Genomic DNA, 144,179 nt, shown 5'->3' with positions numbered 1-144,179 from the left:
GAAGACTTCATTGACTGGTGTACAAGAACACCCAGATCTCTTTGTACTGCCCCTTTACCTAACTTGACTCTATTTACGTAGTACTCTTCCTTCCTGTTCTTGCCACCAAAGTGGATAACAATACCTTTATCCAAACATTTAGCAATTAGAGAGGCGACTTAGAAGGCGGAGATGAAGATAGACTGAAATGAAGAGAATAGTGAGGATGAGCAACCCGATGGTAGCCAAAGACCCGATGTGGATCTGTTTCAATACACCCAGGCATTGCCGACATTTGATGAGAAGGATGTAGATGCCTTTTTAATTTTATTTCAGAAAGTGGACAAACTAATGCAGTGTCCAGTGACTATGTGGATTTAGTTGATCCAAGCATAGCTAATAGGTAGCAGGGGTGAGGTATTTGCATCCATTTCAGAGAAGGTATCTTGGGGATGGCGGAGGGTTATGAGAAGGTGAAGAAAGCCATCTGAAGTGGATAAGAGCTTGTGTCAGAAGCCTACAGACAGCGTTTCAAGAACCTAAAAAAAGGCTCCCTGTTTCAACGTACATTGAGGTTGAAAAAGTCAAAGTAATTTCGAAAGGTAGATAAGAGCAGTAAACGCAGAGCAAACCTATGACACTCTTAGAGAGATTCTTACTTGGGAGTAGTTCAAATATTCACTTTCTGAGTCGTGCGAGCTCATTTGGAAGAGAAGAGAGTTACAATGGCAAGACTAGAAGCTGCAATGACTGATGATAACAAGTTGGTAGATAAAACAAAGATTGGCTTGTCTGAAGGATTGAGAAGGATGTACGAGAACCTCTTAAAACATATACCTGTGAGCGTAAGGTTTACTGGCGTAGGCCAGGAGTAACAGGTAAAGAGGTTACAGCATTAACAGATGCAGAAGCATACGCTGAGACCGAAGGAGATATGTCATTTCGAAGGACTAAGAGAGAGATGAGAAGTGCTCCATTATGTAACGTGTGGTTGGAGTGTCCGGGGAAACCATCAACAAAAATATTGCACAATTGGAAAGGTGGCCTTGAGCTTGTTGTTGTCGTTGCAACATTTCAGCATTTACATTGCCAATACCACGCCTGAGCAAAATCTATATATTGATCATAATGTCTATTACTTTTCAGACAAATTTAGGGAGAATACTTCCAGTCTGTTCAGATAGAGGTTACTATTGTTGCCATTCAATTTGGAAGTTATGCAGGTGACAGGACAAGAAACTGTACTTGCTGCCAAGGTAACAAGACTTGGATGAAGAAAGACAGAGGTATTTTGTGGTCGGAGTAAACTGACTGAAATAGAATGGGGTTGTGAATATTTGCGTGCTTAGTGTCAATGTCATACAAATGTATTGTAGTCTACTAATAGAGTAAGAATAAGGGGCTTAAAATGAAGCTGCAGTTGTATACTGATGGTTCATTTTTTTCAAAGGGGGAGGTTTGACGATACTGTCACTTTAAAAAGGTTTTATCTTGGTCGTTTTTGAAGACAGGTCTTAAAGGCAGTGATGCCGAACTGCCGCCTGAAAACGACTGAAGTAAATAACTGAGGAGGCCTTTAGGTTTTATTAAAACGATGGGAACAATGAAAGGACAGGGGCCAGCTCTCCCAGACCAGGTCTACTCGTTTTGTGTTTAGCTGCAGCATTCAGCGGCTGTTTGGGGTCACAGAAGGGTTGCAAGTTTCAATGCATGATCCCCAGCTGCTCTTCTCTCTGAGATCTCTTCAAATGTACTTTCTTTCTGGATTGGAAAACTCCACGTAATAATCTGTATTTCGTTCTTCCTTTGTGCCAAGCGGTGTGTACCAAGAAGGTATTGTTTGGGTATGTGTTCCAATATATAAACTAACACAATTATTATTTTCTTTGATTGAATTTTAACTAAAGCGTTTGAATAGATTGTATTTTGCTTCACACTGCATATCTACGGTTAAAATAAGGAAATGTTTGGGCTGGAACAACCTGCTTAAAATACTTTATGGGGGTCTCGTCTGATCCTTAACTCTCGTAGCTCAAGGACTTCTGACTGACTCCTATTATTGGAAAGTTAGTGGAGGGGTTGGGGATGGTTTGCTGGAGGGTGTGCTATGAGCTGCCTCACACATTCAGGGAGATCTGATAATTTGCTGACCCAAATCTGGATGGAGCCTTGGGACTGTAGTTACAGCATCTGGGTCTGTAACATGAACAACAGATGGAACAGAGGCTGCAGAGAGGGGAAGCTCTGAAACCACGGACTGAGTGTGTTTGAGGAAAGGGATCTGCTGTATCCACTCCGGGTTTTCCAGGACCAGCTTCCCAAGCTCCACTTAACCCAGGAGCAGAGTGTGAGGGGGCCCTGACTGAACAAGGAGCTGGTCACAGAGCGGTGTCACCTCCTTCAACACAACCTGCAGCTTCACACCAGGGGTATAAAGGTGCTGTTAATGGCTGTTAGGGTCACAGTTTTATTCAGCTTCTATGATCCGGAAATTTCCAGACAGGACTGGGTGACATATCCATCATCTCCCAGTACGTCGACATCACTGGTGACGTCCTGTCAAACTGATTTAGACTGATTCTTCCAGAGTGCCTGCTTCCTGTTTGATAACCAGTCCTCTCCCATTCCTTGTAGCACATTCGAAGGGCTAAATAAGAACAAGGAACATCAGTCAGTAATTCAGCCCGCTCCAGTCTGCTCCACTACTGAGTACAATCATGGCTGATATCATCTTGGCCTCAGTTCCACTTTCCTTACATCTCCAATCTTCTGGTCTCTTGTTGTAGATTGCGGCACATGAAAAAATATCCACTCCACATCTACACTTTCAATTACTTTTAGCATCTTACAGACCTCAATGTTATCTCCTTTCATGATTATAAACTTGAGAGTATGCGCCTGAACTGCTCAATCTCTCTTCATCCCTCATTTCTGGAATCAATCTAATGAACCTCTTCTGAATTACCTCCAATGCAAATGCATCCTTCCTCACCCAAATAGTACTCCAGTTGCAGCTTCACTAATGTCTTGCATAGCTACAGCAACACTCCCTACATTTCTACTTATTCCTTTTACGAATAAAAACTGAACCTACACTTGCCTTTCCCATTACTTGCTCTATCAGCATGCAGGTTTTCTGTGAAATGCACGTGAATACAGAGACCCCTCCACACCTGAGCACTTTAAAGTTTCTCTCCATTTAGATAATAATTTGTCTTTCTATTTCGCTGGCCAGATTGAATAATTTCAGTTATCCACTTTAACTTTCATTGCCAAATGTTTGCCTATTTAACCGCCTATCCATGTTCATTTTTAAACCTCTTCCATCCTTATTTCGAAGTAATTTTCTACCGACGTTCGTGTGATCGGAAAAATTGGTTATAGTATTTTCTATCCTGTCAACCGTGTAATAATATTGATGACAAATAGTTAAGGCATGAGTACTGAAATCTGTGGCACCCCACAAGGTACATTTGTTAAAAGAAAAAGACATCTGACTGCATTTTGTTGGTTCACCAATCCTCTACCCAAGCTAATAAATTACTCCTAAACCCATGTTTTCTGGTTTTACTGCTTACTCTTTGGACAAGCGATATATCCAATCCCTTCTAGAAGACCAGATAAAGTCCATCTCCAGAATTCCCACTATCCACCTTGTTTGTGACAGCTTTAAATAACTCAAGCAAACAATTCAACATGATTTAGCCTTCGTAAAACCATGTTGACTTTGACGGAGTGTGGTGTAACTTTGCAAATGTTCTGAACAATGGATTCTAACAATTTGCCTTAAATTGTTATAGTTTATCGTTAAACTTTACTCTCTAATGTATACCATTATTATACGTTCTTCCCTTTCAAAAACCTTTACGTATTCTTGGAATTCCTGTTTAATGGCCACAAGGCTTTAAGAGATCTGCTCCAATTACTGAGTAAGAGCCATGTGTGATTAGATTACTTACAGTGTGGAAACAGGCCTTTTGACCCAACAAGTCCACACCGCCCCGCCGAAGCGCACGCCCCACCCATACATGTACCCCTCACCTAACACTACTGGCAATTTAGCATGGCCAATTCACCTAATCTGCACATCTTTGGACTGTGGGAGGAAACGGGAGCACCCGGAGGAAACCCACGCAGACACGGGGACAATGTGCAAACTCCACACAGTCAGTCACCCGAGGCGGGAATTGAACCCGAGTCTCTGGTGCTGTGAGGCAGCAGTGCTAACCACTGTGCCACCGTGCCGCCCACCGTGTGGCTGAATGGACTCATCATCCTGCTGGTGTACAAACTCGATGGGCTAAACTCTTTCTGGTATTCTCATGTTGTCGGCTCCAAGGCCAGAATGACCTCCTCCTGTTGATGTGTTAGAAGGGTGGGGGATATTGGGTCTTCTCATATTCCTCCGTAACAGGCTGGAGAAACTGAATGGTCTCCTCACACATCCCTGACATGGGACCGAGGTCTTCTATGATTGGTCTTATCCTGCTCCCTTACAACAGATACGTGTCTGAATTACCTCCACCTTTCTCTTAAGAGAACTCTCAGATAGATTGTATCCTTATCCAATTCACTTGCAACAGGCTCAGTGGGGCTGAATGGCCTCCTGATATCCCAGCATAACAAATTCCAGTCACTGTGTGGCCTCTTCCATTTCCTGTATAACAGACTTGACGGGGCTGAATGGACTGATCCAGTTGCTGTGTAATAGGATACTGGTCCGTATGGTCTACTCTGGGTCCAGTGTTACACGCTCGAGGGGCTGATTGGCCTGTTTCTGTAACTGCATATCAGGCCCCAAGGGCTGATCAGCCTCTTCGTGTTCTGGTGTGACTGTGTTGAAGGCTTGAATATTCTTGTATTGTTACTGTGTAACAGGCTGGAGAATGGCATGGATTTTTAATTATGTGTGTAATTGGCTTTGGTTACTCACACCACTGGTCATCTGTGAAAAAATAAGATTATCTTTCATTCGTGTAAAGTCCAATGTTTATTGGATCAACCATACCATCCTTTCCTTATAAACTAACAGCTTCATTACACTAATCAGTTGAGGGAACAATCGCAGAACTGCTTCCAATGTACCAATATCTTTTCCTCAGTGAGGAGATTAAATCTGTACATACTACTCCAGATGTGATCTCACTAAGAACCTGTACAGTAGCAGCGACACTTTACCAGCCTGCTGTAAGTTTTCCACCCAGGTTAGAGCAGTCTCAGCTGCCGTGGGAAATACACAGCATTGTTGAAAAATCGTTTTCCTTCCCTACTTCACCAGGAGATCTGGAGAAAATCTCAGAATAAAGCTTGAGAAGATCATAAACGATGTGGTAAGATGATTTCTACCATTAGTCTCCCCAGAACCAACTTCACTGAGATTTCACTGAATCCTGAAAGGTGGAGCTCAGAAACAGCAATGAGAAGCAAACATTGATGAGAGTTATAAATTAAAGTGAAATCTGAAATACAAATATTGGGCGTGTTATAAAGTAGGAAATAGGATATACACGTTTGTGGTGACTGCAGTAATAATGTACTGTTTAAATTATATCTAAGCTGTGTTAACCCAACTGAATGCTAATGCTGTGAAAAAAGAATTTCATGATCACGCATGAGATGGCTTGCATTAACACTATTTCGAGCACCGAAGTCGAAATCCGGTTGTTTAGGAATTGGTGTTGAATGAACAGAAGAGGTAATTAAAAACTTTGCTGTAAACGACCTTTTTCCGAAAAGTGACCGCAACTTTTTATTTGAGATTAGGTTCCCTAAGTATGGAAAAAGGCCCTTCGGGCCAAAAAGTCCACATCAACCCTCCAAAGAGTAACACACCCAAAAAAGTTTCCCTCTGATTAATGCACCTACCGCTATTGGCAGTTTAATATGGCCAATTAATTTGACCTGCACATCTTTGGACTGTGGGAGGGAACCGGAGTACCCGAGTACCCACCCGGAAACGGGGAGAATCTGCAAACACCACACAGACAATCACCTGAGACTGGAATCAAATAGGGGTCCCTGTTGTTTTTCGGCAGCAGTGCTCGACAATGAAGAACGGTGCTGTCTATACTGGTTTTATGATGTTTGTGTACACAACAGTTTTTGTTTTATTTGAAGTAACCATTATGAATCTAAGTCATGCAAGCCATGAAGGTGTGAGGAGAAACTGGGGACTGCAGATGTTGAAGGTCAGAGTCGAAGAATGTGCTGCTGGAAAATCACAGTTGGTCAGGCAGCATATTAATGGCATGAGAATCGACGTTCCAGACATTAGCTCTTCATCAAGAAAGGGGCTTGAGAACCAAGGGGGTGGGATAAGAGATAAATGGGAGGGGTATGTGGCAGGGGGAGGAAGCCTGGAAAGTAAGAGGTAGATGAAGGAGGAGTTGAAATTGAAAGGTGATTAAGGGAGACAGAACGCCTCATCTACTGCATCCATTCAACACTATGTGGTCTTCTCTACATTGGGGCCACAGGATCATTTCAGAGACCACGTCTGGCACAGCCACACTGGCCAACCTCACCACCTTGTGGCTAAACACTTTAACTCCCCCTCCCGCTCCACCAAGGACATGCAGGTCCTGGGCCTCCTCCATCACCAAACCCTAAGCACCTGAGTAATGGAGGAAGAAAGCGTCATCGTCCCCCGTGGGTCCCTTCAACCACAAGTGATCAATGTCGATTTCACCAGTTTCCCCATTTCCGCAAATCCCATCTTATCCCAGTCCAACCTTCCAACTCGGCACCACCATCTAGAATGTTCGTATGTGTCATTCTTCTTTCCCACCTGTCCACTCCACCCTCCTCTCTGAGCTATCACATTCACATCGCCCCATCCACCTATTAGATCAAAGGAAGCAGTTTAGAAAAAATGCTGAGTGTTGCAGTAAGCCAGTGGATTCAGAGAAATGTAGGACCCAGCAAAGGACAAAGAAACTGAGGGGAAAAAAATCAAAACGCGAAGAAGCATGCAAACAAAGAAACAACATAAAAACTGTTATAAAAGCTTCTAACAATGTATGAAACAACACTAAAAACAAGATCAAACGTGGAACAGTGAGTGTGCGGACAGGGTAATCTATTGTAAAGAACAGAGACATTACAGGGAAAAGAATCAGATTCTTTGTGTCTGTCTTCATGGAAAAATATCCAGAAAGTCTCCCAGAAATACCAAGTGACAACGGGACTTGTATAAATAAAGTCTAAGATCATTCATATCAGTGATGAGGTAGCATTTGAAAGGACAGCAGGATTGACTGTTGATAAATCTGACAGACCAGATTTGCTTCATACAAAGATTTCAGTGGAAGCAGCAATAGTCATATTGGTTGCATTACACATTTTCATGTTATTTCCCAAGACATTCCCGAAAGGCAGGTAGCCAATCGGGATAAGGGATCGTTACAAATATTATCCACCAGTTTAAGAACGGATGAAGATGGAGAGTGGTGAACTACAGACCAGGTAACTTGTCATCTGCAGTCGGGTATCTGTTGGACTCAATTACAAAGAACATGCTACTAGATATATAGAAGGTAATGGGAAAACTGAGGAGTATGATAATGCATCGATGAAAGGAAAACCATAAGTGGCAAACTATCTTTTGTAATAGTTTTAAGATAATTCTTGTAGTCTTCATCCATGAGGAATCAATGAATAACGTACAGTTCGATATTCAGCAGCATTTTTTAAAAGAACTCACATACTAATATCATCAGAAAAGTTAAAGCGGAAGGTATTGGGCAGAACATATGCAAATGGGAAAGTAACAATTATGTTTACAGTCATGTGATTGTTCCTGGAATATAGAAGATGCCGTGCACCCGTTGCATACCGTGTTGCTGAGACAATAATGAGAGTATTGTGTACTGCTGTGGAGTCCCCATCTAAAAACGAATATACTCAGTACAGAGGAACTGCAAAAGGCATTCTCCAGATTAATCCCTAAGATGGCAAGATTGTTTGATTGGGACACTCAGCCTGTGATCTCGAATTTCAAATAATGATAGGTGATTGTAGTAAATCTAAGAAACATAGAGGGGACTGAATAACAGAGGACATGGAGAAATGCCAGCAGGTGCAGTTAGGGAGAATCCCATGATATTCTACACGGACAACACATAGAACAGAATAATCAGTGAACAGTTAGTGTCCATCAGAAATCAAGGGGACAATCTGTTTTTGAAGCTGGAGAACAGTGATTGGTTGTGACATGAGATCTTCACATGTGTTTTACTTGGGAGAAGGAGGAGGCAGCTACAGAATTCGAGTTCTTTGAGGACGTGACGAGAAAAGTTGTTGAGGGTCGAGCTGTGGATGTGGTGCATATGGATTTCAGCAAGGTATTTGATAAGGTTCCCCATGGCAGGCTCATTGTGAAGGTCAGGAGGAATGGGATACAGGGGAACTTAGCTGTTTGGATACAGAATTGGCTGGCCAACAGATGCCAGCAAGTGGTAGTAGAAAGAAAATATTCTGCCTGGACGTCAGTGGTGAGTGGTGTTCCACAGGGCTCTGTCCTCGTGCCTCCACTGTTTGTAATTTTTATTAATGACTTGGATGAGGTGATTGAAGGATGGGTCAGCAAGTTTGCAGACGACACAAAGATTGGAGGTGTCTTTGACAGTATAGAGGGCTGTTGTAGGCTGCAGCGGGACATTGACAGGATGCAGAGATGGCCTGAGAGGTGGCAGATGGAGTTAAACCTGGACAAATGCAAGGTGATGTATTTTGGAAGGTCGAATTTGAAAGCTGCGTACAGGATTAAGGATAGGATTCTTGGCAGTGTGGAGGAACAGAGAGATCTTGGTGTGCAGGTATATAGATCCCTTAAAATGGCCACCCAAGTGGACAGGGTTGATAAGAAAGCATATGGTGTTTTGGTTTTCATTAACAGGGGATTGAGTTTAAGAGTCGTGAGATCTTGTTGCAACTCTATAAAACTTTGGTTAGACCGCACTTTGAAAACTGCGTCCAGTTCTGGTTGCCCTATTAGAGAAAAGATGTGGATCCTTTGGAGAGGGGTCAGAGGAGGTTTACCAAGATGCTGCTTGGACTGGAGGACTGATCTTATGAAGAGAGGTCAACTGAGCTTGGACTTTTTTTCATTGGAGAAAAGGAGGAGGAGAGGGGACCTAATTGAGGTATACAGATGAAGGGCTTTTGCCCGAAACGTCGAATTCGAAGCTACTTGGATGCTGCCTAAACTGCTGTGCTCTTTCAGCACCACTAATCCAGAATGTGGTTTCCAGCATCTGCAGTCATTGCTTTTACCTCGTATACAAGATAATGACAGGCATAGGTATAGTCGAAAGCCAGAGAATATTTCCCAGGGCATAAATGGCTAACACGAGGGGTCATAGTTTTAAGCTGGTTGGAGGAATGTATAGAGGGGATGTCAGAAGTGGGTTCTTTACGCAGAGAGTTTTGAGAGCATGGAATGCGTTGCCAGCAACAGTTGTGGAAGCAAAGACATTGGGGACTTTTAAGAGACTGCTGGAAATGCATATGGTAACAGAAATTTGAGGGTGCAAACATGAGGATGAATGGTCGGCACAATATCGTGGGCTGAAGGGCCTGTTCTGTGCTGGACTGTTCTATGTTCTATGTTTTAAGATGGATGGGGCAGCTCTTGAACAAATTGATGTAAATTGTGAGCAGGAATTTGAGGCTTTGGCTGATAGAAAATTGGACTGGTTGCCAGGCCTGAACGAGTTGTATCGCAGGTTGCTGTTGGAGTCAAGGGAGGAAAGAATCTGAATGAAAAAAATGGATTTGAATCTGACCATCGGGGTGGTACCAGAGGACTGGAGAACATTTAATGCCATTCCAATTTACAGTAAAGATGGTAGAGATAGACCAGGGAGCTATAGACAAGCAAGTATTAGATCACTGTTAGGGAAACTACTGGAGAAAATAGAGAAGGAGAAAATTGAACTCCAATCAGAATGGCAAGGCTTGGTCATGGATACAGAGGGAAGTCAATCTAATGAAATTGAATTAGTTTGAGGAGGTCTATTAAATAGTTTTGAGGCAAGGACATTGACAAAGCTCCACATGGGAAAGTGGAGAATAAAGTAAAATTCAAAGTTTGGGAGAAGATTTGTAGCTCGGGTGCTCTTTGTTGTGGTTCTGTTCGCCGAGCTGGGAATTTGTGTTGCAGACGTTTCATCCCCTGTCTAGGTGACATCCTCAGTGCTTGGAAACCTCCTGTGCTTGGGAGCCTACATCACAGAAGCGCTTCACAGGAGGCTCCAAAGCACCGAGGATGTCACCTAGATAGGGGACGAAATGTCTGCAACACAAATTCCCAGCTCAGCGAACAGAACGACAACAATAAAGTAAAACGTCATGGAATCAAGGATAGCTTGAAAATTTTCAACGAAAATTGTCTTAATGGCAAGAGACGGGGGTGGTGGAGAAGGCTGTTTGTGTGACTGGAGTTCGGTGTCCCCTGGTGTACCACAGGGATCAGTGCTGCGTCCCTGTTATTTGTGGTATTCAAAAATGGCGCAGATGTAAATGGGGGGGGGGGGGGGGGAGTGGGGGGTTGTTGGGTGGATGTGGTGGAGGTTGTGCGAAGTAAGTTTGTGTTTACCCAGTTGGTTGGCAGTGAGGAAGAAGGTGTTATGTTATAGAAAGATACAGATGGATTGGATCAATGGCAGATGGAATATAAACCTGATAAATATGAGGCGATGCAGTTTGGAAGTAGGAACCAGACAGGGAGGACTCAATGAATGGCAGCACACTAGGAAGCTCAGAGGGTGCTTCTCCACAAATCCCTGAAAAAAACTGGACAGGGTAATAGGTTAGTTAAGAAGTGGACCTTGGGTGTAGCATTTATTAATTGGGGCGTACATTATAAGTGTTATACAGGTCTTCGGGCAGGCCAAGATGGAATACTGTGTGTAGTTCTGGGAACCACATTACAGCAAGGACGTGATTGTGCTGGATGTTGTGCAGAGGAGATTCACCAGGAGGTTCCCTGGGATGGAGCATATCAGCTGTGGAGAGAGGATGGATAAGCTCTGGTTGTTTAATTTGGAGCAAAGAAGACTGAGGGGGATGTGATTGACAAGGATAAGATTATGAGGGGCATGGACAGGGTGGATAGACAGCAGCTGTTCCTTTTAGTCAGAGGATCAAGAACAAGGGAGCACACTTTTAAAGTGAAGGGGATGAAGGTTAGGGAGAATTTAAAGATTTTTATTTTTCACCCAGAGGATGTTGGGGTCAGGAATTTACTTCTTGAAAGGAGAGTTATCACGGGTATCCTCACAACCATTAAAAAGTGCTTGATCGAGCACTTGGAAGTGTCATATCATTCCCGGCTATCGCCCTGGTGTAGGAAAGTGGTACGACTGTATTTCTGACAGCGGTATTTCTGACAGTACAGAATATATACTCCTGTGTGTGTGTGTGGCTATACAAGGTCAATCATTGAGCAGCCATGGTAGGAATTGATGTGTTTCTGAAGAGTATATTCATAAGCGTTATAAGACTGAATTGTAATAGCTTGTCAAATAATGTCAATGTGAGAAATAACAGAAAACAAGTGCAGCTTCCTTACAATCTGAAACCAGAGAATGGAGAATGGGGAACAGGGAAATGGCAGAACTATGAAACAGCTACTTCAGTTCAGTCTTCGCAGAACTTTCTAACAATACCAGGAAAATCAAGTCTGTTATGGAAAACGATATGATCCATGGAACATAAAGCGTAGTAAGTAAATGGTTTAGGAGAAATTATTAGGGCTGAAGTAATAATCATAGAAAACACGAACATAGATTTATGAAATGAGAATTATTTTTCAGAAACAGACTTGGAGACAAATGAAATAGAAGCAATGGGTGTAAAACATTTGGATTTTCAGAAATTTGTTTGCTAGAGCTCCAAACCCAGTTTGCAAAATCAAATCTCAGTGAATTGGGGCGAAAATATGGCCATGTTTCTAGAATGGGACAGCTGGCAGGAAACAGTGAATAGAAATAAACAGACTCGTCAAGCAAAAGCATGACATTGTCTGTAAGGTATGATTCTGTGAGCATGACTATGTTCAAGACTCCCCATCACCTTCCCCAGCTATCTCCTGTCTCACCAGCAGGACGGACACAGCAGATGAGGTGGCACAGTGGGATACAGTTGGAAGGGAATTGCTCTCGTAGTCCTCAACAGTGATTCTGTATGCCAAGAAGTCTCATGGTGTTAGTTTATACATGATAAAGGAAACCTCCTGCTGATTACCATGTACCAACCTCTCTCAACTGATGAGTCAGTACTCCTCCATGCTTACCAATACTTGGAGGAAGCACTGAGGGTGAAAAGGGCGCAAAATGTACTCTGGGTGGGGATTTCAATGTCCACAAAGAGTGACTCAACAGCAGCATTACTAATCGAGCTGTTCGGGTCCTAAAGGATATAACTGCATGACTGGGTCTGTGGCAGCTGTTGAAGGAACTAACAAGAGGAAAGTACATACTTGACCACATCCTTACTAATCTGCCAGTTGCGGAAGAATCTATCCATGATAGTATCGGTAAGAGTGACCACCGGAGAGTGATTGTATAGACAAAGCCACGCCTTCAATTGAGAATAACCTCCATAATGTTGAGTGGCACTATCACCGTGCAAAATAAGACAGACTTAAACAGACCTAGCAGATAAAGTCTGGGTTTCCATAGGTGCTATGGATCAGCAATATCAGCAGAATTGTACTCCCCCACAACGTCATGGCCTAGCATACCCCCTCACAACAATTAACATCAAGCCAGAGAAATGACCTTGGATCAATAGAGAGTGCTGGATGGCAGGAGCAGCACCAGACATACCTGAAAAAGAGGTGTCAACAAGAAGCCACCAACCAGGACTACTCTCGTCATAAGCAGGAAGTGATAGACAGAGTTACGTGATCCCACAAGCAACCGTTCAGATCTAAGCTCTGCAGCCCTTCCACTTCTAGTTGAGAATAGTTATGGACAATTAAACGAGTCATTGAAGGATGAGATTCTACAAGTATCCCCATCCTTAATGGTGGAAGAGCCCAGCACTTCAGTGCAAAAGATAAAGTTAATGCATTCCCAACAGTCCATCTCGGCCTACTTCAGTGGTCCTCAGCAATTCAGTTGACAGTCATCAGCCAATTTGGTTCACTCCACACGATATCCAGAAACGGTTGGAGAGACTGGATACCCCAAAGTGGACACATGCTGACAACATTCTGGCATGAATAGTCCTGAAATCTTGTGCTGTAGAACTTGTCTCTGCCCTAGCTAAGCTGTTCCAATATCATTTCAACAATGAACATTTCCCCAATTAAGTGGAAAATTACCCAAGTATCCCCTATACAGAAAAAGCAAAACAAATCCAATCCGGCTAATTACCACCCCATCAGTTTACTCTCGATCCTCAGTAAGGTGATGGAAGGTGTCAATGCTTTCAAGCAAAACGTGCTCAGCAAGAACCTGGACAATGACACCCAGTTTGGGCTCCACCAGTGTCCTCGTTACCTTGGTTCAAATATGGAAAAAAAAGCTGAATTCTAGAGGTGGAATGAGAGTGACAGCCCTTTTAAGCAAAGCGGCCTTCGACCAAATGTGGCATCAAGGTATGTTAGCAAAACTGGAATCAATTGGCACTAGGGAAAAACTCGCCGCTGGTGACAATCATACCTGACACGTAGGAAGATGGTTATGGTTGATAGAGGTCAGTGAACTCAGCTCCAGGACAAGTCTGTCGGAGTCCTTCGGGCAGTAGCCTAGGTCCAAACATCTTCAGGGCTGCTTCATCAATGGCCTTCCCTCTACTAAAAGGTCAGAAGTGGGGATGTTTGCCAATGATTGCACCATGGTCAGCAACATTTGTGGCTCCTCAGATACTGAATCAGCTCATGTCCAAATGTGACAAGATCTGGACAGTATCCAGGGTGACAAGTGGCAAGTAATCTTCAGGCCACACAAATGCCAGACCGTGAACATCACCACTAATATACAATCTAACCACTGCCCCTTGCCATTCAATGGTGCTACTATCACTGAATCCACAGTGGTCTGCAAAGGTTCAATAAGGCAGCTCACCACCACTTTCTTAAGAGCCACCAGGGACAGGCAATAAATGCTGGCCCAGCCAGTCACACCCAGATTCACGAAATAAATAAATTGAAAAACAACATTTTTTAACAGAGGAAGGTTGCTGAGGTATCACAGGGATCAGTGCTCGGGTCCCAACTGTTCAAAATACCCATTAAACATTTGGTTGTGGGAATCAAATACAATACCTGCTGACAGCACTAAAATATGTTGTATTGTGAGTGGGTGAGGAGGTTGCACAAAAGCTTTTCGCTGACTAAGACAAGGGGAATGAATGGGCAGATACATGGCAGATGGAGAGCAAGGTGGGTAGAGGTGACGGTGTGCCCTTTGGCGGGAACAATAGACTGGAAGCCTATCGTTTAAAAAGGGATTGTTTGAAACATGTTGATCTACAAAGGGATGTATGCTCCTTTTTGTTGTTTCCTTCTGTGCAGCCCTCCGAGGTCCCTGCAGCGCAGTGAGGTCTGAACCCAGAAGTAAATACTGGGAATGGCATTGACACGCTGACCAGTGTATATAGACCCACCAAGTGAGAAGCTGCAACATTGCAAAAGATCTGGAAATCCATGTAGACCAGTCACTGAAAGCAATATTGCAGGAACAGAAAAGCAATTAGGAAGGTAAATGGTGTGCTGACTTTCATTTCAGGGTGATTTTAATCCAGCAGTAAGGGTGTCTTACCGCAGCTCTACAGGGTTTTGGTGAGAACCCATCTCAAACATTGTGCAGTATTGAGTGCAGTTTTGATCTCCGCACCTCATAAAGGGCAAACCTGACTTTGAAGGAGAGCCATGAAGGATGACCAGACAGATCTTTGGGATTAACTATTCCAGATGCTGGAATCTGTAACCAGAAAAGAGAAAATGCTGAAAAATCTCAGCAAGTCTGACAGCATCTGTAAGGAGAGAAAAGAACTGACGTTTTGAGTCTAACTGACCCTTTATCAAAGGCTCAGTAAGACTCGAAATGTCAGCTCTTTTCTCTCCTTACAGATGCTGCCAGACTTGCTGAGATTTTCAAGCATTTTATCTTTTTTGATCTCTGGGATTACAGGCTGATTGTGGGAGCAGTGTTTGGGGCGACTGGGACTGTATTTCATGGAGTTTAGGAAAATGAGTGGAGATCTCAGTGAGATATAGAAAACTCTGATCGGGTGTGACAGATTGGAAGCAGGGATAATAATTCCCCAGGCTGTGGTGTCTAAAGCAAGGGGCCACAGTATTTGGTCCAGATAGGCCATTCTGCATAAGATGAGAATAAATGTCTGCACTCAGCGACTGGTGAACCTGGGGAATGCGCCTGAATCTGGAAGTCAAGACACTGAATATAAATAAGGATTTAGAGACATTGAAGGGATGAGGGGAGAGCAGGAGTACGGTGTGGAAATAAAGGCCCTCCATCATTATATTGAATTGTGTAGCAAACTCGACAGACCAAAGGGACGACTGCACTTCCTATTTTATAGCTTCCCAAGGTTAATCACATTAACGGATGTATTCATTGTGTGGGATAAGTGCATTGTGGAGATGTTTGAACATGAACGACAGTGAGGAAGGGTCAATGTGTTGAATGGCTTACTCCTTTCCCGATGTTTCTGTGCAGTCGGTGGTAAATCTCTGTAAATGTTGCCACAAGCTCTCAGATGTTAGGAAGGAGGTCTCTGCAGGGTCAACAGACCTGTGTTGCCTGTTCCCTTTTCCGATACCGGCTGGGGCTGGGAATTCTGTCCAAAGTTATCCTTTAAGAACTCAAAGCAGTTTGAGACAATAGAGTGACTTGATTGGCCGATTCAGAGACCATTGAACAGTTTTTCACATGTCTGTGTGTCTGGAGTCACGTTTAGGCCAAATCGGGAAAGCACGGGAGACTCACTTCCTAAAAGCACATTGGGGAAGGAAATTAGTGTTTACATTCGACGTTGGCTTCAAGGTCACTGTTACTGATGCCAGATTTTGCATCTTAATATTTTTTACAATTTATTTTTTATTTCCACCAGCTGGCAGAATATTATCCTGATCTGAATTAGTAATCCAGTGACATTTCCACAACAGTACCATCTCCACATGGGGACCTATCGGAAACCACACTGAGCAGGTTATTTCTGTGCTGGTTGCCAGCTCTGTCAAAAAGAACTCCCACCAATGTGACTATCGTGATTGGACTGAGGGAGTGGTAATTGGTCAGATTGTAATTATACTCCTCTTATGGGACCGGACATAGCTGCATAAAATTTCCAGATTGCCAGGTAGGTGTCAGAGTTGGAGCTGGAATGAAACAGAATCCCCAGGGTCACGGCTTGCTGTCCAGCACAAGTCTTCAGTCCTATTGCAGGAATGGTGTCAGGGCCCATTGCCTTTGTTGTATCCAATGTGTACTTCATGTCACGTGCAGTGAATCGAATTGGTTGAAGACTGGCATCTCTGATTCTGTGGGCATCATGACGAGAGTGAGGTGGATCATCCACTCAGCACTTCTGGCTGAGAATGGTGCAGATACAACATCCTTGTGTTTTACACTGGTGTACAGGACAGTTCTGTTATGCAGTATGGGGACACTTATGGAATCCTCTCCTCCAGTCATTTGTTTAATCTTCCATCACCATTTATGACTGAATGTGGCAGGACTGCAGAGCTTCGATCAGATCTGTTGGTCAAGTGTTGTAGCTTTAATGTGTTAGCATCAGGTTTAGGTTCACATGGTTCTCACCCTCACAAGTTCACCCACAATCATTACTATAACATATGTCGTGCTGATGGTAATGACAGACTAAGGAGATTTTCCCTGGGCAAAAATGTTACAGGTTGTGGTTGAATGCTGTTCTGCTTCTCCTGCGGCTGTGGTCTACAGCACTACATCAATACGCAGTTTTTAGCTGCAATATTTGCAATGCAATTCTGCTGTCTGTTCCCCAATTCTCACTGAGACGCATTCACCCATCAGCCCTGTACCCAGTGACCTAACCTTGTTTCTGATGTGGAATTACTTCCATTTTCATACTCTCATTCTGCTGAGAGTCTCTCCCCGGGTCATGCTTCCAATCTGACACATTCTGCAAAAACATTTAACTGCTTTTACTGCAATTACTTAATTCATCTGCAGTTTTCCTTCAGTAATGTCATCTTCTGTGTTTGAAGTGAATGTGTTTCCCTCTGTTTCTCTCCCTGACCATGATTCAGAGCTCTGTAGTGTCAGTGATGCCAGCCTTATATAGTTTCAGAGCCAATGAATTCTCTGGATTCTCAATCAACTTCATCTTTTTGTATGTTTCCTCTTTTGGTTTGATGCCTTATCACTCATGGCTGCCTTGGCCTCCCATGAGTATGATTCATCTCCTTTGGGATGAATTTCTGATATCCTCCGAATTATCCCCAGAAACTCCTGCCATTGCTGCTCCATGGTCTTTCCTGCTCGGCTCCCCTTCCAATTTACTCTGGCCAGCTCCTCCCACATGTCATTGTAGTTACATTGTTCAATTATAATCACATTACATCAAAAGGAGAACAATAGATATAAACCAAAAGTAGGAGTTTTGAGAGAAGGGATGTGAAGAATAATTGGTAAATTTCTTAACTAGATACAAAGAGAGAACGAGAGAGAGGATATAGACGAGGAAATGTGAAAAATGAGAAAACTTTATTATTGAAAGTTTTAGATGTATATTCCTCAATGTTTTGGCAATGCCTATGTGCTGTGGTCCTTTGTAAAGTGCATGTACAACAGAGCAATGTGTTCAAATTCTGGATCTGATGGCAGATTTTTTATCTCCAATGATATGACGGACACTAACTTTGGAAAGAACCCAGCAGGCCAATATATTGAATTCCCGGTATAAAGGGGATAAACTGAAATAAGTCGGGATACCAGAAGCAAGAATTTATGACACACATCCTGATAAGAATGAGAGATTAGAGTCGAGAATTCCAGAAAAGAAGGGAACATTGAGTGGAGGGGAACATATCACTTTAGATGAACATCAAATAATGTTTTATAAATTTTATACATCATGTGCTGGCATGTGCATCATTTTTCGCTAACTGTGTCTCCGTTGTTCATTGAGACTGTTGTGCACAGATGAAAAATGTTTCTTATCTTCACATACACATTGATTAAACAGTGTGTATAACATTATTTTTCCGCCATTGAAGTGGTCCTGTTGTCGTGCTAACAGGATACATGAACACCGACTGGCCACCAAAAGACACGACATTGGCACTATGTTCCATACATACAGACAAAGAAAGGCACCACTTTGATTGGGACAGCACACACACATAATAAGACACGCATACTAAGAGGAATGGCATTCTAACCAGAAGTCCATCAAAAAACACGTAAATTTAGATCCTATCTACCTTCACTTGTAAAACAGAAGAACTGGAAATGACATCACCCACCTTAAAAACCAAGACCTATAAATAGAGAGGTGGGAAATACCACCAGTGCTTCAGCGGAGACACTCACTGATGATGTTACCTAGTCATGGTGTTGAAACATCTGAAAACAAACCTTCAAGCACAACAAGCTAACGTGTATACATATGAACTGTTATTTTGCTTTTATTAGTGGAATGTTGGAGTTCTCATGTTCTAACAGATAACGATGTGAGGTGATCTTTTCTGGGTGTGTGGTTTTAATCAACAGAGGGGTTCGACATTGATGTCATAACAGTTTGGGGCCTTGCCGTATGGGATTTGGACAGATTTGAACAGATTTGGGGTACAAAATGTCCCAGCAGATTCCAACACGTGGCAATTAGTGACCTAGATCTTCAAATAAAACAGGTGAGAAAATTCATTTTATTTTATAAACTTGTGGTTAGTTAAATTAAAAGTGTGAGAAATGGCATTTAACATTACTAAAGCGGTTCCCAAATTTGCCAAGGAAGTTTACAAAGACAGAAGAAGGAATATTTTTAGAATTAGCAAATAGGTTGGAATTGGGTTTAACCAGGGACAAAAAGAAAGCTGAAATTGTAATGGAGTTGGTCAAGCAGTTTGGTGTGTCAGAGAAACAGACAAGTCCAGTAGAGTTAGAAAAAAACTTAAATTGCAAATATGGCAACTGAAGCTAGAAAATAAAGAAAGAGATGGAAACAGAGTGAGAGAAACAGAGAAAAAGAGGATAAAGAAAGAGAGAGCGAATTTGAAATTCAGAAGTTGGGAATTAGACAAGAAAGTTAAATTAACAGGATGGAGATGAAAGAAGAACGTAGGGATGTACACAACTATGTTAATACCTTGTCATATCTCAGTAAAAAATATGAAATCCTTTTATTTTGTTTGAAAAAATGGCTCAGTAGATGGCATGTCCAGTGAACTTGTGGGTAATGCTAGTTCAGACTAAGATGTTGGGCACAGTTAGTGAGGTATGTGCAGTGCTGTCAGATGACGGCTCAATAGATTATGCAGATGTAAATCTAACTATTTTGAGTGGTTATGCATTGATACTAGAAGAATATAGACAGAGGTTCAGAAAAATAGAGAGAGAATCAGGTCAGACTTATGTTGAGTTTGAAAGAATTAAACACAGTCATTTTGATATATGGGTGCGGGCCATAAAAATGGATAAGACCTGTGAGGTTCCAAGGGAAATTATTCTGCTGAAGAAGTTTAAAGACTCACTTCCAGAAATGGTAAGAATTCATGTGAATTAACAGAAAGTTCAAGAAGTGAGAAGCGCGGTAGAAATGGCAGGTAAATATGTATTGGTGCATGAGATGAAATTTAGCTTCTGGGAGGATTTTCATCCTGTGAGGGATAGAAATTGGAAGAAGGGGAGATCCTACACTGCAAAACATAGAGTAAAGCACATTGGCAATAGTTTACCACAGGGGAAAAATAAGCTCAAGGGTTTGAAAGGTGGTGAAAGGCCTCGGGTGTTCTCATTATAACAGAGTGGAACACATAGAATTACAGTGCCGATGGTTTAAGAGGGGCACTTCGAATAGGTGTTTTCACTGCAGTAAGCTGGGACACACAGTGGTGGGCGTTGAACGAAGACACTTTGGGAAAAGGTGCGGGAAAAGAGGTTAAGCCAGTGGCATTAGAGTACCTGGTAAAGAAGACCCCAAGTCTCCAAGGAGCTACAGGAGAGTGCACAGCCTAGTTATAGGGTCAGTGTCTGGTCTCTATAAAGAATTCGCCTCTGTGGATGAAGGTTACTCAGAAGGTGTTGGTGGAGGGGGGGGGGGGGAGGAGGGAGGACAAAAGAACAATAAATAATAATTTTGTGAGATACGGGATCTGCTCAGTCTCTAATAGTTGAGAAGTGAGGTGCCAGAAACGCACAATAGATCAGGCAGCATACTAAGAGCAGGACAGTCGAAATATCAGGTATAAACCACTCATCAGGATTATGGCGGGGGTGGGGGAGAAGGGGGCTGAAAGATAACTAGGAGGGTTGGAGCTGGGATGGTGGGAGGGTCAATGGGAGGGCGATAGGAAGATGTAGGTGGGAGTGATAGTGATATGTCGGAGGGAGGGTGGAGTCGATAGGTGGGAAGGAAGATGGACAATTAGAACAGGTCAAGAAGGCAGTGCTAATTTGAATGGTTGGATCTGTGATGAGGTTGGGGAAGGGAGATTTGGAAATTGGTAAAGTTGATGTTGATGCTGTATAGTTTGAAGTTTCCAACTGTCCTACCACCTTTCCACTTCACCCTCCTCTCCAACGTATCACCATCACACCCCACTTGCATCTACGTATCGCCTTCCAAGCTCCCGTCCATCCAGCTCAAGCCCCACCCTCCTATTTATTTCTCAGCCCTCTTGCTCCTCCCTTATCGCACACTTTCCTGATGAAGGATTTATGCCTGAAACGTCAACTCTCCTAGCTCTCGGATGCTGCCTGACCTGATGTGTTTTTCCAGCCCCACACTTTTCAACTCTGATCTCCAGCGTCTGCAGTCCTCACTTTCTCTCGGCCTCTTATAGTAAGAGATGGAAGTATTTTCACTCTTTCTGACATATTATTCAAGAGCGTGATAATTTGTGGAATGGGGACAGAAATTAAGCATGCCCTTGTGGAACATCAGGTTGGAGTGCCAAATTAAGATTGGGGAAGAAACAGTGACAGTTAGCGACAGTGTCAGTTCCAGGAATACAGTTTGTTCTCGGAGTTGGTATCCAAGACGGGAGAGGCACCCCTTGTGGTGGAGAAGGCAAAGGAAGACGAAGGAGCTGGGGAGTTAAAAGAATAAATAACCAGGAATTTTACCAGACAGTGTAGTAACAAGATCCCACTGTCATAATTTACAGCAGGAAGGAAAAATGAAAGAAAGAAACAAAGGAGTTGATGTTCAGTTACCTGACACCCTGTTTGGTGTAGGATAAACCTGAACAGGCAGAGAGTCAGGCAGAAGTGTTTAATCCCTAAAGTCTAATGGACATACAACATATACACAGAGAGAGAGAGAGAGAGAGAGAGAGAGAAGGAATCAGAATGTATTGTCGAACATTATTAACTTCAAGATATAATCCTAAAATTAAAACAGAGACCACGATAGGTCAATGCAGAAGGGAAATGGACTGAAGTGCACCAGATTGTGTTACCGGTAGCATACATCATTATGGTTAGCACAAGAACTAACTGCAGATGGTCAATTGGTGTACAGAAGACTCGGTGTACAGAAGCATTTCTCGTGGCGCGGAATGCACAAGGACGTGGTTAATTTTTGTTGTACATCATTCATACCAAATCGTAGGTAAGTCACAGGCATTATTAAAGCCAGCACCTTTGTTGCCAATTCTTGCATTTGAATAACCTTTCACGTGGGTTATGATTAATTTATAGCTGCCCTTTCTAAAATAAAAGTGGAAACGGATATTTGCTGACAATAATGGATGTGTCCACCAGATTGCCAGAGGCAATTCCATTATTGGAGTGTAAAGGCAGACAGGGAGGTGGAGGAGTTGGCAGCTTTCTTTACTCGCTGTGGGCTACCCAGAGAGATTCAGTCAGACTAAGGGTCTCATTTTACCCCTCAACTGTTTAAGAAAGTCATGGATTGCTTAGGCATACAGCCCTTCAAATCAAGGGCGTCCCATCCTGAATCCCAGGGAGCCTTGGAAAGTTAGCATCAGACACTGAAGACCATGTTAACAACGTACTGTCAAGATTGCCTGAATGATTGGTATAAAGGTGTCCAATTAACTTGCTTGCCTTCGGAAATGCCCCAACTAAATCTACTCAGTTTACTTCCTTTGAATTAATATTCCTACATAAAGTGAGAGGTCCTTTGAAAATAATCAAATATAAATTGACAGGACCAAAGCCGGATATCTCACACTTGGATTATGTATATGAGTTATGGGAGAGATTAGATGGAGTTGGTGATTTAGCTAAACAGCACCTGAAGAGGACACAGTATAGAGTGAAGCAGAAGGCAGATAAAAAACTCTGAAACTTTGACGATTTCCCGTGGGGATGAGGTATTAGTATTTCCACCAATATTAGGAAATCCCTTTAAAGCCCGGTTTAGTGGCCCCTTTCAAATAAAAAGAATGTTGAGTCAGTTAAACTATCTGGTAAAGATATCGGATATGACAAAAACTTTATCGAGTATGTCATGTGAATGAATAATGCTCCAGCCACATTTAAGACTCAGGTATAGAGTTGTGGCCAGATGAACAAATTGTGCAGCTTATCTGAATGATGTAGTGATCTTTAGCAAGTGATTGAAAGCTCACATGTTACAGTTGGCAGAGCATGTTGAACGACTACAAGAAGCAAACTTGGTAATAAACTTCAAGAAAACAGAATTCACGAAGGCAGGGGGGACGTTCTCAGGACATTACATTGGACATGGAAGATTGATCCCATAAACACAAAGGCAAAGCGCTTTGAGGAATTTCTACGACCATCCTCGAAGAAAGAGATGCATGATTTTTGGAACTGAGTGGTTTCTATCGGAAGCTTGTTCCAAACTTCAGCAGCGTATTGGCACCACTGATGGATTTATTAAAGAAGAACACAGAATTGTGTTGGAAAGAACAATGGCAGGAAGCATTTGAGAATTTTAAAGCACGATTAATCACTGCACCAGTTTTAGCAGCACCAAATATTTTGCAACCCTTTGATAATTGTGTTTGATGCTCGGGATATAGTGGTTGGAAATGTATTGATACAGAAAGATGACCATGGAATTGAATGGCTAATTGGCTACTTGTTGAAAAAACTCAATATCCATCAGAAATAAAAAAACAAAATCTCCATTATTGAAAAAGAATGATTAAGCTTTGCACTGGAGTGACAATATTTTAGTGTTTATATGAGAAAGGAATTGTCGGAGATGGTTGTGGACAACGACAAAACTCTCGCATTTTTTGGAATATTTAAGGACCAGAATACAAGACTATTTCATTGGAGTCTTATCTTACCGACTTTAAACTTACAAAACGTTGGTCCTAAAATGTGATAGCAGATGCGTTATCGCGGATTAAAGGAAAAAGTTGAGATAAGATTTACTTATTGCAGTGTTATATATGTATGCAGAATTAATATGCATGGTATAGCTGAGATGAATACTTTTGTATTTCATAACAACGGGATTAAGAATTAGAGGAAATGAAATGAAGCCGCCTTTTCTTTTGCTGCTTCATGTTTCTTTTCCTGAAGTGGGGAGGTGTTATGAAGCCAAAAGCATTTCCAGTCATTTTAAGACAGAATGGGTTTTGCTGAATAGAAATGTACAGCCACAGATGCCAGCTAAAGGTCAGACTTTTCCAATTGTAACAAATAGGTGGGAAATTAATAACTGAATTTTGGTTGCTGTTTTGACAACAATTCAAATACAACCAAAGAGTTTACCTTACGCTCAGAATGCCAGAAAGAATGTGAATGTTATTGTTTAGACACCTGGAAAGCAACCAAATTATGTGAATTATTATATCATGGGGATTATATAAACACAGCATTTTGAACACTAGAGGGAGAGCCACTGGTATCCAACAACAGAGTAAGTGCTGTAGAGCAGGAGTGCTAACTGGCCATCTCAAACATTCTCTATCAAAGATACCTGGTCATGTCGAACCTACTTGCATTAAAAAAAAATGACCCAGGGAGATCAGCAGCTGGAAGAGTGAGCACAGCGGGGAAGATAGAGACTGTGTGATCTTGAGATTATAAAGTTTAATATGTGGGTTGTTAGAACAGCATATTTTTACAGAGTCAGAGTCAGATAGTAAGTAGCTAAGACAATAGTTGTGAATAGTTGTTGTTTAGTGGTCACTATTAAAGTTAAGAAAATAACTTGCTAATTTTTGTTTAAATAGTGGAATGTAGGCGGTCTGTGCCACTCATATTTTAACAGATTATGAGGTGAGGTGAGCTTTTCTGGGGCTTTGGTTTTAATTAACAGAGGGGTTTGACTCCACTTTGTAAATGTCCATCCACACTAACCCCATTTCCCTGCAGTTGGCCCATATACTTCCAGTCTTTTCTGATTCACATATTTATCAAAATCCTTGTGAAATGTTGTTAATGTACCCCCTTAGTCACATCCCCCTTAGCTCATCCTCATACCATCCTCTGTAAAGAAGTAGCCCCTCAGGTTCCCGTTTACTCCTTCCCCTTTAACCTTAAACTGATCCCCTCTCGTCCTCGATTTTCTAAACCTCGGAAAAGACTGAGAGCATTCACACTATCCATATTCCTCATGATCTTATACAGCTTTATAAGGTCCCGCCTCAGTCTCCTACACTCTAAACAAAAGGTCCTAGCTTGTCCAACCTCTTCCTATAGCTCAAACCATTGGGTCCTGGCAATGTCCTTGTAAATTTCTTCTGCACTCTTTCTAATTTCATGACATCCTCCCTATAACAAGGTGACAAACTGAACACAATACTCCAAGTGCGGCCTTACCAAAGTCCTGTGTGACTGCAACATAAATTCCCAACTCCTGTACTCAATGTCCTGCCTGACGAAGGCCAGTGTGCCAAATGCCTTTTTCACTGCCCTGCCTACCTGACACTCCACTCTCAGGGAAGCGTGCAGCTGAACGCTAAAGGTCTCTCTGCCCACTATACCCCGTAGGTCGCTCACATGCAGCATGGAACTCCTACCTTGATTTGAGATTCCAAAATGCAAGACCTCACACTTCGATACTAAATTCCATTTGCCATTTCTCGGCACACTTGCCGAACTGATAAAGGGCCTGCTGCAATTTCTGATAAACTTCCTCACTGATCACGCTACCATTTATTTTAGTGTCATCTGCAAACTTACTAATCATGCCTTGTACATTCTCAACAAAATCATAGATAACAAACAGCAATGGACACAGCCTACAGTCTGACAAACATCCTTCCACTCAACTCTCTGCTTCCTACCAACAGGCCAACTGTGTATCCAAGGGGCCAAATCCCCCAGCATTCCCCGTGATGGAACGTTCCAGAGCAGCCTGCCATGTGGAAACTTATCAAAGTCCTGACTGAAATCCATAGAGACTACATTTACCTCTCTGCCCACATCAACCTTCTTGGTCACTTCATCAAAGGACTCTAAGAAATTTGGGAAGCATGATCTCCCACTCACAAGTTTATGCTGACTGCTCCGAATCAACCTTGTGTAAATAATGGTTGCAGTCCATGGTATGCTGTCCTTCATTGTAAGATGATTCGAGTACATAGTTAAAGCCATCTTCCAGCTGTTATAGAGCCTTGCTGAGGGAGTATGTGGGGCACTCTCCACAGATTTGATCTCCTTTGTAAGGAATGATCTCCTTACCACAGACACAGGTGATGGTAACATGAGAATAAAGTGAAGAAGCTGAGTGTTTAATCTGTAGAGCTGTGAGAGACGAAGAAATGGTGATGCTGAAACACGAGGAGTGGCAGCGATCACTTATTTCCAAAAGAGACATTGACAGGGAGAGAAATTCCATACTTTACCCAGGATTGATTGGGTTGATTTATTGCCACATGTACCTCAGTACAGGGAAACACTTTATTTATGAGCAGTGGAGGCAGATCATTGCGTCGAAATAGACTTGGACAGAGTAAGGCACACCGGTTACACTGAACAGGACATGCACTAGACAAAATCAACATGAACAAGATCAGCAATATTTGAACTTAGAGAGTCCATTCATCAGTCCAACGTGACTTTCCTAATAGTTTATATGCCTACATTAACTCTCCCCATGTTATTGTGCAGTCGGCGTGTGAACCCTGTACTGAATGTCAGGTTGCTCACAATCCCCAACAGCAGCCACAATCCCTTCAATCTGAAACAGGCAGCTTTTCCCAACAGCTTCCGCCCTCCATAGAGAACACCAGGCTGGCTTCTCGGAGATAACATATGCTTTCTTGAGACTTCATACAAGGCATATGGCTTCCCTGCTCACGCTAGAGAGCCACGTTAAAGTCCCACGTGTGTATCATGAGCAATGGAGCCAGGAGGAACAACGTGGATCAGTCTGTCTGTGAACCCTCTGCTCCACTTGTTCATTATGTTAGAGCATCAATTAGGAGACAGTGAAGACTACCCATGCTGGAGATCAGAGTAGAGAGTCGATTGCTGGGAAAGCACAGCAGGTCAGGCAGCATCCGAGGAGCAGGAGAATCTGTTTTGGTCATAAGCCATTCATCAGGAATCAGCATAAATTCCCTCATTCTGTTCCTGTGTAAGTGCACTGAGGTGGGAATGGCCTCCTCCTGTTCCTGGATAAGTGGCTCAAGGGGCTGACTGTCTCCTTCCTCATCCGATTGGACAAGGACAGGGGTCTGACTGGGTTACCCCTGGTTCCTGTTTGACAGTTCGATGTGCTGACAAGTGTGATGATGCTGCAGCTTTAAGAGGTTATTCTGTCCTGGTTTCTTTTAAGAGATATTGAACGATTGTTACCAAGCTGGCTAGTTCAGACCACGTGAGTAACAGCTAGAAGGCCTTGTGTTTATTTTAATGCAGCCTGAATGGGTGTGGCCAGCTCTCACAGATTAGGATCTCTGGGTTTTGGTTTCTCAGTAACATCAGAAACTATAGGAGTCTCCACAGAGTTGTAAACTTCCGGGAGTGTCTCCTGGCTGCGACTCTCTGAAATTTCTCTTGATGCTGTTCTCAATTCCAGAATTTTCCTTTTTGCCAAGGGCTGTGTTTATGGGAATTTCCTATGTTGGACTAGTTCATTAGTAATAATTCCTAGATCTATTATTCTGTTAAGCTGTCCAATAGAATTACGTTATTCTAAATTCCTCTTTCTTTGGTTGTATTTCATCGTTCGTGTTGAAATAAATGGTGTTTTGCTTCACACCGAGTAGTTTGACCTGTCACATTGCATCTGGAACAGACATTTTACATTTCCTTTAAAGTAAGAAAACATTAGAGTCTAGGCTACTGCCTTCAAATAATTTCGAGGGGCTCTGGTGTGGTCGTTCACACTAGAATCCTTCTCTTCTTGAGTAATAGGCTGGAGGCACTAAATGGGCTGTCCCTCTTCTTCTCCAATAGTTTCAATGGGCTGAATGGCTTCCTCATATTCCAGTGAAACCAACGTTGGATGCTGAATGAACTCTTGTTTTACTGTGGCAATGTGCAGTGTCAGGCAGTGCTTTTACATGAATGTTACAGACACTTTAACAGCACAAGTCTCAATGGAGTCTGGGTTTTGCTGTACATGGACAGAGACCAGTTCAGGAGCTGACAGGGCATAAAATGTTCTAAACATTATGGAATCTTCAGTGACCATACCCACTTCTGATCTTATAGTGGGGACGGTGGGGATGAGGGTGGTGGCGGGAAACATGGATGAAGCAGCTGAAGCTGTTTGTGAAGAGGAAGCTACCCTGAGGATCTCCCACAGAGGTGACTCAGGACTGAGATGATGAACATGTTCCTTTGTGACATGTTTGACTCCAAACACTGGAGAGTTCACTCTGATTCCCATGATGTCCAGTTTTGTTAAGCTCCTTGATGTCAATAAAAGTCAACCACTGCCTTGATATCAGGGTCAGTCATTCTTACCTGAGCCATTGTGTCAACCTCTTTTGTTCACATCAATAAGCCATGATATAGGAGCAGCAAGTGTTTTCTTCAAACAGGTGGTGTTGAATGTCAGGATTTCTCTTCTCACGAGTGTTATGACTGAAAGTATTTGAAGAGGAGGTAGATAGATATTGACCTGTCAGAGAGGTGAGGCGATGAGGAATTGGGCATTAAAGAGGATTTCAGAGCGAGAGCAGATCAGCCACAATCTTAGTGAAGGACAAGGCAGGCTTGGGGAGTGAACGACCTGCCCCTGTTTCTGATGTTCTCACATTCTGTTTTTGGAAAGTTAGTGGATGTTATTTTAATGAATGTTTGTTATTGAATTTTGCATTCAGGAAGCTCAGAGGATTTTGTGAACCATTGCTGGGAGCGGTATAGGGGCTGCATTCTCAGTGAATCTGGGTCGACAACATCACCAACAAATGAAGCACAAGTTGCAGAGAGGGGAAACCCTGTAAAGAGAGATGAGGCCTCTTTCATACCCAGTCTGTGTTTTCCAATTACATTTCCCAAATCACCTCAAAGCGTGTGTAACAATCTTGAGAGGTTGAATTCTGGCTATTGAGGGAGTGCAGCGTAGGTTCACGAGGTCAATTCCTGGAATGGCAGGATTACCTTACACTGAAAGACTGAAACGACTGGGCTGGTATACCCTTGAGTTTAGAAGACTGAAAGGGGATCTGATTGAGACGTATAAGATTATGAAAGGATTGGACACTCTGGCAGCAGGAAACATGTTTCCGCTGATGGGTGAGTGCCGAACCAGAGGACACAGCTTAAATATACAGGGTAGACCATTTAGGGCAGAGATGAGGAGAAAGTTCTTCACCCAGAGAGTGGTGGCTGTATGGAATGCTCTGCCCCAGAGGGCAGTGGAGGCCCAGTCTCTGGATTCATTTAAGAAAGAGTTGGATAGAGATCTCAAGGATAGTGGTATCAAAGGTTATGGAGATAAGGCAGGAACAGGATACTGATTAGGAATGATCAGCCATGATCATATTGAATGGCGGTGCAGGCCCGAAGGGCAGAATGGCCTACTCCTGCACCTATTGTCTATTGTCTATTGAAATGTCTCCTCTGTTTCTTTGCACCAGGCTATAGGAGTACGTAGTCTCCAACTGTTCCTGTCTAGCAGGTATGAGCGGCTGAATGGAACACAGAAACATGGGACTGATGAGCAGGAGTGGGTCATGAGATACTTTGATACTTCTCCGCCATTCACTATGATTGTGGCTGATCAGGTTGTGGTCTCAGCCCCACTTTCCTGTCTCCATCCCATTGTGCATGACTCATTTCTCTGTCAAATATTTACCTAATCCAGCTTTCAATCAATGTGAACTGAGAGGTACGATAAACTTTCAGTGAAGAGAATTCCGACTTGAATGGCCCGTTCAGAGTTTTTCATCATCCCTCTTATAGAATCAGAGAGAGTAATGCAGAATGGAAACAGACCCGTTGTTCCAACCTGTTCACTCCGATCAGATATCAAATATGATCCTGTCCCATTTGCCAGCATTTGGCCAATATTCCTCCTCTTACAGCTATATTTATTAAATGTGCGATCGTAACCACGTTCACCACTTCCTCTGACAGCACTTTCTGTACATAGAAAACTCTGTGTGAAACATTTAACTTCAGGTCCCTTCTAAATCATTCGCCCTCGCCCCTCCAACCGATACTGTCCTGTTCTGGAATCCCTTATCCTGGAAAACAGAGCGTGGCTGTTCAGAATATCCATGCACTTGATGATTTTATAGACCTCTATAATGTCACCCCTCAACCTCTGACACTCCAGGGGGAAACACCTCAACGTAATCACCCTCTCCCTAAAGCTCAAACCACCAGTCATGGAACATCCGTGTAAGTCATTTCTGCAGAATACCAAGTTGTACGCAGTATTCTTAAAGTAAGCTCACCAACATCCTGTACAGATACAACATACCACCACAACCCCTATACTCAATGTTCTGACTGATTAAGGCAAATGTGCTAAATGTGTTCTGCACCAGATTGTCGACCTGCGACTCCACTTTCAAGGAACAATGTACCTGAAGCCCTATGTCACTTTGTTCTACAACACTCCGCAGGACCTTACCATTAACCGTATAATTTCTGCCTTGATTTGCCTTCACAAATTGCAAAACCCCGTCTTTATCTAAATTAAACTTCATCTGTCACTCCTTGCCCCATCTATTTGTGGTCTCCTTGTACTCTGAGGTAATCCACTACACACCTTTCTGATGTAATCTGTAAACGTACTAACTATGGCCCCAATATTCACATCTAAATCCTTTACATAAACGATGAAATGCAGTGAACTCAGTACTGATTCTTGCAGCATACTGCTGCTCACAAGCCTCCAATTTGAAAAATATCCGTCTTTCTTCAAGTCAATTGCGACGAGCTTCTTCTGTATCCCATGTGACTGAAACTTACTAATCTGTCTACCAATCAGAATGAAATACTAGCGTTGAAGAGAGGCTGAGTAGATTAGGTTTATTTTCACTAGAAAAAAGGAGATTGGACGGGGTAGTGGCGGAGGCGGGGGGGGGGGGGGCGGGGACCTGATTGAAGTTTGCAAAATCATGAAGGGTATAGACAGGGTGGACAGAGACAAGCTTTTTCCCAGGTTGAAGGATTCAATAATGAAACGTCGTGTTTTCAAAGTGAGGGGTAGAAAGTTTAAGGGGGATACACGCGGTTAGTACTTCACACAGAAGGTGGTGGGCGTTTGGAACGCGTTGCGAGCTGAGATGATAGAGGCAGGTACAGTAGATTCATTTAAGATGCGTCTGGACAGATGCATGAGTAGGTGGGGAGCAGAGGGATACAGATGCTTAGGAATTGACCAACAGATTTAGACAGTACATTTGGATTGGCTCAGGCTTGGAGGGCGAAGGGCATGTTCCTGGGCTGTAAATTTTCCTTCTTCTTTGTTCTTTAAGTGAACACCTTGCTGAAGTCCATGTAGACAATGTCTACCGAACTGCCTTCATCAATCATCTTTGTCACCCCTTTTCAAAAAACTCAAGCAAATTAATGAGCCATGATTTCCCATGCAGAAAGCCATGTTGACTACCCCGATCAGCCCTTGCCTTCCCAAATGTATGTAAATTCTATCCCCCAGAATCTCCTCCAACAACTAACCCACCACTGACATCAGGCTCACCGGCCTATAGTTCCCCGGCTTTTTGACTCACTGTTTCCTTTTCTATTCCCACTCTTCCACTGCTCACAACAAATGTTAAATGCAACTATGTCGGTGATATGGCCGATGATATCGGTCCCAGACTGGGTCAGGGTCAGTTTTAGGAACAAGTCAGGCTAGTTTGTTTAATCTGCTAAAACACCACCTTTATGATCCAAAGCAATGTTACTCAAACTATGATGGTAGGATGAATGGCAAACTGTTTGGGTATTGCAATAATATAATCAACATTTCCCTTTTTAAAAAATGCTGACACACACACACACACACACACACACACACACACACACACACACACACACACACACACAAAATCTCTGCAATTTTAACTTGAAAGAACTTCGTCCAAATATTATTGGACCTCGTGACAAAGTAAACATTGTGAGATTGTCCAAAACGTTATCCTGCTTCTGAAGATATTGTACTCTCACAAGCTGCTAGTAATGGGATTTCATCCTGGGAGAGTTTGGATTTTGCTGTATTCCCTTTGCTTTAGGCAGTGAGTAGATTCCAGTGAGTTCTGGTTTGGGATCACCCAAAAGATAGCACAGTGGTTAGCACTGCTGCCTCACAGCCCCAGGGACTTGGGGTCGGTTCCAGCTTTGGGTGACTGTCTGTGTGGAGTTTGCACATTCTCCCCTAGTCTGTGTGAGCTTCTATTGGGTGCTCCAGTTTCCTACCACAAACTGTGTAGAATCGTTGGATTAGTCATGTTAAATTGTCTGGAGTGTCCAGGGATTTCTAGGTTATGTGCAATAGTCAGGGTTAAATATCGGGAAATGGGTTGGGAAGGTCGTTGTGGACTTGTTGGGTTGAAGGGAAAATTTCAACACTGCAGGGATTCCATAAAAATAAGAAACGTAACGATGACTGTAGAGGATTTTTTTTTAGCTCGCACACATTGCTGTGATGAGGAACAATGAAGGAGAGAGAGCGCAAGAGGCCATTCTTTCTTGGGGCAGATTGCATTTTCTCCCTCTCTGAGTTGAATCACATAGTTATGTCATCCTCTCCCAAACTGGACCATGCGAGGTCTCCTTGTACATTGTCCAAGCTATGTCTCCATCACATTCCCTGTTCCATGTAGATGCATCATTGCTGCTGTCATACACAGAGCCATATCCTTCGCAGAAAATAGTCTCCGTCTATTTTAAGATCTGTTTATATGTCCCTGCATCATTAAAAAAATAAAAATGTTTAATTTATTCAGAATACCTGTTTTAAACTGAATGCATTTTTAAAAGAAATACAGAAATTGTTGGAAAAGCTCGCCAGGTCTCTCAGTACACATATGCTGTAGTTGTACCAGCCTCCACCACTTCCTCTGGCAGCTCATTCCATACGCACACCACCCTCTGTGTGAAATGGTGCCCTTTAGGCCTCCTCAAAACCTTTCCCCTCTCACTTTCCACCAATGCCCTCTAGTTTTGGACGCCCCTAACCTGGGGAAAAACCCCTGACTACTCACCCTACCCATGACCATTCTGATTTTATAAACCTTTACTGCTGCGAAATGTAACTCCAATCAACATGAATGGCTGTACTTTCAGTCATCCCGGGCCTAAATTCTGAAATGCAATACTGACACCTCTTCCTTCTCTATCAAGTCACAATTCTAAATCCATTTTATTCAGTTTGTTCAGATGTATCCTGAGACAATTCTTTGGGCTTTAAGCCTGCACCTTTGTGCCTGGAGGTAGGGATACGAGCATCACTCAGCAGTACACATAGAGTTGTAACATCATTCTCCTGTGTGTTTGTTCATCAGACTGTCCTGACATGCCGGGACTTGAATCCAAGCCTTCAATCCCAGAGCTAGGAACACTACCACACAAGTTCAGGTATTGGAACCAAATCCAGAGCTCTGGCTCAGAGACAGGGACACTACCCACCACACTACCATACCCAGATTTTGGGTCATATTTTAGTGCCCACTTTCAGCTTGGTGTGAATTTATTATAATCAGGTTACCATTACTGAATTACAAACAACACTTCGTATTATTCAACAAATGCAAGATATTTGTCTCAACTGTAGGGTATTGAGTGTACGTGCTGCGCCATCAAAATTAACTATGAACATCTTTAATTGCTATTATCTGTAGTCTGCAATATTAAGGAAAGAAATCCTGCAGACACACTCTGTCCAATGAAGGGTCTCAAATAGATATTTATTACTGAACACCAGAGACAAAGGAGGAGCTTAATTTCTGACCCCAAAACACCGATCATTTTTACCCAACTCTCACGTGCGACTCCCCTTTTCCTAAAACCATCAAATGACACCAGGCCACTGATTACTGTCCAGCCTCTCCTCCCCACTGACTGTCTCTGCAATCTGTCCCTCCTCCCCCTAACCACACATGGCATCCCAAGCTCAGGATCTTTGTGAAAATCAAGGCCGGAGTGTGTCGGCATCCTGGAGACGGATGGGCGTTTTAAAATTGAAGGGGGAGGGTAAGGTGACAGGAATATCACTCACTGGGCTGAGGGGTGGATGATGGAGTTTAGTTTGGATTAATGCGAAGTATTGGGTTTGGTAAATCAAACAACAGCAGGACCTATACAATTAAAAGTAGAACTTTTGGCAGTGTTGTAGTACAGAAACCTAGGCCGTGAGGTTTAATTCTTTCAAATTTGCATCTCATATAGATAGTTTCGTGAAGAACGTGTTTAACACACATGTCTTCATAGGACAGACCTTTGAGTATCGGAATTAGGATGTCATGTTGTGGTTGTAAAGGACATTGGTGAGACCTCATCTGGAACACTGTTTCCAATCTGGTCGCCCTGCCCGCTCATTCCATAGGCACACCACCCTCTGGGTGAAAAAGATGCCCCTTAGGTCACTTTTAAATGTTTCCCCTCTCACCTTAAGCCTATGTCCTCTAGTTCTGGACTCCCTGTACCCTTTGAAAACACCTTGACTATTCACTTTGATATCACTGACGTTGATATTATTAAGCTGGAGAGGATTGAGAAGAGATTAACCTGGATGTTGCTGGGAAAGGAGGGAGTGAGCTATGAGGAGAGGCTGGTTCGGCTGGGACCTTTTTCACTGAAGAATATGAGATTAAGCAGTAACTTTACAGAGGTTTATAAAATAATGAGGGTTACAGAGAAGCTGAAGGGCTGATGTCTTTTCTCTCGAGTTGAGAATTCGAAACTGAGGGATTTTTAAGGTGCGAGTAAAAAAGATTTACGAAAGTCATGAGAGGTAATTATGTTAGATAGAAGTTGGCTTGTGTGTGGAATGAACTTCCAGAGGAAGTTGTGAAAGCAAAGACAGTTACAAAGTTTAAAGGACATTTAGATCAGTACATGGATAAGACATCAGTTTGGATGGTGCTGTGAGCAGCTGCCCTCTCACTCCCCATCTCTGAATGAATCCCTGTTGGTTTTCACCCTCTGCCAATGCTTGTGCAGTGGCGTGTGGAGACCAGCAGACGGTGACATTGCACCACTTTAAGCACCACAGAGACTGCCAGATCTGCCCCACACAGAGACACACAGATACACACACACGGGAATTTTCAGGGCGCGGCGTGAAGCCCATCTGGTAATTTAAATGAAACATAAAGAAATACTCATTTAGCCCCATAAACTGTTAAAATATGAGTGACATATCTGCCAAATTCGACTGTTTAAATAAAAAAGTATCAATTTATTTTTTTCACTCAGAAAGTGAACATTTTATATCAACTATTCACAACTCTGGGACCCCCTTTCTCTTAACTGCTTATTAACCGACTCCAGTTCTATAACAATATACTGTGTCTGGGTCTGCCATCCTCTCGTATCACAGGTGCTTGTAATCTCTCAGTTCAGAACAGCATTCCCTCTCTGTTGAACGTGAAGTACACACTTTCAACTTCATCACATTATCGATGAATATCGATAAGTGGATCCTATCCGGATTTTTTTTATGCTCTGTGGTTTGTCAATATTTCATTTGCTCCGTCTGGTGTGTGTCAGGACTTTTGTTGCTCCATTGACAGCATGTCATTTTTCGACTCTGTCCATAGGAATATATCAGTATTTCACTTGCTCACACTCGTGTATTTGGGGCAGGTTTTTCAGTTGTTCCATGGGGACTGTGACGCTACAACAATCTCAATGTTTGTCGATGCCAGCGAACCTGGAAGAACTTTGAAGTCTATGGAGGAGAGTGTGGAACTCTAACAGGACAATGTCAGATGGAGATCAATGCAGAGCAGATTGAGGTGATTCATTTTTTGAGGAAAGACAATGAAAGACACTTTAAAACAGACTGTGCCATTATAAAGGGGCTGCAGGAGCAGAGAGCGCTACGTGTATGTGAGCACAGATTGTTGAAGATGTCAGGACAAGTGGGGAGGGCAGTTACTATCACAGATTAGTTTCAGTATCTGACCTGTTCACAGAGGGAGGCGCTCCCTTCCTGGGAGGTGGTGGTGACGATGTGTTGTGAGCCCACCCTCCTGCCCATTGAGACCGTGGGGATTCCATTTGTACCAGCTCGACACAAAAGGGAGATGGCATCAGGGCCACTGCTTCGAAGTTGTGCCGGGTGGAAACGGAGCTGCCGGTGGGTTTAAAGTGAGAATTGCCCTTCACTGAACATTGATCTTTACTCGGTCGGTGGGACGTGGATGTTTCAGAATCTCCATACGAGGTGTCCCTGTCCTCTCCGACTCCTACCAGGATCCTCACCACATGGCAGGTGGGAGGAGGGGTGAGGGAACGGATATAGGGCACTCCACCACCCGGATAGGCCCTCCCTGTCCTATTCCAGGCTATTTCTCCTGGAATGGGAGAAACGGAGGGAGGGAGGGAGGGTGGGAGTGGGTGGGCCTGCTGTTAGTGCTGGTGTAGGTGGGGGACATGGTCATGGTGAGGTGTCCGGAGGGAGTCAGTCCACAGCGTTGTATCCATGCAGTGTTATTAAAGTGGTGGGTTCGGGGGAGGGGGGGGGGTAAAGTGGAGGGAGAGAGAGAGAATGAGAGACAGACAGAGACAGAGAGAGAGAGAGAGAGAAGGTGCTGCATGCGGCAGTGAGAGTGGTGGACCATGATCCTTGTTCGGGGGTCGGTCCTATAACAGATACACAGTGAGTGTGAGGGAGCAGAGAGAATACAGTGACCCTGATCCTGACCGAGCGAGGAAGGTTATTGATGCTTGTCCTGTATTGCTGGACATTTCCTCAGACGGTAGATACTGCACTGAGCTGGGTTGTGAGCTCAGACCATGCTCGGTGGGTCTGGTGGTGCGGTCCACTTTGGGAAGAGAATGGTCCCCCTCTATACTAGCCCATTCACCAGGACCTACGTGCACCTGTCGACAAACCGTGGTGTAATTACCCCTTATCTGCCATGCTCGGGCTAAACTGTGTAGGGCAGCTCCGAACAGAGAAAGCTCAACAGTGTGCTCAGTGGCCTTTTAAAGGTGGCGCCAGTGTCATGGATCATGGAATATCCAGGGGCACCCGGGCGATGGTGAGTTTCTCCAGACATATTGGATGGGAGAATCGGGCTGGTATTGAATGAGAGGGACACCATGGGATGGGGTGGGAGGTAAATGAGGTGAGTTCGATAAGATAGCACCAGGAAACTAGCTCGACCTAGTGTGGATGATCCCTCTGTCACAGTCAATGGAAATAGCACTGAGACAAATTATTGTTAGATTTAAAGTTTGGGAGAAGATTTGTAGCTCGGGTGCTCGTTGTTGTGGTTCTGTTCGCCGAGCTGGGAATTTGCCTTGCAAACGTTTCGTCCCCTGTCTAGGTGACATCCTCAGTGCTTGGGAGCCACTTCCAATTATTCATTAGTCAGCTAATTAACAAACAAACACATCGACCTGAACTCAATATACCGGCCTCTACAGCGGACAGCTGGAACTGACAACCGGAAGCGGCAGAGACAGGCCACTATAAATGCCGGAGGAAACAGCATAGAAGCGCTTCACAGAAGGGTCCCAAGCACTGAGGATGTCACCTAGACAGGGGATGAAACGTTTGCAAGACAAATTCCCAGCTCGGCGAACAGAACCACAACATTGTTAGATTTCGTTCAATGAGTCAAAGAGTCTGCTGACCCTACACCCAGATACAAATCTGCAGAACAAATACTCATCCAAAACTCTGCGTCATCTGAACTCCCACCAATATCATGTTCACCTACCATTCCTGGAAACACTTATGTTACAGGATGCTGTTAAAATGTTTTCATTTCTGCATTCGGAAACCTGGGAACACATCCTTCCATAGCACTGCCGCTCAGTCTCCCCCACTCTGCCGATTTATCATACCCCTCCTATTTGTTATTGTTTAAACTGATTCCCCCTCCATATCTGTATCTCTGTGGCAGTGATGTTCAGACTCACAGCACTCCCTTGTCAGGGCACAATGGAGATATGGAGCTGTAAATGGATGGGAGCTGCACATCCTGTCACTTCCAGCACGGGCTAGAAGTTTCCCCACACTGGGCAGAGATCTAACACAGTGTTACAGATCAATGCACTGGGGAGGTGTACACAGTCCTACATGCTGGGACTGTAAATGCCCCTTGGTTACAGATCAATGCACTTGGGTGGGGTACACAGTCCTACATGCTGGGAAGGTACATGCTCCTTGGGTACAGATCAATGCACTGGGGTGGGATACACAGTCGTACATGCTGGGAGGGTAACTGCTCCTGCCTTACAGATCAATGCACTGGGGTGGTGTACACTGTACTACATGCTATGGGGGGGGTGGGGTAACTGCTCCAGGTTTACAGATCAATGCACTGGGGAGGTGTACACAGTCCTACATGCTGGGAGGGTAAATGCCCCTGGGTTACAGATCCATGCACTGGGGTGGTGTACACAGTCCTACATGCTGGGAGGTAACTGCTCCGGGTTTACAGATTAATTCACGGGTGACCACTGCACAGGTCGCTGTGCTGGTCAGACTATCTGGTTGAGGTTTATTGATCAATGCACTGCTGTGGTCTGCACAGGTCCCCGTGTTGGACAGATATCTAATCCGGGGTTATAGATCAATGCACTGCTGTGGTCTGCATTTGTCACCGCGCTGGACAGATATATGGTCTGGGATTATAGATCAATGCCCTGATCTGATCTGCGCAGTGTTCCACTCTGGCATGATTGCTGGGTTGTATTGACCAGTGCAGTGAATCAATCTGCACAGATTGCTGGTTTGTACTGAACAGTACATTGGCATGGTCTGCAGTGTTACACGGTGAACAGATATCTCCTCTGGGTTGATGGTGTCTCGGCTGGTTCTGTGAGGTGGATTGAGAATGTGGTAAATCTAACCATTTCAGCTGATCTGGCGATGCCTTTAGTTCCCATTCCTGTGATTGGACCCTCCCTCTCTCACCCCATTAATGTTACAGTGTGTCCAGACTGGTGGGGTGGGTAGTGGGGAAAGGTGATGGACAGGTCAAGGGGTTCCCCGGAACGCTCTGTTCCAAACATTCTGTAACTGCCATTCCACAGAACGCTCTGTTCCAAACATTCTATAACTGCCATTCCCCGGAACACACTGTTCCAAACATTCTATAACTGCCATTCCCTGGAAAGTTCTGTTCACAACATTCTATAACTGACATTCCCCAGAACGTTCTGTCCCTGACATTCTATAACTGACATTCCCCGGAGAGTTCTGTCCCTGACATAGTTTGTGAAAGGCCGGACGTCGGTGAATTGAATCATGGATATGATCCCGAGGGAAGAGATCCCGTTCCAGGGAGAAGGAGACACTGTTCCGAAGATCCTTCAGGTGGTTAAAGGGGTGAAACGTTTTCCCTGCGTTTACATTTCTCCACGACACAGGATCGACCACAATTTAGACCAAAATACAGAAATTCCCAAACTCCATTTGCCTTCAGGAAACTGGGAGAGAATCCTTCAGGACAGCAACGTTTCCAATCTCCGTATTAGGAACTGGGAAGAAGTGACCTGTGTCTCCTCTCAAGTGATCGAGTGTGTGGGAATGTTCTAGAAACCATCTGTCCTTATGGATGTGTCTCCTAGTGTTTGGGGAGGGAGGGTTTATTGTGGTTTATGTCACTTTCTTGTCAGTAATTCAGACCTTCCCATTTGTTATTCCAGCTCCAATTACTTTAATAAATCCCTGAATACAGGGACACATTTGAAAATCTCACTGGGTCCCCGATCAAACGGGTCCCTTTGCCTCCAGGCTGATGGATAATGGTTTTGTTTTCCTTCCTCATAGTTAACATACTGACCATCTACGTCCTGCTTTATAAAGATTGTGGATTGTCTCCATGTGTCAGACGTTACCTGGGGGCCATGGCAGTGGCGGATCTCCTGGTCATTATCCTCGACCTGATCCTGAGACACATTCCCATTGTTTTTTGGAAACACTTTTATTTCCTGAAGTACTCTGCCCCCGTGTGTAATATCCACGCCGTCCTGCTTTATGCAGCCACTGACTGCTCTGTCTGGTTCACCGTCACATTCACCTTTGATCGGTTTGTGGCCATTTGTTGCCAAAAGCTGAAAAGTAAATATTGCAGTGAGAAAACGGCGGCTGTGGTTCTGGGAGCAGTGACTGTGCTGAGCTGTTTAAAGAACATTTTCTGGTATTTTATGTTCACACCTCAGTATGGGCTGATGACCGACCGCTGGTTTTGTTTTGTAACACTCGCTGTTCTATACTCCATTTTCTGGGTCACAATCGAGTTCCTCCACCACATTCTAACCGCGTGTGTCCCATTTCTCCTGATTCTGCTGCTCAATGTTCTCACCGTCAGACACATTTTAGTGACCAGCAGAGCCCGCAGGAGACTCCGCGCTCACACCAATGGGGACGCTCAGTCTGACACTGAAATGAGAAACCGAAAAAAATCCATCATTTTACTGTTTGTGATCTCGGCCAATTTCATCCTGTTATGGTCAATGTTAATGCTGTATTCTGTATTGTACCGGATGTATTATGTTGGTTATCGGTCTGTGTATTTCGATCGCTTTATGCTTGAATTGGGCTTCATGCTGCAGCTCCTCAGTTGCTGCACAAACACCGCGATTTATGCCGTGACCCAGACTAAGTTCAGGCAGCAGCTGAAGAATGTGCTGAAATATCCCTTCACGCAAATCCATCCATCCATCAAATTCACTCCTTAATCAATCAATCCAGCGTGTTCTCATTTCAGTTCAGTGTTTCAGCGATGGAGCAGCCTGTCGCTATATTAACAGACTGAGGGTAGCGCTGGTTTGTTCATCCTTAACTCACAGGGGGGTTACAGGGAAACATTTCAATGTTTCTCACAACTCAGGGGCCAGTGAGAAAAGGCACCAGCCTAATGATTGTATCCATCACTTCCATTTGTAACCAATAAAAATGTTCATTAAAGCGTGCCGAGCAGCAGAATGACTGATGTTGTTGTGTGTCTTTGTATTGGAGAAGCTGAGCTGGAGAGACAGACTCAGCCCCAAGTCCTAGTCCTCAGGGAAGGGGAGGGCACCGCGCCCTGAGTTCACGAGCTGGGTTTAACTGCCTCTGTCCTTACTTTGCCTTCTGGGTCTCCCACTCCAACTTGTCTCTCAGGAGAATTCACCTTGCTCCCTTTGTCCGTCTCCCTCCATATATCCCTCCCACTCTCACACTGCACTGCTATTTCTCTCTCCTTTTCTCATTTACGCACTCAATTCCACTGTCGTTCCCTTCTCCAATCTCATTCACTCTCTCTCCATCTTGTGATCTTAATCTCCCAATGTTACTGTCTTCCTCGAATCCTTCGCTGCTGGGGGAACAGAAGACTGTTGTCGATCTTCAGGCCGATGTTAGGGTACAGAGATTGGGACGACATATCAGGCTAACGCCAGGGCAACAGTATGGAGCTTGGGTCAAATGCCATTGCTCGGGGACATAGTGTGTGTGAGAACATGAGCCGTTACTTGGGGGTAACAGGTGGAGTGGCATGTGGCTGAGACTGGTACAACAGGATATCACAAACAGAACACATTGTGTGGGACATACTGTCTGTTACTCAGTGAATAGAATGGGGATGGGGTTAAAGGCCATTTAGAGGGGATCAACAGGGTCGGTGTCCACAGGCAGGAGCTCAGTTTAAGGTGTGTGAGGAGTGTGATGGTGGCAGACTGCGTGGGCATGAGAGTGTGATGCTGGGGGAGTGTGCGAGGGAGTGAGCGTGATGGTGGGGAAATGTGTGCGGGAGTGAATGTGATGCTGGGAGAGGGTCCGATGGAGTGAGCCTGATGGTGGGGGAATGTGTGGGGGAGGGAGCGTGACGGTGGTTGAGAGTGTGGGGAAGTGAGAGTGACGATGGGGGCGTGTGCTGGGAGTGAACGGGACAATGGGAGTGTGCGGGAAAATGAGCGTGATGGTGGGGCAGTGCACGCGGCTCTGAGAGTCAGGGTGGGGCTGTGTGTGGGGGAGAGAGCGATACAGTGGGGGAGAGTGTGCTTGAGTGAGTCTGATGGTGAGGCTTTGTGCAGGATGAGTGAGCATGACAGTGGCGTTATGTGCGGGGGTTGGTGTGTGAAGGTGTGTGACTATACAGGGGAGTGAACATGACGGTAGGGCAGTGTGTGGTGGTGAGCATGACGGTGGGGTGGTGTGGGGCTGTGTGTGTGAGGGTAGTGGAGTGTGCGGTGGTGAGCGTGACGATGAGAGTGGTGTGTGTCTTCATGTGTGATGGTTGTGGATTGTGTGTGGGTGAGAATGATGGTGAGGCTGGTGTGGAGCAGTGTGTGAGGGTGGTGGAGTGTGTGGGGGTGCGCGTGATGGTGGGGGTGTTGTGGGGCAATGTGTGTGAGTGTGGGGCAGTGTGTGGGGGTGGGTGTGATGGTGAGGGTGGTGTGGGGCAGTGTGTGGGGGTGGGTGTGATGGTGAGGGTGGTGTGGGGCAGTGTGTGTGAGGGTGGTGGAGTGTGTGGGTGTGAGCGTGACGGTGAGGGTGGTGTGAGGCAGTGTGTGTGAGGGTGATGGAGTGTGTGGGGGTGAGCGTGAAAGTGAGGGTGGTTTGTGGCAGTGTGTGTAAGGGTGATGGAGTGTGTGGCGGTTAATGTGACGGTGAGGGTGGTGTGGGGCGGTGTGTGTGATGGTGTTGGAGTGTGTGGGGTTGAGCCTGACGGTGAGAGTGGTGTGTGGCGGCATGTGTGATGGTTGTGGATTGTGTGTGCGTGAGTATGATGGTGAAGGTGGAGTGTGTGGGGGTGAGCGTGACGGTGGGTAGTGGTACGGGGCAGTGTGTGTGATGGTGGTAGAATGTGTGGAGGTGTGTGTGACGGTGAGGGTGCTGTGAAGCAGTGTGTGTGAGTGTGGTGGAGTGTGTGGGTGTGAGTGTGATGGTGGGGGTGGTGTGAGGCAGTGTGTGTGATGGTGGTGGAGTGAATGGGTGCGACTGTGACGGTGGGGATGGTGTGGGGCAGTGTGTGTGACGGTTGTGGAGTGTGTGGCGGGACATGTGGTGGTGGGGTGGTATGGGGTAGCATGTGTGATGGTTGTGGATTGTGTCGGGTTGAGTATGACGATGAGGGTGGTTAGTGGCAATGTGTGTGATGGTGGTGGAGTATGTGGGGGTGAGCATGACGGTGGGGGTGGTGTGAGGCAGTGTATGTGATGGTTGTGGAGTGTATGGGGGTGAGCATGACGGTGGGGGTGGTGTGTGGCAGTTTGTGTGAGGGTGGTGGAGTGTGTGGGGGTCAGCGTGACGGTGGAAGTTCTAAGGGTTATTGTGTGACGTAGAGAGTGTGAGGGGGTCAGAGTGTTGGTGACAGAGTGACTGTGAGGGGGTCAGGATGACGGTGATACAGTGAGTGTGAGAGTGCCAGGGTTACCGTGATGGAGTGAGTGTGACAGGGTCAGGGTGACTATGATGGAGTGAGTGTGTGATGATTAGGGTGACGGTGATGGAGTGAGTGTGAGGGGGCCAGGGTGATGGTCATGGAGTGAGTGTGAGGTGGTCAGAGTGATGGTGATGGAGTGAGTTTGAGTGAGTCAGGGAGACAATGATGGAGTGAGTGTGAGGGGGCCAGGGTGATGGTGATGGAGTGAGTGTGAGGGGGCTAGGGAGACAGCGATGGAGTGAGTGTGTGGGGGTCAGTAAGACGGTTATGGAGTGAGTGTAAGGGGTCAGGGTGGCGGTGATGGAGTGAGTGTGAGGGGGTCAGAGTGATGGTGATAGAGTGAGTTTGAGTGAGTCAGGGAGACAGTGATGGAGTGAGTGTGAGGGGACCAGGGTGAGAGTGATGGAGTGAGTGAGAGGGGGTCAGGACGACGGAGATGGAGAGAGTGTGATTGAGTCAAGTTGAGGTTGATGAAGGGAGTGTGAGGTGGTCAGGGAGACAGTGATGGAGCGAGTGTGAGGGGATCATTGTGACGGTGCTACGAGCGAGTGTGAGAGGATAAGTATGACGGTGATGGATTGAGTGTGATTGAGTCAGGGTGAGGGAGATGGAGAGAGTGTGAGGTGGTCAGTGTGTCGGTGATGGAGTGAGTGTGAGGGTGTCAGTGTGTCATTGATGGAGTGAGTGTGAGGGGTCAGGGTGACGGTGATTGAGTGAGTGTGAGGGAGTCAGTATGACGGTGATGGAGTAAGAGTGAGGGGGCTAGGGTGAAGTTGATGGAGTGAGTGTGAGTGGGTCAGGATGACGGTGATGGAGTGAGTGTGAGAGGGTCAGAATGATGGTGACAAAGTGAGTTTAATGGTGTCAGGTTGCCGTTGATAGACTAAGTGTGTCGGGGTCAGAGTGACGGTTATGGAGCGAGTGTGAGGGGTCAGGGTGATGCTGATGGAGTGAGTGAATAGGGGACAGTGTGACAGTGATGGAGTGAGTGAGGGGCTGAGGGTGACTTTGAAGGATTGAGTGTGAGGGGATCAGTGTGACGGTGATGGAGCGAGTGTGAGAGGATCAGTATTACGGTGATGGTGTAAGTATGATTGACTCAGGGTGAGGGTGATGGAGTGAGTATGGGGGAGTCAGGGTGACGGTGATAGAGTGAGTGTGAGGGGGTCATGGTGATGGTGATGGAGTGAGTGTGAGGGGGTCAGTTTGCGGGTGATGGAGTGAGTGTGAGGGAGTCAGTGTGAAGCGATGGAGTGAGTTTAATGGAGTCAGTGTGACAGAGATGGAGTGAGTGTGATGGGGTCAGGGTCAAGGAGAAGGAGTGAGTGTGTGGGGGTCACGGTGACGGTGATGGAGTGAGAGTGTGGCGGTCAGGTGACGGAAATGATTGAGTGTGTGGGGACCAGGGTGAGGGTGATGAGTGAGTGTGAGGTGGTCAGGTTGACGGTGACAGAGTGAGTGTGAATGGGTCAGGGTGACGGTGATGGAGTGAGTGTGGGATTGTCAGTCTGATTGTGATGGAGTGAGTATGAGGGGGTCAGGGTGAAGGTGATGAAGTGGGTGTGAGGAGGTCAGGTTGACTCTAATGATGTGAGTGTGAGGGGATAAGTGTGACGGTAATGGAGTGATTGTCAGGGGATCAGGGAGACGGTGATGGAGTGAGTGTGAGGGAATCAGGGTGACGGTGACTGAGTGAGCGTGAGGGGGTGAGAGAGATGGTGATGGAGTGAGTGTGAGGGAATCAGGGTGACGTTAACCGAGTGAGTGTGAGGGGGTCATTGTGACTGTGATTGCGGGAATGTGAGGGGGTCACCGGAACGGTGATGGAGTGAGTGTGAGGGTATCATGTTGACGGTGATGGTGTGAGTGTGAGGTGGTTAGTGAGATGTAGATGGCGTGATTGTCAGGGTGTCAGTGTAACGGTGATGGAGTGAGTGAGGGGGTCAGGGTGACTTTGAAGGATTGAGTGTGAGGGGATCAGTGTGACGGTGCTGGACGGAGTGTGAGAGGATCAGTATGACGGTGATGGTGTGAGTGATTGACTCAGGGTGAGGGTGATGGAGTGAGTCTGAGGGTGTCAGTGTGATAGTGATGTAGAGAGTGTGAGCGGGTCAGTTTGACGGTGAGGGAGTGAGAGTGAGTGGGTCAGGGTGAGGGTGATGGAGTGAGTGTGAAGGGATCAAGGTGACGGTGAAGGTGTGAGTGTCAGGGGCTCGTGGTGACGTTGATGGAATGAGAGGGGAGAGCGGGAGTGCAGGATAACGGGAGAGAGGGAGAGTGGAAGAGAGGGTCATGGTGATGGTGATGGAGTGAGTGTGAGGGGGTCAGTTTGCGGGTGATGGAGTGAGTGTGAGGGTGTTAGTGTGACGCTGATGTAGTGAGTTTAATGGAGTCAGTGTGACAGAGATGGAGTGAGTGGGATGGGGTCAGGGTGAAGGTGAAGGAGTGAGTGTGTGGGGGTCAGGATAACTGTGATGGAGTGAGTGTGAGGTGGTCAGGGTGACGGTGATGACTGAGTGTGAGGGGTCAGGGTGACGGAGATGGAGTGAGTGTGAGGGGGTCTGGGTGACGGTGATGGAGTGAGTGTGGAGGGGACAGTGTGACAGTGATGGAGTGAGTGAGGGGGTCAGGGTGACATTGAAGGATTGAGTGTGAGGGGATCAGTGTGACAGTGCTGGAGCAAGTGTGATAGAATCAGTATGACGGTGATTGTGTGAGTGTGATTGAGTCAGGATGAGGGTGATGGAGTGAGTCTGAGGGTGTCAGTTTGACAGTGATGGAGGGAGTGTGTGCGGGTCAGTTTGACGGTGATTGAGTGAGTGTGAGGGGGTCAGGGTGATGGTGATGGAGTGAGTGTGAAGGGATCAAGGTGACGGTGAAGGTGTGAGTGTCAGGGGCTCGTGGTGACGTTGATGGAATGAGAGGGGAGAGCGGGAGTGCAGGATAACGGGAGAGAGGGAGAGTGGAAGAGAGGGAGAGCGGGTGAGCGGGAGAGAGGGAGTGCGGGAGATAGGGAGAGTGGGAGAGCGCGGGAAAGCGGCAGAGAGGGTGACCTGGAAATAGGGGAGTGCGGGAGAGCTGGAGAGATGGAGAGAGCTGGTGAGTGGGAGAGAGGGAGAGATGGAGAGAGGGATGAGCTGGAGAGAGGGAGAGAGCAGGTGAGCGGGAGAGAGGGAGAGAGAGCAGGAGAGAAGGAAAACAGCAGAGCGGGAAAGCGGGATAGAGCGAGAGAGTGGGAGAGAGGGAGAGAGCGGCAGAGAGGGAGAGTGAGAGAGGGGGAGAGAGAGAGCAGGAGAGAGGGAGATGGGGAGGGCAGGAGAGAGGGAGAGAGGGCGAGAGCAGGAGAGCGGGAGAGAGGGAGAGCAGGACCGAAGGAAGAGAGGGAGAGGGGGGTGAGTGGGGGAGAGGGAGACAGTGGGGCAGAGGGAGAGAGCAGGAGAGGAGGAGAGAGGGAGCGCACGAACGAGGGAGAGAGGGAGAGAGCGGGAGAGAGCGAGACAGGAGAGAGGGAGAGAGCAGGACAGCGGGAGAGAGGGAGAGTGGGAGCGAGGGAGAGAGGGAGAGAGGGAGAGGTGGGTGAGTGGGGGAGAGGGAGAGAGCAGGAGAGGAGGAGAGAGGGAGAGCGGAAGAGAGGGAGAGCGGGATAGCGAGAGAGCTGGAGAGTGGGAGAGCTGTACAGAGGGAGAGCGATGGAAAGAGGGAGAGAGGGAGAGAGCGGAAGAGCGGGAGTGCGGGAGAGGTGGAGAGCGGGAGAGAACGAGAAAGGTGGAAAGAGGGAGAGAGGGAGAGAGGGGGAGAGTGGGAGAGCGGGAGAATGGAAGAGAGAGGGAGAGGGGGGTGAGTGTTAAAAGAGAGAGCGGGAGAGGTGGATAGAGGGAGAGCAGGAGAGAGGGAGAGCGGAAGAGAGCGAGAGCGGGAGAGCTAGAGACCGGGAAAGTGGGGGACAGCGGGAGAGTGGGAGAGCGGTACAGAGGGAGAGATGGGTAGAGGGAGAGCGGGAGAGAGGGTTAAAGCGGGAAACCGGGAGAGCCGGAGAGCGGCAGAAAGTGGGAGAGCGGAAGTGTGAGAGAGAGGGAGAGCGGGAGATCGGGAGAGAGCAAAAGAGCGAGAGAGCGGGAGAGCGGGAGGGACGAGAGAGTGGAAGAGAGGGAGAGCGGGAGAGAATGATAGAGCGGGAGAGACGAGAGATGGAGAGAGTAGGGGAACGGGAGAGGGGGAGAGAGAGGGGGAGCGGGAGAGAGGGGGAGAGCGGGAGAGATGGAGAGCGGGAGACCGGGGGAGTGCGGGAGAGCGGGAGAGGGGGAGAGAGGGAGCGGGAGAGAGGGAGATGGGGAGGGCGGGAGAGAGTGAGAGATGGCGAGATCAGGAGAGCGGGAGAGAGGGAGAGCAGGAACGAGGGAGAGAGGGAAAGGGGGGTGAGTGGGGGAGAGGGAGAGAGCGGGAGAGCGGCAGAGATGGAGAGAGAAGTGAAGGAGAGCGGGATAGCGAGAGAGTGGGAGAGTGGGAGAGCAGTACAGAGGGAAAGAGACGGAAAGAGGGAGAGAGGGAGAGAGCAGGAGAGAGGGAGAGAGGGAGAACGGGAGCGAGGGACCGACGGAGATGGGGGGGTGAGTGGGGAGCGGGAGAGAGCGGGAGAAGAGGAGAGAGGGAGAGAGAACAGAGGGAAAGCGGGATAGCGAGAGAGCGGGAGAGTGGGAGAGCGGTACAGACGGAGAGAGACGCAAAGAAGGAGAGAGGGAGAGAGCGGAAGACGGGAGTGCAGGAGAGATGGAGAGCGGGAGAGAGGGAGGGGGCAGAGCAGGAGAGCGGGAGAGTGCGAGAGAGGTGGAAAGAGGGAGAGAGGGAGTGTGGGAGAGGAGAGCAGCAGAGCGGGACAGCGGGAGAGAGAGAGAGAGAGAGAGAGCGGGAGCGTTGGAGAGAGGGAGAGAGTGGGAGAGAGGGAGAGGGCGGGAGAGCGGCAGAGAGGGAGAGCGGGTGACAGGGGGAGGGCAGGAGAGCGGGAGATGGGGAGAGAGAGAGAGAGAGAGAGGGAGAGCGTGAGACAGGGAGAGAGCAGGACAGCGGGAGAGAGGGAGAGCGGGAGCGAGGGCGAGAGGGAGTGAGGGAGAGGGGGATGAGTGGGGGAGAGGGAGAGAGCAGGAGAGGAGGAGAGAGGGAGAGCACGAACGAGGGAGAGAGGGAGAGAGGGGGAGACCGGGAGAGCGGGAGAGAGCGAGACAGGAGAGAGGGAGAGAGCAGGACAGCGGGAGAGAGGGAGAGCGGGAGCGAGGGAAAGAGGGAGAGGGGGGTGAGTGGGGGAGAGGGAGAGAGCGGGAGAGAGGGAGAGCAGAAGAGAGCGAGAGCGGGAGAGCTAGAGAGCGGGAAAGTGGGGGAGAGCGGGAGAGTGGGAGAGCAGTACAGAGGGAGAGAGACAGAAAGAGGGAGACAGGGAGAGAGCGGGAGAGCGGGAGTGCGGGAGAGATGGAGAGCGGGAGAGAGGGAGGTGGCTGAGTGGGAGAGAGCGAGAGTGGCGGAAAGAGGGAGAGAGGGGGAGAGGGAGAGAGGGAGAGCGGGAGAAAGTGATGGAGAGAGACAGGTAGAGAACTGGAGAGCGGGAGAGAGAGAGAGAGAGAGAGGGAGAGCGTGAGACAGGGAGAGAGCAGGACAGCGGGAGAGAGGGAGAGCGGGAGCGAGGGCGAGAGGGAGTGAGGGAGAGGGGGATGAGTGGGGGAGAGGGAGAGAGCAGGAGAGGAGGAGAGAGGGAGAGCACGAACGAGGGAGAGAGGGAGAGAGGGGGAGACCGGGAGAGCGGGAGAGAGCGAGACAGGAGAGAGGGAGAGAGCAGGACAGCGGGAGAGAGGGAGAGCGGGAGCGAGGGAAAGAGGGAGAGGGGGGTGAGTGGGGCAGAGGGAGAGAGCGGGAGAGAGGGAGAGCAGAAGAGAGCGAGAGCGGGAGAGCTAGAGAGCGGGAAAGTGGGGGAGAGCGGGAGAGTGGGAGAGCAGTACAGAGGGAGAGAGACAGAAAGAGGGAGACAGGGAGAGAGCGGGAGAGCGGGAGTGCGGGAGAGATGGAGAGCGGGAGAGAGGGAGGTGGCTGAGTGGGAGAGAGCGAGAGTGGCGGAAAGAGGGAGAGAGGGGGAGAGGGAGAGAGGGAGAGCGGGAGAAAGTGATGGAGAGAGACAGGTAGAGAACTGGAGAGCGGGAGAGAGAGAGAGAGAGAGAGGGAGAGCGTGAGACAGGGAGAGAGCAGGACAGCGGGAGAGAGGGAGAGCGGGAGCGAGGGCGAGAGGGAGTGAGGGAGAGGGGGATGAGTGGGGGAGAGGGAGAGAGCAGGAGAGGAGGAGAGAGGGAGAGCACGAACGAGGGAGAGAGGGAGAGAGGGGGAGACCGGGAGAGCGGGAGAGAGCGAGACAGGAGAGAGGGAGAGAGCAGGACAGCGGGAGAGAGGGAGAGTGGGAGCGAGGGAGAGAGGGAGAGAGGGAGAGGTGGGTGAGTGGGGGAGAGGGAGAGAGCAGGAGAGGAGGAGAGAGGGAGAGCGGAAGAGAGGGAGAGCGGGATAGCGAGAGAGCTGGAGAGTGGGAGAGCTGTACAGAGGGAGAGCGATGGAAAGAGGGAGAGAGGGAGAGAGCGGAAGAGCGGGAGTGCGGGAGAGATGGAGAGCGGGAGAGAACGAGAAAGGTGGAAAGAGGGAGAGAGGGAGAGAGGGGGAGAGTGGGAGAGCGGGAGAATGGAAGAGAGTGGGAGAGAGGGAGAGCGGGAGCGAGAGAGAGAGGGAGAGAGGGAGAGGGGGTGAGTGTTAAAAGAGAGAGCGGGAGAGGTGGATAGAGGGAGAGCAGGAGAGAAGGAGAGTGGAAGAGAGCGAGAGCGGGAGAGCTAGAGAGCGGGAAAGCGGGGAGAGCGGGAGAGTGGGAGAGCAGTACAGAGGGAGAGAGACGGAAAGAGGGAGACAGGGAGAGAGCGGGAGAGCGGGAGTGCGGGAGAGATGGAGAGCGGGAGAGAGGGAGGTGGCTGAGTGGGAGAGCGGGAGAGAGCGAGAGTGGCGGAAAGAGGGAGAGAGGGGGAGAGGGAGAGAGGGAGAGCGGGAGAAAGTGATGGAGAGAGACAGGTAGAGAACTGGAGAGCGGGAGATAGAGAGAGCGGGAGCGAGGGAGAGGGAGTGAGGGAGAGGGGGATGAGTGGGGGAGAGGGAGAGAGCAGGAGAGGAGGAGAGAGGGAGAGCACGAACGAGGGAGAGAGGGAGAGAGCGGGAGACCGGGAGAGTGGGAGAGAGCGAGACAGGAGAGAGGGAGAGAGCAGGACAGCGGGAGAGAGGGAGAGTGGGAGCGAGGGAGAGAGGGAGAGAGGGAGAGGTGGGTGAGTGGAGGAGAGGGAGAGAGCAGGAGAGGAGGAGAGAGGGAGATCGGAAGAGAGGGAGAGCGGGATAGCGAGAGAGCTGGAGAGTGGGAGAGCTGTACAGAGGGAGAGCGATGGAAAGAGGGAGAGAGGGAGAGAGCGGAAGAGCGGGAGTGCGGGAGAGATGGAGAGCGTGAGAGAACGAGAAAGGTGCAAAGAGGGAGAGAGGGAGAGAGGGGGAGAGTGGGAGAGCGGGAGAATGGAAGAGAGTGGGAGAGAGGGAGAGCGGGAGCGAGAGAGAGAGGGAGAGAGGGAGAGGGGGTGAGTGTTAAAAGAGAGAGCGGGAGAGGTGGATAGAGGGAGAGCAGGAGAGAGGGAGAGCGGAAGAGAGCGAGAGCGGGAGAGCCAGAGACCGGGAAAGTGGGGGACAGCGGGAGAGTGGGAGAGCGGTACAGAGGGAGAGATGGGTAGAGGGAGAGCGGGAGAGAGGGTTAGAGCGGGAAACCGGGAGAGCGGCAGAAAGTGGGAGAGCGGAAGTGTGGGAGAGAGGGAGAGCGGGAGATCGGGAGAGGGCAAAAGAGCGAGAGAGCGGGAGAGCGGGAGGGACGAGATAGTGGAAGAGAGGGAGAGCGGGAGAGAATGATAGAGCGGGAGAGACGAGAGATGGAGAGAGTAGGGGGACGGGAGAGCGGGAGAGAGCGGGGGAGCGGGAGAGAGGGAGAGAGTGGGAGAGCGGGAGGGACGAGATAGTGGAAGAGAGGGAGAGCGGGAGAGAATGATAGAGCGGGAGAGACGAGAGAGGAGAGAGTGGGGGAACGGGAGAGCGGGGGAGCAGGAGAGAGGGAGAGACGGGAAGAGGAAGAGCGGGAGAGAGGGAGGGCGGGATAGAGCAGCAGAGTTGGAGAGCGGGAGAGATGGATAGCGGGCTATCGGGAGAGCGGGGAAGATGGAGAGTGGGAGAGCGCGGGACAGCGGGAGAGACGAGAGAGAGGGAGAACGGGAGAGAGCGAACGGGAGTGAGCGGGAGAGAGGGAGAGCGGGAGAGAGGGAGAACGGGGGAGAGGGAGAGAGGGGAAGGGCAGAAGAGCGGTAGAGTGGCTGAGACTGAGAGCAGGAGAGAGCGGGAGAGAGGGAGAGCGGGAGAGAGGTAGAGAGTGGAAGAGCAGAAGAGCATGAGAGCGAGATAGAGGGAGGGCAGGACAGAGGGAGAGCGGGAGAGCAGGAGAGAGGGAGAGTGAGAGAGAGGGACAACGGAAGAGAGGGAGAGGGGGGAGATCGGGAGACATGCGGAGCAGAACAGCGGGAGAGAGCGGGAAAGTGTTAGAGAGGGAGAGCGGGAGAGAGGGCGAGCGGGAGAGAGAGCGAGAGCGGAAGAGCGGGAGAGCGAGAGAGATGGAGAACGGAAGAGAGGGAGAGAAGGGGAGAGCGGGAGAGTGGGAGTGCGGGAGAGCGGGAGAGCGAGAGAGATGGAGAGCTGGAGAGAGGGAGAGCCGGAGAGCGGGACAGAGGGGCAGAGCAGGAGAACGGGAGAGTGGCAGTGAGGGACAGCAGGAGAGAGCGAGAGCGGGAGAGTGGGAGAGCAGCACAGAGGGAGAGAGACGGAAAGAGGGAGAGAGCAGAAGAGCGGGAGTGCGGGAGAGATGGAGAGCGGGAGAGAGGGAGTGGGAAGAGCAGGAGAGCGGAAGAGAGCGAGAGAGGCAGAAACAGGGAGAGAGGGAGTGTGGAAGGGAAGGAGAACAGCAGAGCGGGACAGTGGGAGAGAGCGATAGAGGGAGAGCGGGAGAGTAGGAGAGAGGGAGAGAGTGGGAGAGAGGGAGAGAGTGCGACAGCGGCAGAGAGGGAAAGCAGGAGACAGGGGGAGGGCGGAGAGCGAGAGAGGGGGAGAGAGAGAGAGCGGGAGAGAGGGAAAGAGGGAGATGGGGAGGGCGGGAGAGGGAGAGAGGGCAAGAGAGGAGAGCGGGAGAGAGGGAGAGCAGGAACGAGGGAGAGAGGGAGAGAGCGGGAGACCGGGAGAGAGCGAGAGCGGGAGAGAGGGAGAGAGCAGGACAGCGGGAGAGAGGGAGAGCGGGAGCGAGGGAGAGAGGGAGAGAGGGAGAGGGGGATGAGTGGGGGAGAGGGAGAGAGCAGGAGAGGAGGAGAGAGGGAGAGCGGAAGAGAGGGAGAGCGGGAACGAGGGAGAGAGGGAGAGAGCGGGAGACCGGGAGAGAGCGAGAGCGGGAGCGAGGGAGAGAGGGAGAGAGGGAGAGGGGGATGAGTGGGGGAGAGGGAGAGAGCAGGAGAGGAGGAGAGAGGGAGAGCGGAAGAGAGGGAGAGCGGGATAGCGAGAGAGCGGGAGAGTGGGAGAGCGGTACAGATGGAGAGAGATGGAAAGAGGGAGAGAGGAGGAGAGCGGAAGAGCGGGAGTGCGGGAGAGGTGGAGAGCGGGAGAGAGGGATGGGGCAGGGCAGGAGAGCGGGAGAGAAAGAGAAAGGCGGAAAGAGGGAGAGGGAAAACGTAAGAGAGGGAGAGTGGGAAAGTGGGGGAGAGCGGGAGAGTGGGAGAGCGGTACAGAGGTTGAGAGATGGAAAGAGGGAGACAGGGAGAGATCGGGAGTGCGGGAGAGATGGAGAGCGGGAGATGGGAGGCGACAGAGCGGGAGAGCGGGAGAGAGCGAGAGTGGCAGAAAGAGGGAGAGAGGGAGAGAGGGAGAGCGGGAGAAAGTGATGGAGAGAGACAGGTAGAGAACGGGACAGCGGGAGAGAGAGAGAGAGCAAGAGAGCGAGAGAGCGTGACAGCGGGAGGGACGAGAGAGCAGAAGAAAGGGAGAGCGGGAGAGAATGATATAGCGGGAGAGACGAAAGTGGGGGAACGGGAGAGAGGGGGAGCGGGAGAGAGCAGGGAGCGGGAGAGAGGGAGAGAGGTGAAGAGGAAGAGCGGGAGCGAGGGAGGGCGGGATAGAGCGGCAGATTTGGAGAGCGGGAGAGATGGATAGCGGGAGGTCGGGAGAGCGGGAGAGACGAGAGAGAGGGAGAGCGGGAGAGAGAGAACGGGAGTGAGCGGGAGAGAGGGAGAGCGGGAGAGAGGGAGAAAGGGGAAGGGCAGAAGAGCGGTAGAGTAGCTGAGAGTGAGAGCAGGAGAGAGCAGGAGAGAGGGAGAGCGGGAGAGCATGAGAGTGAGAGATAAGGGAGAGCAGGAGAGAGGGAGCGCAGGAGAGCAGGAGAGAGCGAGAGAGAGGGAGAGCAAGAGAGAGGGAGAGTGAGAGAGAGGGGAGAGGTGGCGAGAAGGAGAACGGAAAGAGGTAGCGAGGGGGAGATCGGGAGACCTACGGAGCAGGACAGCGGGAGAGAGCGGGAGAGTTGGAGAGAGAGGGAGAGCGGAAGAGCGGGAGAGCGAGAGAGATGGAGAACGGGAGAGAGGGAGAGAAGGGGAGAGCGGGAGAGCGGGAGAGAGCGGGAGAGCGAGAGAGATTGAGAGCTGGAGAGAGGGAGAGCCGGAGAGCGGGAGAGAGGGTCATAGCAGGAGAACGGGAGAGTGGCAGAGAGGGAGAGCGGGAGAGAGAGGGAGAGGGGGAGAGCGGCAGAGAGGGAGAGCGGGAAAGAGGGAGAGAGGGGGAGATCGGGAGAGCCGCAGAGCAGGAGAGCGGGAGAGAGGGAGTGGGAGAGAGGGAGAGCGGGAGCGAGGGAGAGAGGGGGAGAGAGGGAGATAGGGAGAGCGGGTGAGAGCGGGAGAGAGCGGGAGAGCCGCAGAGCTGTTGCTTTCTGTTCCAGGCAAGTTGACCTTTTACTGGAATCGAATGGAGACTGTTATTTCATCGCTGTTGTGAAACAAAGTCCTCCAGTGACTCGACTCGTCGTTATTTGGTTTTCTGGCGAATGGGAAAATCGTTCCAATGAATTTCGATGTGATATGTTATTGAATTTCTCCCATTTCCCTTATTTCTGTCCTGGAGACATCGGAAGGGAAAGGTAATCTAATCGAGACTGTGATTGGTGAAATTCACTTTTTATGGCCCATTCTTATTAGGTTCTTTATTTCTCTCTTTTCAGCATTGTCTGGGAAGTGGTGGTGCACTAAGGCTGCAGTATGTTTGAAAGAGTAGTTTGGAATTGCCCTGTTGTTAGTTGTGAGATTACTTTATAACTCATGCCCTCGGACTGTCTCACATTTAGCATTCATGCTTTGCTGTGTCTGAAAATGCATTTGGTTTGCCAGTTTTGTTTGTGTTCTGTGTTAAATGCTTTCTGTTTTGCGATTCACTCAATACATTACCAATCAACATGGTTTCTGAGGTAACTTCCAGCAGCAAAAATCCTCAACTGGGGATCTGAGAAAATTTCACAGAGTATGGTTAGTCGGAGCAAAAGTAAGGAAGTCGTTCGTTTCAGCAGTGATTCACAATGCTACCTTTCCCGTGAGCAGTCGAACACACTAAATGATTGTGCTACAGACTGCGACGGCAAGCTCCTCTAAAAAGTAATCCTTTAAAGCCGGTGTAAGCAACGCAACGTTTTTGGGGGACACCGCGTGGAAACAGATACTTCGGTGTATCTCGTCCATGCTCACCGCACAGCCAAAATTAAACAAGTCCCGTTCCCCAGCATTTGGCCCCAATCCCTCTAAACCCATCCGATCCAGAAACTCATCCGATTACCTTTGCAATTTTCTGAGTGTTATAGCCGACTCCACTTCCTCTGGTAGCTCATTTCATACTCGCACAACCTTCTGTGTGGGAAATGTGCCTCAGGTCCTTTGTCAATTTCAGCCCACTCACCTTAAACCTATGCTCTCGAATTTTCAACTCATCCCAACTTGGGTAAAACACGTAAATACTCAGTTTACAACCCTTCCATTAGATCATGTCGCAGCCGTTACGCTGCAGGGAAAGTCGTCCCAGCCTATTCCACCTCGCCCTACGGTCCAAACATTGACGACATCCTTGTCTATATTTTGTCATCAATTTCATGTGTTTTTTTTTTGTTTTCAAGATGTCAATTACGCTGGACAACAACGAGCTATTGAAAACAGAAAGATGAAACGTAGAATGGCTTCAACTTTCAGTGCTGGATGCCACTGAGCCGCAGTCGGGGCAGCTGAGGCTGGTTTCTGTAGTGTTGTGGTCATTACCTTTGCCTCACACGTGAAAGGTCCGCAGTTCGAAACTGGGCAGAAACTGCTTTGTTCTTCAACTGCAGCCTTTTACATGGACCAGAACGGAGCTTTCTTGCTTGCTTTCCCATCTGCAAACCTGCCTTCGAATTTGCTTGAACAAATCTGCTCTCGTAGTGAAATGTAATGCATTTGCATTTAATGACTGTGCAAAACATTGTAAAGTTTTTCTCCAACCTGGTTCTGATCATGTGCCATTCTGTTTGAGAGTGTCGTTACCCCCTTCTGATCCTTCCACGAAAAGCAGTACAGCATTTGCATTCCCTGCGCAGGCGGCCCGGTTCAAAGACAGGGAAGAAGCTGATGCGCTGGTGTCACAGTGCACCACGGATTCCTGAACTTGTCTCTCTGTCAAATGTACCCCAAAGTCGTCTCTGAAAGGCCTCGTTTGGAAGCTGTCTGTCGTTATTCAAAGTCCGAGAATTGGCACCAGAGGTACTGAATCATGTTGTGGAGCAGTTCGCACGTTAGTGGCTCATTCAATCAGCAACAGCAATGAAAGAAATTACACTCTCTGAGGAACCTCTGGACCTGTGCTTTCATAGCGTCGCTAGTATTAAGGTGCGCCCCGAGATCTAAGCCACGTTGGAACTGAAACGGAGGAATCGACAGAGAGGCTACAGAATGACATCACATCCATTTGGTTTTCTTAAAATTACTGACGAGCATGAAAATATAAACGGGGAGGGTCAGTGGAGAAGTGTGGCAGTTGCAGCTCTAGTGAAACTCCTTCTTTGTAACTCACTCAGCAACCAGAGACGTGAAGGTGACTCAGGCGTGAGAGCTTTTCACATCGAGAACAAAAAGCACTCAAGTGCAGTTAGCACCTCTTCCGGAGTGGGGACTTCTGTTACTATGTTCAGAAACTGCATTGATGCATCTCTGTGTCTGAAAATGCATTAGGTATGCCAGTTTTGTTTGTGTTCCATGTTAAATGCTTTCTGTTTTGCGATTCGCTCAATACAATACGAGTTAACAGGGTTTCTGAGGTAACTTTCAGAAGCAAAAATTCTCAACTGAGAGTCTGGGAAAATTTCACGGCGTATGGTCAGTCGGAGCAAAAGTAAGGAAGTCGTCCGTTTCTGCAGTGTTTCACAATACTACCTTTTCCGTGAGCAGTCGAACAGACTAAATGAAACAGAAAGGTGAAACGTAGAATGGCTTCACCTTTCAGTGCTGGATGCCACTGAGCCGCTGCACGGGTGGCTGAGGCTTGTTTCTGTAGTGAGGGGGTCAGTTTAACGGTTTTGGAGAGCGTGTGGCGGGGTCAGGGTGACATTGATGGAGTGAGTGTGAGGCTGTAAGGGTGACGGTGATTGAGTGAGTGTGAGGGGGTCAGTGTGACCATGATTGTATGATTGTGTGGGGTGCAGTGTGACGGTGTTGGAGTGAGTGTGAGATGGTCAGGGTGACGGTGATGGAGAGAGTGTGACGTTGTCAGGGTGACGTTGATGGAGTGAGTGTGAGTGGGTCAGGGTGACTATGATGGATTGAGTATGATGGGGTCAGGGTGACAGTGATGGAGTGAGTGTGAACGGGTCAGGGTGACGGTGATGAAGTAAGTGTGAGTGGTCAGTGTGACCATGATGGAGTGACTGTGAGGGGTTCAGTGTGATGGTGACGGAGTTAGAGTGAGGGGGTCAGAGTGACAGTGATGGAGCGATTGTGAGCTAGTCAGTGTAACAGTGATGGAGTGTGTGACGGGGTCAGGGTGACATTGATGAAGTGAGTGTGAGGGGGTCAGGGTGACTATGATGGATTGAGTGTGAGGGGGTCAGGGTGACAGTGATGGAGTGAGTGTGAGCGGGTCAGGGTGAAAGTGATGGAGAGAGTTTGAAGGGTTCAGGGTGACAGTGATGGAGTGAGTGTGAGGGTGTCAGGGTGACGGTGATGGAGTGAGCGTGATGAGGTCATGGTGACAGTGATGGAGTGAGTGTGAGAGTGTCAGGGTGACGGTGACGTTGTGAGTGTTAGTGGATCAGTGTGATGGAGACGGAGTGAGTGAGAGGGATCAGGGTACGGTGATGGAGTGAGTGTGAGGTGGTTAGGGTGACTGTGATCGAGTGAGTGTGAGGTGGTGAGGGTGACAGAGATGGAGTGAGTTTGAGGGGGTCAGGGTATTGTGATTGAGTGATTGTGAGGGGGTGAGGGTGACTGTGATAGAATGCGTGTGAGGGGTCAGTGTGATGGTGAAGAAGTGAGTGTGAGTGTGTCAGTTCGATGGTGATGAAGTGCGAGTGTGCGGGTCAGGGTGACGGTGATGGAATGAGAGTGAGGGGCTCAGGGTGACGTTGATGGAGTGAGAGTGACGGGTAAGGGAGAAGATGATGGAGTGAGTGTGAGTGGCTCAGATTGACGGTGATGGAGTGAGTGGAGTGAGTGTGAGGGGGTCAGGGTGACAGTGATGGAGTGAGATTAAGGGGGTCAGGGTGACAGTGATGGAGTGAGATTAAGGGGGTCAGGGCAACGGTGATGGAGTGAGCGTGAGTGGTAACGTTGACGGTCAATTGATCACTGCACCAGTCAAAATAGATCCCTTCACTCGCGGGACATGATCCCAGCGATCATTGGACTAGATCCCTCCAGTCATCATACTGGACCCCTGCGCAAGATCCACTTGATTACAGCACCAATCACACTGGGTCCCTTCCCTCGCTGGACATGATCCCAGCTATCATTTAACTAGATGACCCAGTCATTGCACTGGATCCCTGCACTCGATCCACTTGATCACCGCACCGATCCAACTGGATCCCTCTCTCACTCTACATGATCCAGCAACCATTAAACTAGATACCCAGTCATTTTACTGGATCCCTACGCTAGATCCACTTGATCACTGCACCATTCAAACTGGATCCCTTCCCTCGCTGGTCTTGATCCCAGCGATCATTGAACTAGATCCCCCAGCCATCATATTGGATCCCTGCACTAGATCCACTTGAATGGTGCAGTGATCACTATCCCAGCGATCATTGAACTATACCCATCTGGGGAAACTCCCATCCACATCCTCCAACCTCGTTGTCCATGAACCGCGCACTACCTGATTCTACCTCCTCCCTAAGACCTGTTGTCTTATCCTACGCCTGTCCGACCCAACTCATCTCTTCATACCACAACACCTTCCTGTCTCTCCAGTCCAGGAAATCCCCACCTACGTTTGTTACACCACCTATGCACTTCATCTCCTCGAAGACATTTGTTTTCCTGGCCCACAATGCGTCATTTTCACGTTGGACATCTCGTCCCTGCACACATCCATCTGCCATGACGAAAGTCTCCACGCCTTCTGTTTCTTCATCACACCCCATCCCAACTAGTAACCTTCCACCGACACCCTCATTCACCTGGTTGAACTAGTCCTCACCCTCAACAACGTTTCTGTCCAATAGTCCCACTTCCTCCAAGCCAAACGGGTAGCCATGGGCACCCGCATGCGACCTAGCTATCCCTGCCTGTTTGTCAGATGTGTGGAATTATCCATCTTTCGCAGTTACACTGGCACCTCTATCCACTTGTTCCTCTGTTACATTGATGAGTGCATTGGTACCACTTTGTGCTCCCACGAGGAGGTTGAACAGTTCACCAATGTTACCAGCACCTTTCACCCTGACCTCAAATTCACCTGGATCGTCTTGGTAAATTCCCTTCCCTTCTCGGACCTGTCCATCACCTTCTCCAGCGAATAACTCATGACAGACATATACTACAAGCCCATCGACTCCCACAGCTACCAATACTACACCTCCTCCCACCCCACCTCGTGTAAAAACACCATCGCTTTTTCCCAATTCCTCCGACTATACCACATCTTTTCACAAGATGACAAATTCCACTTCAGAACGTCCTATTTGGTCTCCTTCTTCCACAATCGCATTTTCCCTCCCACCTTCTAGTGCATCTCCTCCACTTCACTCGCTACCACCCTCAAGCCCACCCCTCCCGTAACAAGGACAGAATTCCATGGTCCTCAACTTTCACCTCACCAACCTCCACATAAAACACATCATACTCCACCACTTTTGCCATCTCCCAACAGACCCTACCAACAGATATATATTTCCCTCCACACCCCTATCAGCATTCTGAAAAGACCATTCCCTCTACGAACCCCTCTTCAGGTCTACAGCCCCCAATAAGCCCACACCCCACAACTGGCATCTTTCCCTGCCACCGCAGGAAGGGTAAAACCAGCGCCCACACCACTTTACTCATCTCCGTCCTAGGCCCCAAGGGATCCTTCCACATCCATTAGAAATTCACCTATACCGCTTCCAATGTCCTCTGCTGCATCCGTTGCACACAGTGTAATCTCCTCTAGATCAGGGAGACAGGATGCCTTCTTGCAGATCATTTCAGAGAACATCTCTGGAAACCTGCACCTACCAACTTCACCATCCTGTAACTGAACACTTCAACAACCCCTCCCACTCCGTAAAAGACGTACAGGTCCTGGGCATCCTTCACCGCCAAACCATAACCACCAAATACCTGGAGGAGGAACGCCATATCTTCCGCCTTGGCACTCTGTCACCTCACTTGATAAGTGTGGATTTGAACAGTTTCCTCATTTCCCTTCCCCCATGCCCCAAGTCTCAAACTTGGCACCGCCTTCTGGACTCATTCCATCACTGCATCTTCTGAACCATCATTTTCTCCCACACCTTCATCCAACTATCGCTTTCCCAGCTTCATCCCCCAAACCCCACACCCCTAACATTTATCTCTCAGGCCTGACTCACAAGCCTTATTCCTGGTGAGGGGCTTACGCCTGAAACGTGGATTCTCCTGCTCCTCGGATGCTGACTGACCTGCTGTGCTTTTCCAGCACCACACTCCCGACTCTGATCTCCAGCATCTGCAGTGTTAACTTTCTCAGAGGAATAATCAATGACCTCAGAGTGACGATTCCCCAGGATTGCAGTGATCACAGTGTGACTGAGTTTTGCGTTTACTTTGGGTGAGGGCAGGCTGGATCTGAGACGAGCGCTTAACACCTAAACAACGGGAATGGTATTAGATAGCGAGGTTAAGATGAACTGAAGTGAAGTGGAAAATTGTGCCAGAAGGTGGATCAGTACAACTGCAACATATCACCCAGACTGTAAAAGACACGCAGAAGGAGCAAATCAATTTCAGCGCAGGCACAATGACAGGTAAAGTGGAAAGGAGAAAATACAACACATTGAGATGGAATGGAATTATTTATGAGGAAGGGTTCAATATTGAAGCTATTTTACATACAGACTGCCCTCACATTGGAAAAAGGAATTTCCTGCAGTGTAACGGTGATATTTGCCTGCGACATCACAATGCTGAGAGACACTGACTTATTATCTTCTGTAGCAGCGTGGCCAAGTGAAAGCATGATCGTCCCATAAACCAGAATTCAATACTTCAAAATTGTCCTCTGTGCTGTGCAACCTATTTGCTTCTTCTGTGGTCAGATTCCAATCTCTTCACAGTGTATCTTTTTCTGCTTCACGTAAACACTTGAAATTTGATCCAATCACCAGTGTTTCTGCTTTAACCAATATTTTGTAACTCCTGAGCTGGCACAGGTACCAGTGACCAATTAGACTTTTTGAGCGCTCTCACTCTGGTATGATCTGAAGGATAAAGTTCACTGTATCTGATCCGCAGGACACACTACAGAATTTCCCCATGCTGGATGGTTCTCTTTATCCCATCCCAGCGGACTGAGCTGCCTCCATTGGGAGCGCTGTCTCCACTGGTAGAATATCACACAGTAACAGTGAATATCTTTTGATGTCATCCTCGAAGGTACTTGCTACAAAAAGCTGAACACTGCGGGAAACTGCTGTGGTCAGCGCTAACACAGAGGCCCAGAGGGAGCCTAGTGGGCCCATACACCAGAAATTAATGGATAAAAAGATTCTTCTTTTTAGTCGAATCCGATTCAGGCCATCAAGTTAACACTTCCTGGGGAGAAAATGGATGTGGGAGAGCGGACAGTCTCAACTGGTTCCAGCATTTACAACCTTGGTCCGTGTGACAACAAAAGCAGAAACCTGGAACTGTTTATCTTGCTTCTGAAAAAGGTTAGTAAATTTTGAAGATCATAGATAGTTCTTCCTGGTGTTCATGAAATGATCAAGAGCAGAGTACAGTTCCCTGAGTATGGTCTGACCTATGGGTTATGGACTTTGATATTCTGCTCACGTGATCTGAACACATACAAAGAAATGACGCAGTGACAAGATCTGCTGAATCAGATTCCATGAAGAACAGAAGCCGATGCAATGAAAAGACTCATAAGAACGGGAATGTAGCAAATTGTTTCGAGGGGTCAATATCTGTACAAGTAGACTGAAACAGCGTTGGGTGTTATTGTACTGCATCTTTTGTATAATGGTGCAAAAGCATGGAGCTTTTGTATCGAGGGGACAACTTTAAAATCCTCAATGAGGCAAAACATACAAGTGAAGTATACAACAAAGTAACCACACAAATTGGTGTAACGTCACGGGGTAAACCTCCCTGCTCAAATTTCGCTCAAAATCGTTCTCTGTCTAATTCCTAAGACTGATATTCGAACAGTGAATGGTCTATGTCAATAAACACTGCTCTGGTCTCACAACTTCAGCATTTCATACGCCCCCTTATGTATGACTGGCAATAGTAATTGATCCCTCACTGTATTATGTCAACACACGTAGAGATGAAATAAGTTTTAGAGCAACAGTCATGTATGTGACTGGGATTTGACCCGATTCTGTTGCAACCAATCCATTGAGCCGTAATTGAAATGGCTTCCACCTTTCCTGTGTCTGTAATAAGATTGCACAGCTTAGTGGTGAGTTTTCATTCATTGAATTAGACCCAGCATCCTTTCTCAGGTTGAAATTTACAGGGATATAAAGACATGATGAAAGACACGGGCAGTGTTTACTGGACTATAAAGACGTTAGGAATGACACGGCCATGAAACCATGTCGTTAGAAATGATGGAAATGAGGTTGCCTTGGAGATGAAGCCACTAGAAACGAAAACAGGCGGTTTAATGGGATGATGGCATAAATAAAGAATAATGCGGGAGAAATCAGGAAAGACTTAGTTGTGACTGAATAGAGGTTATCCAGCTGATGTGAAGATGTTCAGAGCAAATATGAGGGAAATTTCGTCGATTAGGTGACTGGAAACTAGACGTTAGAACTTCAAACTCAGCGGGGCACGATAAATATGTTTGGATTGGGGATTTTATATTCCGAGAAATATTGAATTCGGAGATGAATTTTCAGACATAAAAACATTTTAGGAGCTGATTCCAGAATATTCGAAAAGTGCGAGCAGGCACACAAGGAGTGAATTAAACAGCGACAGTGATTCTGGGCTGCCTGGATGGGGGTGCAAAAGGGAAACACTCTGGAAGTGGTTAACATTCATAGGAAAGAAATTGCATAACACCCGCAATTGAAAATGTTAAGTGTAAGAAGAGCTAATGGAGTTGGAAGGTGCAGCAGCTCATTCTACATGAAATATTATATAATTCAAATGCACTGATCTGTTTGGTTTAGCTCTGCATTGAATGGAAGTCGGTTAGCTCAGTTCACTGACTAACTGGTTTGTGAGAAAAGTGAGACAACAGCGTGGGATTAATTCTCTCACTGTCTACCCGCCGTTTGATATGATCATGGCTGACCAAACACGACAATGTCTTTGCCCAGATCATCGACAACAACCTGTCGTACAACGGGATAAAGTCATTTAAGCAATCGAAAATTTCTGTTCGGACAGGTAACATGAAACATATTGCATTCATCAACAATCTTCACCATTCCAACATCCAAGAACACGTTGCACAGTGTGTTTCTGCACGACATTTGCAGGTTTTGCGATGAACATTTGATTCTGGTCTGATCAATGTTTCAAATGATATGATTCTGTAAAAACTCACAAACATGAAGGTAAGGAATTCCCTCTGATCAGTAGCAGGGAAGGGAACTCCAGGTGATGAGTCAGCACAACACTCAATGATTCAGCTGAAAACTGAACTATACTCCAATTCTAGTGCTGTTCAAACTCACATTGAACAGCAAAGTTACCAAATTTGTAGAAATCTAGCATGCTTTTCATTGCGCCACAGACTGTACTCGCCACAATTTTACTGCACCCAAAGTTGCGGTTGTGGTGGAGAAAACGTCGACTATCACCAGGAGATGCGGAGAGTTTTTCAAGGAGTAGATCTTTTATTTGTAATCAAAAACAGTGACATTCAGAAATCAAATTTTTGACTCGCCCGAACCTCAGGGTCCATGGCAGAGAGTCATAGAGTCTTTGAGATGTGCAGCATCGAAACAGACACTACTGTCCAACTTGTCCATGCCGACCAGACATCCCAATCCCAACCTTGTCCCACCTGCAATCACCCGACCCATATCCCTCTAAAACCTTAATATACACATGCCTTTCCAATGTTGCAATTGTACGAGCCTCCACCACATCCTCTGGCAGCTCATTCCATTCACGTACCACCCTCTGTGTGAAAAAGTTGCCCCTTAGATCTCTTTCATATCTTACCCCTCTCACACTAAACCTATGCCCTCTAGTTCTGGACTCCCCGACCCCAGGGAAAATAGTTTGTCTATTTATCCTTTCCATGCCCCTCATAATTTTGTTAACTTCTATAAGGTCACCCCTCACCTTCCGAAGCTCCACGGAAAACAGCCCCAGCCTGTTCAGCTTCTCCTTATGGCTCAAATCCTCCAAGCATGTAAATCTTTCTGAACCCTTACAAGTTTCACAACATCTTTCCGAATGGAAGGACACCATAATTACACGCAATATTGCAACAGTAGCCTAACCAATGTCCTGTACAGCCGCTACATGACCTCCCAACTCCTGTACTCAACACTCTGACCAAAAAAGGAAAGCATACCAGATGCCTTCTTCACTATCCTATCTACCTGCGACTCCACTTTAAAGGAGCTATTAACCTCCACTCCAAGGTCTCTTTTTTCAGCAACACTCCCTAGGGTCTTACCATTAAGTGTATAAGTACTGCTAAGATTTGCTTTCCCAACATTCAGCACCTCACATGTATCTGAAATAAAATCCATCACTTTATACGCTTTCTTTAATCATGTATTGTTAGCTTATCAGAATGCCAACTGTGTTAGTCAGAATTACCTCACTCCAGTTATACAATAAACCAATGGATCTAATTCCCATTATCGTTCTACTTCTGCCACTATGTTTTTTCCTAATTTATTCTACTGTAACTATTAAGTATTATACTGCTACCTGTGCTCAATGAACCTCCATCCCAGACGAACCTGTCATGATTAGATATTTAGCTACCCCATCTATCACAATGTTGTCCTGTCCCAAGCGGACTCTACTAACTACTAATTAGATATTTAATGCCATATCCTGCTACAAGTGTCTCAAGCAGGCTGACTCTACTATCAATTAATTATTTAAATTCATTGTCCTTAGTATGTATTGTCACGACTTGTCCCATCCTGCCATGATGATATTTAGTAGGCGAGGCTGAATTTACTAATTGTTATTATCTCAGCCTGCCATAGTAACCTTTCAGCGCAGTCTGCATCTGCTAATTGGTGTAGGAGAATTCCACCATTTTTATCCCATCCTGCCACACTGGCCCCATCCTGCCCCAGAAACCTTTTGACGAGTATAGTATTCCACAGACTCCTTGTAACAGATTGCCAGTAGTTTCCATGCCTTTAACCTTCCTATGCTTTCATGCTCTGTATTTTCTGTGCAGTGTTGGGATCTTTCATCAGACATCTGTTTATCTTCACCCCACTTTCTCGTACCTGGTCCTTATCCATATGTGCTCTCGCTTCTCAAGTATTCGGCTAAATACTCCTGAAATATTTTGATGACTCATAGCTTTACCACACGTTCAAACAGTGAAATCCAAATAAACAACAGTCTCAGAGTGAAAACGTTCTTCGTATATCTCCTCTGAGCACCCTCTCCCTTGTGTTTAACAGAGATCACTGGTTGTTAACTCTTCCCATAAGACGTTTATCCCTATCACACATACCGATGCCCTTAATGTGCACCTTAATCACTTCCTCACTCAGCCTTCTCCGCTCTCAGATAAAGAGCCTGAGCTGAGCTCATCTGGCGATAGTGTCGTGCTGGAAAAGTACAGCAGATGAGGCAGCATCCGGGGAGCCGGAGAATCGACGTTTCTGGCATAAATCTTTCATCAGGAATGAGGCTTGTGGGTGGGTACTGCGAGATAATTGGGAGGTGGTTGGGGTTGCGTGCAAGGTAGCTGGGAAAGCAAATGGTGGATGGCGGCAGGAAGAAGGTGATAAGTCAGAGGGGGAGGGATGAATAGGTCCAAAGGGTGGTGCTGAGTTGGATGTTTCAGACTGTGATAATGTGAGTGGAGGGGAAATGAGGAAGGTCTTGAAATCTACATTTATCCGTGTGATTGCAGGGTCCCAAGGCAGAACATGAGGCATTCATGTTCCAGGCGTCAGGTGGTAACGGTTTGGTGGTGGCTTATGCCCGAAACGTCGATTGTCCTGCTCTGCAATTGACATGACAGGAGAAATGGGAAAACCAAAGACTAAAAGAAAGACAAAAACTTACAGATTCAGAGTTAATGGAATTCGACACAGTGCGGACAGAAGCCATTTGGCCAGGTGAATCTGAACTGTACCGTGGAAGAGATTCACACTCCCCCACTCTATCTTTGCAAATCCGCATTTGTGATCCACCTACAAAAATAGAAATTACTACAAAAGCTCAGCGAGTCAGGCAGCATCAGTGGAGAGAAATCAGAGTTAACATTGCAAATGAAAATCTGTTCCGAGGAAGGGTCTGTTGACCTGAAATGGTCATTCTGTTTTCCCCGAGCTGTAATTCTGAATTTTATCTCTTATTTACAGCACTTGCAGTCCATTCAGATTTTGTTTGCCATTTACCTGAATTGCACACCTTTGCACTGTGGGAAGGAATCGGAGCAGCCAGAGGAAACTCACACGGGAGAGAGAGAGCAGGAGTGTGCAAATTCCACACAGTCAGTCATAGAAGATATGAATCGAAGGCGGGTTTCTGGCGCTGAAAGGCGCAGTTCAACCCACTGAGCTCTCCCAATATGCAAGCGCCTGTTTGGAAGCAAATTGAACCCGACCTCACACCGTGACAGGCGGTGGTGCGACCCAGGAATTCTGTGCAAAAAGAAGTCTATTTCTTAATACTGGAAATTAACATTCGCTCAACTATCCGAACACTTTTTTAAATTACTTGACCTATAGCCTTGTATGTCTTGGCATCACAAATTCACGTCTGAAAACTTCTGAAAGGTCTGAGGATTTCTGCCTCTACAACCTTTGCATGCACTGAGTTCCAGATTTCAACCAACCGCTGTTTCAAAACATTTATTCTGCACATTCACTCAAATCTTTCCTCTTCTATCCTTAAATCTATGCCACCCTGCCCCTCCCCCCGAGATCGATCGCACCATCAAAGAGAAACGTTTATTTCAGTCTACGCCATCCATTTTCCTGATTATTTTATACATTTCAATCATGTTTCCTCTCAATCTCTTCGACTCTAAGAAAAACGCCTAGAGTCTGTCCAATTTCTCTTCATAACTGAAACTCTTCTGCCCAGACAATATCCTGGTAAATCTCTCCTGCATCATTTCCAGTGCTATCATATCCGTGCCATAATGCGAATTGCAGAACTGCACACAATAGACAAGATAGAGATAAATGGGCAAGTGAAATAAATGATGTAAAGTCCACAGACAGAAGTATTTTCGAAAACGTTTTCTTTTCCTCAGTGCTGCCCTGTGTCCTTTTCCAGAGCCTGATGTTCTAATAATCTCTAGTCCATGTGGTAAAAGCTACTACATGAGAATTGATCTCACAACCACAGTATTGAAATGGATTGATTGGCTTGAAGGTGAGTACATGGTTCTTCTATGACGGCACAGAAGCGAAAGAAATGCCAAAGCTGGGAGTGCTCCTGGTCAAAGTCGGGGCGGAAGAGCATAATTGTTGTATTAGGATTCAACACCAGCATTAAACCGCACTCCAGATTGGATCAGCTGAAGCGTGCTGGAGCCTTCAGCGAGTGATCGATTAAGAGAAAGCATTCTCTGAATTTTTCCTTAATAATGCGCTGGTTGGTTACTTTGACAGGAAGAGCTGTTTTTGATCACATCGTCTCCACATCAGCCTCTTGCTCCCAGTTAGCACTCCAGACCTGCGTACATCACTTTCATTCCAACACAGTCACATATCATATTCTCATTCCCTCTGTGATAATGAGAATTAACAATATCATTCTCTGAGATGCATCAATGTAGCATGAAGTTGATAGAGTAGTGAACAAAGAAGAACAAAGAACAGAGAAAATGTACAGCCCAGGAATACGTCCTTTGGACGTCGAAGCCTGAGCTGATCCAAATCCATTGTCTAAACCTAGCACCCAATTCCAAAACATTTGTATCCCTCTGCACTCTTCCTACACATGCATCTGTCCAGATGCACCTGAAATGAATCTACCGTGCTTACCTCTCTGCTGGTAACACGTTCCAGGCACCTATCACCCTCGGTGTAAAATACTTCCAATGACTATCTCTCTTAAACTTTTCAACTTTCACCTTGAACGCGTGACCTCCCATTCTTGAATCTCTCACCTTGGTAAAAAGCTTATCTCTATCCACCCTGGCTACAACCTTCATGATTTTGTAGACCTCAATCACGACCCCCTCAATCTCGTCTTTTCGAATGAAAACAAACGTAACCTACTCAACCCCTCTTCAGAGCTAGCATCTTCCATACCAGGCAAAATCCTCATAATCATTCTCTGCACCCTCTCCTAAACGTCCACGTCGTTTTGGTATTTTGGCAACCAGAACTGTACACAGCATTCTAAATGCGTTTGAACCAAAATCTTGTACAATTTTAGCATGACCTGCCAGCTCTTAAATTAATGCCTGGTCCGATGAAAGCAAGCATACCAAATTCCTTCTTGTCCACTCGATTCACCTATGCAGCCACCTTCAGGGTACAAAGAACCTGAACTCCCACATCTCTTTGCTCAGCAATTTTACCCAAGGCTCTTCTGTTTACCGTATACTTGGCTCTAGAATTATACTTCCCAAAATGCATTGACTCACATTTGCCAGGATTCAACTCCATCTGCCACTTCTCCGCTCAACTGCCCTATTTATATTGTCCTTCATTCTTTGACAGTCCCCTATGCTTTCTGCTACTCCACCAATCACCGTGTCAGCTGCAAATGCAATGGCGATATTTGGGCTAGCAACCCTTGGAGACTAGAGCATTGCAGCCGCTGGTAATTTGATTCGATGAATAAAATCTGGAATATGGAGACTTACCAACATATAACTCCAGACCCACAATAGTACGGTTCACCCATCAATTCCCTCTGATTCAGTTCAAGGACATTTTAGGATGAACAACAAATGTTGTTCAGACTATGATGGTCACACTCCGGGGGAGAATAAGGAAGGATAAAAAAGATGCATGGATGACGGGGAAAATTGGGAATCGTCTCAGCGTTGTCTCAAATTCAGCTGATTATCCAAACTAAATAGACAAAATGATACCCACGCCGCCATGAAGTCAGGTCCATGGGGGTGGGGTCTGTAGGACGAGATCCAACTACCAGCTGACATGTAAACTCACTTCCTCAGTCACAATGTGGGCAGGTCATTCACCACTCCCCTATCTGAGAAGGAATCAGTCAGGAGACCAACCTACAGAGTTGCCATCAGGTTTACAAATGATAGCAAGTGTCCGATTCTGCTGTTATTGCAGGTATTCATCCCATCCAGTAATGAACAATGCTTGGATGCCTGATTCCAGTGGAGTACCACTGTTTCCTGATGTAAATCAATAATTCAAACTTAGTTGTAGGAGTCACGTTTAGAAAATTACAGACGATGCAACAATTGGTCGTGTAGGTGACTGTGATGAATAATATCATCGATTGCAGGGGTATATCAATCAGGTGGAAAGGAAAAACGGCGAATGGACTTGGATCCAGACCAAAAAGTGGTAAAGAATTTGGAGAGTTGAAACAATAGCAGTGAGGATTCTGAGTGGTGTACAGGAACAAAGAGATTTTGGAGTAGATATTCACAGATCTCTGAAGATTGTTGGACAGGGAGATCAGTTGTACGAGAGGCTGTTTGTTGACCACAGTCTGAGAATGATATTAGATATTTAGCAAACGCCAGTTTCGGAAACAACTGAAGGAATGAGCACAAGTCTGGTTAATGCGATAATCAACATTTTTCAAAATAGTAATGTAAAAGGTGGAGGGCTCGAGTATAACTCTTTGCCCATTAGACCGCTTCTCCAATCAATGAATTTACCACTGCTTCCTCTCCAAGTCATGCTGGTATGTGCCTTAGAGGGTAATTCATAAATGGTGACGTTTCAGTGCATCTTCAACCTTGTCGTTATAGTCGGTATCGTCTTTGAGCTTTGAAGGTTCTGTCAACAAAGCCTGGATGACTTACTTCAGTGAATATTCTAGGTGGCGCACTCAGCTGCAATTGTGCCTCAGCAGTTAAGGGAATAAATATTCAGGCGTTGAACAATGTACAGTTAAGTGACTGTATTGTCGTGGAGGGTGACCAGTTCCTTCAATGGTATTTCAGCGGCACCCACCGAGGCAAATGGAGAGAGTATTGATCAACATCTAATTTGTGCATTGCGGACGATGTAGGCTTCACGGAGAAAAGGGTTGAGTTAATAATCAAACAAAGTCGTCTGACGGACATGTTTTTGTCGTCAACTTCTTTTATGCACGATCAGGTTCCATTTCTCCTAAATATGAGCTGTCAGGACGATTACACGGAGGAATTCAGTTACAATGAAGCCATTGAATGTCAATCGAATATGATTAGATACTGATTTGTCAGAGTTATCATGGCAGTATTTGATCCTTCTGTGGATCAATCCGATTCCAATTGCTTTCTGATTTCAAGTTCCAATTCGCGTCTGCGCCTGAAATTTCAAGCCATTTCATCACCGAAATTTCTCCATCTGTCTTAATAATATGTAACGACGCTGCTGGGGACAGCAGAGATTTACGAGGATTTTGCCAACTCTGTATAAAATGGACCTTCGTGGAATGATTGTTTGGTCTGGGATTATTCTACTCGAAACAAAGGAGGTGCAGGGGAGGTCTATAATCATACAACATCAATTATAAACGTTCACTATTTGGAATCATGACAGGGTAGATACGGGTTGATGGTTTGCCCTATGCTGTGAGGAAAGCAGCAGAAGACATAATCTCAGAATTAGATATTGCCCAGTTAATTCAGAAATGAGAAGTAATTTCTTTGCTCAGGGGCCGAAAAATCTGTGGCATTTTTCAGCAACCGCTGTTGAGACTGTGTTGCTGGGCATTTTCAAACTGTGCCAGTTAGTTAATCCGAAAGATCATAAAACTTTGTCGAGGTAAGTGAGCAGAAAGGAGTTAAAGATTATCAGATCAACCATGAGTTCGTTCAGTTCGATGAAAATTCATAGAAAGACAAGATGGAATGTGGGGCAGAAAGAAAAAATGTGTTCCTTCTCATTACACCAATTTAATCTACAATTGAATAGCCTGACTGCGCTCACTCTTCATTTCGAATTTAATGTGGTGTCGATTATTCGTGAATTTCCCGTGCAGTGAAGGGCAAGAACAAGATTCGCGATCCAGAGTATACTAGAGGTTTGAGGTGCAAAGAAAAACTGCTGGAGCGGTTTGTGACATTTGACTCATAATTTCTTCAGTCACTCCCTCTCACGTGAAGAAGCAGCCAAAGAGAGGGAAATAAAGGCGATGTTGTGGCTCAATGGTTTGGTGGTGGCTTATGCGTAAACCATCGGTTGTCCTGTTCTGCAATTCACATTACAGGAGAGATGTGAAAAAACAAATGATGAAAAATGGACAAAAACTTCTAGGTTCAGAGTTAGAATTAGTCACAGTGCAGACAGAAATCATGTGGCCAGTTGAGTTTGCGTTGTGCCACCGACGAGATTCACACTCCCCACCCTATCTTTCTAAACCCGCATTATTGATGCACCAACAAAAGATATTACTCCAAACGTTCAGCGGGTCAGGCATCAGTAGTGGAGAGAAATCAGAGTTAACATTGCGAATCAAGAACAGTTCTGAGGAAGTGTCTGCTGACCTGAAATGGTCATTATGTTTTCCCCGAGCTGCAGTTCCTACTGTTGACTTGTAATCATAGCACTTACAGACCATTCAGGTTTTGTTTGCCATCTACCTGAATTGGTCTATAGCCTTGTATATGCCTTGGCATCACAAATTCACATCTGAATACTTCTGAAACTTATGAGTATTTCTCACTTTCCAAACTTTGTTTGTGCTGAGTTCCAAATTTCAACGACCCACTGTCTTAAAACATTTGTCTGCGCATTCACTCAAATCTTTCCTCCTCTGTCCTTAAATCTATGCCACACATCCCGCCCCCCCCCGTGATTGATCTCACCATCGAAACGAATAGTTTAATTCAGTCTACGCCATCCATACAGCTGATTATTTTGTACATCGCAATCATGTCTCCTCTTAATCTCTGCTGCTCTAAGAAAAACAACTCCAATCTATACAAACTCTCTTCATAACTGAAACTCTTCTTCCCAGACAATATCCTGGGAAATCTCTCTTACATCATTTCCAGTATTATCCCACCCTGCTATAATATGAATTGCAGAACTGCACACAATAGTTTAGATAGAGCCGAATGAGCAAGTGGAATAAATGATGTAGAAATCCTCAGAAATAGGTCTTTTAGAATAAAGTTTCTTTTTTCTCAGTGCTGCCCTGTTTCCTTTTCCTGAGCCCGATGTTCCAATAATGTCTGGTCCATATCAGTAAAAGCTGCTACACGAGAATTGATCTCACGAGCGTGGTATTGAAATGGATTGACTGGTTTGAAGGTGAGCACGTGGTTCTTCTATGACGGCACAGAGGCGCATGAAATGCCAAAGCTGGGAGTGCTCCTGGTCAAAGGCGGGGAGGAAGGGCATATTTGTCTCCGTTTATTAGATTATGAAGATACAGCCGCAGCATTACCCCGCAGATTGACTCAGCGGAAGGTCACGAGCGGTCACGAGAGGTCGATGAATTGGAAACATTCTCTGATATTTTCCTGAGCAATGCGTCGTTTTGTAACTTTAACTCGAAGAGCTGGTTTTGATCACATCGACTCCACATTGGCCTCTTGCTCCCAGTAACCACTCCAATACAGCGTACATCACTTTCATTCCGACACAGCCACATGTCATATTCTCATTCCCTCTGTAATAATCGGAATTGAAAATGTCATTCTCTGAGAAGGAGCATTGTAGCATGGAGTTGGGAGTGTAGTGAACAAAGAAGAAAAATTGCAAACCAGGAACCGGCCCTTTGGACCTCCAAGCCTGAGCTGATCCAAATCAACTGTCGCCTAACTTCTCAGCATCCATATCCCTCTGCTTCTCACTTACACATACATCTGTCTAGGCGCACGTTAAAAAGCCTGCCTCTTCTACCACTGCTGGCAACGCATTCCAGCACCTACCACCCTTTGTGTAAAATACTTTATATGTTTATCTCCCTTAAAGGTTTCACCTCTCTCCTTGAATGCGTGACCTCTCATTATTGAATTCCTCACCTTGGGAAAAAGCTTATCTCTATCCACCCTGTCTATATCCTTCATGTCGACCTCAATCAGCAGCCCACAATCTCGTTATTTCCAATGAAAACAAAAGTAACCGACTCAACCTCCCTTCAGAGCTAGCCTCTTCCATACCAGGCAACATCCTTGTAAACCTTCTCTGCATTCTCTCCTAAACGTCCACATCCTTTTGTAATTTGGCGATCAGAACCTTACAGAGTTTTCTAAACACGGCCGAAGCAAATCTTGTACAATTTTAGCATGACTTACCAGTTCTTACACTGAATATCCTATCCAGTGAAGGCAAGCATGCCATATGCTTTCTTGACCACTCTGTCCACCTGTGCAGTCATTTTTAGGGAACTCCCTGATCTCTCTGCTTGTCAACTGTACCCGAGGCTCTTCCGTTTACAGTCTAGTTGGCTCCAGAATTAGACTTCCCAAAATGCATCACTTCACAGTTACTTTGATTGAACTCCATCTTCCACTTCTCTGCTCACCTCTTCTGTCTATCGATATTACCCCTCATTCTTTGACAGACCCCTATGCTTTCTGGCTACACCAACAATCTTCGTATCATCTGCAAATGTAGTGGCGATATCCTGGGCGAGCAACCCATGGAGACTGGAACATGGCAGCTGCTGGCATTTAAATTCGATGAATAAAATCTGGAATATAAATCCGATCAGAGGAACAGAGACAAAAAAAATATTTTGCTGCAAACCCATTCATCCATGAACCTTCAAAGGGAAATCTGCCGTCCTTAGTGAGACCTGCCAACATATGACCCCAGACCTACAACTGTGCAGTTCACCCATTATTTCCCCCTGACTTAGTTCAAGGTGAATTAAGAATAAACAAAAAATGCTGTTCAGACTATGATGGCTAAACTCCGTGGGAGAATAAGGAAGGATAAAAGAGATACATGGATGAGAGGAAAGATTCTGAGGTGTCTCTGTGTGGAATCAAATTCAACTGATTATTCCATCTAGACAGACAAACTGATACCCACGCCGCCAAGAAGTCAGCTCCCTTTGGGGGGGCGGGGGGGGGGAGGGGGTGTGTAATGCAGGAAGGTATTCAATTACCGGCTGAAGTGTAAACTCACTTGCTCAGTCACAATGTGGACAGGCCATTCACCATTCCCATATGTGAGAAGTAAACGGCCAGGAAACCAACCTGCAGAGTTGCCATCAGGTTTCCAACTGATAGCAAGGTGAAAGTGAGGACTGCAGATGCTGGAGATCAGATCTGAAAATGTGTTGCTGGAAAAGCACAGCAGGTCAGGCAGCATCCAAGGAGCAGGAGACTCGATGTTTTGTCATGAGCCCGAAGAAGGGCTCATGGTTTCTGAAGAAGGGCTCATGCCCTTGGATGCTGCCTGACCAAATGATAGCAAGGGTCTCTTCCTGCTGTTATTGGAGGTGTTCATCCCATCCAGCAATGAACCATGTTTAGATGCCTGTTTCCAGTGAAGTACCACTATTTTCTAATGTCGATCAATGATTCAAACTTAGTTGTAGGAGTCATGATTTAGAAGTTTACAGACGATACAGTTGTTCGTGTAGTTGGCTATGATGAATGATGTCAGGGACCGCAGGGATGTAACAATTAGGTGGAAAGGAAAAACGGCGAATGGAATTGAATCCAGACCAATAACTGGTAATGAATGTGAGGAGTTGTAACAATAACAGGAGGGATTCTGAGTGGTGTACAGGAACAAAGAGATCTTGGAGTGGACATTCACAGATCTCTGAAGATTGTTGCACAGGGAGATCAGTTGTTCAAGAAGGTTTTTGGATATTTTCTTTTCTTGACCACAGTCTGTAGATGATATTTGACCTTTAGCAACAGCCAGTTTAGAAAACAACTAAAGGAATGAGCACAAGTCTGGTCCATGCAATAATCTACATTTTTATCATTTGTAAGATACAAGATGGATGGCTGAAGTATAACACTTTGCCCATCAAGACCGCTCCACTACTCAATGAATTTACCACTGATTCCTCTCCAAGTCATGCTGGTATGTTTCAGTAACCGCTGTTGTTACTGTGTTGTTGTGTATTTTTATTTTTTCCAGATAGTTAACCAGGAAGATGATGAAACTTTGTCGAGGTTAGTGAGTCGAAACGTATTGAAGATTAACAGATCAACCATGAGTTCGTTGAATGGTGGGGCAGGCTCCATAGGCTGAATGGCAAACCTCCACTTGTTTAACATTTGGTCTAACGCCTTATTTTATTCATAAGTTCAAAATTGAGAGGGGATGGGATGATGTGATAGGAAACGTTTTATTAAACAAATCACACAGATCAGGAACAAGGCTCATAAACTCAGGAAGAAGAAATGTGCTGTGACATGGGCGCAAAAAAATACACTGGGCACAGCACAGGTGGCTGTGTACAGAAGCTGTGATTGCTGAAGAAATTTGCTAGACCTTATACAATAGGCAACTCAGTGATCACGCTGGATGATGGATCGTTGTATGATTCACACTCAGCAGAAATTTGTGAAAGAATGAAAGGTTCGTTTCATTGGAGACGTCTTCTGCGGTTCCAATTCCGAGTGACTATTTGAAATACTGATCAGATCATTGTGTGAAGTGTTTGGTTAAAATACTCATGTACAACCCCACTGGATAAACTTGTGCTCCCGATCTCTTGTTATTTGTTTCTCTTTCTTTTGATGTGAATCATAGAAATACAAGATGGAATATGGGGCGGAAAGAAAAATGCGTTCCTTATCATTACACCAACTTAATCTACAATTGAATAGAATGACTGCTCTAAATCTTCATTTCGACTTTAATGTTGTGTCAATTATTCGTGAATCTCCCGTGCAGTGAAGGACAAGAAAAATACTCTGGATCCAGGTTATACCAGAGTGTGAGGTGCAATGAAAAACTGCTGGAGCGGTTTGTCAAGTTAGCAACCAGAGTGTGACTCGAACCCGTGAATGTGAAACACAGCGGTATAATAACACACCACTATAATCTCTCGGTCTCCTCTGCACATTTTGTAGAGGGGTGACATGTGACCTCATCACGGTTCCATGCGGTGAACGTCATGGATGAGAAACTTGCAGAGCAGAATCGAATCCACAACATTGTGTTTCTGCTTTCACTAGAATTAAAGCAACAGCAAATTCCAATAAATAGCCATGCTGGTCAGAATGAATAGCTGTCAGTGATACATTCTGAGTCAGAACTGTGTCTGAATGAAACAGAGGACAAAGATTTTCTGTCATATTCATACCGACATTTGACTCATAATTCCCTCAGTCACTTTCTTTCTCACGTGAAGAAGCAGCCATGGAGAGGGTAGTTGACGCGATGGTATGGCTCAATGGCCTTTCTCATATGGCTGAGCCTGAATTGGATTAAATCGCAAGAAATGCTGTTTTGTTCGTTTCATTTTAATTTTGCTGCAACCTCACCATGTTCATTGTAATAATCAGAAGTGAATTAGATTTATCTCAATGGAATGTTTAATGTTCTATTCAAATTTGTTACGACTTTAGTTCAGCTTAAGGAAAACACTGCTTAGAAAAACAGAGTGTTAAAATGCAAAAGAAAACACACCAGTTTTGTTGCTCGTTACTTTGGCAGATTTCACTGAGTATTAAATGGACCAAACATCATGGTGTTTGTCCTCACATCCTTAACGCATGTGATGAAACCAGGATGTCGATCTCCAAGCAACTGGTCACTTTCTATTCATTATGTAATATCTTCCCATCATAATAAATAAAAATCCACTTTGTCCCATTTACAATGCTTCATGTGGAAAATTATGCCAAATCTTTCAAATTCCAGAGTTTTTGGTACCGAATCTTATTCAGCTGCACACCTTCACGAAATGTCTTTACATTTACATTCAACCCACTTCGACATTATTCCCCTGCAACTTCGGATTACACCCGACCCCTGCACCTTTACCTATCCACACGCTGTCTCTTTCTTTGTGAATTTTATTCCTTGTGTGTCACCAAATGTGCCTTTCCAAATATTTTGAAAAGCAGATTCTCGGAGTGACAGCGATTCTGCTCTAATCATTTCTTTGTCCTTCAAAGGTTTTTATTTGAAAGAGGGAATTCTCCACCTATTTACTCTGACCAAACATTTCATAAGCTGAACCCCCCATTAAGTCTTCCCTGGTCCAGGGATAACTGCTCTAAACTTTCCAAGACAACAAGTGACTAAAATCCCATCCTATGTAAACTCGTCAGCATCGTCTCTAATGGCTTTACATCCCAGTAAACACCGTCATTACCCTCGCTGATAGAATCACAGTATCCTACAGTCCAGAAAGGGCATTTCAGTCAAAGGATCCGGTGTCGACACTCTGAAGTGCATCTCACCCAGACCTACCTATCCTCCCTATTCCCATATATTTCACCTGAGGAAAGGGCAGCCGTCTCCCTTACGATTTCAAATAAACCTGTTGGACTATAACCTGGCGTTCTGTAACTTCTGACCTTGTCTTCGCGTTACCTATAGGTAATTCACTTAACTTACTTAATTCATTTCCTGGACCCGAGAGGGCAATTTAACTTGGCCAATCAACCTAACTCTCAGACCGAACAGCAGTGCGAATTACTGTGAGCAAAACCTGTAATACGTTAAATGGCTTCATACCCTCGTAACTCAGCCTCGTCAAAGCAAATCAATCAAAATTCAATGTATCGAAACTCTACTCTGTGCTTTACAATCGAATTCGGGCTGTGGGAAATGTATCTGCACTCATATTTGAATGCTTTTATGCTGTATCTTCCACACCGTCCTGCTTCGAGTAAACACTTCAATCTGGAACAAGTCTGTCAAATGTTTTTCATTCCAACAGTCACAAGATGCAGCTTGCAGAAGTCACGTGTTTGCACTTTCACTGACACTACCTCCCTGAGAGCTGCAGGCCTTTCCCACCTTGATTCAGGCAGCACTATCCTTCCTGTGACATGTCCCATCGAGAATGGAAGGACAGGTATCAACACCCACACTTGGGAAAGGAGCGACAGTTTTAAAACATTTACACTGTCTCCAGCGGAGAATTGAGCCTTGTGACAAGCGGGGACACAAATCATTATACTACCGAGGACAAGAGCGTCAAAGGAGGCCCTTCAGCCAATTGTGGCCACACTTGTCAAAAACAACTGCCTAATGAACTGAATCCCATTTCACAACGCTTATTCCACAGCCTTATATGTCTTGGCATCACAGGTTCACATATGAATGCTCCTATGTGTTTCTGCTGCTCTGAATAATGGAGACAGTGTATTCCAAATTCCAAACCCCCAGCTGGCTGATAAAGCTTTTCCGCACATCTTCTCGAACCTTCCTGCCTTTCTCCTTAAATCTCTGGCTCTTGCTAATCGATCCCTCCATCAATGGGAAACTCGTTCAGTCAAATCTGTTCATACCCTATCTCAACCAGGTCTTCTCTACATCTCTTTTGCACTGCGACAAAAAATCCACTCTGTCCTGTCTTTCGTCCTAACTGAAACTCTTCATCCAAAACAATATCCCGGTTAATATCTCCTGCAATTTTCTCAGTGTGATCACATCCTTGCCATAATGTGACTTGCCAAACTGCACACAACAGCAGTGCTTGAGCCTAATGAGCACTTGTTTTAAAATTTTTGTGTTAGTATGAGGGCGATTCTAGCTAAGCATAATTTATTACCCTTTCCAAATTGCCCAGCAGGCAATTGAGGCTCAACCATATTGCTATGAGTCTAAAGTCACATGCAGGCCAAACCAAGTAAAGATAACAGATTTCATCCTGAAATGACATCAGTGAACCAGATCCTTTTATTTCAACAATTGTCAATGGATCTATAGTAGCCATCAGATTTTTCATTGCAGATATTTGCTGAATCCAAATTTTACAATTTGGCATGGTGGGAGTCAAGCACGAGTATTCAGACGATTATCTCGGTCTCTGGATTATCAGTCCTTCGAAATTAACACAAGACCAACGCAGAAAACCATAAAAGCTGATCTTTTCCAATAAAATCTCTTTTCCCCAAAACTGCCCTGGGTATTTTCCATGAGCCTGACGCTACAATTGTCTCTGGCCTATGGCAGTAAAAGCTGCTACATGGGGATTGATTTCACAACCGCGGTATCCAAATGGATCGACTTGTTTGGAGGTCCCGATGGTGGGATTGGGGCACGTTCATCCAACAACAGTCACAGCAGCAGCAGCACAGACAGAACAGCATCAATGTAAAAGGGAGTGATAAATTGATCGTTCCGTCAGAGAAATGGGGAGAGGGATGGAAAGGAGGTTTAATGATCGTGGGAAGGAGCGGAATCTCCGACAATGGGTGGGTTTGAATTGTGATATATGAAACGTAGAGATGTGGGAGAGCGGAATTTGAAAGTAAAACAATTAATGTCTTACCGTGTGTCACAAAAAGGACAACAGAGAGTACACTGAGTGCTGTGATTTGAATTCGATCTGAGTTTACTGTGGTCACAATTCAAAATACCGAGAACCACAACCACAGCAACAACAGAAGTGGATGCTTGCAAGCAGCAATAAGTATACAAGTAGAGGAAATTTCCGGAAAAAACACCGAAGGTCCAATATCAGTACTCAACGAACAGTGACAGACATGTGGGAACTGAGAATAAGCTGAATCTTTCAGTTCGATTTCCTCAGAGGCTGTGGAGATCCCTTGAATGAGAATGTTGAAAAATTAGATTGATCGATTCCGATAAAACATCAAAGACTCGGGGGACAGTACAGGATATTGTTGTAATGTATGCATAAATAGCATTTTTTAGCTGAACATCGGCGACTTCACCACCTTACTCAAGGCAATAACCAGTGTTGAAGATAATCACACATAATCCCAGTTCCCAGCCTCGGATTCAGAGAAACTGCGGCATAGCTACCCAGATCTAACGGAAAATGGGGATGGGATGATTGTGTGATGTTACTCTCTAGCTCCAGTGATGCATTAGGTGAGCGTGCGGTCCTTCTATGATGGTATAGAGGCGCAAGAAATTCCTCGGTTGAGTGTGCTCTTGCTCAAGGGAATGGTTGTCCCCGTTCATCCTATCATAGCGATCTGCAGTACATCTTGCTAATACAACTGAGTAGCACAACTGGACCGTGTTGAGCCCTTAACCTTGCAGTGGTGAGTTTAAAAGATGATTTTGCTATTTGGATCTGTTTCCTACACTGGCGTTGTCAGGTGCTTTTGCTTGCATTAACTCAGAATCAGTTTATTCTACACTTCAACCTGGAGAAGGTGGTGTTGGCAGTGATATTTTAAACTCGTCATCCTTGGTCCTGGGACACGGAAACGGTGATGTTTGAGTTCGACGAATACAACCTGGAATGCCAGCCTGACCTCAGGAACAGACATCATGACTTTAATTTCCTGCAATCCAATTCATTCACGCCCTTTTTGCAGGAGATTCTACCATCTTTACCCAGTCCTGCCTACGAGAGACTCCACTACCAGAAAAACATTCGCTGACCCTTAATTCAAGAATCACCAACGTGTGAGGAAGCAGGCTATTCGGCCCTTCCGTTCCACACGGCCCTTCGAAGCGCATCCCACCAGACCCCATGGTATTCCCTATCCCATAAGCCTGAATTTCCCACTGCTGATCCGTGCAACCAGCACATCTTTGGTCAGAGGGAGGAATAAACACGCAAAGACATAGAGAATGTGCAGACTGCCCAGAAGCAGACACCCGAGGCTGGGATCGCACCCAGCTGTGTGATGCAGCCAGGCAGCAACGAACAAGGGGCGAATAATAAATGTTGCCCTTACCAGTGATGCTCACACCCTGTGGGTGAATGAGAAACCATGAAAACACATTCACAAAATGGACTACAGGATGTGTATCTGTGTGGACACAATTTGAAAGGATTGTTCACCCTGGGTAGAAAAAAGAACGCCGATGCCACAGAGAAAGCAGGGCAATGTGGGGACTGCTGGAAGGGATTCAATTAACCACAGAAATGGAAACTCATTTAATCATTAACACTGGCGGGAGACCGTTCACCAGTCCCACGATGGGAAAGGATCATAAGCAAAACAACCTCCGGAGTCTCCAGCAGGATTTCATAGCCCATCAGGTGTTCGATTATGCTGTCAATGCTGCTGTTAATCGCAACCAGCGGTCTGTTACACAGCGTCAGTCAGAGAGTCATACAGCGTGGAAACAGGCCCGTCAGTCGAATCAATCCATGCCAAACAGACTGCCAAACTAATCTAGTCCCGTCTGCCTCCTCCTGTACCCGCTGAGTGGAAATAATGCCCTTTTATTATTATTGTATCGTTAATTTAAAAACCCAGATAATATTTTGGGGACAAAGGTTTCAGGTCCTGGCATGACAGATTTTGGAATTTGAATTCAATAAATACCTGGAATTAGAGTCTCGTGATGACCCGAATCAGGTGTGTGGGAAATCCCATCAGATGCATTCATGCCAGTTCGGGAAGCAAACTGCCATAGTCATCTGCTCTGTCCCTCATGAGACTCCAGATGCGTAATATCATGGTTGACTCTTAATTGTCCTCTAGGAAATAACTGATGTACTAGGCATGAATGAATAGATTTTATTTTTAAAATCCCACTTTGCCATTCATGTACGGACCCATTTGTGCTTTAAATGTTGCAAATGTATCCTCATCCATCACTTCCTCAGGAAGTTAATTGCACACGTAAAGAACCCTCTATAAAAAAGCCACACTTTTTAAAAATAATATCTCTCTTTTCCTCTTAAACATATGCCGTCTCGCCTTGAAATCCCCATCCTGGGAAAAGGCAGCTATCGTTAACTGTAACTTACCTCTCAATAATTCATAAACTTCTGTCAGGTCGCCGTTCTAAGCGAGAGTGCATACAGTCACTACTAGGGGAAATTGAGGACTGCAGATGAGATATCAGAGTCGACAGTGTTGTACTGGGTAAGTACAGCAGGTCAACCAAAATCTGAGGAGCAGGAGAATCGATGTTTTGGGGAAGAGCCTGATGAACGACGTTTGTGCGAAAAGTTAATCCACCTGCTCCTCGGATGCTGCCTTACCTGTTGTGGTTTTCCAGCACCCCAATCTCGAATCTGAAAAACGTCTCAGCCTATTCAGCCGTCATTATGACTCAAACCTTCCACACACGGCAACATGCGTGCATATCTTTTCTAAACCTGCTTCAGCTGAATAATATCATTTATACAACTAGACGACCAGAACTGGACGTAATATTCCCGAACAGGCCTCATCAATGTCCTGCAAAACGACAACATAACGTCCCAACTCCGATACACAAAGGACTGAGCAATGAAGGGAAGTGTGTCAACTGCCTTTAACCATTCTGTCTGTGTGTGATGCAAACTACAAAGAATTATGTACCTGCACCCCGAGCTTCCGTGTTCTCCAACACTACGCAAAGCCCTATCATTAACTGTATAATCCCGAATCTTTTTTTGACCGAAAATGCAATATCTTCCATTTATCCAGATGGAACTCCATGCTAAATTTTTCACTCCAACGATTTATTGGATTAAGATCCTTTTGAATCTTAGAGAATCTTCTTCAATTCTGGTCTCGCCTGCAAACCTACAAAGCATGCCTGCTGTGAGTTCCAGTGTTTTCTCACATAGATCAATGATTCATATTTACTTGTAGTGACCGTGATTCAGCAGTGATCAGATCACACAACAGTTAGTCATGCAATTAGCCATGATGAAGAAAGCCGCAGACTGCAGGGAGATACCAAACAATTGGAAATGAAAATGGTGAAAGCAATTCATTCCAGGGAAGTTGGTGATAGTGAAGCAAAATCAAACTTCAAACCAGCCACCCCCGCTCCAGTTGTGGCACTCAGCTGTCTCAGCAAGATGTACTGTAGATTGCTATGTCATTATAAACGGAAATAAATTTTCCCTCCTGCCCCGCCTTTGAACAGGAGCACTCACAATCTCGGAATTGCTTGCGCTTCTAAACCGTCATAGAAGTACCGTGCATTCTCCGATTGCATCAATGGAGCCATCGAGTATCTCTGTGACCTCATTCCCATCCCGATTTCCAGTTGGATCTTCGCGGCTACGCCACTCAATTCCTCTGATTCTGGGATTGGTAATTGGGACTCTGTGGCAGTAGTGGTTACTGCCTTTGTGGGGAAACTGGTGAAATAGCCATTTATTAAACTACATTACTATTGAAGCATACAATTGAACAACACCTACACTATCCCCGGAGTTTTTGATGTTTTGGAGAAATCGATTTATCTCATGCCTTCAGCATATTAATGATGGAATCACCACAGCCTCCGGGGGCACCAATGTAAAACGGTCAGCCCATTCTGAGTTCCCACATATCTGCCACTGTTAGCAAAGCATTGCTTTTGTGCATTTGGTGCGCTGCCTAACATTTCCTATGATCCTGCACTGATTGCATGCTATTAGGGTGCCCTTCTGTGGGATGCCGAGATTGTAGTGTGGTTAGTACTCTGCGTTGTGGCCGCAGCAACCTGGGTTCGAATCCACATCACGGCAATAGCTATCTTATCTGGCCCAGTTTTTGTGAAACACAAAGGAATCAGTTGTTTCAACATGGTAATTTTCTTCTTTTCTTTCAAAGCTTGCTCGCTCACATCTCTGTGTTTCATATGTCAGAACTAAAATCCACCTGTTCTCAAAGATTTCTCTCCCTCCTTCGATCACTAACTGAACTTTCTGTCCCACATCCGCATTTCATTAAATTGGAGATACCGGTGTACAAACATAAAAATCACACAACACCAGGTTATAGATTTAGAGATTTAATTGAAGCACTAGCTTTGGGAACACTACTCTTTCATCATGAAGTTTTGGAGTCATTTCCTATTTCAGTAAGGCACTGCAGAATCCAACACGGACTCTCACGTTGATACCGTTCAGTTTGTGCTGCTGCTGTCACTGTTCCTGGGTGAACGTGCCCCAACCCCACTCTCGGGACCTGCAGACCACTTGATCCATTTGGTTACCACTGTTGTGAGATCAATACTCATGTAGCAGCTATTACTGACATGTACCAGAGATTACTGGGGGGGGGGGGGTAAAACTCAGAAAAAGGACACAGGGCAGTATCAGGGAAAAGCGACTACACTGGAAAAGATCAGTTTCACCGGTTTTCTACAATAGCCGAGCGCTAGTAACAATGACCACTAGACTGTTAATTCAGACAGCATGGACCCGGGATTGACTCCGAACATGCTATGTGGTAGAACATAGAACATAGAGCACAGAAGAAGACAGCGCAGTGCAGGCCCTTTGGCATTCGATATGGCGCTGATCCGAGCCCACCTAACCTACACTAGCCCACTATCCTCCATATGCCTATCCAATGCCCGCTTAAATGCCCATAAAGAGGGAGAGTCCACCACTGCGACTGGCAGGGCATTCCATGAACTCACGACTCGCTGAGTAAAAATCCTACCCCTAACATCTGTCCTATACCTACTGCCCCTTAATTTAAAGCTATGCCCCCTTGTAATAGCTGACTCCATTCGTGGAAAAAGGTTCTCACTGTCAACCCTATCTAAACCCCTAATCCTCTTGTACACCTCTATCAAGTCACCCCTAAACCTACTTTTCTCCAAAGAAAACAGCCCCAAGTGCCTCAGCCTTTCCTCATACGATCTTCCTACCATACCAGGCAACATCCTGGTAAACTTCCTCTGTACCCATCCCAGTGCCTCCATATCCTTCCTATAGTATGGCGACCAAGACTGCACACAATACTCTAAATGCGGCCGCACCAGAGTCTGATACAACTGCAACATGACCTCAGGACTCCGGAACTCAATTCCTCTACCAATAAAAGCCAGTATGCCATATGCCTTCTTCACCGCACTATTTACCTGGGTGTCAACTTTCAAACATCTGTGTACATGGGCAGCAAGATCCCTCTGCTCATCCACACTACCAAGTATCCGACCATTAGCCCAGTACCCCATCTTCTTGTTACTCTTACCAAATTGAAGCAATTAACACATAGCTACATTGAACTCCATTTGCCGCCTTTCTGCCCAGCTCTGCAGCTTATCTATATCCCGCTGTAAACTGCAACATCCTTCCTCACTGTCAACAACTCCTCCGACTTTTGTATCATCCGCAAACTTGCTCAGCCAACCTTCTCACCCCTCCTCCAGGTCATTTATAAAAATGACAAACAGAAATGTTCCCAAAACAGATCCTTGCGGAGCACCGCTGGTAACGGCGCTCCAAGATGAACCTTTACCATCAACTGATACCCTCTGTCTTCTTCCAGCCAGCCAATTCCTGATCCAAACCTTCAACACACCCTCAATGCCATGCCACTGTATTCTTTGCAGTAGCCTACCATGGGGAACCTTATCAAACACCTTATTAAAATCCATATACACCACATCTACCACTTTCCCCTCGTCCACCTCATTAGTCACCTTCTCAAAGAATTCAATAAGGTTTGTGAGGTACGACCTGCCCTTCACAAAACCATGCTGACTATCCTTGATCACATTATTCCTATCCAGATGTTCATAAATACTATCCCTTACAATTCTCTCTAAGACTTTGCCCACAACAGAAGTGAGACTCACCGGCCTATAGTTACTAGGGTTATCCCTACTCCCCTTCTTGAACAAGGGAACCACATTTGCTTGCCTCCAGTCTTCTGGCACTATTCCTGTAGTCAACGAGGACATAAAAATCAAGGCCAATGGCTCTGCAATCTCCTCCCTTGCTTCCCACAGAATCCCAGGATAAATGCCATCAGGCCCAGGGAACTTATCTATTTTCACCCTTTCCAGAATTTCCAATACCTCTTACCTACATACCTCAAAGCCATCCATTCTAATTAATTGTGAGTCAGTATTCACATCGGCAACAATGTCCTGTTCCTGAGTGAATACTGACGAAAAGTATTCATTCAGTGTCTCCCCAATCTCTTCAGCCTCCACACACAACTTCCCACTGCTATCCTTGACTGGACCTATTCCTACCCTCATCATTCTTTTATTCCTGACATACCTATAGAAAGCCTTAGGGTTTTCCATAATCCTACCAAATAAGGACTTTTCATGTCCCCTCCTTGCTGCTCTTAGCTCTCTCTTCAGGTCCTTCCTGGCTACCTTATAACTCTCAATCGCCCCAATTGAACCTTCATGCCTCATCTTTACATAGGCCGCCCTCTTCCATTTAACAAGGGATTCCAATTACTTATTAAACCACGGCGCCCTCACACGACCCTTTCCTCCCTGCCTGACAGGTACATACTTATCAAGGACACTTAATAGTTGCTCCTTGAACAAGCTCCACATATCAATTACGCCCTTGCCTTGAAACCTACTTTTCCAAGCCACGCATTCTAAGTCATGCCTCACCGCATCATAATTTCCCTGCCCCCAGCTACAACTCTTACCCTGCAGTGCACACTTATCCCTCTCCATCACTAAAGTAAAAGTCACCGAATTGTGGTCACTGTCCCCAAAGTGCTCACCTACCTCTAATTCTAACACCTGGCCTGGTTCGTTACCCAGAACCAAATCCAGTATGGCCTCACCTCTTGTTGGCCTATCTACATATTGTGTCAGGAAACCCTCCTGCACACATTGGACAAACACCAACCCATCTAACGAACTTGAGCTATGGCTTTCCCAATCAATATCAGGAAAGTTAAAGCCCCCATAACAACCACCCTATTACTTTCACTCTTCTCCTGAATCATCCTCGCAATCCTTTCTTCTACGTTTCTAGGACTATTAGGAGGCCTGTAAAAGACTCCTAAGAGAGTGACCTCACCTTTCCTATTCCTAACCTCAGCCCAAACTACCTCAGATGGCGAGGCTTCATCCATCGCCCTTTCCAGCGCTGTAATAGTATCTTGGACAAGTAATGCCACACCTCCTGCTCTTTTACCCCCACTTCTGACCCTAATAAAACATTTAAACTCTGGAACCTGCAACAGCCAATCCTGTCCCTGCTCTACCCATGTCTCCGTAATAGCCACAACATCGAAGTCCCAGCTGCCAACCCATGCTGCAAGTTCACCTACATTATTTAGTATACTTCTTGCATTGAAGTATACACACTTCAAGCCAATTTCCTGTTTACAGGCAGCCTCCTTTGAGATTGATGCCATGTTCCTAACCTCCCTATACTCCAGGTCCTGCACCCTAAAGCTACAGTCTAGTTTCCCATGCCCCTGCAGAGTTAGTTTAACCCCACCCCCAAGAGCACTAGCAAACCTCCCGCCAAGGATACTGTTGCCCCTCTTCTCCTGCACGCCTTTATAGGGAAAAAAAACCTACCCATTAAGCTTACGCTATACCTGCTTCCTGGTCTCGGCTGTCCCTATGATCTTCGTCACTTCCCCCTGCTGCTCCCGCTCTTTCTGTGAAGAGAAAAAAAAAACCGCTGCCCACTTCCGGTAATTAATTTTAAAACAAACTGTCTTACCTTAGCTGCTGCTCACCCTCAAAATGAATTGGGATTCAATAAATGTCTGGCATTACGAATCTAAAAACTCAGATAAATCCATGGTCAATTGTTTAAAAAACAAAACCATCTGACGTCCTTTAAGGAAGGAAACTGCCATTCTTACCTGCTCGGGCCTCCATGAGATTCCAGACTCACTGTAATACGGTTCAGTCTCTACTGCCCGCTGTGCAATTAGGGAAAGCAATAAATACTGCCGAGCCAGCCAGCACTCATACTGTAAAAGAATAGAAAAAAAGATAATTCTGCTCTAGCTAGATTACTGTGTGCAGTTCTGCAATTCACAGCATAGCATGGTTGTGATCGCACTAGAAACGTTGCAGGAGAGATTCACTGGGATATTGTCTGGGCTGAAGAGTTTCTGCTATGAGTAAAGATTGGACAGATTGGGGTTGTTTGTCGGCCAGCAACGCAGATTGGAGAACACATGACTGAGATGTACAAAATACCAAGGGATATGGATAGGCTGGACTGAAAGAAGCGTTTGTTTTTGATGGACGGATCGAATACCGGAGCCAAGAGATTTCGGGAAAAAGCAGAAAGGATTGGGCAGATGCGCGGAAACAGTCAGAGAGGCGGAAACTTTTTTAACCTGAAAAAAAAATTCAGATGTGAATTTGTGATACCAAGACATATAAGACTAATGGCTAAATGATGGAAATCTTGATTCAGGTCGTAACGCAGTTGTGTTGGACACGTGTGGCCACAACAGGTTGATGGGCCTCCTTCGATTATGTTGTGCTCCACAGTATCGTGGTTAGTGTCCCCGCCTATCACAGGGCTCAATTCTCCGCTGGGGGCATCGTAAATGTTTTAAATCTGTCGCTCTTTTCCCCACTGAAGGTTATTCATTCCTGTCCTTCCATCTCGATTGGATATGACACAGGAAGGACAGTGCTGTCTGAATCAGCTGGGGAAGGACAGCAGCTCCTGGGGAGAGAGAGTGTCCGTGAAAGTGCAAACACGTAACTTCAGCAAACTGCACATTGTGTTTGTGTTGCAATGAAAACCATGATATAGAGTTGTTCCTGACTGATGTATTTATTTAAAGCAGGAATCTGAGGAAGAAAACAGGGTAAACTCGTTCATACCTGAGTACAGAAACATTTCCAGCAGCACTAATGAGGTTGTACAGTGTAGAACCGCGTTTGAATGCATTGAATTCTGGTTGCTGGGCGCAGCTTGCTTTCACGAGGCTGGGTTACCAGTGTGTAAAGCCATGACACATGATACAGATAGTGTTCAATGTGATGATACATTTGCTCAGTGGTTCGCACTGCTCTTAAGTCTGTAGGTTAGGTGGATTGGCCTGTTAAATTGCGCTGATGTGTCCAGGAGTGAATTCAGTAAGTTAAGTGAGTTAGCCATGGGTAACGCAGTGATAAGGTCAGCAAGCACACGCTGCCAAGTTTTATTGCAACAGATTTATTTGAAATCACAAGCCAGAGGCCTGCGGGGATAGAGACGGAAGCTAGATCTGGTTGAGACGCTGTTCAGAGTGTTCCCACAGACTCGATTGTCTGAACTATACTTTCTGCATTGTAGGGAAGTTGTGATTCTATCAGAGAGGACACTGTCAGCGTTTACTGGGCTGCTAAGACATTACACACAATGCTGACGGCGTTTATTGGGGATGGGATTTTATTTATTTGTATTTTGGAAAATTTGAAACTCAACCAAGGAAAACTGAATGGAAGTTTTCCAGAGTATTTGAGGTTTGGAGAAAGTAAATAGGTGGTAAATTCACTCTTTAAAGTTCGTACATTTCTGAACGTCAGGCTTTCAAAGCCATCGATGTAGGACAAAGAAATAATTGGAGCCGAATTTCTGTCACTTAGAGAATCCGTTTCCAAAATATTTGGAAAGGCACATTTAGAGACATACAAGAAGTGGGTTTCACCAGGAGAGAGACAGCCTGTGGCCAGGTAAATGTGTAAAAGTGGGGTGTGGGGGAATGGAAGATGCGAGGGAACAATGTCTAATTTGGACAACTTTAATGTAAAGAAATATCGGAAACGTATGCAGCTGAATAAGATTCAGCAAAAAAGATCTCAGAGTTTTGAGAGATTTCGATTAATATTCCACATGAAGCATTATAAATGGAACTGAGCAGATTTTGTATACTGTCAAGGAATGCTATTCCATAATGAATAGGAAGTGACCCGTCTCTTGGAGATCGATTTCCTGCTTTAATCCCATGCCTAAAGATGGGAGGACAATCGCCATGATGTTGGGTTCATTTGATACCACTGAAATCTTCCAAAGTAACTGAGCATCAAAACTGGCATCCTGTTTTGTAGTTTAACCTTTTTTTTCTCAGCAGTATTTTCCTTCAGCTGAAATAAATTCGCTGCAAAATTGAATGCATCATTAAACGTTCAAATGAATTAAATCCAATTCACTTCCGAATATTGCAATGAACAAAGTGAAGTTGCAGCAAAATTAATAAAATGAAACGAAGAAAACTGCATTTTCGGGAATTTTACCCAGTTCAGGTTCAGCCATATGAGAAAGACCATCGAGCTAAAACATCACCTTCACTTCTCTCTCCATATATACTTCTTCACGTGACAGAGAAACAGTCTGAAGAAATTATGCGTCAAGACTAAATGTGCGTGTGAATGTGACGGGAATTTCATGTTTGCTGGATCATTCTGAGACAGTTCCGACTCGGAATAAATCAAGGACAAGGTATTCCTTCCAAGGACGTGGTCAATTCCTTGGATTTCGCAGCTATTATTCTCCGCTGAAAGCAGAAACATAATGGTGTGGATTCGATTCGCTCAGGGAATTTCTTATCCCCTCGGTGCACCACATGTAATCTTGATGTGGTCACATGTGAGCCCCTTTGCAAAGGGCTGAATTGGCCCAGAGGTTAAGGTGACGGGTTGCTCTTCCATTGCTCATGTGTGGATTTGAATCCTACTCTGGCTGTTACTGTGGTTTTCCTTTGTGCCTCGCATCTTTAGGATACGTTGGATGGGGAAGCTTGCTCTTGCCCTTCATTGCACCGGAGATTTTTGATCAATCGATACCTCATCAAAGTCAAAACAAAGCAATTTGATTTTGTTGTAAGTTAAATTGGGATAATGAAAAAGGAGTGCAAAGATTCTTTCCTCCTTTAATTCCATCTTGACTTTCTGTGAATTTACATTGAATGAAAGTGAAACAAATAAGGAGAGATTGTTTGCAATCGTTTAACCAGTGGGATTGTGAATTTTAATGTAACACTCCACACAAAGTTCTGATCAGTATTTTAAACAGTCAATTGAATTGGAACTGCAGAAAATGTTTCCAATAAAAGGAATCTTTCATTCTTTCACAACCTTTTGATGTTTGAACCATACCGCGATCCATCATCCAGTGTGACCGCCAAGTTGGCAACAGAATAAGATGCACCAATTTTCTTTAGCAATCACAACTGCTGCACATACCCATCTGTGGTGTGCCCAGTGCCATTTGTTGTCTCCAGGCTGCAGCACATTTCTTGTTCATGAGCTTATGGGCCGAGTTCCTGAACTATCTGATCTGTTTGAGAAACCTTGTCTATCACTTCATCCCATCGCCTCAGAATTCTAAATTTATCAATAAGATGTTAGACCAAATGATGTAGGTTTGGAAGTGGGCCATTCAGCCCATCGAGTCTGCTACAACATTCAACGAACTCATGGCTGATCTGATAATCCTCAAGTCAATTCTCCAGCATTGCCTCGACAAAGTTTCGTCGCCTTTCTGGTTAAATATCTGTCTGGCACAGTTCGAAAATGCACAACAACTCTGCCGCAACAACAGTTTTGGAAGGAGTTCCACCGATTCACTGGCCCTTGAGCAAAGAAATTACTCCTCATTTCTGAATTAAATAGGCAATGTCTAATTCTGAGTTCATGTCCTCTGGTGATCTCCTCATACCAGAGAGTAAACCACCTGCAGTAACTACCCTGTCAAGATCCCATGGATATTGAACGTTTATAAATGTTATCATGTGATAAGAGATCCAATTCGCCTCCTTTTCTTCAAGGAGAATAATCCCAGCCTAACCAATCATTCCACGAAGCAACATTTTCTCAAGTGTTAACAACATGTTCATAATTCTCTGCTGTCCCCTGCAGCGTCCTTACATATTATTAAGGTAGGTCGAGACATTTATGCGAAGGAACGGTTGAAATTTCAAGCACAGACGGGATTTGGAACTTGAAATCAGACAGCGACTGGAATCAGATTAGTCCATACAAGGACGAAGTAGAGTAATGATAACTCTGACAAATGAGAATCTAATCATATCCAACTGACATTCAATGGCTTTACTATAACCAAATTACCCCGAGTAATCGTCCAAAGAGCTAGTATTTAGGAATATAAACGGATAGAAACTGGCTATATAAACAATTTGACAACAAAAACATGTCCTTTGAAGGACACTTTTTGATTATGAACTTAACCCGTGTCTTAGTGAATCCTACATCGTTTGCATGGCAAAAATGAGATGTGAAACATAACTCTCTCCATTTGCCTCGATGGGTGTAACTTCAATAACACTTAAGGAACTAGACACCGTGCACAACAATGCAGTCACTTGATTGTACCCTCTTAAAACCCTGCAATATTCATTCCCCTCACCGCGAAGGAATAATTGCAGCAGAGCGCACCAACTACGAGATGCACTAGAGTAAGTCATCTGGGCATTTTTGACAGAACCTTCGAAGCTCAACGGCTGTACTGACTATAAGGACAAGGTTGGAAGATGCAACGAAATCCCACCATTTGCAAGTTCCCCTCCAATGCCCATAGCACTCTGACTTGGAAAGAAATCAGTGATAATCTCATTGGTGAAACGGTCTTGATGGGCCATGTTGCATACTTCAGCCTTCCATGTGTTATCTTGCAATTTTAAAAAAATGTTGATTTATGCGGTGACCAGACTTGTGCTCAGTCCTTTAGCAGTTCCCTAAACTGGTGTTTACTAAAGTTCTACTATCAAACACAGTCTGTGGTCAACAATAGAAAATATCTGAATACCCTCTTAATCAATTGATGCCCCACAAGATTAGAGTGGTGGTGGAGAAGCACAGCAGTTCTGGCAGCATCTGAATAGCAGGAAGAATGAACATTTCAGGCAAACTCCCTTCATCAGGAATGAGACTGCGAGCATATGGGATGGAGAGATAAATGGGAGGGGCGGGGCTGGGGAGAAGGTAGCTGAGAGTGCAGTAGGTTGATGGAGGTGAGGGGTGAACACAATATGCTGAAAAATATGTTGCTGGAAAAGGGCAGCAGGTCAGGCAGCATCCAAAGATCAGGAGAATCAACGTTTCGGGCATGAGCCTTTCTTCGGGACCTGCTGCGCTTTTCGAGCAACACATTTTTCAGCTCTGAGCTCCAGCAGCTGCAGTCCTCACTTTCTACTAGGTGAACATGAGATGCCCGACAACAAGGTGTAGTGGATAGGTAGGAATGAAGATGCACAGTTGTGACAGGTCAGGAGGACGGTGTTGAGCTGAAAGGTGAGAACTGGGGTCAAGTAAAGGAAGGGGAAATGAGGAAACTGGTGAAGTACAAATTGATGCCATGGGGTTGAAGGGTCTCGAGGCAGAAGATAAGGCTTTCTTGCTCCCGGCATCTGGTGGTGAGGCAGTGACGATGGAGGAGGACCAGGACCTGTATGTCCTCAGGAGAGTGGGAGGGGGAGCTGAAATATTTGGCCATGGGGACACTGGAGTTGATTCTTGCGCCCTCACCTCCCCCCTCACCTCCATGCAAGGTCCCAAAGGAGATTTCCACATCCATCAAAGTTTTACCTGCACATTCCCCAATATCATACATTTTATCTGTTGCTCCCGATGCAGTCTCCTCTGCATTGGGGAGACTGGATGCCTCCTAGCAGAGCACTTTAGGGAACATCTCTGGGACACCTGTACCAATCAACCACACCGCCCTGTAGCCCATCATTTCAATCCCCCTCACAATCAGCCTAGGACATGGAAGTCCTGGGCCTCCTTCACCGCCGCTCCATCACCACCCGACGCCTGGAGGAAGAACGCCTCATCTTCCGACTCGGAACACTGCAACCCCAGGGCATCAATGTGAACTTCACCAGTTTCCTCATTTACCCATCCCCCATCTCACACCAGCTTCAAACTTCCAGCTCAGCAATGTCCCCATGACTTGTCTTATCTGCCGATTTCCCTTTCCACCTATCCACTCCAACCTCCTCCCTGACCTTTCACCTTCATCCCCACTCCCACTCACCTATTGTACTCTATGCTACAATATCCCCACCCCCACCCTTCTCTCATTTATCTCTCCACCCTTCAGGCTCTCTGACTCTGTTCTTGATGAAGGGCTTCTTCCCGAAACATCGATTTTTATGCTCCTCGGATGCTGCCTGAACTGCTGTGCTTCTCCTTTGGGAGAAGATGCGATGGATGTTGAGGAATTGGGAATATAGGATAACATTTGGGCAAGAGGTGGGGTGGGAGGAGGTATAATCCAGACAGCTGTAGAAGTCAGTTGGTTTGTAAAAAGTATCAGTAACACTGAACTTTAGGGATATATTTCCCTCCTCACCCCTATCCACTTTTCATATAGACTGTTTCCTGCACGACTACCTAGTCAAGTCCACGCCCTCCAATGCCCACCTCCCCTCCCGGCTCTTTCCCCTGCCACCACAGGAATTGCAAAACTTGCACCCACATCTTCCCCCTCACAACCTTCCAAGGCTCCAACGGATCCTTCCACATCCACCAGATATGCAACTGCAATTCTACACGTCATTTATTGCATCTGTTGCTCACCTCTACATTGAAGCCGACAGACACCTTTTCGTAGAGCACCTCAGAGAATATTTCCAGTACACCTGCAACATTCAACCTCAACTCCCCATGACCAAACACATCAACACCTCCCTCCACCCCCACTCTCCCAAGGACTTGCAGTTCCTGGGCCTCCTCCCCAGCCATTCCCTCAACACGCGACGCCTCATCTTCCACCTCGGGGCCCTTCAACCCCAGGGCATCAATGTGGTCTTCACCTGCTTCCTCATCTCTCCACACCCACCTTACCCTAGTTCCAACCTTCTAGATTGGCACCATCCTATTGAACTGTCCCACCTGTCCATCTTCCTTCCCACCTATCCGCTCCACCCTCTTCTCCGATCTGTCACCTTTAACCCCACCTCCATCCACCTATTGCACTCTCAGATAACTTCTTCCCAGACCCAGTCCTCCCGTTTATCTCTCCACCCTCGAGCCTCCCAGCTTTATTCCTGATGAAAGGCTTTTGACAGAAACGTCATTTTTTTCTGCAACTCGGATGCTGGCTGACCTGCTGTGCTTCTTCACCACCACTCTAATCTTGATTCTGATTTCCAAAATCTGCAATACGTACTTCCGTCCAACTGATTCCCCTGCCCATTGATCTTCAGAGATCGTGAATTTCCACTCCATGATCTCTATCTCTGTATATACCACACAGAATACTCACTGATACTGTATCTGCTCCGCAAGTTCATTAACACTCATTGATCTGGATTCAATTCCATTCAGTATTTTACCTTTTCACCTGATTGATACATCCCTGCAGTCCCTGGCATTCTTCACCATAGTCAACTGCACGACCAATAGCTGCATCATCAGCAAACTTCTGAATCATGGTTCCAACAACTAAGTCTAAATCACTGATCAACATCAGAAAAAGGTCGAACTCCACTGAAAACACGCATCCAAACATGGTTCATTGCTGCTTGGGATTAACAGCTGCAAAAACAGCAGAATCGAACTCCTGCTGTTATTTGTAAACTTGCTGGTGACTCTGCCAGTTGGTCTCCTGAGGGATCACTTCTCACATATGGGAGTGGTGAATGACCTGTGTGCACTGTGACTGAGTAAGTGAGTTTACACTTCAGCGGATAATCGAGTCCCTTCCTGCAGTCATCCCATGGCCCTGACATCTTTGCGCTGTGGAAATCCTTGTTTCCACTTAGTTTGAAAAACAGTTGAATTCGAGTCCACGTAGACACGATTCCCATTTCGCCTGTTGCCCATGTATTTTTATTATTCCTTATTCTCCCACGAAATGTGGCTATCATTGGTCTGAAGAGCATTTGTTGTTCATTCTTAATTCACCTTGAACTGAGTCATAGGGCATTCATGGGTGAACCACATTGTTGTGGGTCTGGAGTCACATGTCGACAGGGATCTTTACCGGTGGCAGATTTCCCTTTCGAATGGACATGAATGAACGAGTTTTCAGCAATATAAAGTTTTTGTCTCTGTTCCTGAGATTGGGTTTATTTTCCAAATTTTATTCATTGAATTTAATGAACAGCAGCTGCCACGTTCCATTCTCCAAAGACAACTCGCCCAATAGATCGCCGCTGCACCAACCACTCAACTGCATTTCTCCATTCAAAGAATAACATTGTCAATTCAGATTCTCCCAGATGGAGAGAGAATACTACGCGTTCCTGTGTTAGAATGGAAGCAATGTACGATGGATTGAAGTGTTTACTGGAGCAAGAGACTGATGTGGAGACGATGTGAGCAAAAGCAGTTCTTACCGTCAAAGTAACAAAATACCACTTTGCGAAGGAAAATCTCTTAGAATGCTTTGAACACATCGACCTCTCACTTAAAGTTCCAGCATGCTTTCCCTGAGCCAATTCTCAGTGCGGGTTAATGCTGCTGCTGAATCTTAATAATAATATAATAAATTGAGACCAATATGCCCTTCCATCCCGCCTTTGACCAGAAGCACTCCCAGCCGCAGCATTTGACGTGCATGGATAAATAAACAAAGTCTTTTCCCTGGGGGCGGGGAGTCCAGAACTAGAGGGCATAGATTTAGATTGAGAAGGGAAAGATATAAAAGAGACTGAAGAGGTAACTGTTTCATACAGAGGGTGGCGCGTGTAGGGAATAATCTGCCAGAGAAAGTGGTGGAGGCTGGTACAATTGCAACAAGTCAAATGCATTTGGATGGGTATATGAATAAGAAGGGTTTGGAGGGATATGGGCCGGGTGCTGGCAGGTGGGACTCGATTGGGTTGGGATACCTGGTCGGCATGGATCAAAGAGTCTGCTTCCATGCTGTATATCTCTATGACTCTATGACCGCGCCTTTACGAATCATGTCACTGGTGCCACAGAATAGCTTCACGTGTTCATTTCCACCCCCACTTCCGGTTTGGTATTTGTGGCTGAGCCACGAAGTTTGTCTGATTTAGGTTCTCCGAACTCGGGTTATGGACTGACTGCAGCAAGGTGTACTTCCTTGTGTGGGGAAGTTGGTGAAGAAACTGTTATTAACACATTGTTAATAAGACATTGTTATTGAAACATATATTGCACCAATATCCCGCACTATCCCCTGAACCTTTTTGTTTCTAGCTATCTATCAAACTCAGACTTGAGCATTCATTCCGCGATGGAACCACCACAGCGTCTGGGGATATCGAATTTAAAGATTCAGCTAATTCTGAATTCCCACATGTCTGCTATCGCTCGCCTAATATTCCTGTTGTGCATTTGCTACTCTTCCTAACATCTCCTCTGTCGCTGTAATTATTGCTGGATTTAAACACGCATGACTCAGTGATGGTTTGAATGTTAAAATATTCTGCATTGTAGCCGCAGTAAGCTGGTTCGAATCCAAGTCACTGCATTTTACTCCTTGTGACTCTTGCTGAAGAAACACAGAAAGGAATTAGTTGATTTTAAAAGAAAGCATTCTCAGAGATTATGATTTTTTTCCCCATCAAACCCCTCTTTCACACATCTCTGTGAGTCATATATCCGGATTGAGACTCACACATTCTCGGAGAATTCCCTCCCTCCCGCAATCACCTCTTTCACGTTCCCCCTCCCAGTTCCCTTACAATCACTTTCACATTGATCTTGTTCAGCCTGTGCTGCTGCGCTCACTGTTGCTGTGTGACCATGCCCAAGTCTCACCATCGGGACCTTCAATCCAGTTGATTTATTTCGTTACCGCGGTTGTGAGATCAATCCTCATGTCGCAGATTTTACTGACATGGACCAGCGATTATTGAAACATCAGGCTCAGGAAAAGGCCACAGGGCAGCATTGAGAAAAAGAAACTTTATTCAAAAATCACCAGTTTCTGTGGACTTACGCATCATTTATTTCACTTGTTCATTCGGCTCTAGCAAGACTATTGTGTAAAATTATGCAATTCACATTATAGCAGGGATAGGATTGCACTGGAAACGATGCAGGGGAGATTTGCCAGGATATTGTCTGGGCTGAAGAAGAGAGATTGGACAAACTGGAGTTGTTTTTCATCGAGCAGATGAGATTGTCCTGGGGGGGTGGGGGGCGGGGGAGGTTGGGGGGGCATGATTAAGATGTACAAAGTACCGAAGGATATGGATAGCATGGACTGAAATACATGTTTCACTTTGACGGAGATTTCGATCACGGGAGGCCATCGATTTAAGGTCAGAGGCGTAAAGATTAGAGTGATCGCTGGAAAAACGTTTTCAAACAGTGGGTGGTTGAAATGCCGAACCCAGTGTATGTAAGGGTCGGAGAGGCAGAAATCCACATAACTTTCCGAAGTATTCAGAAGTGAATTTGTAATGCCAAAACATACAAGGCTGTGGGTCAAGTGATTTGAAAAGGAGTTAGGATAGTTAAGCGATTGTTATTGAGCCATACAGATACTCCATTCTGAGTACGGGTAATTAATACCTGTCCTTCCATTCACGAAGGGACACGTCACAGCAAGAACTGTGCTGTCTGAATCATTGTGGGGGAGTACTACTGCTCCCGGGGGGACAGACTGACAGTGACAGTGCAAACACGTGAGATCTGTACGCTGTACCTTGCGTCCGTTTTGGAATGAAAATCATTTGGTAGTTTTGCTCCGTAGTGAGGTATTTACTTATAGCAGGAAGCTCAGGAAGATATACATTGTGGTGCCCTTTCCCCACTGGCCATTACCACTGAATACCGGCACTATGCAGGACAATTTCTCTCAGTACACCCTCATCCAATCCTCCTTGACCCCCAGCACTTCCCCATATGGCACCATTCCACGAAATCACAAAAGGTGTAATGTGCTCGTTTACGATGTCTCTCCTCACTGTGTAAGGTTCAAGTGATTTATCTGCCCATCACTCAACTTAGCAAACTACATTTCCTGCTCACAATGTGATCTCATCTAGACTGGCGAGTAAAAAACATAGCGGGTGACAAACGTGTGTACACCTACGTTCTGTCGTCAAGCAAAGACCCTGAGCTTCCAGGTTCCTGTCACAGCAACAACCCACTGTGTTCTCATACCTCCATTTCAGTTTGGTCTGCTGCAGAGCTCCCGCATAGCACAGCGTGAGTTGGAAGAGCGGCAAGTTATTTTCTCATGAGAGACCATGCAATCTTCAGTACCCAACATCGATTTCAATCATTTTATACACAAGCTTTTACACGTCAGGTGCAGTGTGCCTCAGTGACAGGACTGGCTGCAGTAACATCCCATGCTGAGTCAGACAGCACAATACTCGCTTTGACTTCGAGAAGGACACAGACACTGTTCCTCATGACTGGGAGAGATTCTCTCTTTCCCAGCAGTTCTGCACTTTTCTATCTGCCTCAGGTGGCGTTATTTGCACAAGGTTCCCAAAAGAAGATGAGGTCCTGTGCATGCGCAATCTTCCTTTTGTACAGCTTTCCAGATCTTCCATAACTCTCACTCCCTCTAACACCCTCCCCTGCTCCACAACCCCGTAGTTGATAGGGAACTGAAGAGCGCGTTCACGATTCTCTCCCACGATACTGATTGCCAATAGAAGATGTGTTCGTCCAGCTGCCAATGGTGGGAGCCCGCTCGCAGGGGAAGCGGCCAGCACAGCTTCCAGGGAACCGGGAGTCAGAACGGCAAGGAGCTGTTACTAAAATTCAATGCTGCCTTCACTCCGAAACAACACAAAAATCCTTTTTTTAAAAACAAAGAGTCTCACCTGATTTATGGATCATGCTTTTACTGCGGTCTGGCTTGTTGGTCTTGGGTGATGTTAGTGCGAGAAATTACACTTGATCCCTGGAGCTTTGCATCCAGTTCGATTTTGGAATCAGAAGGTATAATTTTGATGAGATCGAGGTAAGATCAAGGTACCGAAGCTTAAAGACACACAGCAGCAGCTTCTTGTAGGCCGTTACGAGACGGAGAAATGGATTCTCTAACTTCAAATGATGCTGATCCTGTTAATGTAGATTTTGCCGAGTGCACGTCCTGTGCGGAGTAACCTGAAGGCTTGATCTGTCCAAAATGTTGTTTTTCTCATGCTGTGATCTGCATGCCCTTGATTGTTATGATCTGCCTTTACCAATCGCAAACAAAGGTTTTCACTGTACTCAGGTTCATGTGACGATCAATCAATCAAATAAACTCAGTCAATCGAACCACACAGAGATTTCCTTATTGTTTGGTGCCAGCACAGAGAAGGTGGGCTGCATGGCCTCACTTTGCACTGTGACATATTTTGGGATTCTGAGTGAAATCACAACAGAATGTGAGAAGTTACTCACAGGTTATATTGACACAGCCAAAATACATCTGCGCCCCATAGTATCACACAACAATAGTGAAGACTTTTGAAATCATTCTCTGAGGTACATGCCACATGCCAGTCGAAAAGCTGAAGACAGTGTGATTCTGCTATGGTCAGCGCTAACAGAGCGGCTCAGCAGGAGTGTATTGGGCTCATAAGCCGGAAATTAATGGATTGAAAACATCTTCTACTCGTTGAAAATTGCATGTTTCAGTATGTGTACTGCCCCTGCCAGTGTTTCGCTATAACAGAGGTCCATTCTACATATTGCAGGTTGTCTTACTATCCACTTCCTTTCACTCAATGTATCTGAAATGAATGTCACTACAGATACTCCCGCCAAATTTACACAGGTGAGGAAACACACTTGTGAATGTCTGGAAGCTCTTTTCCTGTTCTCTGTTCGTCTGCTCTGACCTGATTCGCAAACTCATTTGCCAGAGCTGGGAATAAACTGGTGATGGTGAGATATATTAGTTGTAGATTGCTCTATGCGCATGACGCCCTGCAGGTATTCCCCACGCTGTTTCACACAGCAGTGTCTTCCCGCGAAATGAAAAGCCGTGACAATTAGATCAACTTGTTGGAGATAGCATTACGATATAGACACAGCTCCGCATTATTAAGACATATATCACCAACTATGAATAACCACAGAGATATACAAGCGACAGAGAGTAGCCATTGACTCGATGGGCTGAACAGCTTCTGTTGGCACGTGAATGACGCCACACTTTGTTGCTGCCACTCTTCCTGTCTCTGGGACAGAGTGCTGATGATTAAACAATGTCTCATTGTTAACCTATCGTCTGCGTTAGACAGTCTGCAGCCCCGCAGCTCAGGGCCGTGGGGATGACTCTCAGTGAGTGAGGATTTCACTCGGATTGTATTCATCTGTGACAGTTGGGGCTCAGCTGTTAACTGCTGCCCGATTGCAGCAAAGAATCTGATGTCACTGTTACAAAAGCCTTTCTGCAGGATTGTTGTGAAGATGGATTCTGAACAGCGAACAGGCTGCACAAAGATACCCTCACATAAATTTACCTGAGGCTAGAGAATCCAGAGTACATTTCTGTCTTTCCCAACAACTCAACATCCTCGCTTGCCTGTCCTCACACTCCTTGCAAATGGAGGGAAATAGCTGAATACTCTGCCGATGGAGACAACTTAGTCCAAGCAGAAGGAATAAACAGCACCATCCCACGAACAAGGATACGGAATGAGAAGGCGATATTCTTGAAACTCTTTGGTGCTTACGAATCCGAGAGCACAGTGGGATGGAGTTGGACCTGAGCGACTTTCAACTGCTTTGTTGTTGGAAATGTAAGAGTGTCTCGGGCATGATTTTTGCTTCGCAGCTTGTGTTAATACTGGCATTTGAGAATGTCTTACTTCAAGTCGCCATCGAGCCTTGGTTGTTTGATTTCACTTTTGCTCGGTCGTCCTATTAACTATTTGATAAAAAGCTCTGGATCTTTAGGTTTAACCGCTTGAAATACCTTTGAGCTTTGGGGACAGAAGTGTCTTTGTAGTGGGTATGGCAAAGTATCACATGTGGTTAAAGCGAAACAAGTGTTTCAGGATTCTCACACACACAATCCCACTCTGAATAAATCCAAAATCTGGATGTTCGCACAGTTCTGGGTATGAATCTTTTGGAAGTGGGGACATGAAATGATTGGAAACACCGCTGAACAGGTGGATGGGAATGGTGTGGTCTTTGAGGGATGTCCACAATGAATGGTATTTGGAAAGTTGGGACAGGTCTCCTTGGAGAGCAAAAGGCCGAAATCTGGCCTTTTAAAACCATTCCAAGACATGAGTGTGTTAGACGGAGGAAATAAGGAAGGGGAAAATGTTTCTATGCCTGAAAGGATCGAGAACGATTCAGCAGATATCTGAAGTCATTAGTAAAAGAAGAAAGATGTACATGAGGAGAAACGTTTTGACATAAGGAGTGGTTAGGGTCTGTAAACCACTGCCTGACATTGACAAAATCGCAGTTTCAATCGAGTTATTGAAAAACTAATTCGATGTTTGTGTTGAAAGTGAAAGTGTGCAGAGTTACAGGGAGAAGGCAAGAGAATGGTACCAAATTATAAACACATTTATCTCTGTGGAGAGCCAGCATATCTAAGGTGGTTTGTGACACATTTGTGATTCAGAGTGGAATCACAGTTCGACCAACAGAATGTAAAGAGTTCGACCACGGTGATATTGGCAAAGCCGGGACACATCGACACAACAGAATCTTAGCCAGCACGTACATGTCACAGGGAGGATGGCGCTGACTGAAAATCCCGCAGGGTGTTCTGCGGATCAGACACCACACACTTCACTATTGTAGGGTCGCCAAGCAGTCTAAGATTTAGGTTCCGGTTTGGCAGGTGGTGTAGGTACGAATCCCACCGTTGCAATTTCTGCGCATCAGCTGCAGCGTGTTAAAGTGCCGTGGTCAAAGCCAAACACAAAGCAGAACAGCAGGTCTACTTCTTGGAGAGATAACTGCAGCGTGGGAGAGTGCAGACTCTCTCAAAGGTGTCAGTGTCCGTGCTCTCATGACGTGTTCGCCTCCCACATGATAAATCATAAGCTCAAGCAGCTCTACTGCTGCTTTATGTTCCAGGCAGGTTAAGTTTTTACTGGATGAAAATGGAGACTGTTACTTCATTGCTGTTGTGAAACAAAGTCCTGCAGTGACTCTACTCGTCGTTGTTTGATGTTCTGGCGATTGGGAAAATAATTGCGATGTCATATATTAACTTTCTCTCATTTCCTTCATTTCCGTCCTGGAGACATTGGAAGGAAAAGTTAATCTAATCAAGACTGTGATTGGTGAAATTAACTTTTTATGGTCCATTATTATTATGTTCTTTCTTTCCCTCTTTTCAGCACTTTCTGGGAATTGGTGGTGCACTAAGGCTGCAGTATGTTTGAAAGAGTAGTTTGGAATTGCCCTGTTGTTAGCTGTGAGATTAGTTTATAACTCATGCCCTCGAACTGTCTCACATTTAGCATTCATGCTCGCTGTGTCTGAAAATGCATTAGGTATGCCAGTTTTATTTGTGTTCCATGTTAAATGCTTTCTGTTTCGCGATTCGCTCAATACATTACGAGTTGATAGGGTTTCTGTGGTAACTTACAGCAGCAAAATCCTCAACTGAGGATGTGGGAATATTTCACTGAGTATGGTCAGTCGGAGCAAAAGTAAGGAAGTTTTTCGTTTCTGCAATGTTTCACAATACTACATTTCCAGTAAGCAGTCGAACTATTGCGCCACAGCGAGCGATAGCAAGCAAGGAAAATTGGGCATTGTTTGCGAACAAGAATTCTTTAGAGGGAATATGAAACATAGGAGTGGGGAAGAATAAGATTTCTGAGAGGGAAATTGAAATAGAAGTGGCCGAGAATGGATGTTCTGAGAGAAAATGGGAAACAAGAGGCGGAGAGAATGGGAATCACTGTTGGCAGCATGGGAGATCTGAGGCTGAATGTAAAATATAGGTGTGAGGGGAAATGGGAATTTTGAGTGGGAATGGGATACAGGGGAGTAGGATGAAATAGAAATTCCGAGAGGTAATTGGAAATGGAGGTGGCAGAGAATTGGAATTCTGAAGGGGAATTGGAAATAAAATGTGGGAAAGTATAGGAATTTTGTGAAGGCATATGCAATATGTGTGGGCTCAGTGGATGAACAATGGGAAATGCAGGTGTAGATCTGGAGGAGGGGGGTCTGCATTGGCTGGTCTTCGGAGGGTTGATGTGGACTCAAAAGGCCAAAAGGCCTGCTTCGACACTTTCCCGAATCTGTGATTATTGATCTCTGCCCCAGCTCCGTTCTTCCACAGCAGAAACCTCGTCAATGCCTTTCTTACTTCGAGACTTGACGATTGTGTTATACTACCGGCTTTATTCCAGAAAGCCGCTTTGTGAAGGATAGAACCAATCATTGCACGACTTAAGTTAATGTACATGATTATACATTGCAGGCAAGGGATTTGTATTCCTTTAATTACAGTTTTTGGGAATTTCAATTTTAATAGCTCCATTATGGAAGAGCCTTCGGTTACTAAGACAGTGACCTCTTTAATTCCCTCCCTGAACTTTGCTTCTGTCTTTGTCGCTTTCCTCCTTCAATACACTCAAACTGTATGAAATATTTCACATCTGGCCTTGGATCTCTCTGAGGCTCATTAATATGTTTTATTCTATTTCTGTGGAGTTACTTGGCTTGTTTTATCACATGAAAGATTTATTGGAAATACATGTTTTTAAAGATAAAACAGGTGACTGCGAAGTTAAACCGTCACAGTAAATTTCAAAAGTGATGACTATGCTTGAAAAATCGCAAATTTAAGATGTGCATATATGATGGGTGTGTACATGCACTTCTTTAAAAAACACTATTTGAACAGGTATCACCATGAGATTAATTGGCACGGAATTAAGGCAGGGATAGAAAACTGGATTTAAACGGAAGGGTGGAGATTTGAAAAAGGACTTGTGGAAGTTCCAGAATGGTTCACGTAAGTAGTGGTGTCTTGTAGGTCTTGCTTCTCAGGGCACTTTTCTTTTCGGTGTTAATTTCATAATTTTATTATGTGCCAAGAATGTGGCGTAGAAAATCAGAATATTGTAAAATAACAAGTATGATTAGTGTTTTGGAATAGTTAAGGAAGCTGTAAGGAGGTTTGTGAAGAAGCAGAAATTGTTTAAAGGTGACATGTAGAATTGTGTTGGCGGATGCGTGTGTGACAATAGACAATATGTGCAGGAGTCGGCCATTCTGCCCTTCGAGCCTGCACCACCATTCCATATGATCATGGCTGATCATCCTTAATCAGTATCCCGTCCCTGCCTTATCTCCCTAACCCTTGATTCCACTCTGCTCGAGAGCTCAATCCATTTTTTTTCTTCAATGAATCCAGAGACTGGGCCTCCCATGCCCTCTGGGGCAGAGCATTCCACACAGCCACCACTCTCTGAGTGAAGAAGTTTCTCCTCATCTCTGTCCTAAATGGTCTATCCCGTATTTTTAAGCTGTGTCCTCAGGTTCAGCACTCACCCATCAGCGGAAACATGTTTCCTTCCTCCAGAGTGCCCAATCCTTTAATAACCCTTTATGTGAGTGGCATTGTATTTGTTCACATTTTAGATTAAAAGTACAAACAGCAATTGTAATTTGAGTGGGAGCAGTCCTGCTGCTTTGTAACAGCAAGTTCAAAGGGCAATAAACGCTTTACCTCAAAAGCTGTGCTTTTGATTATGGAGCGAATCGAATTCAAGAACTTAGGAAGTGAGATTGTTCAACCAACCCCCACCCCCCTATAATTCTGGATGGCCTAGTGGTGGTATCACTCATCCACCTAACCGCACATCTTTGGACTGTGGGAAGAAACTGGAGCACCCATTGGAAACACACATGGGTACAGGGGAAATGTGCGAACTCAACATACAATTGCTCAAGAGAGGAACTGAACCATGATACGTAGGGCTGTGAGGTAGCAGTGTTAACCACTGAGCCACCATGACACCAAAGGGGAAGTTTAAAATCAATCTCATTTCTTATTCTTCCTTCTTCCTTTTTCATAAACTTGGAAAATAATGTCAGACTGGAATTAATATTTGCTTTCTTCTCTGGTTTTTCAGTCTCCTTCCCCAAAAGTGCCTGAGTGTACATCAAAGCCAGATGGCCAGTTAATCAGCTCCAGAGTCTGTGCGCATGGCAGACCTATTCTAAAATCCCACCAAGCATCTGCAGCTGATCTGATCAGCATGCTTCTGCGACACAGTCAGGAAGGACATTTCAAACATGACCAAGATTCACAGACGTTTCCTCAAGTCATTTGGTGTGCTTCGAAATTCAAATATAATGTGCATTTATTTTTAAAATGTAGCATGGCTGAGAGTATAGCACAACACTGAGGAATGGTGATTCTCAAGCCTTTTGTTTTATGTGAAAGTGAGAAAAGCACCTGATGTGGGCTTGCTGTAGGATTCAGTAAGGGAGTTTTGTTATAATTTACTTGTGGGATGTGGACATTGCTGGGTGGTCAGTATTTATTGACCTTCCATAATTGTCCACAGAGCAGTTAAGTATCAGTGAACCACATTGCTGTGGGTCTGGAGTCACATGGAGAGCAGACCAGGTCAGGATGTCAGTTTCCTTCCTTGAAGAACATTAGTGAACCAGATTTTTTTTTCTCACAATCGAGAATGAATTCATGGTTTTCCTTAGACTCTTAATTCCATATTTTTAATTTTATTGAATTTGTGGTGGGATGATGACATGAGTTCTGTCACCGAAGGTTTTCCCTCTAGTTTTGCTGAATACTGTGTTGTCACCGTCAGGGAGGCTGAAAGCCCAAAGTACGTCAGCATACCTATGCTAGATTGTCTGTTAACATCTAGTTATGTCAGTTTCCTTTGGAATCTCTTGAGTTCAAACAGTAAGAGCTTAATGCTGATGCAAGTTTGATTCATTGGTCTGTAACTTCGGTCATGTTGCATCTGTCTAAATTGGAGAAAGAATGGGACCAGCTTTTCAGAGAAAAAAAAAATGAATGCAATGGAAGTATTCAACAAAGAAAAAACAACTCATACTATTTCTGTCTCTCCAGTTGTATCACTTTGCCACTCCAGCCTCCCATTTGATATCCTCATCTGGTCCAAACCCTTTATATCTCAGCAGCATATTCCAGCCTTGAGTGAACCCAGCATTTACTGACCACAAATCTGTTTCTGTAAACGTACATGTATCATGCCACATCATCCATAACTCTCACCAACAGACTTGATAATTCCATCCTCTTTTGGTCAGGTGTTTTTCCTTATACTCCATAAATGTGAGCACTTCCAAAAGTCTGTTGCCTGTATTCTGAAAAGGGCTCTTATTGTGAAAACTATCAGTCTGGTCTTAATGACTTTTGCCTCCAAACCATCTAACTTCTCCAATCTAATTGTCACATTTTTTGAACGTCTTTCATGATGAATCCATGCCTTACTTTATGACTTTTAGTCTAACATTGTCCTCGAACCTCTTGTGGTTTTATGTTCCCTGACTCGTGCACCCCTTCCAGGGTTAACCTGAATCCTGGCCATGTATAGTAGCCTCATTGCAGAATTCCTTTCCAAATCCCATTCCTCTCCTGTCCTTCAAATGCACATCTTCTGCAAGCTTTTAGTCTCTAGCTTCTTATTTTGACTTTTTTCCTTAATATGTTTCTGACCGTAATTGCACCATTATTACCGATGCTGACTGCCCAAATAGTTCTGCTGTGTGATCGGCCTGTGTGTACAGTGATACTGCAGATCTGATTCGTAGATGTGTATGGCGATGTTGTGGCTGTGAAGAGGTCAGTGTGTTCACTGCGCGAGGGTTTTGTCAGTGGCATCGCAGATTTGATTAAAGTTTTTGAACAGGGTGTGAGAAGTGTGACCAAGTGTTATGCATATTTGCATATATCTCTTATCCACTAGTAAACTCTCTTTTTATTCTCCTTAACCTTTTCTGCCAAAGCTATCTCATGACACTTTTTGTATTTCTGATTTCAATCCAAAGTGTATTCGTGCAGCCCCTGTGATCCTCAGGAATTTCCTTGATCCAGCTGGCTGTACCTGACATGTGCCCTCTGATTCTTTACTACAGCATGAACAGTCAGCCAGTGTTTCTTAATTCTGTCAGCATAGAGCTGCACACTAACGGGAACATGCATTTTATCTTCCATATAAAATATTTCCACTTGCTAGACTTCCCTTTACCTGCACTTAGCTTCCACTTTTAAAAATCATCATGTCTAATACCATCAAGATTGGTCTTGCTACATTTTCCAACTTGAACTTGTGGACCAGGCCTGTTCTTTTCCATCGCTATTTCAAACTAATACAATTGTGGTGACTTTCCAAAGTGCCCCCCCCCCACTAACACCTCAGTCTCTTTCCCTACTTTGTTTACCAAGGGTCGGGCAGATTTAGCCCAGTTCTTCAGTTGGGCCGTTTACATATTGACTGGAGTTTCTGGAACGCACATAACAATTTTTTTCCATCCAATTGTTTAACACGGTAGCAAACCCAGTCCAGGTTTGGAAAGGTTGAAATCCCCTCCGATTACAACCCTGTTATTCTAACAGATATCTGAGATCGCCTGACAAATGTGCTGCTCCATCCTCCACTGACTACCGCTGTAGTACAAGTACAGTACAATCGTAGCAAACTGATGAACATTTTTTTTACTCTCAGTTCCACTAATACTGTTTAACTGGGTGATTTCACGTGAATATTCTCTCTAAATACTGCTGTGATGTTTCCCCCAATCAAACCCATCACTGCTGCTCCTATTCTGCCTCGTGTTCCATCCGTCCGATACCATCTATTCCATGGAACAATGAGCTGCTTCCAGTCCATCTGTTGAGCAATTCTACGTTAACTATTATATCCCATTTCCAGGACCCCATCCGTGCACTGGGTTCATCTGCCTTTACTGTTGAGGGCCCCACAACCCTGCAAGACTAGTTTAAATCTTTTCAAGCAGCTCCAGCAACTCATCCCATCAGGATATGGGTCACCCTCTCGCTCCCAGTTCAGGTGCCTTCCCCACCCGGTCTATCTGTGCTGACACCTTCAGGGATCTATGGACTTGGACATCAAGACCCCTGTGTTCCTCAATACTTCACAAGGACTTCTATTCATTCTGTCTATCCTTCACTTATCATACCTTCCACAGGATTTGACCTCACACTGATCAGAAGTAAACTACATCTGAGTTTACTGTGATCAGTTTATCATCAGATGGATTTTAGACTGCAGCCTGAGACCATCCTCCTGACTGTGAACAACACCCTCACTTTTTATGTCATCTGCAAACCTACTAATGATACCTTCTGCTTTCACATCCAAGTCATTAATATATATAATAACCAGCAATGGTTCCTGCACAGGTCCCTGTGGTACACCGGCTGGTGAAACGCTTCCAAATACAAACACCGACGTCCACCAGGTGCGGATCAAATTTGCCAACTTGCCTCGGATCCCATGGACTCTTCCCTTTTGAACCAGCCTTCCATGTGGGACATTGTCCAAGACCTTACTGACCTTCAAAGTTTGGGAGAAGATTTGTAGCTCGGGTGCTCGTTGTTGTGGTTCTGTTCGCCGAGCTGGGAATTTGTCTTGTAAACGTTTCATCCCCTGTCTAGACGATGTGGGTTACATGGATGTCAGTAAGGTGTTGTGGCTCTGTTCGCCGAGCTGGGAATTTGTCTTGTAAACGTTTCGTCCCCTATCTAGGTGACATCCTCAGTGCTTGGGAGCCTCCTGTGAAGCGCTTCTGTGCTGTTTTCTCGGCATTTATAGTGGCCTGTCTCTGCCGCTTCTGGTTGTAAAAATGCCACTATAAATACCGGAGGAAACAACAGAGAAGCGCTTCACAGGAGTCTCCCAAGCACTGAAGATGTCTCCTAGACAGGGGACGAAACGTTTGCAAGACAAATTCCCAGCTCGGCGAACAGATCCACAACACCCTACTGACATCCATGTAACCCACATCGTCTGCACTGCTCTCCTCAATATATTGAGAGGCCATTTCAAAAATTTTAACTGAATTCCTGAGGCGGCATCTTCCTCTACCAAATCCGTGAAGATGCAGCCAAGTTGATCCCTGCCTTTCCAAGTGTTGATTCATCCTGTCCCTCAGAACTGTTCCCAATAATGTCCCACCCTTGATGTCAGACTATCTTGTGCTCTGTAATTACTTGGCCTATCTCTGCTGCACTTCTTGAACAACCGAACCACATTAGCTATCCTCCAGTCATTCGGCACTTTACCTGTGGCCAGCAAAGTATTACATTTATCCACCAGGGCCCCAGAAATCTCCTCCCATATTGCCCACAACACCCTTGGATGCATTTCATTGAGCACTGGGGATTCCTCCACCTTTATGCCTGTTAAAACTTTTAATAACTCCTCCTGTTAAAACTTTTAATAACTCCTCCTGATTGATCTTAACATGTTCCAGAACCTTACCATCCTAATTGAAATCCCCGGCTACAATGCCTTTCTCCAGTGTGAATACAGATGGGCTTGATCTACCTTCGAGTTTTACAGCCTGCAGCACCTCCTCTTCCATAATGTGGACTCATTTCAAAGCATAGAGTCATAGAGATATACAACATGGAAACAGACCCTTCGTCCGAACTCCTGCATGATGCTTCTAGTCCCATTTGCCAGATTTTTGCCAAATTCCCTATAAACCCTTCCTGTTCATATACCCATCCAGATGCCTGTCAAATCTGTACCAGCCTCCATTACTTCCTCTGGCAGCTTATTCCATACATGTGCCACCCTCTGTGTGTTCCACCTGTTTCTTACATCCCTTTTAACAGTTCCACTCACACTTTAAAGCTATGCCCTGTAGTTTGGACTCCCCAAGTCGGGAGAAAATGTCTTGAATATTCATCTATCTAAGCCCATCATGATTTTAAAAACCGTTATAACTCCTCAGCCTCCCATGTTCAAATGAAAATCGCACCAGTTAATTAAGTATTTCCCTGTAGCTCAAAGCCTCCAACCCTGGCAACATCCTTGCTCATTTTTTCTGAACCTTTTCAAGTTCCATAGCATCCTTCCGATGGCACTGAGACCAGAATTGCACACAGTATGCCAGAAGTGGTCACCCAAACACTGTTTAGTTGCCAGAGCTCCTCAGTCTTTATCCACAGTAAGTTCTGAAGGGAAATATTTGTTTCGGATCTTGTGGTTTCACACAACGTTGGCTTCGTTGATCATTATGGATACTGGTTTTGTCCCTCGCTATTCTTTTGCTCTTAGCACAAGTGTGAACTCTCTTTTTATTCTCCTTAACCTTTTCTGCCAAAGCTATCTCATGACACTTTTTGTATGTCTGATTTCAATCCAAAGTGTATTCGTGCAGCCCCTGTGATCCTCAGGGATTTCCTTGATCCAGCTGGCTGTACCTGACATGTGCCCTCTGATTCTTTACTAGAGGATGAACAGTCAGCCAGTGTTTCTTAATTCTGTCAGCATAGAGCTGCACACTAACGGGAACATGCATTTTTATCTCCCATATAAAATATTTCCACTTGCTAGACTTCCCTTTAACTGCAAATAGCTTCCACTTTTAAATCCCCGGCTACAATGCCTTTCTCCTGTGTGAATACAGATGGGAAGTATTCATTGAAGAGTTCACCTACTTCCTCTGGATCAATACACAGATTGTCCATTTGGTGTCTAACAGGCTTCACTCTTTCACCAGTAATCCTCTGACTCTAACTGTACTGTACCTTGTGGCTTTTTCATAACACTGTCTGCCAAGGATATTTCATGACCATTGTTTGACCCTCTCTTCTGAGGACCCCCTTGACCTCTCTATACTTATGAAGGGCTTCACTTGTGTTTATTGCACTGTATTTTCTTTATCAAACTCACGATATCACTTGATCAGTATCTTCTGAAATTACTGCCTTTAACATTCACTCTTCAATTAACACATTGGCCATGGACCCTCACTGCATCACTTTTAAATACTTCCACTTTGCAAATAAAGCCCCAACTGCAGGCATTTCCTCCCAGTCTCTGTTTTTTTCAGATCCTGTCTAATGATAGCAGTAATGACAGGAGACTCCGTTATGAAGGGTACAGACAGGAGAATGTGTGAATGCAGAATCAGGATGGTGTGCTGCCTCCCGGGTAACAGTGTCAAGGATGTCTCTGAGCGGTTACAGAACATTCTGAAGGTGGAGAGTGAATAGCCAGAGGTCATTGTGATCATCAGTGCACATGACAGAGGTAGACAAAGGGAATGGGATCCTGTGAAATGAGTATCACACGTTAGGTAAGACCTTAAAAAGCTGACCTCAAGGGTAGTGATCTCCAGATTACTCCCAGTGCCACTCACCAGTGGACATAGAAATGGAAAGATAGGTCGGATGAATTTGTGGCTGGTGTTGGGGCAAGGGTTTTCAGTTATTGGATCATTGGGATCTCTTCTGGGTTAGGGGTGACCTGGACAAGGGGATGGGTTGGACTTGAACCAGAGGGTCACCAGTATCACTGCGGGGAGATTTGGTAGTGTTACTGTGGAATGTATAAACTAGTTAGGCAGGAGTTTGGGACTCTTAATAAGAGAGGGACCATTGAAAAGTCAGGGGAAAATACATTAGCCATCAAGAACAAGTATCCTTTTCAGGATATTCTGGGGCACAGTCAAGGGAGGGAAAAGACATCTGGTTTAAAGGGCATTCATTTCAACACACGACGCCTGACTGGTATGCAGACGTGCTCAGCGCATGGACTAGCTCTGGGGACTGGGATACTATACATATAACAGAAACTTGGCTGAGAGAAGGGCAGGTCTGGCAGCTTCATGTCCCAGAAAAGAGAAGCTACAGGCGTAACAGAGGGACAAGTACGTGAGGAGGGGGAGTTGCTCTTTTGATAAGGAAGGACATAAAAACAGTGCTTAGAGAGGATACTCTTAAGGGGTCATCAAATGAGGACATTTGGTGAGAAGTTAGAAACAAAGAGGGGATGGTCAGTCTACAAGGATGGTAGACACCCAATTAGCTAGCGCGTACTAGAGGAGCAGATGTGTAGAGAGAATGCAGGTACCAATAGAAATAAAAGAATAATACTGCTTGGAGATTTTAACATCCATTGTATTGACTGGGCCACCCAGAGTGTAAAAGCCACGTTTCGGGTGGAATTTGTTCAATGTGTCCGAGAAAGTTTCTCAGATCAATATGGAGAGGGCCCCACTCTACTCAGGCGGGAGCAACACTGGACCTCCCCTCAGAAACCGAAGTCGGGCAAGACACTGAAGTGTCAGTCGAAGAGCACTTTGGGTCCAGTGACCACAACTGTCTTTGTTTTAACATAGTTATGGAAAAAGATCAGACAGCTTCACAGATTAAGGTCTTAAATTGGAGCAGGGCCAAGTTTGGGGCCATTAGGCAGGATCGAGCAGGGGTTGATTGAGTGAAGTAAAAATCACACAACACCAGGTTAAAGTCCAACATGTTTATTTCAAAGCACTAGCTTTCAAAGAGCAGGTGATCATCCTAAAAGACAAAATTAAGACTAAATTTGTTTGATATTACTTTCCATGACACTACTACCCTTTTGCTATAAATCCTATGTCTTTTGATTGGGCTCCACAACCACCTGATGAAGGAGCAGCGCTCTGAAACCTAGTGCCTCCAAATAAACCTATTGGACTGGAAGCAGGTGTTGTGTGATTTTTAAAAATGCCCAGCCCCGTCCAATACTGGCTCCTCCACATCATGTTCCCATCAACTGGGTGAGTATGTTTGAAGGAATGGGAGGCTTTTAAAAGTGTGATCTCAAGAATCCAGGGTCAGTGTGTCCTTGTTAGTGTTAATGGAAAAGCTGGCAGCTTTAGGGATCCCTGGCTCATGAGGGATATTGAGGTTCTGTTCAAGAAAAAAGAAAACAGCATACATTTTCTTCAATATTTCTATATCAACGTAACCTCTTCCAGTCCTAAAGACATGATCACTCGCTGGAGACTCGACAATCCTTTCAGGACCCTGCAGCACTCCCGATCTGCAGAACCCAATGAAAGAATGTGATTCTCCCAATACAGTTCCGACAAGACTCACTATATGTGTGACATCATCCTGTCGCCAGCACTCACCGTAGCAAAGTAAGTTCCTCCTGTATCTCTATGCATTTACTCATCTCCAACCCTATCTGTGTAAATGTCACCCTCCCCTACAAACCTTCCCACTTTGACCAAACTGGATGAGGTTACTTATACTTCCTTATCTGTGAAACTCTCTCCAAACAAAATTATTGTCCATCTGGAAAATCCGTCAGACTCCACACCCTCCATAAATAAATAATCTGCAGAAGTAAACCTTCTTATATCTATGAACATCTTCAGGCACGACTACCCTCCATATCTCTGTTTGGTCCTCCAGTATATGCAACCCACTTTATCTCTGTCATCTGTTCCATTCACCGCACTCTGGGGAAAAAATCTTCTTGCTATCCACCCTGTCTGTACATCCCATAATTTTGTAGACCTCAATCAGGTCCCCAGTCAACTTATGACTTTCTAATGAAAATAATCCGAATCTATTCAAACTTCCTAATTAACTAGCCCCTTCCATACCAGACAACACGCTGGTGAACCTCCTCTGTACCCTCTCCAAAGCATCTTCATCCTTTTGGTAATGAGGTGATCAGAACTACATGTAATATTCCAAATGTGATCGAAACAAAGTCCAATACAATTGTAACATGATCTGCCAACTCTTTTACTTAATATCCCATCCAATGAAAGAAAGCATGCTGCATGCTGCCTAAACCACTTTGCTGGCCTGTGTTGTCACCTTCAAGGAACAATAGACCTGAATACCCAGATCTCTCTGTACGTCAGATTTCCCCAGGACTTTTCCATTTAGTTTGGTCCTGAATTTGGTACTTCTGAAATGCATTACTTTGCAATTGCCTAGATTGGACTCCCCATCTGCCATTTCTCTGCCCACCTCTCCACTGCTGTATTCTCTGACAGTCCCCTTCAAAATCTGCTACTCCACCAATCTTAGTGTCATCTGCAAACTTACTAATCCGGTAAACTATACCTTCCTCCAAATTATTTATTTATATCACAAACAACAGTGGACCCAGCACGGATCCTTGTGGAACAGCACTGAGCTCGGGTCTCCATTTTTAGAAATTCATTTTACTGTAATCCATGTGCATGTCCAAAAGTTAAGTCAATGTCCCGAACGTAACTTTCTCTACCACCAACGCTGACAGTGCATTCCACACACCCACCTATCTCTGACATCTCCCATAAACGTACCTCCAAATTACCTTAAACTTATGCCTCATCGTTATACAAATTTGCACAATGGGAAAATTAGAACATAGAACATAGAACATAGAACATAGAAGAATACAGCGCAGTACAGGCCCTTCGGCCCTCGATGTTGCGCCGATCAAAGCCCACCTCACCTACACTAACCCACTATCCTCCATATACCTATCCAATGCCCGCTTAAATACCCATAACGAGGGAGAGTCCACCACTGCTACTGGCAGGGCATTCCATGAACTTACGACTCGCTGAGTGAAGAACCGACCCCTAACATCAGTCCTATATCTACCCCACCCCCCCTTAATTTAAAGCTATGCCCCCTTGTAATATCTGACTCCATACGTGGAAAAAGTTTCTCATGGTCAAACCTATCTAACCCCCTAATCATCTTGTACACCTCTATCAAGTCACCCCAAACCTTCTTTTCTCCAATGAAAACAACCCCAAGTGCCTCAGCCTTTCCTCATAGGATCTTCCTGCCATACCAGGCAACATCCTGGTAAACTTCCTCTGTACCCGTTCCAGTGCCTCCACATCCTTCCTATAGTATGGCGACCAAAACTGCACACAATATTCCAGATGCGGCCGCACCAGAATCTTATACAACTGCAGCATGACCTCAGGACTCCGGAACTCAATTCCTCTACCTATAAAAGCCAGTACGCTATATGCCTTCTTCACTGCACTATTTACCTGGGTGGCAACTTTCAGAGATCTGTGTACATGGACACCAAGATCCCTCTGCTCTTCCACACGAACAAGTATCCGACCATTAGTCCAGTACCCCATCTTTTTGTTACTCTTACCAAAGTGAATCACATCACACTTAGCTACATTGAACTCCATTTGCCACCTTTCTGCCCAGCTCTGCAGCTTACCTATATCCCGCTGTAACCTGCCACATCCTTCCTCACTGTCTACAACTCCTCTGATTTTCGTATCATCCGCAAACTTGCTCACCCAACCTTCTAACCCTTCCTCCAGGTCATTTATAAAAATGACAAACAGCAATGGTCCCAAAACAGATCCTTGCGGAACACCGCTAGTGACGGCACTCCAAGATGAACCTTTGCCATCAACTACTACCCTCTGTCTTCTTCCAGCCAGCCAATTCCTAATCCAAACCTCCAACTCACCCTCAATGCCATATCTCTGTATTTTCTGCTGTCGCCTACCATGGGTGACCTTATCAAACACCTTACTAAACTCCCTATATACCACATCTACCGCTTTCCCCTCATCTACCTCCTTAGTCACCTTCTCAAAGAATTCAATAAGGTTTGTGAGGCACGACCTGCCCTTCACAAAACCATGCTGACTATCCTTGATCACATTATTCTTATCCAGATGTGCATAAATCCTATCCCTTACAATTCTCTCTAAGATTTTGCACACAACAGAAGTGAGACTCACTGGCCTATAGTTACTAGGATTATCCCTACTCCCCTTCTTGAACAAGGGAACCACGTTTGCTAGCCTCCAGTCCTCTGGCACTACTCCTGTAGACAAAGAGGACACAAAAATCAAGGCCAATGGCTCTGCAATCTCCTCCCTTGCTTCCCAGAGAATCCTAGGATAAATGCCATCAGGCCCAGGGGACTTATCTATTTTCACCCTTGCCAGAATTTCCAACACCTCTTCTCTACATATCTCAAAGCCATCCATTCTACTTATTCGTGCCTCAGTATTCATATCGACAACAATGTCCCGTTCCTGAGTGAATACTGACGAAAAGTATTCATTCAGTGCCTCCCCAATCTCTTCAGCCTCCACACGCAACTTCCCATTACTATCCTTGATTGGACCTATTCCCACCCTAGTCATTCTTTTATTCCTAACATAACTATAGAAAGCCTTAGGGTTTTCCCTAATCCTACCAACTAAGGACCTTTCATGTCCCCTCCTTGCTGCTCTTAGCTCTCTCTTCAGGTCCTTCCCGGCTACCTTATAACTCTCAATCGCCCCTATTGAACCTTCACGCCTCATATTTACAAAGGCCGCCCTTTTCCATTTAACAAGGGATTCCAACTCCTTATTAAACCACGGCTCCCTCACACGACCCTTTCCTTCCTGCCTGATAGGTACGTACTTATCAAGGACACTCAATAGTTGCTGCTTGAACAACTTCCACATATCAATTACGCTCTTGCCTTGGAATCTACATTTCCAATCCACACATCCTAAGTCGTGCCTCGCCGCATCATAATTTCCCTGCCCCCAGCTATAACTCTTGCCCTGTAGTACACACTTATCCCTCTCCATCACGAGAGTAAAAATCACCGAATTGTGGTCACTGTCCACAAAGTGCCCACCTATCTCCAGTTCTAATACCTGGCCTGGTTCGTTACCAAGAACCAAATCCAGTATGGCCTCACCTCTTGTTGGCTTATCTACATATTGTGTCAGGAAACTCTCCTGCACACATTGGACAAACACTGACCCATCTAAAGAACTTGAGCTACAGCTTTCCCAATCAATATCAGGAAAGTTAAAGTCCCCCATAACAACCACCCTATTACTGTCATTCTTCTCCTGAATCATCTTCGCATTCCTTTCTTCAACGATTCTAGGACTATTAGGAGGCCTGTAAAAGACTCCTAACAGGGTGACCTCACCTCTCCTATTCCTAACCTCAACCCAAACTACCTCAGATGGCAAATCTTCCTCCATCTTCCTTTCCACCGCTGTAATACTATCTTTGACAAGCAAAGCCACACACCCACCTCTTTTACCCCCACTTCTGACCCTACTAAAACATTTAAACCCTGGAACCTGCAACAGCCAATCCTGTCCCTGATCTAGCCATGTCTCCGTAATAGCCACAGCATCGAAGTCCCAGGTACCAACCCACGCTGCAAGTTCACCTACCTTATTTCGTATACTTCTGGCATTAAAGTATACACACTTCAAGCCACTCTTCTGTTTACAGGCACCCTCCTTTAAGATTGATGCCATATTCCTAACCTCCCTACACTCCAGGTCCTGCACCCTAAAACTACAGTCTGGGTTCCCATGCCCCTGCAGAGTTAGTTTAAACTCCCCCCCCAAAAGCACTAGCAAACCTCCCCCCAAGGATACTGGTGCCCCTCAGGTTCAGGTGCAGACCATCCTGTTTATAGAGGTCCCAACTTCCCCAGAAAGAACCCCAGTTATCCAAGTACCGAAATCCCTCCCTCCTGCACCATCCCTGTAGCCACGCATTTAACTGTTCTCTCTCCCTATTCCTCGACTCTCTATCACGTGGCACGGGTAACAAACCAGAGACAACAAAACTGTTTGTTCTAACTCTGAGCTTCCAACCTAGCTCCCTAAAAGCCTGTCTAACATCCTCAGCACTCCTCCTACCTATGTCATTGGTGCCAATATGGACCACGACTTCAGGCTGCTCCCCCTCCCCCTTAAGGACCCGGAAAACACGATCAGAGACACCACGTACCCTTGCACCTGGAGGCAACATATCAAACGTGAGTCTCTCTCGTTCCCACAAAACCGCCTATCTGTGCCCCGAACTATCGAGTCCCCAATTATTATTGCTCTGCTCTTCTCCACCCTTCCCTTCTGAGTAGCGGGGACAGGCTCTGTGCCAGAGGCCTGAGCCCCGTCACTTACCCCTGGTAAGTCGTCCCCCCCACAAGTATCCAAAACGGTATACTTGTTCTTGAGGGGAACGGCCGCAGGGGGTCCCTGCACTGGCTGCTTCCTCCCAGTCCCCCTCACTGTCACCCATCCCTCTGCCATCTTTGGGTTAGTACTTCCCTATAGCTCCGATCTATGACCCCCTCTGCCTCCCGAATGATCCGAAGTTCATCCAACTTCAGCTCCAGTTCCCTAACACGGTCTTGGAGGAGCTGGAGATGGGTGCACTTCCTGCAAGTGTAATCAGCAGGGACGTCCATGGCATCCCTCACCTCATACATGTTGCAGGAGGAACATTGCACTGCCTTCACTGCCATCCCTCTAAAGCTAACCTTTATTTTAAAACAAAACTTGGTCTAAAGAATACAACAAGCAAAATTCAGCACTTACCTACTTACCACAACGGATGTTATTATTAGGTTAGTGGAGGAGGGCGGATGGGAGGCACTACCATAGTGCCTCCCATAGTGCCTCCGTAGTGCCTCGGGCCACCCACTCTCTGTATGCCTCTCATCATCTCGTCCGCCTCAGTCAAGTCAGCCCTCATCCTTTTCATTCTAATGGGAGAAGGGCTGGCTTCCCTAACATTTCTTCATTAGACTTACCCTCCAATTCAGAAAACATCCTGATAAATCTCTTCTGCGCCCTCTCCAAAGTTTCCTTATCTTTCCTATAATGAGGCGAATAGAACATAACACAATATTCCAAGAGTGGACTAACCCGGGCTATATGGAACTGCAGCCTCACGTCACAGGTCTTAAACTCAATCCTCTTGCTAATGAATGCTAAGACACCACACACCTTCTTAACACCCTTTCAGCGCAGCTGGCATATGTGAATGGTCTATGGATGTGCACCCCAAAATTCTTTTGTTACTTCACACTACCAAGAATCCTGCCTTTTACCCAGTAGAGGTTCCCAGCAGAAACCTTCATTCTTAAACCTTCCCTATTTTGGTACCTTCCTCCAGACCCCACAAAACCCATAAAATCTGAAACGTCTTCCAGTCCCTACAATCCTCCTTAACTCTGTAACCTCCTTTATTAGCGTGAACCGTTAAAATGATCGAAGCCAATTTTAGCCACTTCAATATTACGAATAACTGGAAAATCCTCCAATCCTGATATTCCTCCCTAACCCTGTAACCCCCACCATCCTCCAGTACCCTTCTAGGGAATATTGCAGAGGAAGGAATAGTTTTAGAGCCCGGGTCATGTTACGAGCTAGGAAGGGCTGCAGAACCTGGAGGTGGTCCAAATATAGGAGGGGATAGGGATCCTGCAGGAGGTTAGAGGGACCGAGATTCATAGAACCTGCAGGATGAGACCGGGAAGGGTTTGTGGAACCTGAAGGATATTTTAGTCTGAATGACTGATTTATTTTTGATTAGTAGTTGGACCTATCTTGATAACCTAATTTTGGAGATGTTTACCAGAAAGTCTGTGCACAGCTTCAGATTGCCAGGCTGGGAGATATGAGTTCAGATGTGTCTCATTTGCCCATTCTGTCTATGCGCCTGATACTGACCTGGAGCTGCTCTGATAGAAAGCAATCTCCGTGCATCTGGTGGCCTCCAGATCTACAGGACTGACCAGAGCTCACCTCATCAAAACCTTCATTTAGAATGTGCTTTATTTTTTCATTATTTTTAAATGGCAGTACCGTGAGATGCAGGAATTGGGGTTTGGGAAATGAAACCTTTATCATTAGAAAATAGGAAGCCTTCAAAAATGAGATTACGGCTTTCCAGAGACAGTATAAAGTATTCCTATTAGGGTGGAAGGAAATGCTGGTGGGTGTAGGGTATGCTGGATGACTAGAGAACTAAGGTTGGGGAGTTAAGAAAAAGAAGGAAAATTTTTTCAGGTATAGACTCGAGATATTAAGTGAATCTCCAGACCATGAAGGCAGGAGGAGTGTACTTAAGAGGTTAATCAGGAGGGTAAAAAGGGGACACGACATAGCTCTGACAAATAGGGTAAAGGAGAATCCAAAGGGTTTTTATAAACACATGAAGGACAAGAGGGTAAGGAGGGAGAAAATAGGGCCCCTCAAAGATCAGCAAGGCAGCCTTTGTGTGTAGCCAGAGGAGATGGGGGCGATACTAAAGAAGTGTTTTGCATCAGTGCTTACTGTGGCGAAGGAAATGGAAGATAAAGAATGTGGGGAAAGAGATGGTGACAACTTGAAAATGTCCATATTAAAGAGGAGGAGGTGCTGGATGTCTTGAAACACATAAAAGTGGATAAATTTCCAGGAACTGATCAGGTGTACCTCGGAACTTTGTGGGAAGCTAGGGAAATGATCAATGTGCACCTTGCTGAGAAATATGTATGATCGACCATCACAGGTGAGGTATTTGAAATTTTGAGGTACTCTAACGTGGTGTCGCTATTTAAGAAAGGTGGTCAAGGAAAGTGAGGGAACTATAGACCAGTGAGCTTGACATCAATAGTTGGTAAAGTCTTGGAGGCAATCCTGCGAGATAGGATCCTTGTGGAACAGCACTGAGCTCGGGTCTCCATTTTGAGAAATTCATTTTACTATAATCCATGTGCATGTCCAAAAGTTAAGTCAATGTCCCGAACGTAACTTTCTCTACAACCAACGCTGACAGTGCATTCCACACACCCACCACTCTCTGCATAATGTACCTACCTCTGACATCTCCCATAAACCGATCGCGGGCCACCCTAACCCTAACCCTAACCCTAACCCTAACCCTAACCCTAACCCTAACCCTAACCCTAACCCTAACCCTAACCCTAACCCTAACCCTAACTCTAACCCTAACCCTAACCCATCACTCACACTGCATCATACCACGCCCACCATCATGCTGACCCCCACACATTCCACCACCATCACCCACACGTACCCATATCACCCCCACCATCACTCTCACCCCCACACACCCCACCACCTTCACACACACTACCCCACACCAACCCCACCGTCACGCTCACCCCCACACACACGCCACCACCCTCACACACACTGCCCCACACCACCATCTCCATCACGCTCACCCCCACACACTCAACCACCATCATACACACAGCCCCACACAATCCCCACCGTCGCGCTGACCCTCACATACTCCACCATCATCAAACACACTGCCCCACAGCACCCTCAACATCACAATCACGCCCACATAATCCATCACCATTACACAGACTGCCCCACACCACACCCACCGACAGGCTCACCCCTGCTCACTCCACCACCATCACAGACACACCCCACACCACCCTCACCGTCACGCTCAAACCCACACAGTCCACCACAATCACACAACCCTCCACACAATCCAACACCATCACACCTACAGCCCCACACCACCCTACAGCCCCACACCACCCCCACCGTCATGCTCACAACCACACATTCCACAAGCATCAAACACACCACCCCACAGCACCCTCACCATCATGCTGACATCTTCACACTACACCACCATCACACACACTGCCCCAAACCAAACCCACCGACACGCTTACCCCCACAGACTCCGCTACTACCATCACACATACTGCCCCACACCACCCTCACAGTCATGCTCACCCCTACACACTCCATCACCATCACACACACAGCCCCACAGCACCGCCACCGTCACGCTCACACCAAGACACTCCACCATAATCGCATACACTGCCCCACAACACACCCACTGTCACGCTCACCCCCACGCACTCCACCAAACCCCACACAGTGCCCCACCCCTCCCCCACCGTCTCGCTCACCCCCACGCACGCCACCACCCCCACACACACTGCCCTACACAACCCCACAGTCACACTCACTGCCACACACTCCACTGCCCTCACACACATGGCCCAACAACACCCTCACCATCACGCTCGCCACCACACACTCCACCACCATCACACACACTGCCCACACCACCCCCAAAGTCATGTTCACACTCACACACTCCAACACCCTCACTCACACTGGCCCACAACACACCCACTGTCACGCTCAACCGCACACACTCCACCACCATCACTCACACTGCCCCACTCCACCCCCACCGTCATGTTCACACCCAGACACTCCACCACCATCACACACACTGCCCCACTCCACCCCCATCGTCATGCTCAGACCCAGGCACTCCACCACCATCATACACACTGCCCCACTCCATTGCTACCGTCATGTTCACCACCACACACTCCACCACTCTCACACACACTGCCCCACATCACCTTCACGGTCATGCTCACCTCTACATACTCCTCCACCTTCCCTCACACTGCCTCACGCCACACCAACGTCACGCTCACCCAAACTCGCCACCACCATCACACACACTGCCCTTCACTATCCGCATCGTTACGCTCACCACCACACACTTCACCACCATCACACACTTTCCCCACAACACCCCCACGTGCTCATACCACCAAGCTCCATCACCCTCGCAAACACTGCCCCACAGTACACTCACTGTCACGCTCACCCCCACACTCTCCACCACCATCACACACGCTGCTGCATACCACCCTCACCGTCACGCTCACCCCACACACTCCACCACCCTCACACACACTGCCACACACCACCCTCACCATCACGCTCACCCCGACATACTCCACCACCATCACACACACTGCCCCACACCACCCTCACCATCACGCTTACGCCCTTAACCACCACCACAACACACACTGCCCCACATCATCCCCACCGTCACGCTCACCGTCACATACTCCACAACCCTTACACACACTGTCACATGCCACCCTCACCGTCACGCTGACCCCCACATACTCCACCACCATCGCGCACACACGCACCCCAAACCACCCCCACCGTTCAGCTCACCCCCACGCAAATTCCCCCACCATCACGCTCACTCCCTCGCACACTCCCCCCGCATCATACTCACATGGCCACGCGGTCTCCCACCATCACACTCCTCACACACCTTAATCTGCACTCCTGCCTGTGAACACCGACCCAGTTGATTCCCTCTAAATGGCCTTTAACTCCATCCCCATTCTATTCCCTGAGTAACAGACAGTATTTCCCACACAATGTATTCTGTTTGTGATATCCTGTTGTACCAGTCTCAGCCACAGCTTACGGTACCACTCCTCCTATTACCCCCTAGTAACGGCTCGTGTTCTCACACCTACTATGTTCCCGAGCAATGGCGTTTTGCCCTAGCTACATACTGTTGCCCTGGCAATGGCTTGACATGTCGTCCCCATCTCTGTTCCCTAACATCGGTCTGAAGATCGACAACCCTCTTCTGTTTACCCAGCACCGAAGGATTCGAGGAAGACAGTAACATTGGGAGGTTATGATCGCAAGATGGAGAGAGAGTGAATGAGATTGGGGAGGGCAACGACAGTAGAATTGAGTGTGTAAATGGGAAAAGGAGAGAGAAATAGCAGTGCAGTGTGAGAGTGGGAGGGATATAGGGAGGGAGAGGGACAAAGGGAGCAAGGTGAATTCTGCTGAGAGCCAAGTTTGAGTGGGAGACCCAGAGGTGAAAGTAAGGACAGAGGGAGTTAAACCAGGCTCCTGAGCTCAGGTCGCCGTGCCCTCCCCTTCCCTGAGGACCAGGACTTGGGGCTGAGTCTGTCTCTCTCCAGCTTAGCTTCTCCAACACAATGACACACAACAACATCAGTCACTCTGCTGCTCGGCATGCTTTAATCAACATTTTTATTGGTTACAAATGGAAGTTATGGATACAGTCAGTGGGATGGTGCCTTTTCTCACTGGCCCCTGAGTTGTGAGACACATTGAAATGTTTCCCTGTAACCCCCCTGTGGGATAAGGATGGACAAACCAGCGCTACCCTCAGTCTGTTACCATAGTGACAGGCTGCTCCATCGCTGAAACACTGAACTGAAATGAGAAAATCCGGGATGGATTGATTAATGAGTGAATTTGATGGATGGATGGATTTGGGTGAAGGGATATTTCAGCACATTCTTCGGCTGCTGCCTGAACTTAGTCTGGGTCACGGCATAAATCGCGGTGTTTGTGCAGCAACTGAGGAGCTGCAGCATGAAGCCCAAATCCCGCAGTAAGCGATCGAGATACACAGACTGATACCCAAAATTATACATCCGGTACCATATAGAATATAACATTAACGTTGACCATAACAGGATGAAATTGGCCGAGATCACAAACAGTAAAATGATGGATTTTTTTCGGTTTCTCATTTCAGTGTCAGACTGAGCGTCCCCATTGGTGTGAGCGCGAAGTCTCCTGCGGGCTCTGCTGGTCACTAAAATGTGTCTGATGGTGAGAAAATTGAGCAGCAGAATCAGGAGAAATGGGACACACGGGGTTAAAATGTTGTGGAGGAACTCGATTGTGAACCAGACACTGGAGGATAGAGCACCGCCTCTTACATAACAAAACCAGGGGGTGTTCTCAGGGTTCCACAGCGAATACCAAGCCTTGAGCATGAAATACCAGAAAATGTTCTTTAAACAGCTCAGAACAGTCACTGCTCCCAGAACCACAGCCGCCGTTTTCTCACTGCAATATTTACTTTTCAGCTTCTGGCAACAAATGGCCACAAACCGATCAAAGGTGAACGTGACGGTGAACCAGACAGAACAGTCAGTGGCTGCATAAACCAGGACTGCGTGGATATTACACACGCGGACGAAGTACAGGAAATAAAAGTGTTCCCAATAAACAATGGGAATGTGTCTCAGGATCAGGTCGAGGATAATGACCAGGAGATCCGCCGCTGCCATGGCCCCCAGGTAACGTCTGACACATGGAGACAATCCACAATCTTTACAAAGCAGGACGTAGATGGTCACTACGTTAACTGTGAGGAAGGAAAACAAACCCATTATCCATCAGCCTGGAGGCAAAGGGACCCGTTTGATCGGGGACCCAGTGAGATTTTCAAATGTGTCCCTGCATTCAGGGATTTATTAAAATAATTGGAGCTGGAATAACAAATGGGAAGGTCGGAATTACTGACAAAAGTGTGACATAAACTACAAGAAACCCTCCGTCCCCAAACACGCAGAGACACATCCATAAGGACAGATGGTTTCTAGAAAATTCCCACATACTCGATCACTCGATAGGAGACACAGGTCACTTCTTCCCAGTTCCTAATACGGAGGGTAGAAACGTTGCTGTCCTGAAGGATTCGCTCCCAGTTTCCTGAAGACAAACGGAGTTTGGGATTTCCTGTATTTTGGTCTAAATTGTGGTCGATCCTGTGTCGTGGATAACGTAAACGCAGGGAAAACGTTTTCACCCCTTTAACTGCCTTAGGGGCCTTCGGAACAGTGTCTCCTTCTCCCAGGAACGGGATCTCTTCCCTCGGGATCTTATCATGTGTTCAATTCATTGACGTCCGCACGTTCATAAACAATATCAGGGACAGAACGTTCCGGGGAATGTCAGAAATAGAATGTCAGGGACAGAATGTTCCGCGGAATGCCAGTTATAGAATGTTGGGGACAGAGCGTTTCGGGGAGCTCCTTGACCTGTCCATCACCTTTCCCCCTACCCACCCCACCAACATGATGTCCTGTGACTGGGCACACTGTAACATTAATGGGGTGAGTGACGGAGGTTCCAATCACAGGAATGGGAATTAAAGGCATTGCCAGATCAGCTGTAATAGTTCGGTATACCACATTCTCAATCCACCTCACAGAACCAGCCCCGACACCATTAACCCAGAGGAGATATCTGTTCACCGTGGTTCACTGTGTAGACCAGGCCAGTGTACTGCTCATTATGACCCAGCAATCTGTCCAGGTTCATCCATTGCACTGGTCAATACAATCTGGCAATTGGTCCAGAGAGGAACACTGTGCAGATCACAGCAGTGCATTGATCTATAACCACGGATTAGATATCTGTCCTGCACCAGGAGCTGTGCAGACAACAGGAGGGCATTATCTATAAACCTCAACCAGATAGTCGGACCAGCACAGCAGTGATCACCGTGAATTAATCTGTAAACCAGTAGCAGTTACCCTCCCCCCAGCATGTAGGACTGTGTACACTACCCCACTGCATTTATCTGTAAACCAGGAGCAGTTACCCTCCCAGCATGTAGGAAGTGTACCCCGCCCCAGTGCATTGATATATAAACCAGGGGCAGTTAACCCTCTCAGCATGTAGGTCTATGTACACCACCCCAGTGCATTGATCTGTAACCCAGAAGCAGTTACCCTCCCAGCATGCAGGGGTGTGTACAACACCCCAGTGCATTGATCTGTAGCCCATGAGCAGTTACCCTCCCAGCATGTAGGACTGTGTGCAACACCCCAGTGCATTGATATGTAGCCCAGGAGCATTTACCTCCTAGCATGTAGGACTGTGTACAACATCCCAGTGCATCGATCTGTAAACCATGCAGCACCTTCTCTCTCTCTCTCTGTCACTCCGTCCACTGTACCCCCCACATCAATAGCACTGCATGGATACAACACTGTCGACAGACTCCCTCTGAAAACCTCACCATTTGCCATTATCCCCTCCTGCACCAGAACTAACAACAGGGACACCCACTCCCAGCCTCCCACCCTCCGTCCCTCCCTTTCTGCCATTCCAGGAGAAACAGCCTGGAATAGGAGAGAAAGGGTCGGGTGGTGGAGTACCTGATATCGGATACCTCACCCCCTCCCCCTGCCATGAGGGGAGGACCCTGGTAGGAGCCGGAGAGGACCGGGACACCTCTTGTGGAGATTCTGAAACATCCACGTCCCACCGACCGAGAAAGGAGCAATGTTCAGTGAAGGGCAATTCTCACTTTAAACCCACTGGCAGCTCCGTTTCCCCCCGGCACAACTTAGAAGCCGTGGCCCTGATACCATCTCCCTTTTGCAGCGAGCTGGTACAAATGGAATCCCCATGGTCTCGGTGGGCAGGTGGGTGGGATCACAACACATCATCTCCTCCGTCTGCCAGGAAGGGAGCACGGAGACTCCCTCCTACACCTCCCCCTGTAAAAAGCTCAGATACTGAAACTAATCTGTGATAGTCACTGTTCTTCTCACTTGTCCTGACATCTTCAACAATCTGTGCTCATTTACACCCAGCTCCCTCTGCTCCTGCAGCCGCTTTATAATGGTACAGCCTGTTTTATATCGTTGTTCATTGTCCTTCCGACCAAGTCCATCACCTCACACAGCTCTGCACTGATCTCCAACTGCGATACACCTGAACACAACACCAACGTGTCACTGTGCTGTTAGAGTTCCACACTCTCCTCTATAGACTTTACGATTCTTCCAGGTTTGGTGCCACCTATAAACACTGAAATTGTCAGTGTCACAGTCCCCATGAAACAACTGAAATCCTGCCATACTCACGAGTGTGAGCAAGTGAAATACTAATATGTTCCTATGGACGGGGTCGAATAATGACATGCTGTCAATGGAGCAACAAATATCCTGACTCATCCGAGACAGAGTAGATGAAATATTGACAAACCACAGAGCAAAAGAAATCCGGATAGGTCCCACTTATCGATATTCATCAGGGTATAATGTGATGAAGTTGAAAGCGTGTACTGTACCTTTAAGAACGGGTGAATGCTGTTCTGAACTGAGAGGTTCCAAGCATCTGTGTGTATGAGAGGGTGGCAGACACAGAAACAATATATTGCTGCAGAGCTGGAGTCAGGTAATAAGCAGTTAAGAGACAGAGCGTTTCAGAGTTGTGAATAGTTGATGTAAATGTTCACTTTCAGAGTTAAAAAATAAATTGGTATTTTTATTTAATCAGTGGAATTTGGGAGTTCTCTGTCCCTCATATTTTAACAGTTTACGAGGCGAATGGAGTATTTCTTTATGTTTAATTTAAGTTACCAGATGAGCTTCACGCCGTGCCCTAACAATTGCTGTGCGTGTGTCTGTGTGTCTCTGTGTGGGGCAGGTCTGGCAGTCTCTGTGTTGCTTAAAGTGATGTCATGCCACCCTCTGCTGGCCTCGCCACGCCACTGCACAGGCATTGGAAGAGGGTGAAAACCAAGAGGGATTCATTCAGAGAGGGGGAGGGAGAGGGCAGCTGCTCACAGCACCATCCAAGCTGATGTCTTATCCATGTACTGATCTGAATGTCCTTCAAACATTGTAAATGTCACTGCTTTCACCAGTTAGTCTGGAAGTTCACTCCGTACACATGCCAGCTTCTGTCTAAAATAATTTCCTCTCATGACTTTTGTAAATCTTTTTCCTCGCACCTTAAAATATCCCTCAGTTTTGAAATCCCACCTCGAGGGAAAAGACATCAACCCATCAGCTTATCTGTATGCCTCATTATTTTATAAACCTCTGTAAAGGTATCCCTTAACCTCATACTCTCCAGTGAAAAACGGCCCCAATCTACCCAGCCTCTGTTATCGCTCAATCCATCCTCTCCCTGCTACATCCAGGTTAATCTCTTCTGAACCCTCTCCACCTTAATAATATCAAGGTCAGTAATATCAAAGTGAATAGTCAAGGTATTTTCTAAGGGTAGAGGAGACCAAAACTAGAGGACATAGCCTTAAGGAGAGAACGGAAACATTTAAAAGTGACCTGCAGGACAGCGTTTTCACCCACAGGGTGGTGTGCCTATGGAATGAGTGGGCATGATAACCAGACTGGACACAGTATTCCAATAGAGGTCTCACCAATGTCCTATACAACCTCAACATAACGTCCCAATTCCAATACTCAAAGGTCTGACCAATGAAGACAAGTGTGTTAAACACCTCCTTAACCATACTATCTATCTGCGATGTAAATTTTAAAGAATTATACCTGACGGCCTAGGTCTCTGTTCTGCAACACTGCCAAAGGCCCTGCTTTTAATTGTATAGGTCCTGCTCGTGTTTGATTTACCAAATCCAATACCTCGCATTAATCCAAACTAAACTCCATCTGCCACCCCTCAGCCCAGTGTGTGATATTACCACCTCCTCACTCTCCCTCTTTAAAATATCTTGCCCGTCTCCAGAAGGCCTGCACACTTCGGCCTGGAGTTTCACAAAGACCCTGAGCTTGGGTTGCCTTGTGTGGTAGGGGGAGGAGGGACAGACTGCAGATACAGTCAATGAGGAGGAAAGGCTGGACTGTAATCAGCAGCCTGGTGTCATTTCATGGTTTTAGGAAGCGGGCAGTCACACGTTAGAGGTGGGTAAGTGTGATCGGTGTTCTTGGGACCAGGAAATCTGCTTTTTCTTCGTCTGTGGTGTTCAGTGAATAAAATCTATTCGAGACCCTTCATTGGGATGAGTGTGTCTGCAGGATTGTTTTCCCTAATATTGCAGACGACAGCTAATAGCGATTAAAGATGGTCAGAGTTAATTTCGGTAGCACAGCTTGTGGACTCAACATCCTACAGTTGAGACAAATGTCTTGCATTTGTTTAACAATACAAAGTGTTTTGTGTAGCTCAGTAATGGTAACCTGATTATAATAAATCCGCACTGAGCTGAAAGCTGGCCCTTAAAATATGACCCAAGTCTAGGAATGGTAGTGTAGTGGATAATGTCCCTGCCTCTGAGCCAGAACTCTGGATTTGATTCCAATTCCTGAACTTGTGTGGTAGTGTTCCTAGCTCTGGACTGGAAGGACTGGATTCAAGTCCTGCCTGTTGCAGAGGTATGTCACAGCATTTCATAACAGGCTAATGAGCAAACACACAGGAGAATACTGTTACAGCTTTACGGGTATTGCTGTGTGATGCTAGTGTCCCTACCTCCGGGCACAAAGGTCTGGGTGTAAATCCCACAGAAGTGTCTCATGATACATGTGAACAAACCGATTAAAGTGGATTTAGGATTGTGACTTGATAGATAAGGAAGTGGTGTCAGTATTGAATTTCAGAATTTAGGCACAGAATGACTGAAAGTACAGCCATCCGTATTGATTGGAGTTACATTTCGCAGCAGTAAAGGTTTATAAAATCAGAATGGTCATGGATATGGTGAGTAGTCAGGGGTTTTCCCCAGATTGGGGCGTCCAAAACTAGAGGGCATTGGTTGAATGTGAGAGGTGAAAGGCTTTAAAGAGGCCTAAAGGGCATTTTTTCATGCAGAGGGTGGTGTGCGTGTGGAATGAGCTGTCAGAGGAAATGGTTGAGGCTGGTACAACTACAGCATGTAAAAGGCATCTGGGTACTGACAGTCCTGCCGTGTTTTTCCAGCAATTTCTGTATTTTTTAACAATGCAGTCATTTTTAACACAGGTATTCTGAGTACAATAAACATTTTACATTTTAATGACACAGGACCATGTAAACATATTTCAAATCGACCGAGACCATTTGGTGCTCAGGGTATAGCTCTGTGTACGACAGCAGCAATGATGCACCTACATGGAACAGCGAATGTGATGGAGACATAGTTTGGACAATGTACAAGGAGACCTCACATGGTCCAGTTTGGGAGAGGATGACATTACTGTGTGATTCAACTCAGAGAGGGAGAAAATATAATCTGCCCAAGAAGAAACGGCCTATTGCACTCTCTCTCCTTCATTGTTCCTTATCACAGCAACGTGTGCGAGCAAACAAAAACAGTCATCGTTACCATTGTTATTTTTATAGAATCCCTGCAGTGTTGAAACGGGCCCTTCGTCCCAACAAGTCCATACCAACCTTCCCAACCCATTTTCCTATATTTACCCCTGACTAATGCACATAACCTAAAAATCCCTGAACACACAATTTCCCTCAACAGACAATTTAGCATGACCAATCCACCGAACCTACACCGTTTGTTTTCGGAAACTGGATCACCCATTAGAAGCTCACACAGACAAGGGGAGAATGTGCAAACTCCACACAGACAGTCACCCAAGGCTGGAATCGACCCCAAGTCCCTGGTGCTGTGAGGCAGCAGTGCTAACCACCGTGCTACCCTTTGGATGATCCCTAACCAGAATTCATTGGAATCTACTCACTGCCTAAAGCAAACGGAATTCAGCCAAATCCAAACTCTTCCAGGATGTTGGTGATGCCACTTTAAGAATACTGCGTACAACTCGGTTGTCTGCAGAAAAGATTTACACAGATGATCCAGTACTGGAAGTTTGAGCTTCGGGGAGAGGTTGATTAGGTTGAGGTGCTTTCTCCTGGATTGTCAGAGGCTGAGGGGTGACATTACAGAGGTTTATAAAACCATCAGGGGCATGGATATTCTGAACAGCCACGTTCTGTTCCTCAGGATAGGGGAGTCCAGAACAAGTGGGCATAGTTTGAAGGCTAGAGGGCGAATGATTTAGAAGGGACCTAAAGGTAAATGTTACACACAGAGAGTGTTGTGTGTACAGAAAGTGCTGTCAGAGGAAGTGGTCAAGGCGATTACAATCACAGGAGGAATATTGGCCAAATGCTGGCAAATTGGACTAAATCAGATTTGCTATCTGATCGGAGTGAACAGATTGGACTAACGGGTACGTTTCAGTTCTGCATGACTCTCTGATTCTATAAGAGGGATGACGAAAAATTTTTAAAGGACATTGAAAGTCGGAATTCTCTTCACTGGAAGTTTTATTGTGCCTCTTTGTTCACATGGACTCAAAGCTGTGTTAGTTAATTAATTGACAGGGAAGTGAGTCACAGATAATTGGACACAAACAGGAAAGTGGGGCTGAGACCACAACCTGATCAGGCACAATCTTAGTACCTGGTGGAGAAGGGTCAAAGCATCGAATGACCGTGTTCCAGGATCGAATGATCCTGTTCCTCAGTCCCATGTTTCTGTGTTCCATTCAGCCCCTTAAAGCTGCGAGACAGGAACAGTTGGATGCTACTTACATCTATAACCTGATGCACAGAAATAGAGGAGACCATGCAGCCCTTCAAGGCTATCACATGCTTTGAAGTGATTTGGGAAATGTAATTGAAAAACCCAGGCTGGGTATGAAAGAAGCCCCTCATCTCTCTTTACAGTGATTCCCATCTCTGAAACTTGTGTTTCATTTGTTGGTCATGTTGTACACCCAGATTCACTGTGAATGTAGCCAATATACTTCACCCAGAGATTGCTCGCAAAGTCCTCTGGTCTTCTCGCTGCAATATTCAGTAATTGCACATTCATGAAAATAACACCCACTAACTTCCCAATAACAGAATGTGAGAACATCAGAAACAGGGGCAGGTCGTTCAATCCCTAAGCCTGTCTTGCCCTTCACTAAGATCATGAAACACAAGTTTTGTGGGCGGCACGGTGGCACAGTGGTTAGCACTGCTGCCTCACAGCGCCTGAGACCCGGGTTCAATTCCCGCCTCAGGCGACTGACTGTGTGGAGTTTGCACGTTCTCCCCGTGTCTGCGTGGGTTTCCTCCGGGTGCTCCGGTTTCCTCCCACAGTCCAAAGATGTGCAGGCCAGGTGAATTGGCCATGCTAAAATTGCCCATAGTGTTAAGTAAGGGGTAAATGTAGATGTAGATGTATGGGTGGGTTACGCTTCGGCGGGGCGGTGTGGACTTGTTGGGCCGAAGGGCCTGTTTCCACACTGTAAGTAATCTAATGACTGATCCGCTCTTGGTCTCAAATCCTCTTTCATACCCAATTCTTCATCGCCCTCAACTCTCTGACAGGTCAATATCCATCGACCTCCTCTTCAAATACTTTCAGTCATCGAGCTTCCCGAACACCCTTGAAAAGAAAAATTCTGACATTCAATACCAATCGTTTGAAGAAAACACTTGCTGCTCCTACACTATGGCCCCTTGATATGACCAAAAAAGGATGGCACAATGGTTCAGGTAAAAATGACTGGCCCTGATATCAAGGCAGTGGTTGCCTTCTGTTGACATCAAGGAGCTTAACAAAACTGGACTTAAGGGGAATCAGAGTAAACTCTCCAGTGTTTGGAGTCAAACATGGCACAAAGGAAGATGTTCATCATCTCAGTCCTGGGAGACCTCTGTGGGAGATCCTCAGGGTAGATTCCTCTTCACAAACATCTTTAGCTGCTTCATCAATGTCTCCCCGCCCTTATCCTCCCCACGATAAGAACAGAAGTGGGGATGGTCAGTGAAGATTCCACAATGTTCAGAACATTTTGTCCCCCGTCAGCTCCTGAACTGCTCTGTCTCCATGTGCAGCAAGACCCGGACTCCATTGAGACTTGTGCTGTTAAATGGTCTGTAACATTCATGTAGCAGCCCTGCCTGACACTGCACATTGCCACAGTAAAAAAAGAGTTCATTCAGTACCTCACGCTGTTTTCACAAGAATATGAGGAAGTCATTCAGCCCATTTACACTATTGGAGAAGAACACTCTCTCGGCGGAGCATGTAACGGCTGTTTGGTGGTGTTTATTTTAAGTCGCGGTATGGTCCAGTTATTTTTTTAAACGGTTAAAATTTAAAGTTTTTTTTAAACGCCTAGCGGACCCGGAAGCTGGTGTAGCGCTAGCTTACCTGGGAAGGTTTTTTTCTCTATAAAAGAGCGCAGGCGAGGGACCCGAGGCACGACAGGAGTAGAGCCTCCCACCCGCCCTCCTCCTCTAACCTAATAATAAGACCCGTTGTGGTAAGAAGCTAAGTGCTGCATTTTGCTTGCTTGTTTCTTTAGATCCTGTTTTTTTTTAAAGTTTACCTTTTAGAGGGATGGCAGCGAAGGCAGTGCAATGTTCCTCTTGCAAGATGTTTGAGATGAGGGAAACCATTAGCGTCCCTGCTGATTACACTTGCGGGAAGTGCACCCATCTCCAGCTCCTCCAAGACCGTGTAAGGGAACTGCAACTGGAGCTGGAGTTGGATGAACTCCGGATCATTCGGGAGGCAGAGGTGGTCATAGATCAGAGCTTTAGGGAAGTAGTTATTCCGAACGTTATGGACAGATGGGTGACAGTGAGGGGGACTGGGAGGAAGCAGCCAGTGCAGGGACCCCCTGCGGTCGTTCCCCTCAATAACAAGTATACCGTTTTGGATACTTGTGGGGGGGAAGACTTACCAGGGGTAAGCAACGAGGTTCAGGCCTCTGGCACGGAGCCTGTCCCCGTTGCTCAAAAGGGAAGGGTGGAGAAAGGTAGGGTGATAGTTATTGGGGACTCGATAGTTCGGAGCACAGATAGGCGGTTTTGCGGGGGCGACAGAGACTCACGTTTGGTATGTTGCCTCCCAGGTGCAAGTGTACGTGATGTCTCTGATCGTGTTTTCCGGGTCCTTAAGGGGGAGGGGGAGTAGCCCCAGGTTGTGGTCCCACGTTGGCACCAACGACATAGGTAGGAAGAGGGGTGAGGATGTTCGGCAGGCTTTCAGGGAGCTAGATTGGAAGCTCAGAGCTAGGACGAACAGAGTTGTTGTCTCCGGTCTGTTACCCGTGCCACGTGATAGAGAGTCGAGGAATAGGGAGAGAGAACAGTTAAATGCGTGGATACAGGGATGGTGCAGGAGGGAGGGATTCCGGTTTCTGGACAACTGGGGTTCTTTCTGGGGAAGGTGGGACCTCTATAAACAGGATGGTCTCCACTTGAACCTGAGGGGCACCAGCATCCTTGGCGGGAGGTTTGCTAGTGCTTTTTGGGATGGTTTAACCAACTCTGCAGGGGCATGGGAAGCTGGACTGTAGCTTTAGGTTACAGGACCTTGAGTGTAGGGAGATTAGGAACATGGCATCGATCTCGAAGGAGGGTGCCGGTAAACAGAAAGGTGGCTTGAAGTGTGTATACTTCAATGCCAGAAGTATAAGAAATAAGGCAGGTGAATTTGCAGCATGGGTTGGTACCTGGGACTTCGATGTTGTGGCCATTACAGAGACGTGGGTAGAACAGGGACAGGAATGGCTATTGCAGGTTCCAGGGTTTAAATATTTTAGTAGGGTCAGAGGTGGGGGTAAACGAGGGAGAGGTGTGACATTGCTTGTCATGGATAGTATTACAGTGGTGGAAAGGACGATGGAGGAAGACCTGTCATCTGAGGTAGTTTGGGCTGAGGTTAGAAATAGGAAAGGTGAGGGCAACCTGTTAGGAGTTTTCTACAGGCCTCCTAATAGTCAGAGAGACGTAGAGGAGAGTATTGCAAGGATGATTCAGGAGGAGAGTGAAAGTAATAGGGTGGTTTTTATGGGGGACTTTAACTTCCCAGATATTGACTGGGAAAGCTATAGCTCGAGTTTGTTAGATGGGTCTCTGTTTGTCCAATGTGTGCAGGAGGGTTTCCTGACACAATATGTAGACAGGCCAACAGGAGGTGAGGCCATACTGGATTTGGTTCCAGGTAATGAACAAGGCCAGGTGTTAGACTTGGAGGTAGGTGAGCACTTCAGGGACAGTTACCACAACTCGGTGACTTTTACTCTAGTGATGGAGAGGGATAATTGTGCTCTGCAGGGCAAGAGATATAGCTGGGGGCAGGGAAATTATGATGCTGTGAGGCATGACTTAGGATGTGTGGATTGGAAAAATAGGCTTCAAGGGAAGGACACAAATGATATGTGGAGCTTGTTCAAGGAGCAGCTATTGGGTGTCATTGATAAGTATGTACCAGTCAGGCAGGGAGGAAAGGGTCTTTTGAGGGAGCCGTGGTTTAATAAGGAATTGGAATCCCTTGTAAAAGGGAAGAGGGCGGCCTATGTAAAGATGAGGCAGGAAGGTTCAGTTGGGGCGATTGAGAGTTATAAGGTAGCCAGGAAGGATCTAAAGAGAGAGCTAAGAGCAGCGAGAAGGGGACATGAAAAGTCATTGGTTGGTAGGATTAGGGAAAACCCTAAGGCTTTCTATAAGTATGTCAGTAATAAAAGGATGACTCGGGTAGTTATCGGTCCAGTCAAGGATAGTAGTGGGAAGTTGTGCGTGGAGGCAGAGGAGATTGGAGAGACAATAAATCAATACTTTTAGTCAGTATTCACTCAGGAACAGGACGTTGTTGATGACGTGAATATTGAGTCACAAGTGATTAGAATGGATGGCTTTGAGGTATGTATGGAAGAGGTCCGGGGAATACTTGAAAATGTGAAAATAGATAAGTCCCCTGGGCCTGATGGAATTTATCCCAGGATTCTCTGGGAAGCAAGGGAGGAGATTGCAGAGCCATTGCCCTTGATTTTTATATCGTCGTTGTCTACAGGAATAGTGCCAGAAGACTGGAGAATAGCGAATGTGGTCCCCTTATTCAAGAAGGGGAGTAGGGACAGCCCTAGTAAATATAGGCCAGTGAGTCTCACTTCTGTTGGGTGCAAAGTCTTCGAGAGGATTGCAAGGGATAGGATTTATGAACATCTGGAGAGGAATAATGTGATCAAGGATAGTCAGCATGGTTTTGTGAAGGGCAGGTCGTGCCTCACAATCCTTATTGAGTTCTTTGAGAAGGTGACTAAGGAAGTGGACGAGTGTAAACTAGTAAATGTGGTGTGTATGGATTTTAGCAAGGCGTTCGATATGGTACCCCATGGTAGGCTACTGTAAAAATTACGGAGGTATGGCATTGAGGGTGCATTAGAGGTTTGGATTAGGAATTGGCTGGCTGGAAGAAAACAGAGGGTAGTAGTTGATGGTAAAGGTTCATCTTGGAGTGCAGTTACTAGCGGTGTTCCACAGGGATCTGTTTTGGGACCATTGCTGTTTGTCATTTTTATAAATGACCTGGAGCAGGGGCTTGAAGGCTGGGTGAGCAAGTTTGCGGATGATACGAAAGTCGGTGGAGTGGTGGACAGCGAAGAAGGATGTGGCAGGTTACAGCGGGATATAGATAAGTAGCAGAGCTGGGTAGAAAGGTGGCAAATGGAGTTCAATGTCGCTAAGTGTGAAGTCAGTCACTTTGGTAGGAGTAACAAGAAGTTGGATTACTGGGCTAATGGTAGACTACTTAGTAGTGTGGATGAGCAGAGGGATCTTGATGTCCATGTACACAGATCTCTAAAAGCTGCCACCCAGGTAAATAGTGCTGTGAAGAAGGCATATGGCGTACTGGGCTTTATTGGTAGAGGAATTGAGTTCCGGAGTCCTGAGGTCATGTTGCAGTTGTATAAGACTCTGGTGCGACCTTATCTGGAGTATTGTGTACAGTTTTGGTCGCCATACTATAGGAAGGATGTGGAGGCACTGGAACAGGTGCAGAGGAGGTTTACCAGGATGTTGCCTGGCATGGTAGGAAGATCGTATGAGGAAAGGCTGAGGCACTTGGGGCTGTTCTCATTGGAGAAAAGAAGGTTTAGGGGAGATTTGATAGAGGTGTACAAGATGATTCGGGGTTTAGATAGGGTTGACAGTGAGAACCTTTTTCCACGTATGGAGTCAGCTGTTACTAGGGGACACACCTTTAAATTAATGGGAGATTGGTATAGGACAGATGTTAGGGGTAGATTCTTTACTCAGCGGGTTGTGAATTCATGGAATGCCCTGCCAGTATCAGTGGTGGACTCTCCCTCTTTATGGTCATTCAAGCGGGCATTGGATAAGCATATGGAGGTTATTGGGCTAGTGTAGGTTCGGTAGGCTTCGGTCGGCGCAACATTGAGTGCCGAAGGGCCTGTACTGCGCTGTATTTTTCTATGATCTATGTTCTATTACAGGGACAGCCCCATTCAGTGCCTCCAGCCTATTACTCAGGGGGGGAAGGAGTCTAGTGTGATGGACCACACCAGAGCCCCTCAAATATTTGAAGGCGGTAGCCTAAACTCTCATGTTTTCATATTTTAAAGGAGATTTAACTGTTTGTTCCAGATACAATATGACTGGTCAACCTACTCGGTGTGATGCAAAACACCATTTATTTTAACACGGAAGATAAAGTGAAACCAAAGAAGGGGGAATTTAGAATAACTTTATTCTATTGTCCAAGTTAACAGAATAATAGATCTAGGAACTATTACTAATGAACTGTTCCAATATAGGAAATTCCCATAAACACAGCCCCTGGCAAAAAGGAAAATTCAGACACAGATTGTCACAAACATTTCTCCAACCCAGGAATTAAAAACAGCATCAAGAGAACATTCAGACAGAGTAGCAGCCAGGAGATATCCACTGAAGCTTCCAACTCTGTGTTGAACCCAATAGTTTCTGATGTTGCTGAGAAACGAAAACCCAGACATCCTAATCTGTGAGAGCTGGCCACACCCATTCAGGCTGCATTAAACAAAACACAAGGCCTCCCTAGCTGTTTACTCAAGTGGTCTTAACTAGCCAGCTTGGTAACGATCATTCAATCTCTCTCTCAAAATGATACAGGATAAAATAACCTCTTAAAGCAACAGCATCATCACAATTGTAAGTACATCGAGCCGTTAAACAAGAACCAGTGGTAACCCAGTCAGGTCCTTGGCCTTGTCCAATTGGACGAGGAATAAGCCAGTCGGTCCGTTGAGTCATTGACACAGCAATAGGATGAGGCCATTCAGCCCCTTGAGTCAATTACACAGGAACAAGAGGAAGCCATTCAGCCCCTTGAGTCACTTATCCAGGAACAGGAGGAGGCCATTCCCACCTCAACGCACTTACACAGGGACAGAGTGAGATAATTGATGCTGATTCCTGATGAACGGCTTATGACCGAAACATGATTTCTCCTGCTTCTCACATGCTGACTGACCTGCTGTGCTTTTCCAGCAACCCATTCTCTACTCTGATCTCCAGCATCGGCAGTCCTCACTGTCTCCTAATCGTTGCTCTAACATGATGAACAAGTGGAGCAGAGGCTGCACACACAGACTGCTCCACGTTGTTCTTCGTGTCTCCACCACTTATGATACACACATGGGAATTTAACCTGGTTTTCTTGCGTTGAAGAGGGAAGCCATATGTATTGTATGAAGTCACAAGAAGGCACCTTCCATCTCCGAGAAGACAGCCTGGTTTTCTCTATGTAGGTAGGAAGCTGGTAGGAATGACTACCTGTTTCAGATGAAAGGTATTGTAGCTGCTGTTGGGGATTGTGAAAAACCTGACATTCAGTCCGGATTCGCACGCCGACTGCACAATAACGTGGGGAGAGTTAATTTCGCCATATAAACTATGAGGAAAGCCACGTTAGACTGATGAATGGACTCTCTAAGTTCAAATAATGCTGATCTTGTTCATGTTGATCTTGTCTAGTTCACGTCCTGTTCAGGGAAACATGTATGACTTACTCTGTCCAAGTCTATTTCCACCCTATGATCTGCCAGTCCATCCTTACTATGATCTTCCTCCACTGCTCATAAATAAAGTGTTTCCCTGTACTGAGGTACTCGTGGCAATAAATCTAACTGATTAATCCTGGGTAAAGTATGGAATTTCCCACCCTATCAATGTCTCTTTTAGAAATAAGTGATCGCTGCCACTCCTCTTGTTTCAGCATCACAATTTCTTTGTCTCTCACAGCTCTACAGATTAAACACTCAGCTTATTCACTCTATCCTCATGTTACCATCATCTGTGTCTGTGGTCATTCCTTACAAAGGTGATCAAATCTGTATAGAGTGCCCCTAATGCTCTCTCAGCAAGGCTCTACAACAGCAGGAAGATGGCTTTACTTATGTACTCTAATCATCTTACAATGAAGGACAGCATACCATTGACTGCACCCATTACTTACACAGGGTTTGATTTCGAGCAGTCAGCATAGACTTGAGATCATGCTTCCCAAATTTGTTAGAGTTCTTTGATGAAGTGAACAGGAAGGTTGATGAGGACAGAGCGGTAGATGTAGTCTCTATGGATTACAGTAAGACCTTTGATAAGGTTCCACATGGCAGGCTGATCTGGAAGGTTCCATCACGTGGAATGCTGGGGGAACTGGCCAATTGGACACACAGTTGGCTTGATGGTATGAAGCAGAGAGTTTAGTAGAAAGATGCTTGTCAGACTGGAGGCTGGGTCCATTGCTGTTTGTTATCCATGACTTGGTTGAGAATGTACAAGGTATGATTAGTAAGTTTGCAGATGACACTAAAGTGAGTGGGAGCATGGTCAGTGAGGAATTTTATCAGAAATTGCAGCAGGACCATAATCACGTGGGACGTAGGCCGAGAAATGGCAAATGGAATTTAATATAGAAGTGTGAGGTCTTGTATTTTGGAAACTCAAATCAAGGTAAGAGTTTCATGGTGAATGGGAGGACCTTAAGGGGTATAATGGGCAAAGAGACTTTGGCGTTCACTTGCACACGGTTCTCGAAGAGTGGAGTCATAGGTAGGTAGGGCAGTGAAGAAGGCTTTTGGCACATTGGCCTTCATCAAGCAGGATATTAAGTATATAAATTGGGAATTTATGCTGCAGTTACACTGGACTTTGGTAAGGCCGCACTTGAAGTATTGAGTTAGGGTTTCTCACCTTGTTTTAGGGAGGATGTTATTAAATTAGAAAGGGTGCAGAAGATATTAACAAGGACGTTGCCAGGACCCAATGATCTGAGTTATAAGGAGAGGTTGGACAAGTTAGGACCTTTTCTTTGGAGTGTAGGAGATGAAGGAGTCCTTACAGAGCTGTATAAGATCACGAGGGGTATGGATAGGGTTAATGCTCTCAGTCTTTTTCCAAGGTTTAGAGAATTGAGGATTAGAGGCGATCAGTTTAAGTTTAAAGGGGAAGGAATAAAAGGGAACCTGAGGGACCACTTATTTACATAAATGGCTGGTACGTGGATGAGCTGCCAGAAGATGTGGCTGAGGGGGGTGTATTAACAACATTTCAAAAGCATTTGGATAAATATGTGGGTAGGAAAGGACTACAAGGATATGGGCCAACTGCAGGGAAATGGGGTTAGTGTGAATGGACCTTTACAAGGTGGAGTCGATCCTCTCTGTTAATTCAAACCAAACCCCCAGAAAAGCTCGCCTCACCTCGTAATCTGTTAAAATATGAGTGACACAGATCACCTACATTCCACTATTTAAAAAATAGCAAGTTAATTTCTTAACTTTAATGGTGAACACTAAACAACAACTATTCACAAATGCAAACGCCGCTTGTCTTAGCTACTTACTATCTGACTCCAACTCTGTATAAATATGTTGTTCCAAAAACCCAATATTAACCATTGCAATCTCAAGGCCACACAGTCTCTATCTTTCCCCGCTGTGTTCACTCTTCCAGCTGCGGATCTCCCTGGGTCATGTCGTTTTTTACTGCAAGTAGGTTTTACATGAACATGTATCTTTGATTGAGAGTGTTTGAGATGGCCAGTTAGCACACCTGCTCGACAACAGTTACTCTGCTGTTGGATGGCAATGGCTCTCCCCCTAGTTTTCAAAATGCTGGGTTTATATACTCCCCATGACACAATAATTCTCACAATTTGATTGCTTTCCAGGTGTCCAAGCAATTATATTCAAATTCCGTTGGCTTCTGGTTTCCTGAGCATTATTTAAACACTTTCGCTGCATTTCAATTGCTTTCAAAACAGCAACCAAAACTCAGGTATCCATTTTCCAGCTACTTGTGACATGTGGAACAGCCTGACCTTTAGCTGGCATCTGTGGCTGTACTTTCCATTCAGCAAAACCCGTTCTGTCTTAAAGTGACCAGACATGCTTTTGGCTTCATAACACCTCCCCCCTTCAGAAAAGAAAATGAACCATCAGAATGAAAAGGTGGTTTCATTTCTTTTCCTTTAATTCTTAATCCCATCATTATGAAATATAAAAGTATTAATCTCAATTATACCATTCATTTTAATTCTGCATACCTATATAACACTGGAATATTTCAAATCTTATCCACATTAACTCCTTTAGATCTGTGATAACACATCTGCTATCACATTTTTAGTACCCATTGCATGCACATTTTGTAATTTTAAAGTTAGTAACATAAGACTCCAAGGAAATAGTCTCATATTCTGATATTTAAGTATTCCAAAAAAATGCGAGAGGATAGTCGTTGTTGTGCACAACCGTCTCTGACAGTGCGTTTGTCAAATAAACATTAAAATGTTGTCAGGCCAGTACCAAACTCAATCATTCTTTTTCAATAATGGAGATTTTGTATTTTTATCTGGTGGATGTTGAGTTTTTTTCGACAAGTAGCTAATTAGCCATTCAATTCCATCATCATCTTTCTGTATCAATGAATGTCTGACCCCTTTATCCCGAGCATCAAACACAATTTTCAAAGGGATTCAAAATATTTGGTGCAGCTAAAACTGGTGTGGTGATTATTCCTGCTTTAAAATTCTGAAATTGCTCCTGGCATTGTTCTGTCCACCACAATTCTGTGTTCTTCTTTAATAAATCCATCAGTGGTGCCAATACGCTGCTGACGTTTGTAACAAACTTCCGATAGAATCCACTCAGTTCCAAAAATCGAAGCACCTCTTTCTTTGAGAACGGTCGTGGAAATTCCTCAACGCCCTTCGTCTTTGTGTTCCATGGGGTCAACCATCCATGTCCAATGTAATGTCCCAAGAACGTCACCTCTGCCTTCGCGAATTCTGTTTTCTTAAAGTTTATTACCAAGTTTGCTTCTTGTAATCGTTCAACATGCTCTAGCAACTGTAATATGTGAGCTTTCAATCACTTGCTAAAGATCACTACTTAATTCAGATAAACTGCACAATTTGTTCATTTGGCCACAGCTCTGTTCCTGAGTCTAAAATGTGGCTGGGAGTTTATTCATTCACATGACATACACAATAACGTTTTTGTCATATCCAGTATCTTTACCAGATATCTTAACTGACTCAACATTTTTTTTAATTTGAAAGTGGCCACAAAATCTGCCTTTGAAGGGAATTCCTACCATTGGTGGCGATAATATTATGTCATCCCCATGGGAAATCGTCAAAGTTTCAGAGTTTTTATCTGCCACCTGCTTCACTCTATGCTGCGCCCTCTGCGGGTGCTGTTAAGCTAACTCACCTGCTCCATCTAATCTCGCCCTCACCTCACATACATAATCCAAGTCTGAGATCTCCGACTTTGGTCCTGTCAATTAATATATAATTAATTTCAAAGGACCTGCCACTTCATTATGAACATTAACTCAAAGTAATTAAACTGAGTAGAGTTATTTGGGGCATCTCTGATGGCAAGCAATATAACGGAGCACCTGACAGGACTGCAGATGCTGGAGATCAGAGTTGAAATCTGTCTGGGTGGAAATGCACAGCAGTTCAGGCAGCATCCGAGGGGCAAGAGAGTTGACGTTTAAGGCACAAATCCTTCATAAGGAAAGTGGGGGGCAAGGGAAGGGGAAGGGGGCTGAGAAATACATCGGAGGGTGGGGGGTGGAGCTGGGTGGGAGGTAGCTTGGAAGGCGATCGGTAGATACAGGTGGGGTGTGGTGGTGATAGGTCGGAGAGGAGGGTGAAGTGGATAGGTGGCAGGACAGCTGGAACCCTCAAACTGTACAGCATCAACGTTGACTTCACCAATTTCCAAATCTCCCCTCCCCAACCTCATCCCAGATCCAACCGTTCAACTTAGCCCCGCCCTCTTGAACTGCCCCAACTTTCCATCTTCCTTCCCACCTATCGACTCCACCCTCACCTCCGACATATCACTATCACTCCCCACTACATCTTCCGATCACCTTCCCAGTGATCCTCCGGCCAGCCCA

This window comes from Chiloscyllium punctatum, chromosome 28 (genome assembly GCF_047496795.1).
Source record: "Chiloscyllium punctatum isolate Juve2018m chromosome 28, sChiPun1.3, whole genome shotgun sequence".
In the NCBI taxonomy this organism is placed as follows: domain Eukaryota; kingdom Metazoa; phylum Chordata; class Chondrichthyes; order Orectolobiformes; family Hemiscylliidae; genus Chiloscyllium; species Chiloscyllium punctatum.
The sequence above is the reverse complement of the archived record's forward strand: the minus strand, read 5'-3'. Positions refer to the sequence as shown.